Genomic DNA, 119,579 nt, shown 5'->3' on the forward strand with positions numbered 1-119,579 from the left:
TACTGGTATTTGTGAATTGATTAGTGGTACAGAGCATAACAGGGCACCAAAGTCACATGGGGGTGAATCAATAAACCTGTTTTGTAGAAGGTTTAACAAACAAAGTGATACAAATCCCAGAAGCCACTAGGGTTTCAATATTTGCTGGGATTTCAGCCCTGAAGCCCTGAGGACTGCACTGGTTGGGCAGAGCTGGTCTAAGCACAGGGGCAAACCCCCTGAGATGCCGGGAGGCCATAAGTCTGGTTTGAAGCTGCACAGTCCCAGTGTTGTGGAGCACTATCCCTGTCCGGTAGGGACCCAGCACTGGACTTGGCTTTGTCTGGTGCAAAAGGGAGAGGAGGAGACTGAAGATGCAGGAGGACACTGGTGGGAGAGTGGGTGACAACTTCCTACAGAATGATGCACGTGGGTGGCACACTGAAAAAAGCAGTGATGGGGCCCACACAGGGTGACTGATACTGGTGAGGACGGGCCCATGGAGGCAGGCGTGGGCATGTCTGATGTTCTGGGGATGCCTCAGTGACCACCCTAATTAGACATGATTCAGATTTGTATAAAGAACGGGTTGGGGTTTGCCCTACTACTGTCCTAAAGCCTTTCTCTGGAAATGCCCCCTGGGCAGATTCCGCACAGTTCCATTCCCTGGTAAAGATACTGGAAGCAGTGAATTCTGGGAGATTTCAAAAGGCTGCAGGCGGGACTAATGGAACCACTTTGGCTGGTACACAACAGAACAGGTCAAACTGGCATGGGTCAGCTCCAGCCTGTGGTTGGTTTTGCTACAACCCAGTCTAATCCCAGTGGTACTTGGCATGGACCTGAGCTGTCTGGAGCCCTTTTGTGTGCGGACTGAAGGTGCTCAGGGTCCCACAAACTGTTTAGCCCAGTGATCTCCTCTACTGCAGACCGGCAGCATCTGAGTTTAATCCCACGGGAGTTAAGAATCCCAGTGAGAAACCTCCTCTTCCTGGTGGGCCTGGGACTTTTGTCAACGTGTCTCTCTCTCCTAATATAAACACTTCATCACTGGGTGGGGCTGATACTCAGCTGTCAGCATGGCAAAGTGTTTCGGGTCTTGGACTGGGTCTGGGGAGATCTGGGTTCTATGCTAAGCTCTGTCACTGACATGCTGGGTGACTGTGGGCAACTTGCTGTCCTGTTTTATGCCTTAGTTTCCCTTCCCATCTTTTATCTAGCTAGACCAATGGTCACCTACCAGTTGATTGCGATCTACTAGTCGATCCTGGAGATTCTCCCAGTCGATCGCGATCTCCGGCGGTGCAGCAGGGTTGCCCGCCGCTGCTAAGGCAGGCTCCCTGCCTGCCCCAGCAGTACGGCACTCCCAGAAGTGGCCAGCATGCCCCCTCAGCCTGGGGTGAGGCCAGGGTTCTCTTCACGTTGCTCCTGCCTGCAAGTACCGCCCCCGCAGCTCCCATTGGCCGGAAATTGGGAACTGTGAGAGTGGTTCCTGCAGAGAGGGGCAATGCGGAGAGCCACATGCCCACCACAGGGGCTCATTGGCACATTCCAGGAGTGGCATAGGGTTGGGACAGGCAGGGAGCCTGCCTTAGCACCGCTGCACTGCCGCCTGTGAACCGCCCAAGGTAAGTCAGTGCCGCACCCTAACCTGCTGCCCCAGGCCTGACCCTCCTCCCAGAGCCAGCACCCTGTATCCTTTTTTGCACCCCAACACCCCAGCCCAGAGCCCCCTCCTGCACCTCAACCCCCTGCCCCAAGATCAGCCCAGAGCCCCCTCCCAGACTGCAAACTCCCCACACCCCAACCTGAATCCCAACCTCCTGCCACAGACTGGTGAAAGTGAGTGAGGGTGGGGGAGAGCAAGCAATGGAGCGGGGGTATGGAGTGAGTGGGGCTTCCGGGGGGTGTAGATCCTGCTTTCAAGATTTGATATTTTGCCTCTGTTGCCACACTGCCAGATCATTAATTTTCTTAAGACTTTACAGAGCTGAGTGATGAGTCACACCCGTGACAGGCAACTTTCAGTGAAATTAGCCTGTAATTAAAACCCAAAAGTTAACCCATTACATTTGACAGCAGTTCCCTACCTTGTACTCCTGGGCAGCCTCCTCTATGGGAACCACTGAGTGAGCGCGGTGAGCCCGGGATCTGTCGCACACCACACAGATGGGGGTTTGATCCTCTTCACAGAACAGTTTCAGATTCTCCTGGTGTTCCCCACACACCCCGTCCGCTCCTGCTCCCTTTGCTGCTTGTAAACTCAGCCGCCTGGTGATTTCTGTGACATTTGCCAGCTGCCTGTTGGGCCTGAGGTTTCTCTGCTGCACAGTTTCTCTGCACTGAGGGCAGGAGGCGGCTGTATCGGATCCCTCCCAGCACTGGCTGATGCAGGCTCGGCAGAAATTGTGCCCACACTCCAGAGTGACAGGTTCTGTGAAATACTCCAGACAGACGGGACATGTAGCTTCTTCCTGGAGACTTTCCATGGGGTTCTCTGCAGCCATGGCTCCCTCTGGGCAGTGGAACAGGATTAGTTTCAATTTCCTGAATTCACACTATGCCCCTCCTGCAGCAGCAAGGGGGTGTTTCCTTTCCTGAAACTGACTCCTGTTGTTTGCTGAGCAGGAATGACCCAACCAATTTCACTCCTTGAGGCTTTAGTGAAAAAATGTACAGTTACACCTGTGACAGGTAACTTTCAGTGAAATTAGCCTGTAATTAAAACCCAAAGGAGCTCCTTGCCTGCAATCAGCCCCTGTGCTGGTGTAGAGGGTCACTGAGGCATCCTCCTTTGAGGATGAGCCTGCAGGAGCTGTGTGTTTAAGGCGGAATAGTCAGGCTTGGCAGAATTTTTTTTTATAATATATAATTTTGACAGATAATGTTTATTTTAAGCAATTTTTATATTTATTGATTTAAACTTTCACAGTTGCAGAGCAATCTGGGTTTTAAGCATTTCATTCCAATTAAAATTTTCACGGTTGTGGGAAATTATGGGGGATCAGCCAATATTTTGGTCAGACCAGAACTGCACTGTTACCTCGATATAACGCCACCGGCTATAACACGAATTTGCATATAACGTGGTAAAGCCGTGCTCCGGGGGGGGCGGGCTGCACACTCCAGTGGATCGAAGAAAGTTCAATATAACGTGGTTTCACCAATATCGCGGTAAGATTTTTTGGCTCCCAAGGACAGCGTTATATCGGGGTAGAGGTATATTTAATGACACTAGACACTGATATTCAAAAAGTTGAAGCTTTAGAACTGTTAAAATTGTTTGTGAACAAGTAAATCTCCTCCCTCCCCCAGCAGCTCCCCCAGGCAATAACCCAATGCCTCCCCCACCACCAGGGGCGGCTCTAGGCACCAACTAAACAAGCAGGTGCCTAGGGTGGCAAAATGTATGGGGCGGCAAAACACTGGGGCCCCACCTCAAGCAGCGTCCTGGGCTGGATCCTGACCGCCCCTGGGGGCGGTAAGGAGCCTGTTCTGCCGCAGGGTGCGGCGAGGCAGGGAGCCGACTAAGTGGGGAGCGTGTCCCCGCTGCTCTCTCGCGGGCAGCGATCAACCCTCCAGGCGGGAGCCGATAGCACGGCCCTGCCCCGGCTGCAGAGCACAGACATCTCCTCCTCAGCTCATCCCCACCCCTGCAAGCGGAGGAGCGGCCCGTCCTCTGCAGCCGGGGCAGGGCCGTGCTATGAGCTCCACCTGGGGGGTGCCCGCTGACAGCAGGAGAGCAGTGGGAGCCAGCAGCGCAACCCTGCCCTGGCTTCAGACGACGGGCTGCTCCTTGGCTTGTTCGCGCCGCTCTCCTGCAGGCAGCGGCCACCACCCCCCAGGCAGAAGCCGGTAGCACGGCCCTGCCCCGGCTTCAGAGGATGGGGGAACAGGGCGCACCGGCGGTCCGCTCCTCCTCAGCGTGTCCCCACCTCTGCCTCCTCCTCCTCCTCCCCTCTGCTCCATCTCCTGCCATGGGAGGGGAGAGGGGAGCAGAGTGGCAACCTGGGCTGAGCCCAGCACGTGCCGGGACCAAGGCGAAGACCAAGGATGAGCAGGGCTAGGATCCAGCAGCAGCCCCAACCCCTGGCCCTGGGAGCGGCGGTGACCGGAGATGAATCCACCTCGGGCCAGATCTGCAGCAAGGTAAGAGTCGGGCCAGGCGGGAGGGTCCCCGGGACCCCTGGGGAGCTTCTGCCTGCTGGAGCCCCAGAGGATGCTGCCTCCCTCCCCAGCCCCTCACAGCACTCCAGTGCCTGGAGTCTCCTTCTGCCTCTCCTCCTGCAGGGGGTGAGCGACCTGGCAGAGAGGGGCAGAATCTGTCCAGCAAGCCCAGCACCTCTTCCTTGGTTCCTCCAGCCTCAGAGCTCTCTCCATTGCATGCCCCTCGGGCTCCCAGCTGGGCGGCCTCAGCTCTGGGAAAACGCCAGCAGGGCTGGGTACAGTGTGTATTCGAGTTCGTGGGGAGCTCTCACACCCCAATGACTAGCGCCTTACCTACGGCAAGTACAGTAGTGCAATAGGAGTGTGACTTGAAGAATATCATGTCATGTTGTGACAGTCACTCAAATCACGATTACTTGTGTGTACTGTGCTGCCCTATCGGCGCCATTCACGCTAATTTCCGTTTCGCGTCAGTGACAGTTGTTATAGGGCTAAAATGCTGGGACAAAAACGAAAATGACTTTCTGGTACTGCTTACTGGCAACAAAGACAGAAATGGCAAAAAGGATCAGAAAAACTATTTTAAAAAAATTGACAATTAAGGAGAAAGCTCTAAGCAATGCATTGAAGGTGATGAAGACTGATCGAACCAAAGATTACCTTTATCAACTGATAAAGATGAACAACAATCTGACCAAAGATTATCTTCGCTAACTGATAAAGACAAACAATCACAATTCATCCAAAGATTTACTACTTCAGCTGAAGAGTCCAGCAATGAAGAACTGTTATACAAATCTAAAACTGAAAAACAATTATTGGAAGGAGGAGAGACTGACATAGGATCGGATCCAAGTATATGGCCGACAATAATTATTGTTACAATGCGAATTATTATTGTGAAAAAAGGTCCTTCAAAACTAGATCCTACATTTGAATATCCATTTCATCAGTCGAATCGTCAATTTATGCCATCCAGTATGAAGACAAAAATGAAAAATGGGGAACAAATTAATAGATCGTGGTTAGTGTATTCACAGACCAAAGATGTAGTTTTTTGTTTTTGCTGCAAACTCTTCTGTAACTCGGACATTCTTCTGGCAACTGCAGGTTTTAATGACTGGTGAAATTTGTATCAGCGTTTGAAAGAACATGAAACATCAAAAAATCATTTACGCTCATTGACAAATTGGATTGAGCTGTCAAACAGATTACGTACTGGTACAACAATCGATTCGGTACAGCAACGTCAACTAAATTCAGAAATTCTACGTTGGCAAGCGGTGTTGGAACGTTTACTGGCAATCATTAATTTCCTAGCCGAACAGTGCCTCGCATTCCGTGGATCCTCGGATATTTTATATGAGAATAACAATGGAAATTTCTTTAAATTGGTTGAATTTTTGGCAAAATTTGATAATGTTATGGCTGAGCATGTACGAAGAGTGAAAGATGGAGAGATTCACACCCATTATTTGGGTAAAAATACACCAAATGAGGTAATAGAATTAATTTCTAATGGAGTGCGTAATGAAATTTTATCGAATTTGAAACATGCCAAATATTACTCAATTATAGTTGATTGTACTCAAGATCTGAGCAAAACCAAGCAAATGTCAATAGTTTACAATTTCTGACAATTGATGAAAATGCAGAAGTGAAAATTTGTGAACACTTTCTAGAATTTATACCAGTGAACGAAACTACTGGGAAAGCCCTCACAGATGTAATTCTACAGAGATTGGAACACTATGGAATACCTTTAGAAAATATGGGCGACCAAGGGTACGATAACGGCTCAAACATGCGAGGACGACATACAGGTGTACAGCAAAGAATATTGAATTTAAACGATTGAGCATTTTTCATTCCTTGCCATGTGCATTCGCTCAATCTGGTTGTCAGTGATGCCGCCAAATCATCTAAAGATGCTGTTTCATATTTTACCACAGTGAAAGCAATTTACAACTTTTTTAGTGCTTCCACACACCGTTGGGCAGTCTTGAAGAAGCATCTTGAATAAAAACTCACACCTAAACCTCTGAGTCAAACTAGATGGGAAAGCAGGATAGAAGCTATTAGACCATTCCAATATTCATCAGGAGAGATTTACGATGCATTATTCGAAATAAGCCAGGACTTGTCGTATGATCCTTCATTTCGACATGAAGCTGAAACATTGGCTCAGAAAATGATGCAGTTTCAATTTTCATGTTGCACGGTTATTTGGCACAATATTCTAAATCAAATTAATTTGACCAGCAAAGTTATGCAGAACATAACCATAGACATATCTGAGGCAAAGACGATTTTGAATAAAACGCTGGAATATTTAAAAAAATACCGTTCAGATGAAGGATTTGAAGAAACTGTCAAAGAAGCAACAACAATAGCAGAGGATCTTGATTTTGAACCAATGTTTGCACCTCAACAATTCATTCGTCCTCGGAAAAAAACAAGACAGTTTTGTTATGAGGCTCATGATGATCCTATTCTCGATCCAAATGAATGGTTTAAAGTTGAATGTTTCTATTGTATTTTGGATGTAGCTATAACTTCCATTGAAGAAAGATTTTGTCAGTTGCATGGTCATTGTGAAACTTTTGAATTTTTATACGATATTGGAAATATTAAAAATCAGTTTTCCAAAGAAGACCTCATGAAGCAGTGCCAAGACCTACATTTAGCGCTCCGTACTGATAACACTGCTGACATTGATGCAGTAGAATTGTATGATGAATTAATAGCTTTATCTGAGCTAATAAGTCCTAAAACTTCTCCTCTAAAAGTATTAGAATTTATAGCAAGAAATGATTTTTTCACTCCAAACACTGCTATAGCATTACACATTCTTTTAACATTACCAGTATCAGTGGCTTCTGGTGAGCGCAGTTTCTCAAAACTGAAATTACTAAAAAATTATTTGAGGTCCACCATGTCTCAAAATCCTATGTCAGGACTGTCATTAATTTCAATTGAAAGTACTATTGCAAAAAATTTAGATTTCACGGACTTATTAAAAGACTACGCAAGTATAAAAACCAGAAAAATTCAGTTCATATACATTCTTTTAATTTATGAGAAACTGGAAGACACTAACGTTTTTCATTACAGTGTATAGTTGAACTCAAATTGTTTGTAACTGTGTTTGGGTATGTATTCACTACCCGCCGTATCGGCGGGTAGCAATCGATTTATCCGGGATCAATATATCGCGTTTCGTTAAGACGAGATATATGAATCCCCGAACGCGCTCACCATCGACTCCGGAACTCCAGCAGAGCGAGCGGCAGTAGCGCAGTCGATGGGGGAGCCACGGCCGTCAATCCCGCGCCATGTGGACCCGAGGTAATTCGATCCAAGATACTTCGACTTCAGCTGAAGTTGCGTATCTTGGATCGATCCCCCCGCAGTGTAGACCAGCCCTTTTTGTTAAAATTAAATGTCAAAATTGCACTAGCAGGAAATTGTTTTATTTCACTAACTACAAATTCTCTGTTTTCATTTTTTTAAAATTTTAAACAGTGAAAACAAAATGGCAAAGTGCAAACATGTGTAAAAGAGAAAAAAAAGCAGGGGGGGCAGCCAAATTTTTTTTTGCTTGGGGCAGCAAAAACCTAGAGCTGGCCCTGCCTGCAAATGTGCCGCCCCAAGCACCCGCTTGCTTTGCTGGTGCCTAGAGCCGGCCCTGACAGAAACCTTCTCAGTTCCCAGCATCCAAACACCCTTAACTCTGACCCAGTGGGTTCTCGTGACTATTTCTACATGTGTGAAATATTAAATTCAGAGACAACCCTTTGCCTTGGGCTGAGGGGGGCTCTTTCCTGTCTCTGGATGAGGGAGAGGCTCTCCCATAAGTGCTCCCACCTCCTGCTCCCTTTGCCTTGGAGTGGGAAGGTTTCTATTCATGGTTTTTCCTGGTCTGGGGAGAGGCTGTGTCCTGTTCCACATCTTCCACAGTTCTCTTTGGCTGGGATAGAGCAGCTGGTGGCTTTAACCGTAGAAACTGTGTGCAGAAGCTTCCCCGACTCTGCTGCTGGGAATGTGGCAGCCCCACCAGGAGGGGCAGGGAGATGCAGCAGGGGAGGAGGCAGAAAAACAGCCAGATAGACAGGAGTACTCAAGGGGGCGGCCTGTGACACCACGTTCAGGCTGTTATACTGATCCAGGGGTTCACATTTGATACCTGGTCGTGAAATCTAAATACAGAACTCACAACCTGCATGGGGTTTGTGCCTTGGTTTGTAACTGTTTGCCCTGAGGTTGGTACTCACATTCGTGAGCTACTCTAGACAGTGTGATGGGAGGACTGAACTTGGCTGTCCCACATGCCAGCTGAGTGCTCTAACCACAGAGCGGGTAAAAGTTATAAGGTGGGTGACATCACAAAAACCTCCTCCTCCCCCACACACACATTTTGTGTGGAGCGAGGCAGGTGCCTACCTCAGTCCAGCAAGAAACGCCAGGTGCTGGGTTCCCATCTGTGGGTTCCTAAGCAGAGATAGATGTGCCTCTGCAGCCCTGATTTAGGCACCTGTCTGTGAGGGGGGAAGGGCTCAGGACAGCCCTCCCCTTGTCAGCATCTCCCCTTGTCTAGCTTAGATGGCTCCCTGCCTAATGAGCTGTTTTTTCTGAATCGCACTATAAGGTGCCTGTGATGCCCATGCATTGTCTAGGGACTTTACGCCCCTGACTCAGCTCTGAGGGTCACAGTGCTGCTGTTCCTGTTATTTTCTTGCTGTCTAAAAAATACTCACTGTGATGCTCAGCATTGCAACACCCGAGTCCCTTCATGGCTTGCCCCCTGTGCAACCAGTCACCTCTCCACAGAGCACAGCTGAGCAATTCCTGATTGACATGGCTGTGTACAGTTCAAAGAGTAAAGGCTGGATTGTGACACATCACAGTAAAACCCAAACTCTCCTCCTGGGCACGGTATTCCCTGTGGGGATGGGGGGACATAACCAAGTTGGGAAGCAAATCTCATGACACTGCCCACAACAACTGCAGCTGGAACATTAAAGTGGAAGAAACAAGAAGAATTATTTGTAATGTTTTATTTACAGTAAGTAGGTGGAAAGCAGGAAAGTGAAAGGAGCAGAGAAGGAGCTTTAATAACCGCAGCGTATGGGAAGGAGATTCCTCAGCTACTGAGAACAATTTTCTTTATGGCACTACAATAGCACCAATGCCTTGGAATCAATCTCAGGAATTCATGAGTTAGTGTCTCACTTTCAGTAACATGTAATGAATCTCTCCTTCCCGCTCATGTCCCCTTTCCTTCCATAATGTCCTTTTCTATTCATTATTGTTCTAGCCCTCACTTTCCATCCCTGTTTATTTCCCTGTGTCTCTCCTCCCTGTCACAGATCATCCCCCTTAGCTGCTCTCTTCTTTCCCTGATTTTATCCCTTCCCCTCTTGCTGATCCCGGGCTGGGAGACCCCAATGAGATCGAAGGACACAGATCTGTACAAGGTTTCAGAGTGGCAGCCGTGTTAGTCTGTATCAGCAAAAACAACAAGGAGTCTTTGTGGCAACTTAGACACTAACAGCTTATGCCCAAAAAAATTTTCGTGGGGTAAAACCACTTCATCAGATATTTGGCGTGGAAAATACAGTAGGAAGATATATATATATATATATAACATTACATGAAAAGATGGGAGTTGTCTTACCCAGTGGGAGGCTGAGACAAATCAATTAAAGTGGGCTTTTATCAACAGGATGAAAAATCACTTTTGTTGTGGTAATGAGGGTGGCTCATTTCAAACAGTTAACAAGAAGGTGTGAGTCACAGTACGGGCAAATTAGCATGGGGAAATTAGTTTTTTAGTTCTTGTAGTGAGCCATCCATTCCCAGTCTTTACTGAGGCCTAATTTGATGATGTCCAGTTTGCAAATTAATTCCAGTTCTGCAGTTTCTCATTGGAATCTGTTTTTGAAGTTTTTTGTTGAAAAATTGCCACTTTTGCTTAGAGACTGTCTGGTTTGGCCAATGTACATCGTAGGTATGCAGGTGAATTAGCCCCTGATGGAGTGGATGATGTGGTTAGATCCTATGATGGTGTCCCTTGAATAGATATGTGGACGGAGTTGGCAACGGGTGTTTGTCTTTGTCTGAGGGAGTGGAGCAAATGCAGTCTACAGCCACTAGCTGTCACTTTCAGCCCCCAATTAAAACCTCTCCAGTGCATCTTCAAAGATCTACAGCCTATCCTGAAGGATGATCCCTCACTCTCACAGACCTTGGGAGACAGGCCAGTCCTCGCTTACAGACAGCCCCCCCAACCTGAAGCAAATACTCACCAGCAAGCACACATCACATGACAAAAACACTAACCCAGGAACCCATCCCTGCAACAAACCCCATTGCCAACTCTGTCCACATATCTATTCAAGGGACACCATCATAGGACCTATCCACATCAGCTACTCCATCAGGGGCTCATTCACCTGCACATCTACCAATGTGATATATGCCATCATGTGCCAGCAATGCCCCTCTGCCATGTACACTGTACAAACCGGACAGTCTCTACGCAAAAGAATTAATGGGCACAAATCTGACATCAAGAATTATAGCATTAAAAACCAGTCGGAGAACACTTCAACCTCCCTGGACACTCAGTAACAGACTTTGAAGGTCGAAATATATGTTCCATTCGACGCATCTGATGAAGTGAGCTTTAGCCCATGAAAGCTTATGCCCAAATACATTTGTTAGTCTCTAAGGTGCCACAATTACTCCTTGTTGTTTCAGATCTGTACAAAACGCTGTTGCTGCTGTTGCTTCGCCACCACCTTCCCAAACCTGACTGATTCATACGGTCTCCTCGCCACCCACACCTCTGCCTGTCCCCTGCCCAGCTATTAGTTCTTCCCCTGCCCAGCCCCCATCTCTGCCCCTCAGGGACCCTCTGCCCCTCCTACAGCCCCAGGGGTTGTTCTCCCTTCTCCTTCCCCCTCCCATCCCTGGGGCAGAAGAGAGGGAGAGGGAGGAACTTCCAGGGATCATAGAGATGAGGAGCCAGGGGCTCGGTTGATAGGAGACCTCCAAGATCATAGAGACTGGGGTCCATGAGGCTAGAGAGGCTGATTTCCTGTTCCCCTCTCTGCTGTGTGTCTCAGGGACAGAGTCTGAGCCGGGATCCCAGCCACACCCAGAACCAGGGTCGGATTCTCTCCCCAGGGACGGAGCCCGGCGGGAAAGTGAAGATCGGGGCCTCGTCACCAGCATCGATAAATGTCACCTGCCCCTGGTCACAGTCCAGACAAACCCGGATCCTGCTGGGGACCCGGCTCAGGGGCAGGGGGGTTTCAGGGGAGGTTAGAGCCTGGAACCGATCCCCCCACCCCACAGCCCAGATCCCCCCCTCAGGGCTGCGGCTGATCCATCCCTTACTCCCCACAGACTCTCTGGCCACCCCCACAGCCCAATATCGCCCACCCCCCACCTCTACCTCCCAGCAATGTCTCCCTGAGGTGAATCCCTCACAGCCCAGCACACAGGCCCAAGAGTCAAATCTCTCAGGGTTGTTGGGCAGTCGCTGCCGTGTGTCTCCACATCTCACACTTTTCCGATCCTCAGACAGGACGAGTTTGGGATGAGCCGTGTCTTTATCCAGAGTCACATTCACTGGGAAGAAAGAGAATCAGAGCGTTAGGGGAAGAGCTCGGCCCCGGGGGAGGCTGGGACGATTTCTCACACTCCCCAGCAGCCCTGTTCTGGCTGGGACAGGCCTGGATCCCAGGGAGCTGCCTCTGGTATACTGAGCAGAGATGTCACTGCAGCTCCTCAGTCTTTGTAATGGGTCCCACTTCATTAGTTTCTCATTTATCACAGTATCAAAGGGGTAGCCGTGTTAGTCTGGATCTGTAAAAGCAGCAAAGAGTCCTGTGGCATCTTATAGACCAACAGATGTATTGGAGCATGAGCTTTCGTGGGTGAATACCCACATGCATCCGAAGAAGTGGGTATTCACCCACAAAAGCTCACACTCCAATACGTGTTAGTCTATAATGTGCCACAGGACTCTTTGCTTCATTTATCACAGAGGCTTCAGCAGCTCCCAGATCCTGCTCCTGGTGCTGCCCCATTGATAGTGGCAGAGACACAGCCGAGAAGGTGCTAGAAGCTTTTATCGAGGAGGGAACAGAAGAAGCATGCATATACCAGCTTTAACCGCCCCGCTCCCGAGGGAAGCTCCATCCCCTAATGCAGCCTCCACTCCCAGGCCAGGGAACAGAGAGGAAGGTGCAGCATTGGGGAAGAGCTGCTTAAGACCAGAGAGCGGGAGGTTGCATTGGGTGGGGTAGCCCCATCCCCAGCCCAGAGAGAAGGGAGGAGCTGCCGGCATCACAGGAAGAGCATCTCCCCAATCCAGGAAGCAGTGGGCAGCTCCAATGGAAGAGTCCAGCCCTGCCCAAAGGAAACGCAGGATGTTGGAGAAGAGTGAAGGGGAGACCCCCTGCACCGCGTGAAGCAGAGGGATGTGGCACAGAGCTCTGGTCGGGTGCAACTCAGTTAAGAGTAACAGAGGGTCCTGTGGCACCTTTAAGACTAACAGAAGTATCGGAGCATAAGCTTTCGTGGTTGAATGCCCACTTCTGTTAGTCTTAAAGGTGCCACAGGACTCTCTGTTGCTTTTTACAGATTCAGACTAACACGGCTACCCCTCTGATCAGTTAAGAGTGTTTCTGTTCATCAGAATGGGCATGAACTGAGCACTAAGGGTGGTGTCAGGACTGTTTGTGTGGCCCCGCCCCCACCGTGGCCCTGAGCGAGGCCCTGCCCCCTGGCCAGGATGGGAGACTTGCCCGCTATGAAGACCCCCTGACACTCCACTTGCCCTGGACATAAGTCTGGGGTTCTGAGAGCAGCTCCCGGCCCATGTCCCCGCTCCCTGAGGTGCGCCAGGGCTCCCTAGTGCAGTCTGGGCTCCCTGGGTGGTGTCCCGGTTCTGGCTTCTGACCTGGCCAGGGGGCAGGGCCTCAGGGAAAGTGGAGCAGGGGTGGAGCCACTGAGGGAGGCCAGCACCAGGGAGAGGTTGGTGCCACGGGCACAGGCTGCACTACACAGAGAGAAGCTGCTCAGCTTCCCTGCCCGAAGAGCACAGATACTACCTGCGATGCTCCACATCTGCCCAAGACTTGCAGTTTATGGGGCAACATGGCCCTCTCCCCCCAAACTATGCCCATGTTGAAAAGTGTCCTAGTCATCCCACTTTTGAAAGTGTGTGTGGGGGGGAGGGGAGGGGCACATCGGCCCTTGGATCTCCTTACCATTTAATGTGTTATTTTAGGACTATGAGTGTCATGGTCGCTGTCAGTTTGGTTGGTAACTTTAGCTACGATCTCATGAAGATGTTTTCTCTGGAATTTTCTCATAATTTAAAGACATTTTCACCCACAAACTCACCCTGTTTGTGTGCTCCAAATGATTCACCCCCTTCAATTGAAAGAAAAATGATTTTTCTCTTCAATTCAGACAGCAGAGTGTCTGGAGGGAAAACGGAGAAGAGAGGTGAGATTTCAGACTTTCATATTTATAACAGCGTCCCCACTCTGAAACTGTTTTATAATTATGACAGAGGCACAGAAACACACTCATTTATTTAATATAAAGAGATCTAAAACCGTCTCTTTCCTCTCTGATTTGTACATCTCCCAGCACTACAGCCAGCATCCTTGCAGCCTCACAACCATCCCAGGACAGACACTTTGTAAGAAAGATTTACTTTTCCCTCATCATCCCCTTCTACCTTTCAGACTCTGGTTGGTTTGTCTTGTTTACTTACTGCCTTTGGTCGTAACCTAGATCCAGATCATACAAACACTTTGGCATAAAAGTAACTTTACCCACTTTGGTCCCTTTGACACTAACGGGATGTTGAGAGTTTGTGAAATCCTGGTCTAATTGTGAGCTGTTGGGTTTGTTTACTCAGCGTCTCTACAGAGAGCAGCACGACGGGGCCTTGTCCTCCATAGGCAGAAATAGAAATAATAATAAAACCATTTTATAAATGTGGAAATTGAGGCGGGGGAAGGTTGGCTCAATGGGCCAGATTCACCCCTGTACCGGCTAAAGGGGAGAGGGGAGGGGCCATTTGTGACTCTGCTGTTCAGTGGCTGCAGGGGCCGGTGCAGACCTTGGCACAGGCTGAGGAAGTTCTGAAGCCAGCCAGAGTTACATCCCTATGACAATGTCCCCTGTGTGTCTTGCCCAGTGTGCAGAGCGTCAGAGGCCCAGTTTTACACTGCCCACGTCCCTCTGTCCATCGTCCACCCCCCCTCCCTCTTCCACCCGCCCTCACCCCCCCCACCCCATTCCCAGCCCTCTCAGGAACACGCCTTGTGCCTGCAGCTGTGGAGGAGGCACAAGAGGCGCCTGGGCTGGAGGGATCCCTCACCGTGGGGGAGGGGCTTTCCCCTTCCCTGCAGCCCATTTGGCCCAGACTAGCTGCAAACGGGACCAGAGCTCAGTGATGCGCTGGATCTGCCTGTGAGAAATGTGCCCCATGGCTGGTGATGGGGCAGTAGACGGGGAGGGCTCTGAGATATAGAGAGTTCTTTGCCACGTGTCTCGCTGTTGCGTGTTGCCAAAATGCTCCGTATTCAACTGACCACCATATTTGGGGTGGGGAAGGAATTTCCCCCCCGTCAGATGGACAGAGAGCCTTTGGGTTTTTTTCGGCCTTCCTCTGCAGCGTGGGGCATGGGTCAGTGACAGATTTAAACTAGTGTCAATAGTGGATTCTCTGTAACTTGTGTAGCGGGGCAGTTACCCTGTACCTGGGATAAAAGGAGTTAAAAGGTGAAAAGCAGCTGAGGTCGGCTAATTGGGGAGGCAGCCACAGCGGGGTCCACTCCCAAGAAGGCCACAGCTGTCCCTGGGAGCACAGGGTACCTCAGACAGAGCAGTGCTGGGGAAGGGCAGGCAGAGCTGGGGAGCTCTGGCCTGGCAAGTCCACATCTGAGGCCTTGCAAAGGGCCAGGGATGGTACTAGGGCTGCAGGGAGACAGCTGGGATAGAAAGGCAGCAGGTCCAACGCCTTTGCCAATGATGAGTGGACATTGTGGACTGCAGGCTGCCCCAGAGAAATGGGGCTAGATGATGACTGGCAGTAGCTACTGAGGCAAGGTGGGTATACAGGGTTGGGGTTCCCCGGGAGGGGAGACCCAGAGTGTGGGGGTACTGCTGTGGGCAGAACCTCAAAGTAAGAGGCATCGGGGTCCAGGAAGTACAAGGGGGCCTGAGGTAGGAGAGACACTAGCCAGCAGGGGGTGCTTCGGAGCTGAAGAGCTAATTCCCAGGATGACCAGCAGGAGGTCCTGCACCGGTGAGTGCTCAACCTGTTACACTTGAAGTCTTTCAATCATGATTTGAGGACTTCAGGAACTCGGCCAGAGGTTAGGGGTCAATTGCAGGAGTGGGTGGGCGAGATTCTGTGGCCTGCAATGTACAGAAGGTCAGACTGGATGAGTGTGATAGTCGCTTCTGGCCTTAAAGTCTTTGAGACATTTCTTACTTTACAGTAATTGTAATGGCAAGGCAGGCTTTTGGTAGAAATAAAGGTTTGACTTAATCCATCTGATTGTCTTGGACCCCAAGTGCAGGGCATTCTCACCCAACAATTAAATAGAAGCATCATCTAAGTGTGACCCAATTGACCAACAACATTCTCTTCCCACAGTCTCAGCGGCTCATCCCAATTACCATTCCTAGATCTATTTTAGGTACCTTTTACCTTCCTCAGAGTCTCCGATAGCACAATAGTTTTCTGGGAGAAATCGCTGACTTGCTCTTCCAGTTCAGGAGAAATCTCCTCTGGCTGCTCAAACTTCCTCTTCTCACACCTAGAGAGAAACAATTTCACGTGATTGTATTTCATTTAGTGACTCATTATAAATTCTGGCTAGTGAGTTTCTGCTCTAATGGGCCTGGAGTTAGAATTCCTCAACTTCTCCCAGCCTCAGAACAGGTGCAACACAGGCCATGGCCATGAAATGTCCCCCTCAAAGGACCATTGCTCTGAGGGACAGGAAGTTCCTGGGTGAAGTGCTATAGAAATCTGACTACTACGAACTAGACTGAGACACCAACTCCCCTCTCCCCAGCTCATTCCACACAGGTTCCAAACAGCCTTCAGGCTGCTGGCCTGGGCTGAATGGTGACCAGGGCTCCAGCAGTGACAGGCCCATATTCCATCCCCACAATCCTGAGTCAGCCTGTCCCCCCAGGGATGTGACATCTCTAGGAAATACTTGAGGTCAGTCTTTCCCACTGAACGGAGAATTCCAGAGCCTTCTGTGCAAGTGTGAGGACCTGAGGATGAAGTTGATAGAGAGATTTATATCCAATATGTGACCTTCCCCACACATTTTGCTGTAGAGCCCTGGGGAGATGCAGTGCTAACATCACCACCAAGCTCTTTCCCAGCGTTGTGAAGTGTGAGGGGGAGGGAGAGAGCCACGTACCTGCTCAAGGTGCTTCTGACATCCTAGAGGAGAGAAAGAGAAAAGAATCTCAGTCCCATCTGACACAAACAGGGGGTGCCAGGGAAGGGATTTAGGAAATATGGGGGAGAAAGGCCCTGCCCCAGCTACTATGCTCCAGTGCTAATGTTTTTCATTCAGTCTCACCTGCAGAAATTCACTCACTGGCTTCTGACACTTCCCCTCCAGCTCACTGATCAGCTCACTGAGACGGGAAACCTGCTCGGAGAGTTTACTGACATTTTCATTCTGGATCCTCACAATCTCCTCATCCAGCTTCTCCAGCTGGGCCAGCAGGAGTCGCTCTTGTTCCTCCAGGAACTGCTGCAGTTGCTGAAATTCAGTCACAATCTTCTGCCTCTCGGTTTGTGTTTGTTTCTGTATGAAAATAGGGCAATGGCTGGTCAGGGACGTAGATGGAGCCCGGGGTCCTTTCATGAAGAGCTGAGTGTGCAGGAGGCTGATTTTCTTTGAAAATACTAAGATTTCTGACATTTCATTCTACCTGTGCGTAGTAGGCAGGGGATTCTCTCACACCTTCCCCTTTGGCCCCTATATCCCTCTGAAAGGGATGTTTCTCTGTCGGTCATGGTCAGCATATTGTTCTTTATGGTTTGTGGAAATTCAGCAGGAGGCAGGACTCAGCACTACACTGACAGAGACACCAGGGGAGTTAAAAGAAACAAACATTTTAAAAATGCACAGAATGTCTAGACACAGTGGAGAGCACTTCACGGGGACATTCAGTTCACTTGGAGAGGATTTTTGAGCAAGCCACAAGGGCTAAACTCACCAATTGAAAGGGAAGCCTAGGGCTTGTCTACACATGAATCAAACTCAGCAATCCAGTGGAGAAACACACATATAACTATGTTCACCAAGGCCCGCACAGGAGTCTGCCTGCAAACAGACCTCCCACTGCCAGTCCCTTCTGGTTCATAACAACAGGCACCTACCAGATACTCCCGGCTCTTCCCCTCTGCAGTCGCTTTCAATCCCAGCAGCTTTTCTCTCTCTTCCCTCAGAGTCTTCAAATGGGCCTGGATTCTTTCCTAAAGAAACAGAAATGATATGGGAGGTTTCATCTGGATAGTTGAGAGGTCCTTGGAAGTGGGTGTTTTTCCACCCAAAACCCAAGATGACTGTGGTTCTAATCACTTTGTGATATCAGGACCACCAAGGAGATGAAACCTCATTAATGGAGACTGGGAGTGTGTCACATTCAGACTCATTACCAATTCCGGTTCAGTGTTTTTAGTAATTAGAGATCTCAATTATAAGCAAGCGGTATTTGTGAACTGATTAGTGGTACAGAGCCTAACAGGGCACCAAAGTCACATGGGGGTGAATCAATAACCCTGTTTTGTAGGAGGTTTAACAAACAAAGTGATACAAATCCCAGAAGCCACCAGGGTTTCAATATGGGCTGGGATTTCAGCCCTGAAGCCCCAGGGACTGCACTGGTTGGGCTTAGCTGGTCTAAGCACAGGGGCAAACCCCACGAGATGCCGGGAGGCCATACATCTGGTTTGAAGCTGCGCAGTCCCAGTGTTGTGGAGCACTGTCCCTGTCCGGTAGGGACCCAGCACTGGACGTGGCTTTGTCTGCTGCAAAAGGGAGAGGAGGCGACTGAGGATGCAGGAGGACACCGGTGGGGGTGGCACCTTCATACAGAATGATGCAGGTGGGTGGCACACTGAAAAAAGCAGTGGTTGGGCCACACAGGGTGACTGATACTGGTGAGGACGAGCCCATGCAGGCAGGCATGGGCATGTCCGATGTTCTGGGGATGCCTCAGTGACCACCCTAATTAGATATGATGCAGATTTGTATAAAGAACGGGTTGGGGTTTGCACCAGTGTTGTCCTAAACCCTTCCATGGCAATGCCCCCTGGGCAGATGCCCCACGGTTCCATTCCCTGGTAAAGATCCAAGAAGCAGTGCATTCTGGGAGATTTCAAAAGGCTGCCTGGTGGGACTAATGGAACCACTTTGGCTGGTCCTTGCCCACGTACACAACAGAACAGGTCAAACTTGCACCGGTCAGCTCCAGTACCATTTTCTGCACCCCAACCCTCTGCCCCAGCCCGTAGCCCCCTCTTGCACCCCAACCCCCCGCCCCAGGCTCAGCCCAGAGCCCCCTCCCAGACTGCAAACCCCTCGGCCCCAGCCCAGAGCCCACACCCCCACCTGAATCCCAACCTCCTGCCCCAGTCTGGTGAAAGTGAGAGAGTGTGGGGGAGAGCAAGCAATGGAAGGGGGGTATGGAGTGAGCGGGGCTTCTGGGGGGGTGTAGATCCTGCTTTCAAGATTTGATATTTTGCCTCTGTTGCCACACTGCCAGATCATTAATTTTCTTACAGCATCTCCCTTACAATGAAGACTTTACAGAGCTGAGTGATCAGTCACACCCGTGACAGGCAACTTTTAGTGAAATTAGCCTGTAATTAAAACCCAAAAGTTAACCGATTACATTTGACAACAATTCCTTACCTTGTACTCCTGGGCAGCCTCCTCTATGGGAACCACCATGTGAGTGCGGTGAGCCCGGGATCTGTCGCACACCACACAGATGGGGGTTTGATCCTCTTCACAGAACAGTTTCAGAGCCTCCTGGTGTTCCCCACACACCCCGTCCCCTCCTGCTCCCTTTGCTGCTTGTAAACTCAGCCGCTTGGCGATTTCTAGGACATTTGCCAGCTGCCTGTTGGGCCTGAGATTTCTCTGTTGCACAGTTTCTCTGCACTGAGGGCAGGAAGCAGCTGTATCGGATCCCTCCCAGCACTGGCTGATGCAGGCTCGGCAGAAATTGTGCCCACACTCCAGAGTGACAGGTTCTGTGAAATACTCCAGACAGACGGGACATGTAGCTTCCTCCTGGAGACTTTCCACGGGGATCTCTGCAGCCATGGCTCCCTCTGGGCAGTGGAACAGGGTTAGTTTCAATTTCCTGAATTCACACTATGCCCCGCCTGCAGCAGCAAGGGGGTGTTTCCTTTCCTGAAACTGACTCCTGTTGTTCGCTGAGCAGGAAGGACCCAACCAATTTCACCCCTGGAGGCTTTAATGAAAAAATGTACAGTCACACCTGTGACAGGAAACTTTCAGTGAAATTAGCTTGTAATTAAAACCCAAAGGAGCTCCTTGCCTGCAATCAGCACCTGTGCTGGTGTGGAGGGTCACTGAGGCATCCTCCTGTGAGGATGAGCCTGCAGGAGCTGAGTGTTTAAGGCGGAATAGTCAGGCTTGGCAGAATATTTTTTTTATAATATATAATTTTGACAATGTTTATTTTAAGCAATTTTTATATTTATTGATTTAAACTTTCACAGTTGCACAACAATCTGGGTTTTAAGCATTTCATTCCAATTAATATTTTCACGATTGTGAGAAATTATGGGGGATTAGCCAATATTTTGGTCAGACCAGAACTGCACCGCTACCTCGATATAACGCCACCGGCTATAATTTGGATATAATGCGGTAAAGCAGTGCTCCGGGGGGACGGGGCTGCGCACTCCAGTGGATCGAAGCAAGTTCAATATAACACGGTTTCACCTATAACGCGGTAAGATTTTTTGGCTCCCAAGGATAGCGTTATATCGGGGTAGAGGTGTATTTAATGACACTAGACACTGATATTCCAAAAGTTGAAGCTTTAGAATTGTTAAAATTGTTTGTGAGCAGGTAAATCTCCTCCCTCCTCCAGCAGCTCCCCCAGGGCAATAACCCAATGCCTCCCCCACCACCAGGGGCAGCTCTAGGCACCAGCTAAACAAGCAGGTGCCTAGGGTGGCAAAATGTATGGGGCAGCAAAACGCTGGGGCCCCACCTCAAGCAGCGTCCTGGACTGGATCCTGACCGCCCCGGGAGGTGGTAACCAGCCTGTTCTGCTGCAGGGTGCGGTGAGGCAGGGAGCTGACTAAGTGGGGAACGTGTCCCCGCTGCTGTCCCGCAGGCAGCGGTCACCCCCCGAAGCGGGAGCCGGTAGTGCGGCCCTGCCCCGGCTGCAGTGGACAGACATCTCCTCCTCAGTTCGTCCCCGCCCCTGCAAGCCATGGAGCGGCCAATCCTCTGCAGCCGGGGCAGGGCCGCGCTATGAGCTCCGCCTGCGGGGTGCCCGCTGACAGCAGGAGAGCAGTGGGAGCCAGTAGCGCAACCCTGCTCCGGCTGCAGGCGACGGAGGAACATGGCACCCTGGCGGTCCGCTCCTCCTCGGCTTGTCCCCACCTCTGCCTCCTCCTCCTCCTCCCCTCTGCTCCACCTCCTGGCAGGGGTGGAGAGAGGGGAGCAGAGTGGCAACCTGGGCTGAGCACAGCACATGCCGGGGCCAAGGCAAAGACCAAGGATGAGCAGGGCTAGGATCCAACAGCAGCCCCAACCCCTGGCCCTGGGAGCCGCGGTGACCGGAGATGAATCCACCTCGGGCCAGATCTGCAGCAAGGTAAGAGTCGGGCCAGGCAGGAGGGTCCCCGGGACCCCTGGGGAGCTTCTGCCTGCTGGAGCCCCAGAGGATGCTGCCTCCCTCCCCAGCCCCTCACAGCACTCCAGTGCCTGGAGTCTCCTTCTGCCTCTCCTCCTGCAGGGGGAGAGTGACCTGGCAGAGAGGGGCAGCATCTGTCCAGCAAGCCCAGCACCTCTTCCTTGGCTCCTCCAGCCCCAGAGCTCTCTCCATTGCATGCCCCTCAGGCTCCCAGCTGGGTGGCCTCAGCGCTGGGAAAACGCCAGCAGGGCTGGGTCCAGTGTGTATTCGAGCTCATGGGGAGCTTTCACACCCCAATGACTAGCGCCTTACCTACGGCAAGTACAGTAGTGCAATAGGAGTGTGACGTGAAATATATCATGTCACGTTGTGACACAGTCACTCAAATCACGATTACGTGTGTGTAGTGTGCTGCCCTATCGGCGCCATTCACGCTAATTTCCGTTTCGTGTCGGTGCCAGTGGTTATAGGGCTAAAATGCCGGGAGAAATGGCAAAAAAGATCAGAAAAGCTATCTCGTACTTCAAAAAAGTATTTTAAAAAAGTTGACAATGAAGGAGAAAGCTCTGAGCAATGCATTGAAGGTGATTATTCATCAACTGATGAAGACCGATCGAACCAAAGATTACCTTTATCAACTGATAAAGATGAACAACAATCTGACCAAAGATTATCTTCGCTAACTGATAAAGACGAACAATCACAATCCATCCAAAGATTTACTACTTCAGCTGAAGAGTCCAGCAATGAAGAACTGTTATACAAATCTAAAACTGAAGAACAATTATTGGAAGGTGGAGAGACTGACATAGGATCGGATCCAAGTATATGGCCGACAATAATTACTGATACAATGGGAATTCTTATTGTGAAAAAAGGTCCTTCAAAACTAGATCCTACATTTGAATATCCATTTAATCAGTCGAATCGTCAATTTATGCCATCCAGTATGAAGAAAAAATGAAAAATGGGGAACAAATTAATAGATCGTGGTTAGTGTATTCAAGACCAAAGATGTAGTTTTTTATTTTTGCTGCAAACTGTTCTGTAACTCGGACATTCTTCTGGCAACTGCAGGTTTTAATGACTGGTGAAATTTGCTTCAGCATTTGAAAGAACATGAAACATCAAAAAATCATTTACGCTCATTGACAAATTGGATTGAGCTGTCAAACAGATTACGTACTGGTACAACAATCGATTCGGTACAGCAACGTCAACTAAATTCAGAAATTCTACGTTGGCAAGTGGTGTTGGAACGTTTACTGGCAATCATTAATTTCCTAGCCGAACAGTGCCTCGCATTCCGTGGATCCTCGGATATTTTATATGAGAATAACAATGGAAATTTATTTAAATTAGTTGAATTATTGTCAAAATTTGATAATGTTATGGCTGAGCATGTACAAAGAGTGAAAGATGGAGAGATTCACACCCATTATTTGGGTAAAAATAAACAAATGAGATAAAAGAATTAATTTCTAATGGAGTGCGTAATGAAATTTTATCAAATTTGAAACATGCCAAATATTACTCAATTATAGTTGATAGTACTCAAGAATTGAGCAAAACCGAGCAAATGTCAATAGTAAACGATTTCTGAAAATTGATGAAAATGCAGAAGTGAAAATTTGTGAACACTTTCTAGAATTTATACCAGTGAACGAAACTACTGGGAAAGCCCTCACAGATGTAATTCTACAAAGATTGGAACACTATGGAATACCTTTAGAAAATATGGGCGACCAAGGGTACGATAAAGGCTCAAACATGCGAGGACGACATGCAGGTGTACAGCAAAGAATATTGAATTTAAACAATCGAGCTTTTTTCATTCCTTGCCATGTGCATTCGCTCAATCTGGTTGTCAGTGATGATGCCAAATCATCTAAAGATGCATTTCATATTTTACCACAGTGCAAGCAATTTACAACTTTTTTAGTGCTTCCACACACCGTTGGGCAGTCTTGAAGAAGCATCTTGAACAAAAACTCACACCTAAACCTCTGAGTCAAACTAGATGGGAAAGCAGGATAGAAGCTATTAGACCATTCCGATATTCATCAGGAGAGATTTACGATGCATTATTCGAAATAAGCCAGGACTTGTCGTATGATCCTTCATTTTGACATGAAGCTGAAACATTGGCTCAGAAAATGATGCAGTTTCAATTTTCATGTTACACGGTTATTTAGCACAATATTCGAAATCAAATTAATTTGACCAGCAAAGTTATGCAGAACATAACCATAGACATATCTGAGGTAAAGACGATTTTGAATAAAATGCTGGAATATTTAAAAAAATACCGTTCAGATGAAGGATTTGAAAAACTGTCAAAGAAGCAACAACAATAGCAGAGGATCATGATTTTGAACCAACGTTTGCAACTCAACAATTCATTCGTCCTCGGAAAAAAACAAGACAGTTTTGTTATGAGGCTCATGATGATCCTATTCTCGATCCAAACGAATGGTTTAAATTTGAATGTTTCTATTGTATTTTGGATGTAGCTATAACTTCCACTGAAGAAAGATTTTGTCAGTTGCATGGTCATTGTGAAACTTTTGAATTTTTATACAATATTGGAAATATTAAAAATCAGTTTTCTAAAGAAGACCTCATGAAGCAGTGCCAAGACCTACATTTAGCGCTCAGTACTGATAACGCTACTGACATTGATGCAGTAGAATTGTATGATGAATTAATAGCTTTATCTGAGCTAATAAGTCCTAAAACTTCTCCTCTAAAAGTATTAGAATTCATAGCAAGAAATGATTTTTTCACTCCAAACACTGCTGTAGCATTACACATTCTTTTAACATTACCAGTATCAGTGGCTTCTGGTGAGCGCAGTTTCTCATAACTGAAATTACTAAAAAATTATTTGAGGTTCACCATGTCTCAAAATCGTATGTCAGGACTGGCATTAATTTCAATTGAAGGTACTATTGAAAAAAATTTAGATTTCACTGACTTATTAAAAGACTGTGCAAGTATAAAAACCAGAAAAATTTAGTTCATATACATTCTTTTAATTTATGAGAAACTGGAAGACACTAACCTTTTTCATTACAGTGTATAGTTGAACTGAAATTGTTTGTAACTGTGTTTGGGTACGTCTTCACTACCCGCCGTATCAGCGGGTAGCAATCGATTTATCCGGGATCGATATATCGTGTCTCGTTAAGACGCGATATATCGATCCCCAAACGCGCTCACCGTCGACTCCGGAACTCCAGCAGAGCGAGCGGCAGTAGTGCAGTCAACGGGGGAGCCGCGGCCATCAATCCCGTGCCATGTGGACCCCAGGTAATTCGATCCAAGATACATCGACTTCAGCTACGCTATTCGTGTAGCTGAAGTTGCGTATCTTGGATCGACCCCCCCGCCCCCTCCGTAGACCAGCCCTTTTTGTTAAAATTTAATGTTAAAATTACACTAGTAGGAAATTGTTTTATTTCACTAACTACAAATTCTCTGTTTTCATTTTTTAAAAATTTTAAACAGTCAAAACAAAACGGCAAAGTGCAAACATGTGTAAAAGCCAAAAAAAGCAGGGGTGACAGCCAAAATTTTTTTTGCTTGGGGCAGCAAAAAAACTACAGCCGGCCCTGCCTGCAAATGTGCCGCCCAAGCATCTGCTTGCTTTCCTGGTGCCTAGAGCCGGCCCCGACAGAAACCTTCTCAGTGCCCAGCATCCAAACACCCTTAACTCTGACCAAGTGGGTTCTGGTGACTATTTCTACATGTGTGAAATATTAAATTCAAAGACATGAATGGAGAGGTCACCCCATCAGAGCTGCCACATCCCTTTGCCTTGGGCTGAGGGGGGCTCTTTCCTGTCTCTGGGTGAGGGAGAGGCTCTCCCATAAGTGCTCCCACCTCCTGGTCCCTTTGGCTTGGGATGGGAAGGTTTCTGTTCATGGCTTTTCTGGGTCTGGGGAGAGGCTGTGTCCTGTTCCACGTCTTCCACCGTTCTCTTTGGCCAGGATAGAGCAGCTGGTGGCTTTAACCGTAGAAACTGTGTGCAGAAGCTTCCCTGACTCTGCTGCTGGGAATGTGGAAGCCCCACCAGGAGGGGCAGGGAGATGCAGCAGGGGAGGAGGCAGAAAAACAGCCAGATAGACAGGAGTACTCAAGGGGACTGTCTGTGACACCATGTTCAGGCTGATATACTGATTGAGGGGTTCACATTTGATACCTGGTCATGAAATCTAAATACAGAACTCACAACCAGCATGGGGTTTGTGCCTTGGTTTGTAACTGTTTTCCCTGAGGTTGGTACTCACATTCGTGAGCTACTCTAGACAGTGTGATGGGAGGACTGAACTTGACTGTCCCACATGCCAGCTGAGTGCTCTAACCACAGAGCGGGTAAAAGTTATAAGGTGGGTGACATCACGAAAACCTCCTCCCCCCCACACACACATTTTGTGTGGAGCGAGGCAGGTGCCTACCTCAGTCCAGCAAGAAACTCCAGGTGCTGGGTTCCCATCTGTGGGTTCCTAAGCAGAGATAGATGTGCCTCTGCAGCCCTGATTTAGGCACCTGTCTGTGAGGGGGGAAGGGCTCAGGACAGCCCTCCCCTTGTCAGCATCTCCCCTTGTCTAGCTTAGCTGGCTCCCTGCCTAGTGAGCTGTTTTTTCTGAATCGCACTATAAGGTGCCTGTGATGCCCATGCATTGTCTAGGGACTTTATGCACCTGACTCAGCTCTGAGGGTCACAGTGCTGCTGTTTCTGTTATTTTCTTGCTGTCTAAAAAATATTTACTGTGATGCTCAGCATTGCAACACTTGAGTCCCTTCATGGATTGCCCCCTGTGCAACCAGTCACCTCTCCGCAGAGCACAGCTGAGCAACTCCTGATTGACATGGCTGTGTACAGTTCAGAGAAAGAGTAAAGGCTGGATCGTGACACAGCACAGTAAAACCCAAACTCTCCTCCTGGGCACGGTATTCCCTGTGGGGCTGGGGGGACACAACCAGGTTGGGAAGCAAATCTCATGACACTGCCCACAAGAACTGCAGCTGGAACATTAAAGTGGAAGAAACAAGAAGAATTATTTGTAATGTTTTATTTACAGTAAGTAGGTGGAAAGCAGGAAAGTAAAAGGAGCAGAGAAGGAGCTTTAATAACCACAGCATATGGGAAGGAGATTCCTCAGCTACTGAGAACAATTTTCTTTATGGCACTACAATAGCACCAATGCCTTGGAATCAATCTCAGGAATTCATGAGTTAGTGTCTCACTTTCAGTAACATGTAATGAATCTCTCCTTCCCGCTCATGTCCCCTTTCCTTCCATAATGTCCTTTTCTATTCATTATTGTTCTAGCCCTCACTTTCCATCCCTGTTTATTTCCCTGTGTCTCTCCTCCCTGTCACAGATCATCCCCCTTAGCTGCTCTCTTCTTTCCCTGATTTTATCCCTTCCCCTCTTGCTGATCCCGGGCTGGGAGACCCCAATGAGATCGAAGGACACAGATCTGTACAAGGTTTCAGAGTGGCAGCCGTGTTAGTCTGTATCAGCAAAAACAACAAGGAGTCTTTGTGGCACCTTAGAGACTAACAGGTTATGCCCAAAAAATTTTTCGTGGGGTAAAACCACTTCATCAGATATTTGGAGTGGAAAATACAGTAGGAAGATATATATATATATATATAATATAACATTACTTGAAAAGATGGGAGTTGTCTTACCCAGTGGGAGGCTGAGACAAATCAATTAAAGTGGGCTTTTATCAACAGGATGAAAAATCACTTTTGTTGTGGTAATGAGGGTGGCTCATTTCAAACAGTTAACAAGAAGGTGTAAGTCACAGTAGGGGCAAACTAGCATGGGGAAATTAGTTTTTTAGTTCTTGTAGTGAGCCATCCATTCCCAGTCTTTATTGAGGCCTAATTCGATGATGTCCAGTTTGCAAATTAATTCCAGTTCTGCAGTTTCTCATTTGAGTCTGTTTTTGAAGTTTTTTGCTGAAAAATTGCCACTTTTGCTTAGAGACTGTCTGGTTTGGCCAATGTACATGGTAGATACGCAGGTGAATTAGCCCCTGATGGAGTGGATGATGTGGTTAGATCCTATGATGGTGTCCCTTGAATAGATATGTGGACAGAGTTGGCAACGGGTGTTTGTCTCTGTCTGAGGGAGTGGAGCAAATGCAGTCTACAGCCACTAGCTGTCACTTTCAGCCCCTAATTAAAACCTCTCCAGTGCATCTTCAAAGATCTACAGCCTATCCTGAAGGATGATCCCTCACTCTCACAGACCTTGGGAGACAGGCCAGTCCTCGCTTACAGACAGCCCCCCCAACCTGAAGCAAATACTCACCAGCAAGCACACATCACACAACAAAAACACTAACCCAGGAACCCATCCCTGCAACAAACCCCATTGCCAACTCTGTCCACATATCTATTCAGGGACACCATCATAGGACCTATCCACATCAGCTACTCCATCAGGGGCTCATTCACCTGCACATCTACCAATATGATATATGCCATCAGGTCCCAGCAATGCCCCTCTGCTATGTACACTGGACAAACCGGACAGTCCCTATGCAAAAGAATAAATGGATACAAATCAGACATCAAGAATTATAGCATTCAAAAACCAGTCGGAGAACACTTCAACCTCCGTGGACACTCAGTAACAGACTTTAAAGGTCGAAATATATGTTCCATTCGATGCATCTGATGAAGTGGGCTTTAGTCCATGAAAGCTTATGCCCAAATACATTTGTTAGTCTCTAAGGTGCTAGAAGTACTCCTTGTTGTTTTAGAACTGTACAAAACGCTGTTGCTGCTGTTGCTTCGCCACCACCTTCCCAAACCTGATTGATTCATGCTGTGTCCTCGCCACCCACACCTCTGCCTGTCCCCAGCCCGGCTGTTAGTTCTGCCCCCTGCCCCTCCTACAGCCCCAGGGGTTGTTCCCCCTCCCATCCCTGGGGCTGAAGAGAGGGAGGTGGAGGAGCTTCCAGGGATCAAAGAGATGAGGAGCCAGGGGCTCGGTAGATGGGAGTCCTCCAAGGTCATAGAGACTGGGGCCCATGAGGCTAGAGAGGCTGATTTCCTGTTCCCCCCTCTGCTGCGTGTCTCAGGGACACAGGCTGAGCCGGGATCTCCACACCCAGAGCCAGGGCCGGATTCTCTCCCCAGGGACGGAGCCCGGCGGGAAAGTGAAGATCGGGGCCTCGTCACCAGCATCGATAAGTGTCACCTGCCCCCGGTCACAGTCCAGACAAACCCGGATCCTGCTGGGGACCCGGCTCAGGGGCAGGGGGGTCACCGGGGAGGTGAGAGTCTGAAACTGACCCCCGCCCCACTGCACAGCCCAGATCCCCTCCTCAGGGCTACGGCTGATCTGTCCCTTCCTCCTCACAGACTCTTTGGCCACTCCGACAGCCCAGCCTCCCCCATCCCCCACCTCCACCTCCCACCAATGTCTCCCCGAGGTGAATCCCTCACAGCCCAGCACACACAGAATAGTGTTAAATCTCTCAGGGTTGTTGTGCAGTTGCTGCCGTGTGTCTCCCCAGCTCACACTTTTCCCATCCTCAGACAGGACGAGTTGGGGATGAGCCGTGTCTGGATCCAGAGTCACATTCACTGGGGAGAGAGAATCAGAGTGTTAGAGGCAGACCTTGGCCCCGGGGGAGGCTGGGACCATTTCTCACACTCCCCAGCAGCCCTGTTCTGGCTGGGACAGGCCTGGATCCCAGGGAGCTGCCTCTGGTAGACTGAGCAGAGACGTCACTGCAGCTCCTCAGTCTTTGTAATGGGTCCCACTTCATTAGTTTCTCATTTATCACAGTATCAGAGGGGTAGCCATGTTAGTCTGGATCTGTAAAAGCAGCAGAGTGTCCTGTGGCACCTTATAGACTAACAGATGTATTGGAGCATGAGCTTTCGTGGGTGAATACCCACATGCAGCCAAAGAAGTGGGTATTCACCCACGAAAGCTCATGCTCCAATACGTCTGTCAGTCTATAAGGTGCCACAGGACTCTTTGCTTCATTTATCACAGAGGCTTCAGCAGCTCCCAGATCCTGCTCCTGGTGCTGCCCCATTCATAGTGGCAGAGACACAGCCGAGAAGGTGCTAGAAGCTTTTGTAGAGGAGGGAGCAGAAGAGGCAGGCAGATAGCAGCTTTAACCTCCCCCACAACGAGGAAAGCTCCCTCCCCTAATGCAGCCTCCACTCCCAGGCCAGGGAACAGAGAGGAAGGTGCAGCGTTGGGGAAGAGCTGCTTAAGACCAGAGAGCGGGAGGTTGCATTGGGTGGGGTAGCCCCATCCCCAGCCCAGAGAGAAGGGAGGAGCTGCTGGCATCACAGGAAGAGCATCTCCCCAATCCAGGAAGCAGGGAGCAGCTCCAATGGAAGAGTCCAGCCCTGCCCAAAGGAAACGCAGGATGTTGGAGAAGAGTGAAGAGGAGACTCCCTGCACCGGGTGAAGCAGAGGGATGTGGCACAGAGCTCTGTTCGGGTGCAACTCAGTTTAGAGTAACAGAGGGTCCTGTGGCACCTTTAAGACTAACAGAAGTATTGGAGCATAAGCTTTCGTGGTTGAATGCCCACTTCTGTTAGTCTTAAAGGTGCCACAGGACCGTCTGTTGCTTTTTACAGATTCAGACTTACACGGCTACCCCTCTGATCAGTTAAGAGTGTTTCTGTTCATCAGAATGGGCATGAACTGAGCACTAAGGGTGGTGTCAGGGCTGTTTGTGTGGCCCCGCCCCTCCGTGGCCCTGCCCGAGGCCCTGCCCCCTGGCCAGGATGTGAGACTTGCCCACTATGAAGACCCCCTGACACTCCACTTGCCCTGGACAAAGGTCTGGGGTTCTGAGAGCAGCTCCCGGCCCATGTCCCCGCTCCCTGGGGTGCGCCAGGGCTCCCTAGTGCAGTCTGGGCTCCCTGGCTGGTGTCCCGGTTCTGGCTTCTGACCTGGCCAGGGGGCAGGGCCTCAGGGAAAGAGGAGCAGGGGTGGAGCCACTGAGGGAGGCCAGCACCAGGGAGAGGTTGGTGCCACGGGCACAGGCTGCACTACACAGAAAGAAGCTGATCATCTTCCCTGCCCAAAGAGCACAGATACTACCTGCGATGCTTCACATCTGCCCAATACTTGCAGTTTGTGGGGCAACATGGCCCTCTCCCCCCAAACTATGCCCATGTTGAAAAGTGTCCTAGTTATCCCACTTTTAAAAGTGGGGGGAGGGGGGGAAACATTGGCCCTTGGATCTCCTTACCATTTAATGTGTTATTTTTGGGACTATGAGTGTCATTGTTGCTGTCAGTTTGGTTGGTAACTTTAGCTACAATCTCATGAAGATGTTTTCACTAGAATTTTCTCATAATTTAAAGGCAATCTTCACCTGCAAACTCACCCTGTCTGTGTGCTCCAAATGATTCTCCCCTTTTTCTCTCCAATTCAGAGGGCAGAGTGTCTGGAGGGAGAAAGGAGAAGAGAGGCGAGATTTCAGACTTTCATATTTATAACAGCATCCCCACTCTGAAACTGTTTTATAATTATGACAGAGAAACAGACAGAGAGGCCCAGAGACACACTCAGGTATTTAATATAAAAAGGTCTGAAACCCATTTCCCTCTCAGTCAGGCATCTCTCAGCAATGGAGCCAGCATCCTTGCAGCTTCACAACCATCCCAGGACAATCTGTAAGTGAGATTTACTTTTCCCTCACCATCCCCTCCCACCCTTCAGACTCTGGTTGGTTTGTCTCGTTCACTTACTGCCTTTTGTTGTAACCTAGACCCAGATCGTACAAAGACTGGCATAAAAGTAACTTTACCCACTTTTGTCCCTTTGACACTAACGGGATGTTGAGAGTTTCCTAAATCGTGGCTCTAACTGTGAGCTGTTGGGTCTGTTTACTCAGCGTCTCTACAGAGAGAAGGACGACGGGGCCTTGTCCTCCATAGGCAGAAATAGAAATAATAGTAAAACCATTTTATAAATGTGGAAATTGAGGCGGGGGAAGGTTGGCTCAATGGGCCAGATTCACCCCTGTACCGGCGAAAGGAGAGAGGGGAGGGGCCATTTGTGACTCTGCTGTTCAGTGGCTGCAGGGGCCGGTGCAGACCTTGGCACAGGCTGAGGAAGTTCTGAAGCAGCCAGAGTTACATCCCGATGACAATGGGCCCCTGTGCGTTTTGGCCACTGTGCAGAATGTCCGAGGCCCAGCTTTGCACTGCCCACGTCTCTCTCTCCCCCATCCACCCCCTTCCTCTTCCACCCGCCCTCACCCCCCCCACCCCATTCCCAGCCCTCTCAGGAACACGCCTTCTGCCTGCAGCTGTGGAGGAGGCACAAGAGGCTCCTGTGCTGGAGGGATCCCTCACCGTGGGGGAGGGGCTCTCTCCTTCCCCACAGCCCATTTGGCCCAGACTAGCTGCAAACCGGACCCGAGCACAGTGATGGGCTGGATCCGCCTTTGAGAAATGTGCCCCATGGCTGGTGATGGGGCAGTAGACGGGGAGGGCTCTGAGCTATAGAGAGTTCTTTGCCATGTGTCTGGCTGTTGGGTCTTGCCAAAATGCTCGGTATCAAACTGACCACCATATTTGGGGTGGGGAAGTAATTTCCCCCCAAGTCAGATTGACAGAGAGCCTGGGACATTTTTCCCTGCCTTCCTCTGCAGCATAGGGCACAGGTCAGTTGCTTTTAAACTAGAGTCAATGGTGGATTCTCAGTAACTTGTGTAGTGGGGCAGTTACCCTGTTCCTGGGATAAAAGGAGGTAAAAGGTGAAAAGCAGCTGAGGTCAGCTGATTAGGGAGGCAGCCACAGCTGGGGCCACACCCAATTAGGCCACAGCTGGCCCTGATAAAAGGGCTGGAAGGTAGACAGGCAAGAGTCTTACTGCAGGGCTTCCTGGGAGTACAGAGTACCTTACACAGGGCAGCGCTGGGGCAGGCCAGGCCAGGCAGAGATGGGGAGTTCTGGCCCAGCAAGTCCCCAGGCTGAGGCCTTGCAAAGGGTCAGGGATGGTACTTAGGCTGCAGGGAGGCAGCTGGGGCTAGAAAGGCAGCAGGTCCAACCCCCTTGCCAATGATGAGTGGACATTGTGGACTGCAGGCTGCCCCAGAGAAAGGGGGCTAGATGATGACTGGCACTAGCTACTGAGGCAAGCTGGGTATAGAGGCTTGGGGTTCCCCTGGGAGGGGATACCCAGAATGTGGGGGTACTGCTTTGGGCAGAACCCCAAGATAAGGGGCACTGGGGTCCAGGACTGATATGGGGGGCCTGAGGCAGGAGAAACACTGGCCAGCAGTGGACGCTCTTGAGCTGGAGAGCTAATTCCTGGACTGACCATCAGGACATGCCTCGCCAGTGAGTGCTCAACCTGTTACACTTGAAGTTTTTAAATCATCATTTAAGGACTTCAGTAACTTGGCCAGAGGTTGGGGTCAATTGCAGGAGTGTGTGGGTGAGATTCTGTGGCCTGCAATGTGCAGGAGGTCAGACTGGATGACTGTGATGGTCACTTCTGGCCTTAAAGTCTTTGAGTCATTTCTTACTTTACAGTAATTGTCATGGCAAGGCAGGCTTTTGGTAGAAATAAAGGTTTGAATTAATCCATCTGATTGTCTTGGACGCCAAGTGTCTGGCATTCTCACCCAACAATTAAATAGAAGCATCATCTAAGTGTGAACCAATTGACCAGCACCATTCTCTTCCCACAGTCTCAGCGGCTCACCCCAATTTCCATTCCTAGATGCATTTTAGGTACCTTTGACCTTCCTCAGAGTCTCCGATAGCACAATAGTTTTCTTGGAGAAATCGCTGACTTGCTCTTCCAGTTCAGGAGAAATCTCCCCTGGCTGCTCAAACTTCCTCTTCTCAAACCTGGAGAGAAACAATTTCATGTGATTATATTTCATTGAGTCACTCATTATAAATTTTGGCTAGTGAGTTGCTGCTCTAATGGGCCTGGAGTTAGAATTCCTCAACTTCTCCCAGCCTCAGAACAGGTGCAACACAGGCCATGGCCATGAAATGTTCCCCTCAAAGGACCATTAATATTCTTCAACTCTGGCCTGGAGAGATCAGCTCTGCGGATAAAGGGGGAATTGAGTCTCCATGGCCAATTCACTCCTTGGCCTCCATGCTCTGAGGGACAGGAAGTTCCTGGGTGAAGTGCTATAGAAATCTGACCACTAGGAACTAGACTGAGACACCAACTTCCCTCTCCCCAGCTCATTCCACACAGGCTGCTGGCCTGGGCTGAATGGTGACCAGGGCTCCAGCAGTGACAGGCCCATATTCCATCCCCACAATCCTGAGTCAGCCCGTCCCCCCGGGGATGTGACATCTCTAGGAAATACTTGAGGTCAATCTTTCCCACTGAACGGAGAATTCCAGAGTCTTCTGTGCAAGTGTGAGGACCTCAGGATGAAGTTGATCAGAGAGATTTAAATCCAACATGTGACCTTCCCCACACATTTGGCTGTAGAGCCCTCTGGAGATGCAGTGCTAACATCACCACCAAGCTCTTTCCCAGCGTTGTGAAGTGTGAGGGGGAATGAGAGAGCCATGTACCTGCTCAAGGTGCTTCTGACATCCTAGAGGAGAGAGAGAGAAAAGAATCTCAGGGTACGTCTATACCCAGCCGCTAGTTCGGCGGCAGGCAATCGAACTTCTGGGTTCGACTTATTGCGTCTTGTCTGGACGCGATAAGTCGAACCCGGAAGTGCTCGCCGTCGACTGCGGTACTCCAGCTAGATGAGAGGAGTACCGCGGAGTCGACGGGGGAGCCTGCCTGCCACGTGTGGACCGAGGTAAGATCGAACTAAGGTACTTCGAACTTCAGCTACGTTATTCACGTAACTGAAGTTGCGTACCTTAGTTCGATTTGGGGGGTTAGTGTAGACCAAGCCTCAGTCCCATCTGACACAAACAGGGGGTGCCAGGGAAAGGATTTAGGAAGAATGGGGCAAAAGAGGCCTTGCCCTGGTCCCAGGGCCATGGATTCCCTGAACTAATGGGGCTTTTCCATCTCTCATATCTCTGTGTCTGTGACTCTGCAAAGAGTAAATAGTTATTCACATGTCAGCAATGCACATGCCGAGTTACACCATGGTCTCCGACAGCTGGATTCCTGTGCTTATGATTCAGGAGCCCTCCCTTCCCTGTGTGGGGATCTGGCATGTTTCTAATGACTGATGCTGGTTTCCAATTGTCCCTGGGGGTGCTCAACCCTACCCCCCACCCCCACTCCAAACCTTCCCCCAATGCCACACCCCAGCCCAACTCTTCTCGCTCCTACTCCACCCCACCCTGCCTCTTCCCCACCTCCTCTTGTGGGCACACTCCCTCCCCAGTCCTCCCCCTCCATCCCAGCAACTGCTGCACCCAGTCGAACAGCTGATCGCAAATAGGCAGGTGGCGCTGGAGGGAGGGGGAGGAATTGATCGGCAGGGCAGCCGGCAGCCGGCACTGAGGGGGGGAGCTGGCTGCCTTGGAGCTCCCATCTGTGTTTCTCACTCAGTCTCACCTGCAGGAATTCACTCACTGGCTTCTGACACTTCCCCTCCAGCTCACTGATCAGCTCACTGAGACGGGAAACCTGCTCGGAGAGTTTACTGACATTTTCATTCTGGATCCTCACAATCTCCTCGTCCAGCTTCTCCAGCTGGGCCAGCAGGAGTTGCTCTTGTTCCTCCAGGAACTGCCGCAGTTGCTGAAATTCAGACACAATCTTCTGCCTCTCGGTTTGTGTTTGTTTCTGTATGAAAATAGGGCAAGGGCTGGTCAGGGACATGGATGGAGCCCGGGGTCCTTTCATGAAGAGCTGAGTGTGCAGGAGGCTGATTTTCTTTGAAAATACTAAGATTTCTGACATTTCATTCGACCTGTGGGTAATAGGCAGGGGATTCTCTCACACCTTCCCCTTTGGCCCCTATATCCCTCTGAAAGGGATGTTTCTCTGTCGGTCATGGTCAGCATATTGTTCTTTATGGTTTGTGGAAATTCAGACCCAGAGCAGCAGGAGGCAGGACTCAGCACTACACTGACAGAGACACCAGGGGAGTTAAAAGAAACAAACGTTTTAAAAATGCACAAAATGTCTAGACACAGGGGACAGCACTTCACGGGGACATTCAGTTCACTTGGGGAGGATTTTTGAGCAAGCCACAAGGGCTAGATTCACCAATTGAAAGGGAAGCTTAGGGCTTGTCTACACATGAATCAAACTCAGCAATCCAATGGAGAAACACACATATAAGCCCATGTTCACCACGGCCACACAGGAGTCTGCCTCCAAACAGACCTTCCACTGCCAGTCCCTTCTGGTTCATAACAACAGGCACCTACCAGATACTCCCGGCTCTTCCCCTCTCCAGTCGCTTTAGATCCCAGCAGCTTTTCTCTCTCTTCCCTCAGAGTCTTCAAATGGGACTGGATTCTTTCCTGGAGAAACAGAAATGATTTGGGAGGTTTCATCTGGATAGTTGAGAGGTGCTTGGAAGTGGGTGTTTTTCCACCCAAAACGACTGTGGTTCTAATCACTTTGTGACATCAGGACCACCAAGGAGATGAAACCTCATTAATGGAGACTGGGAGTGTGTCACATTCAGACTCATTACCAATTCCGGTTCAGTGTTTTTAGTAATTAGAGATCTCAATTATAAGCAAGCTTTACTGGTATTTGTGAACTGATTAGTGGTACAGCGCATAACCAGGGCACCAAAGTCACATGGGGGTGAATCAATAACCCTGTTTTGTAGAAGGTTTAACAAACAAAGTGATCCAAATCCCAGAAGCCACCAGGGTTTCAATATGGGCTAGGATTTCAGCCCTGAAGCCCCAGGGACTGCACTGGTTGGGCTGTGCTGGTCTAAGCAGCAGGGCAAACCCCATGAGATGCCGGGAGGCCATACATCTGGTTTGAAGCTGCGCAGTCCCAGTGTTGTGGAGCACTATCCCTGTCCGGTAGGGACCCAGCACTGGACGTGGCTTTGTCTGCTGCAAAAGGGAGAGGAGGAGACTGAGGATGCAGGAGGACACCGGAGGGCATGGCACCTTCATACAGAATGATGCAGGTGGGTGGCACACTGAAAAAAAGCAGTGGTGGGCCAACACAGGGTGACTGATACTGGTGAGGACGAGCCCATGCAGGCAGGAATGGGCATGTCCTATGTTCTGGGGATGCCTCAGTGACCACCCTAATTAGACATGATGCAGATTTGTATAAAGAACGGGTTGGGGTTTGCCCCAGTGTTGTCCTAAACCCTTTCCATGACAATGCCCCCTGGGCAGATTCCCCATGGTTCCATTCCCTGGTAAAGATCCCGGAAGCAGTGCATTCTGGGAGATTTCAAAAGGCTGCCTGGTGGGACTAATGGAACCACTTTGGCTGGTCCTTGCCCACGTACACAACAGAACAGGTCAAACTGGCACCGGTCAGCTCCAGCCTGTGGTTGGTTTTGCTACACCCCAGTGTAATCCCAGTGGTACTTGGCATGGACCTGAGCTCTCTGGAGCCGTTTTGTGAGTACTGAAGGTGCTCAGGATCCCACACAGTGTTTAGCCCAGTGATCTCCTCTAGTGCAGGCTGGCAGCATCTGAGTTTAATCCCTCATGGAGCGACACGGGCGTTCAGAATCCCAGCGACAAACCTCTCCCTACTGGGCCTGGGATTAAAGGTTTCTCTCCCTCCTAACGGACACACTTCATCACTGGGTGGGACTGATGCTCAGATGTCAGCATGGCAAAGTGGTTCGGGTCTTGGACTGGGTCTGAGGAGATCTGGGTTCTATGCTAAGCTCTGTCACTGACATGCTGGGTGACTGTGGGCAACTCGTTGCCCTGTTTTATGCCTCAGTTTCCCTTCCCATCTTTTATCTAGCTAGACCAGTGGTCATCTACCAGTTGATTGCGATCTACTGATCGATCCTGGAGATTCTCCTAGTCGATCGCGATCTCCGGCGGTGCAGCAGGATTGCCCGCTGCTCCCTGCCTGCCCCAGCCATATGGCACTCCCAGAAGTGGCCAACATGCCCCCGCAGCCTGGGGTGAGGGCAGGGTTCTCTTCACATGGCTCCTGCCTGCAAGCACCACCCCCGCAGCTCCCATTGGCCGGAAATGGGGAACTGTGGATAATGGGAGCTGTGGGAGTGGTTCCTGCAGAGAGGGGCAGTGCACAGAGCCACATGCCCGCCACAGGGGCACATTGGCCCCTTCCAGGAGTGGCATAGGGTTGGGACAGGCAGGGAGCCTGCCTTAGCACTACTGCACTGCCGCCTATGACCCGCCCGAGGTAAGTCAGTGCCGCCCAGCTGGAGCCAGCATCCCATACCCCCTCCTGCACCATAACCCGCTGTCCCAGCCCTGACCCTCCTCCCAGAGCCAGCACCCTGTACCCTTTTCTGCACCCCAACACTCTGCCCCAGCCAGAAGCCCCCTCCTGCACCCCAACCCCCTGCCCCAGGCTCAGCCCAGAGCCCTCTCCCAGACTGCAAACCCCTCGGCCGCAGCCCAGAACCCACACCCCCACCTGAATCCCAACCTCCTGCCCCAGACTGGTGAAAGTGAGTGGGGGAGAGCAAGCAATGGAGGGGGGGTATGGAGTGAGCGGGGCTTCTGGGGGGGTGTAGATCCTGCTTTCAAAATTTGATATTTTACCTCTGTTGCCACACTGCCAGATCATTAATTTCCTTAAAGCATCTCTCTTACAATGAAGACTTTACAGAGCTGAGTGATGAGTCACACCCATGACAGGCAACTTTCAGTGAAATTAGCCTGTAATTAAAACCCAAAAGTTAACCCATTACATTTGACAGCAATTCCCTACCTTGTACTCTTGGGCAGCCTCCTCTATGGGAACCACTGTGTGAGTGCGGTGAGCCCGGGATCTGTCGCACACCACACAGATGGGGGTTTCATCCTCTTCACAGAACAGTTTCAGAGCCTCCTGGTGTGTCTCACACACCCCATCCCCTCCTGCTCCTTTTGCTGCTTGTAAACTCAGCCGCTTGGCGATTTCTATGATATTTGCCAGCTGCCTGTTGGGCCTGAGATTTCTCTGTTGCACAGTTTCTCTGCACTGAGGGCAGGAGGCGGCTATATCGGATCCCTCCCAGCATTGGCTGATGCAGGCTCGGCAGAAATTGTGCCCACACTCCAGAGTGACAGGTTCTGTGAAATACTCCTGACAGACGGGACATGTAGCTTCCTCCTGGAGACTTTCCACGGGGTTCTCTGCAGCCATGGCTCCCTCTGGGCAGTGGATCAGGGTTAGTTTCAATTTCCTGAATTCACACTATGCCCCACCTGCAGCACCAAGGGGGTGTTTCCTTTTCTGAAAGTGACTCATGCTGTTTCCTGAGCAGGAACCACACAGCCAATTTCACCCCTGGAGGCTTTAGGAAAAAATGTACAGTCACACCTGTGACAGGTAACTTTCAGTGAAATTAGCCTGTAATTAAAACCCAAAGGAGCTCCTTGCCTGCAATCAGCCCCTGTGCTGGTGTGGAGGGTCACTGAGGCGTCCTCCTGTGAGGATGAGCCTGCAGGAGCTGTGTGTTTAAGGCGGAATAGTCAGGCTTGGCAGAATTTTTTTTTATAACATATAATTTTGACAATGTTTATTTTAGGCAATTTTTATATTTATTGATTTAAACTTTCACAGTTGCACAACAATCTGGGTTTTAAGCATTTCATTCCAATTAAAATTTTCACGATTGTGGGAAATTATGGGGGATCAGCCAATATTTTGGTCAGACCAGAACTACACTGCTACCTCGATATAACGCCACCGGCTATAACACGAATTTGGATATAATGCGGTAAAGCAGTGCTCCGGGGGGACGGGGCTGCGCACTCCAGTGGATCAAAGCAAGTTCAATATAACACGGTTTCACCTATAACACGGTAAGATTTTTTGGCTCCCAAGGACAGCGTTATATCGGGGTAGAGGTGTATTTAATGACACTAGACACTGATATTCCAAAAGTTGAAGCTTTAGAACTGTTAAAATTGTTTGTGAGCAGGTAAATCTCCTCCCTCCCCCAGCAGCTCCCCCAGGGCAATAACCCAATGCCTCCCCCACCACCAGGGGCAGCTCTAGGTACCAGCTAAACAAGCAGATGCCTAGGGTGGCAAAATGTATGGGGCGGCAAAACGCTGGGGTCCCACCTCAAGCAGCGTCCTGGGCTGGATCCTGACCACCCCGGGGGGCGATAACCAGCCTGTTCTGCCGCAGGGTGCGGCGAGGCAGGGAGCCGACTAAGTGGGGAGCGTGTCGCCGCTGCTCTCCCGCAGGCAGCGGTCACCCCCCCAGGCGGGAGCCGGTAGCGTGGCCCTGCCCCGGCTGCAGAGGACAGACATCTCCTCCTCAGCTCGTCCCCACCCCTGCAAGCCGAGGAGCGGCCCGTCCTCTGCAGCTGGGGCAGGGCCGCGCTACCGGCTTCCGCCTGGGGGGGGGTGGCCGCTGCCCGTGGGAGAGTGGCACGAACAAGCCAAGGAGCAGCCCGTCCTCTGCAGCTGGGGCAGGGCCGTGCTACCGGCTCCCGCCTGAAGGGAGCGGTGGCCGCTGCCCGTGGGGGAGCGGTGCAAACAAGCCGAGGAGTGGCCCATCCTCTGCAGCCGGGGCAGAGCCGCGCTACCAGCTCCGCCTCGGGGGTGGCCGCTGACAGCAGGAGAGCAGTGGGAGCCAGTAGAGCAACCCTTCCCCGGCTTCAGAGGACGGGCTGCTCCTTGGCTTGTTCGTGCCGCTCTCCTGCAGGCAGCGGCCACCACCCCCAGGCGGAAGCCGGTAGCATGGCCCTGCCCCGGCTGCAGAGGACGGGGGAACATGGCGCCCCGGCGGTCCGCTCCTCCTCAGCTTGTCCCCGCCTCTGCCTCCTCCTCCCCTCTGCTCCACATCCTGCCAGGGGAGAGGAGAGGGGAGCAGAGTGGCAACCTGGGTTGAGCTCAGCACGTGCCGGGGCCAAGGCAAAGACCAAGGATCAGCAGGGCTAGGATCCAGCAGCAGCCCCAACCCCTGGCCCTGGGAGCAGCGGTGACCGGAGATGAATCCACTTCGGGCCAGATCCGCAGCAAGGTAAGAGTCGGGCCAGGCGGGAGGGTCCCCAGGACTCCTGGTGAGCTTCTGCCTGCTGGAGCCCCAGAGGATGCTGCCTCCCTCCCCAGCCCCTCACAGGACTCCAGTGCCTGGAGTCTCCTTCTGCCTCTCGTGCAGGGGGAGAGCGACCTGGCAGAGAGGGGAAGCATCTGTCCAGCAAGCCCAGCACCTCTTCCTTGGCTCCTCCAGCCCCAGAGCTCTCTCCATGGCATGCCCCTCGGGCTCCCAGCTGGGCGGCCTCAGCGCTGGGAAAAAGCCAGCAGGGCTGGGTCCAGTGTGTATTCGAGCTCGTGGGGAGCTCTGACACCCCAGTGACTTACCTACGGCAAGTACAGTAGTGCAATAGGAGTGTGACGTGAAAAATATCATGTCACGTTGTGACACAGTCACTCAAATCACGATTACTTGTGTCTACTGTGCTGCCCTATGAGCGCCATTCACGCTAATTTCCATTTCACGCCGGTGCCAGTGGTTATAGGGCTAAAATGCCGGGACAAAAACGAAAACAACTTTCTGGTGCTGCTTACCGGCAACAAAGAGAGAAATGGCAAAAAGGATCAGAAAAACTATCTCGTACTTCAAAAAAGTATTTTAAAAAAGTTGACAATCAAGGAGAAAGCTCTAAGCAATGCATTGAAGGTGATTATTCATCAACTGATGAAGACCGATCGAACCAAAGATTACCTTTATCCACTGATAAAGATGAACAATAATCTGACCAAAGATTATCTTCGCTAACTGATAAAGACGAACAATCACAATCCATCCAAAGATTTACTACTTCAGCTGAAGAGTCCAGCAATGAAGAACTGTTATACAAATCTAAAACTGAAGAACAATTATTGGAAGGTGAAGAGACTGATATAGGATCGGATCCAAGTATATGGCCGACAATAATTACTGATACAATGCGAATTATTATTGTGAAAAAAGGTCCTTCAAAACTAGATCCTACAATTGAATATCCATTTAATCAGTCGAATTGTCAATTTATGCCATCCAGTATGAAGAAAAAAATGAAAAATGGGGAACAAATTAATAGATTGTGGTTAGTGTATTCAAAGACCAAATATGTAGTTTTTTGTTTTTGCCGCAAACTGTTCTGTAACTCGGACATTCTTCTGGCAACTGCAGGTTTTAATGACTGGTGAAATTTGCATAAGCATTTGAAAGAACATGAAACATCAAAAAATCATTTATGCTCATTGACAAATTGGATTGAGCTGTCAAACAGATTACGAACTGGTACAACAATCGATTCGGTACAGCAACGTCAACTAAATTCAGAAATTCTACGTTGGCAAGTGGTGTTGGAACGTTTACTGCAATCATTAATTTCCTAGCCGAACAGTGCCTCGCATTCCGTGGATCCTCGGACATTTTATATGAGAATAACAATGGAAATTTATTTAAATTGGTTGAATTATTGTCAAAATTTGATAATGTTATGGCTGAGCATGTACAAAGAGTGAAAGATGGAGAGATTCACACCCATTATTTTGGTAAAAATACACAAAATGAGATAATAGAATTAATTTCTAATGGAGTGCGTAATGAAATTTTATCGTATTTGAAACATGCCAAATATTACTCAATTATAGTTGATAGTACTCAAGAATTGAGCAAAACCGAGCAAATGTCAATAGTTTACAATTTCTGAAAATTGATGAAAAAGCAGAAGTGAAAATTTGTGAACACTTTCTAGAATTTATACCAGTGAACGAAACTACTGGGAAAGCCCTCACAGATGTAATTCTACAGAGACTGGAACACCATGGAATACCTTTAGAAAATATGGGCGACCAAGGGTACGATAACGGCTCAAACATGCGAGGACGACATGCAGGTGTACAGCAAAGAATACTGAATTTAAACAATCGAGCTTTTTTCATTCCTTGCCATGTGCATTCGCTCAATCTGGTTGTCAGTGATGCCGCCAAATCATCTAAAGATGCCGTTTCATATTTTACCACAGTGCAAGCAATTTACAACTTTTTTAGTGCTTCCGCACACCGTTGGGCAGTCTTGAAGAAGCATCTTGAACAAAAACTCACACTTAAACCTCTGAGTCAAACTAGATGGGAAAGCAGGATAGAAGCTATTAGACCATTCCAATATTCATCAGGAGAGATTTACGATGCATTATTCGAAATAAGCCAGGACTTGTTGTATGATCCTTCATTTCGACACGAAGCTGAAACATTGGCTCAGAAAATGATGCAGTTTCAATTTTCATGTTGCACAGTTATTTGGCACAATATTCAAAATCAAATTAATTTGACCAGCAAAGTTATGCAGAACATAACCATAGACATATCCGAGGCAAAGACGATTTTGAATAAAACGCTGGAATATTTAAAAAAATACCGTTCAGATGAAGGATTTGAAGAAACTTTCAAAGAAGCAACAACAATAGCAGAGGATCTTGATTTTGACCAACGTTTGCACCTCAACAATTCATTCGTCCTCGGAAAAAAACAAGACAGTTTTGTTATGAGGCTCATGATGATCCTATTCTCGATCCAAATGAAAGGTTTAAAGTTGAAAGTTTCTATTGTATTTTGAATGTAGCTATAACTTCCACTGAAGAAAGATTTTGTCAGTTGCATGGTCATTGTGAAACTTTTGAATTTTTATACGATATTGGAAATATTAAAAATCAGTTTTCCAAAGAAGACCTCACGAAGCAGTGCCAAGACCTACATTTAGCGCTCCGTACTGATAACGCTGCTGACATTGATGCAGTAGAATTGTATGATGAATTAATAGCTTTATCTGAGCTAATAAGTCCTAAAACTTCTCCTCTAAAAGTATTAGAATTTATAGCAAGAAATGATTTTTTCACTCCAAACACTGCTATAGCATTATGCATTCTTTTAACATTACCAGTATCAGTGGCTTCTGGTGAGCGCAGTTTCTCAAAACTGAAATTACTAAAAAATTATTTGAGGTCCACCATGTCTCAAAATCCTATGTCAGGACTGGCATTAATTTCAATTGAAAGTACTATTGCAAAAAATATAGATGTCACTGACTTATTAAAAGACTGTGCAAGTATAAAAACCAGAAAAATTTAGTTCATATACATTCTTTTAATTTATGAGAAACTGGAAGACACTAAGGTTTTTCATTACAGTGTATAGTTGAACTCAAATTGTTTGTAACTGTGTTTGGGTACGTCTTCACTACCCGCCGTATCAGCGGGTAGCAATCGATTTATCCGGGATCGATATATCGTGTCTCGTTAAGACGCGATATATCGATCCCCAAACGCACTCACCGTCGACTCCAGAACTCCAGGGGAGCGAGCGGCAGTAGTGCAGTCAACGGGGGAGCCGCGGCCATTAATCCCGTGCCGTGTGGACCCCAGGTAATTTGATCCAAGATACTTCGACTTCAGCTATGCTATTCGTGTAGCTTAAGTTGCGTATCTTGGATCGACCCCGCCCCCCCGTAGACCAGCCCTTTTTGTTAAAATTAAATGTTAAAATTGCACTAGTAGGAAATTGTTTTATTTCACTAACTACAAATTCTGTTTTCATTTTTTTAAAATTTTAAACAGTCAAAACAAAATGGCAAAGTGCAAACATGTGTAAAAGCGAAAAATAAGCAGGGGGGGCAGCCAAATTTTTTTTTGCTTGGGGCAGCAAAAACCTAGAGCTGGCCCTGCCTGCAAATGTGCCGCCCCAAGCACCCGCTTGCTTTGCTGGTGCCTAGAGCCGGCCCTGACAGAAACCTTCTCTGTGCCCAGCATCCAAACACCCTTAACTCTGACCCGGTGGGTTCTGGTGACTATTTCTACATGTGTGAAATATTAAATTCATAGACATGAATGGAGAGGTCTCCCCATCAGGACTGCCACATCCCTTTGCCTTGGGCTAAGGGGGCTCTTTCCTGTCTCTGGATGAGGGAGAGGCTCTCCCATAAGTGCTCCCACCACCTGCTCCCTTTGGCTTGGGATGGGAAGGTTTCTGTTCATGGTTTTTCCTGGTCTGGGGAGAGGCTGTGTCCTGTTCCACATCTTCCACCGTTCTCTTTGGCTGGGATAGTGCAGCTGGTGGCTTTAACCGTAGAAACTGTGTGCAGAAGCTTCCCCGACTCTGCTGCTGGGAACGTGGCAGCCCCACCAGCAGGGGCAGGGAGATGCAGCAGGGGAGGAGGCAGAAAAACAGCTATATAGACAGTAGTACTCAAGGGGACTGTCTGTGACACCACGTTCAGGCTGTTATACTGATCGAGGGGTTCACATTTGGTACCTGGTCATGAAATCTAAATACAGAACTCACAACCTGCATGGGGTTTGTGCCTTGGTTTGTAACTGTTTGCCCTGAGGTTGGTACTCACATTCGTGAGCTATTCTACACAGCGTAATGGGAGGACTGAACTTGGCTGTCCCACATACCAGCTGAGAGCTCTAACCACAGAGAGGGTAAAAGTTATAAGGTGGGTGACATCACGAAAACCACCTCCCCCCCCCACACACATTTTGTGTGGAGCGAGGCAGGTGCCTACCTCAGTCCAGCAAGAAACTCCAGGTGCTGGGTTCCCATCTGTGGGTTCCTAAGCAGAGATAGATGTGCCTCTGCAGCCCTGATTTAGGCACCTGTCTGTGAGGGGGGAAGGGCTCAGGACAGCCCTCCCCTTGTCAGCATCTCCCCTTGTCTAGCTTAGCTGGCTCCCTGCCTAGTGAGCTGTTTTTTCTGAATCGCACTATAAGGTGCCTGTGATGCCCATGCATTGTCTAGGGACTTTATGCACCTGACTCAGCTCTGAGGGTCACAGTGCTGCTGTTCCTGTGATTTTCTTGCTGTCTAAAAAATATTCACTGTGATGCTCAGCATTGCAACACTTGAGTCCCTTCATGGATTGCCCCCTGTGCAATTAAAGTGGGCTATTATCAACAGGATGAAAAATCACTTTTGTAGTGGTAATCAGGGTGGCTCATTTCAAACAGTTAACAAGAAGGTGTGAGTCACAGTAGGGGCAAATTAGCATGGGGAAATTAGTTTTTTGTAGTTCTTGTAGTAAGCCATCCATTCCCAGTCTTTATTGAGGCCTAATTTGATGGTGTCCAGTTTGCAAATTAATCCCAGTTCTGCAGTTTCTCATTGGAGTCTGTTTTTGAAATTTTTGGTGAAAAAATGCCACTTTTGCTTAGAAACTGTCTGGTTTGGCCAATGTACATGGTAGATACGCAGGTGAATTAGCCCCTGATGGAGTCGATGATGTGGTTAGGTCCTATGATGGCGTCACTTGAATAGATATGTGGACAGAGTTGGCAACGGGTGTTTGTCTCTGTCTGGGGAGTGGAGCAAATGCAGTCTACAGCCACTAGCTGTCACTTTCAGCCCCCAATTCAAACCTCTCCCGTGCATCTTCAGAATTCTACAACCTATCCTGAAGGTTGATCCCTCACTCTCACAGACCTTTGGAGACAGGCCAGTCCTCGCTTACAGACAGCCCCCCCAACCAGAAGCAAATACTCACCAGCAACTACACATCACACAACAAAAACACTAACCCAGGAACCTATCCCTGCAACAACCCCATTGCCAACTCTGTCCACATATCTATTCAAGGGACACCATCATAGGACCTATCCCTATCTGCCACTACATCAGGGGCTCATTCACCTGCACATCTACCAATGTGATATATGCCATCATGTGCCAGCAATGCCCCTCTGCCATGTACATTGGACAAACCGGACAGTCTCTACGCAAAAGAATAAATGGACACAAATCAGACTTCAAGAATTATAGCATTAAAAACCAGTCGGAGAACACTTCAACCTCCGTGGACACTCAGTAACAGACTTTAAACGTCGGAATATATGTTCCATTCGATGCATCTGATGAAGTGGGCTTTAGCCCATGAAAGCTTATGCCCACATACATTTCTTAATCTCTAAGTTGCCACAAGTACTCCTTGTTGTTTTAGATCTGTACAAAACGCTGTTGTTGCTGCTGCTTCGCCACCACTTTCCCAAACCTGATTGATTCATGCTGTGTCCTCGCCACCCACACCTCTGCCTGTCCCCAGCCCGGCTGTTAGTTCTGCCCCCACCTCTGCCCCTCAGGGCCCCTCTGCCCCTCCTACAGCCCCAGGGGTTGTTCTCCCTTCCCCTTCCCCCTCCCATCCCTGGGGCTGAAGAGAGGGAGGTGGAGGAGCTTCCAGGGATCATACAGATGAGGAGCCAGGGGCTCGGTAGATGGGAGTCCTCCAAGATCATAGGGACTGGGGTCCATAAGGCTAGAGAGGCTGATTTCCCATTCCCCCCTCTGCTGCGTGTCTCAGGGACACAGTCTGAGCCGGGATCCCAGCCCCACCCAGAACCAGGGTCGGATTCTCTCCCCAGGGACGGAGCCCGGTGGGAAAGTGAAGATCGGAGCCTCACCATCAGCATCGATAAATATCACCTGCCCCCGGTCACAGTCCAGACAAACCCGGATCCTGCTGGGGGCCCGGCTCAGGGGCAGGGGGGTCACCGGGGAGGTGAGAGCCTGGAACTGATCCACCCATCGCTCCATAGCCCAGATCCCCTCCTCAGGGCTAGGGATGATCCCTCCCTTCCTCCCCAAAGACTCTCTGGCCACCCCCACAGCCCAGTATTCCGCACCCCCCACATCCACCTCCCAGCAATGTCTCCCCGAGGTGAATCCCTCACAGCCCAACACACATTCCCAAGTGTCAAATCTCTCAGGGTTGTAGGGCAGATCCTGCTGTGTGTCTGCCCATCTCACATTTTTCTGATCCTCAGACAGGATGAGTTGGGGATGAGCCGTATCTGGATCCAGAGTCACATTCACTGGGAGAAGAGAGAGAATCAGAGCGTTAAGGGCAGAGCTCAGCCCTGGGGGAGGCTGGGACCATTTCTCACACTCCCCAGCAACCCTGTTCTGGCTGGGACAGGCCTGTATCCTAGGGAGTTGCCTCTGGTAGACTGAGCAGAGATGTCACTGCAGCTCCTCAGTCTTTGTAATGGGTCCCACTTAGTTTCTCATTTATCACAGTATCAAAGGGGTAGCCATGTTAGTCTGGATCTGTAAAAGCAGCAAAGAGTCCTGTGGCATCTTATAGACCAACAGATGTATTGGAGCATGAGCTTTCGTGGGTGAATACCCACATGCATCCGAAGAAGTGGGTATTCACCCACAAAAGCTCACACTCCAATACGTGTTAGTCTATAATGTGCCACAGGACTCTTTGCTTCATTTATCACAGAGGCTTCAGCAGCTCCCAGATCCCGCTCCTGGTGCTGCCCCATTCATAGTGGCAGAGACACAGCCAAGAAGGTGCTAGAAGCTTTTATCGAAGAGGGAGCAGAAGAAGCATGCAGATACCAGCTTTAACCGCCCCCCACCCCGAGGGAAGCTCCCTCCCCTAATGCAGCCTCCACTCCCAGGCCAGGGAACAGAGAGGAAGGTAAAGCGTTGGGGAAGAGCTGCTTAAGACCAGAGAGCGGGAGGTTGCATTGGGTGGGGTAGCCCCATCCCCAGCCCAGAGAGAAGGGAGGAGCTGCCGGCATCACAGGAAGAGCATCTCCCCAATCCAGGAAGCTGTGAGCAGCTCCAATGGAAGAGTCCAGCCCTGCCCAAAGGAAACGCAGGATGTTGGAGAAGAGTGAAGAGGAGACTCCCTGCAACGGGTGAGGCAGAGGGATGTGGCACAGAGCTCTGTTCGGGTGCAACTCAGTTTAGAGTAACAGAGGGTCCTGTGGCACCTTTAAGACTAACAGAAGTATCGGAGCATAAGCTTTCGTGGTTGAATGCCCACTTCTGTTAGTCTTAAAGGTGCCACAGGACCCTCTGTTGCTTTTTAGAGATTCAGACTAACACGGCTACCCCTCTGATCAGTTAAGAGTGTTTCTGTTCATCAGAATGGGAGTGAACTGAGCACTAAGGGTGGTGTCAGGACTGTTTGTGTGGCCCCGTCCCCTCTGTGGCCCTGACCGAGGCCCTGCCCCATGGCCAGGATGGGAGACTTGCCCACTATGAAGACCCCCTGACACTCCACTTGCCCTGGACATAGGTCTGGTGTTCTGAGAGCAGCCCCCGGCCCATGTCCCCGCTACCTGGGGTATGCAGGACTCCCTAATGCAGTCTGGGCTCCCTGGCTGGTGTCCCGGTTCTGGCTTCTGGCCTGGTCAGGGGGCAGGGCCTCAGGAAAGAGGAGCAGGGGTGAAGCCACTGAGGGAGGCCAGCACCAGGAAGAAGTTGGTGCCACGGGCACAGGCTGCACTACACAGAGAGGAGCTGATCAGCTTCCCTGCCCAAAGAGCACAGACACTACCTGCGATGCTTCACACCTGCCTAAGACTTGCAGTTTGTGGGGGCAACATGGCTCTCTTCTCCCCCAAACTATGCCCATGTTGAAAAGTGTCCTAGTCATACCACTTTTAAAAGTGGGGGGGGGGAGAGGGGAGGGGAACAGCGGCCCTTGGATCTCCTTACCATTTAATGTGTTATTTTTAGGACTATGAGTGTCATGGTCGCTGTCAGTTTGGTTGGTAACTTTAGCTACGATCTCATGAAGATGTTTTCTCTGGAATTTTCTCATAATGTAAAGACAATCTTCACCCGCAAACTCACCCTGTCTGTGTGCTCCAAATGATTCACCCCCTTCAATTGAAAGAAACATGATTTTTCTCTTCAATTCGGACAGCAGAGTGTCTGGAGGGAGAAAGGAGAAGAGAGGTGAGATTTCAGACTTTCATATTTATAACAGCGTCCCCACTCTGAAACTGTTTTATAATTATGACAGAGGCACAGAGACACACTCATTTATTTAATATAAAGAGATATGAAACCGTCTCTTTCCTCTCTGATTTGTACATCTGCCAGCACTAGAGCCAGCATCCTTGCAGCCTCACAACCATCCCAGGACAGACACTTTGTAAGAAAGATTTACTTTTCCCTCATCATCCCCTCCCACCTTTCAGACTCTGGTTGGTTCGTCTTGTTCACTTACTGCCTTTTGTCGTAACCTAGATCCAGATCGTAAAAAGACTTTGGCATAAAAGTAACTTTACCCACTTTGGTCCCTTTGACACTAACGGGATGTTGAGAGTTTGTGAAATCCTGGTCTAATTGTGAGCTGTTGGGTCTGTTTACTCAGCGTCTCTACAGAGAGCAGCACGACGGGGCCTCGTCCTCCATAGGCAGAAATAGAAATAATAATAAAACCATTTTATAAATGTGGAAATTGAGGCGGGGGAAGGTTGGCTCCATTGGCCAGATTCACCCCTGTACCGGCGAAAGGAGAGAGGGGAGGGGCCATTTGTGACTCTGCTGTTCAGTGGCTGCAGGGGCCGGTGCAGACCTTGGCACAGGCTGAGGAAGTTCTGAAGCAGCCAGAGTTACATCCCGATGACAATGGGCCCCGTGTGTCTTGCCCAGTGTGCAGAGTGTCAGAGGCCCAGCTTTACACTGCCCACGTCCCTCTGTCCCTCGTCCACCCCCCCTCCCTCTTCCACCCGCCCTCACCCCCCCCCACCCCATTCCCAGCCCTCTCAGGAACACGCCTTGTGCCTGCAGCTGGGGAGGAGGCACAAGAGGCGCCTGGGCTGGAGGGATTCCTCACCGTGGGGGATGGGCTTTGTCCTTCCCTGCTACAGCCCATTTGGCCCAGACTAGCTGCAAACGGGACCAGAGCTCAGTGATGCGCTGGATCTGCCTGTGAGAAATGTGCCCCATGTCTGATGATGGGGCAGTAGATGGGGAGGGCTCTGAGCTATAGAGAGTTCTTTGCCATGTGTCTGGCTGTTGGGTCTTGCTAAAATGCTCCGTATTCAACTGACCACCATATTTGGGGTGGGGAAGGAATTTCCCCCCCAGTCAGATGGACAGAGAGCCTTTGGTTTTTTTTTCTGCCTTCCTCTGCAGCGTGGGGCATGGGTCAGGGGCAGATTTAAACTAATGTTAATAGTGGATTCTCTGTAACTTGAGTAGCGGGGCAGTTACACTGTACCTGGGATAAAAGGAGTTAAAAGGTGAAAAGCAGCTGAGGTCGGCTGATTGGGGAGGCAGCCACAGTGGGGGCCACTCCCAAGTAGGCCACAGCTGGCCCTGGGAGCACAGGGTACCTCGGACAGAGCAGTGCTGGGGAAGGGCAGGCAGAGCTGGGGAGCTCTATCCTGGCAAGTCCCAGGCTGAGGCCTTGCAAAGGGCCAGGGATGGTACTAGGGCTCCAGGGAGACAGCTGGGATAGAAAGGCAGCAGCTCCAACCCCTTTACCAATGATGAGTGGACATTGTGGACTGCAGGCTGCCCCAGAGAAATGGGGCTAGAGGATGACTGGCAGTAGCCACTGAGGCAAGGTGGGTATACAAGGTTGGGGTTCCCCTGGGAGGGGAGACCCAGAGTGTGGGGGTACTGCTGTGGGCAGAACCTCAAAGTAAGAGGCATCGGTGTCCAGAAGGTACAAGGGGGCCTGAGGCAGGAGAGACACTAGCCAGCAGGGGGTGCTTCGGAGCTGAAGAGCTAATTCCCAGGATGACCAGCAGGAGGTGCTGCACCGGTGAGTGCTCAACCTGTTACACTTGAAGTCTTTAAATCATGATTTGAGGACTTCAGTAACTCGGCCAGAGGTTAGGGGTCAATTGCAGGAGTGGGTGGGCGAGATTCTGTGGCCTGCAATGTACAGAAGATCAGACTGGATTAGTGTGATAGTCGCTTCTGGCCTTAAAGTCTTTGAGACATTTCTTACTTTACAGTAATTGTAATGGCAAGGCAGGCTTTTGGTAGAAATAAAGGTTTGACTTAATCCATCTGATTGTCTTGGACCCCAAGTGCAGGGCATTCTCACCGAACAATTAAATAGAAGCATCATCTAAGTGTGACCCAATTGACCAACACCATTCTCTTCCCACAGTCTCAGCGGCTCATCCCAATTACCATTCCTAGATCTATTTTAGGTACCTTTTACCTTCCTCAGAGTCTCCGATAGCACAATAGTTTTCTGGGAGAAATCGCTGACTTGCTCTTCCAGTTCAGGAGAAATCTCCTCTGGCTGCTCAAACTTCCTCTTCTCACACCTAGAGAGAAACAATTTCACGTGATTTTATTTCATTTAGTGACTCATTATAAATTCTGGCTAGTGAGTTTCTGCTCTAATGGGCCTGGAGTTAGAATTCCTCAACTTCTCCCAGCCTCAGAACAGGTGCAACACAGGCCATGGCCATGAAATGTTCCCCTCAAAGGACCATTAATATTCTTCAACTCTGGCCTGGAGAGATCAGCTCTGGGGATAAAGGGGGAATTGAGTCTCTATGGTCAATTCACTTCTTGGCCTCCATGCTCTGAGGGACAGGAAGTTCCTGGGTGAAGTGCTATAGAAATCTGACCACTAGGAACTAGACTGAGACACCAACTCCCCTCTCCCCAGCTCATTCCACACAGGTTTCCAAACAGCCTTCAGGCTGCTGGCCTGGGCTGAATGGTGACCGGGGCTCCAGCAGTGACAGGCCCATATTCCATCCCCACAATCCTGAGTCAGCCCGTCCCCCCGGGGATGTGACATCTCTAGGAAATACTTGAGGTCAGTCTTTCCCACTGAATGGAGAATTCCAGAGTCTTCTGTGCAAGCGTGAGGACCTCAGGATGAAGTTGATCAGAGAGATTTATATCCAACATGTGACCTTCCCCACACATTTGGCTGTAGAGCCCTGGGGAGATGCAGTGCTAACATCACCACCAAGCTCTTTCCCAGCGTTGTGAAGTGTGAGGGGGAGTGAGAGAGCCATGTACCTGCTCAAGGTGCTTCTGACATCCTAGAGGAGAGAGAGAGAAAAGAATCTCAGTCCCATCTGACACAAACAGGGGGTGCCAGGGAAGGGATTTAGGAAATATGGGGGAGGAAGGCCCTGCCCCAGCTACTATGCTCCAGTGCTGATATTTTTCATTCAGTCTCACCTGCAGAAATTCACTCACTGGCTTCTGACACTTCCCCTCCAGCTCACTGATCAGCTCACTGAGACGGGAAACCTTCTCTGAGAGTTTACTGACATTTTCATTCTGGATCCTCACAATCTCCTCATCCAGCTTCTCCAGCTGGGCCAGCAGGAGTCGCTCTTGTTCCTCCAGGAACTGCCGCAGTTGCTGAAATTCAAACACAATCTTCTGCCTCTCGGTTTGTGTTTGTTTCTGTATGAAAATAGGGCAAGGGCTGGTCAGGGACGTGGATGGAGCCTGGGGTCCTTTCATGAAGAGCTGAGTGTGCAGGAGGCTGATTTTCTTTGAAAATACTAAGATTTCTGACATTTCATTCTACCTGTGGGTACTAGGCAGGGGATTCTCTCACACCTTCCCCTTTGGCCCCGGTATCCCTCTGAAAGGGATGTTTCTCTGTCGGTCATGGTCAGCATATTGTTCTTTATGGTTTGTGGAAATTCAGCAGGAGGCAGTACTCAGCACTACACTGACAGAGACACCAGGGGAGTTAAAAGAAACAAACATTTTAAAAATGCACAAAATGTCTAGACACAGCGGACAGCACTTCACAGGGACATTCAGTTCACTTGGGGAGGATTTTTGAGCAAGCCACAAGGGCTAGACTCACCAATTGAAAGGGAAGCTTAGGGCTTGTCTACACATGAATCAATCTCAGCAATCCAATGGAGAAACACACATATAAGCCCATGTTCACCACGGCCACACAGGAGTCTGCCTCCAAACAGACCTCCCACTGCCAGTCCCTTCTGGTTCATAACAACAGGCACCTACCAGATACTCCCGGCTCTTCCCCTCTGCAGTCGCTTTCAATCCCAGCAGCTTTTCTCTCTCTTCCCTCAGAGTCTTCAAATGGGCCTGGATTCTTTCCTGGAGAAACAGAAATGATTTGGGAGGTTTCATCTGGATAGTTGAGAGGTATTTGTAAGTGGGTGTTTTCCCACCCAAAACCCAGGATGACTGTGGTTCTAATCACTTTGTGATATCAGGATCACCAAGGAGATGAAACCTCATTAATGGAGACTGGGAGTGTGTCACATTCGGACTCATTACCAATTCCGGTTCAGTGTTTTTAGTAATTAGAGATCTCAATTAAAGGCAAGCTTTACTGGTATTTGTGAACTGATTAGTGGTACAGCGCATTACCAGGGCACCAAAGTCACATGGGGGTGAATCAATAAACCAGTTTTGTAGAAGGTTCACAAACAAAGTGATACAAATCCCAGAAGCCACCAGGGTTTCAATATGGGCTGGGATTTCAGCCCTGAAGCCCCAGGGACTGCACTGGTTTGGCACAGCTGGTCTAAGCACCAGGGTAAACCCCATGAGATGCCGGGAGGCCATACATCTGGTTTGAAGCTGCGCAGTCCCAGTGTTGTGGAGCACTATCCCTGTCCGGTAGGGACCCAGCAGTTGTCTGCTGCAAAAGGGAGAGGAGGAGACTGAGGATGCAGGAGGACACCGGTGGGCGTGGCACCTTCATACAGAATTATGCAGGTGGGTGGCACACTGAAAAAAGCAGTGGTGGGCCAACACAGGGTGACTGATACTGGTGAGGACGGGCCCATGCAGGCAGGCATGGGCATGTCCTATGTTCTGGGGATGCCTCAGTGACCACCCTAATTAGACATGATGCAGATTTGTATAAAGAACGGGTTGGGGTTTGCCCCAGTGTTGTCCTAAACCCTTTCCATGACAATGCCCCCTGGGCAGATGCCCCACGGTTCCATTCCCTGGTAAAGATCCCGGAAGCAATGCATTCTGGGAGATTTCAAAAGGCTGCCTGGTGGGACTAATGGAACCACTTTGGCTGGTCCTTGCCCACATACACAACAGAACAGGTCAAACTGGCACCGGTCAGCTCCAGCCTGTGGTTGGTTTTGCTACAACCCAGTGTAATCCCAGTGGTACTTGGCATGGACCTGAGCTTTCTGTAGCCGTTTTGTGAGTACTGAAGGTGCTCAGGATCCCACACAGTGTTTAGCCCAGTGATCTCCTCTAGTGCAGGCTGGCAGCATCTGAGTTTAATCCCTCATGGAGCGACACGAGCGTTCAGAATCCCAGCGACAAACCTCCTCTCTCTACTGGGCCTGGGATTAAAGGTGTCTCTCCCTCCTAACGGACACACTTCATCACTGGGTGGGACTGATGCTCAGCTGTCAGCATGGCAAAGTGGTTCGGGTCTTGGACTGGGTCTGAGGAGATCTGGGTTCTATGCTAAGCTCTGTCACTGACATGCTGGGTGACTGTGGGCAACTCGTTGCCCTGTTTTATGCCTCAGTTTCCCTTCCCATCTTTTATCTAGCTAGACCAGTGGTCATCTACCAGTCGATTGCGATCTACTAGTCGATCCTGGAGATTCTCCCAGTTGATCGCGATCTCCGGCGGTGCAGCAGGATTGCCCGCTGATGCTAAGGCAGGCTCCCTGCCTGCCCCAGCCATATGGCGCTGCCCCAGCCCTGACCCTCCTCCCAGAGCCAGCACCCTGTACCCTTTTCTGCACCCCATCACTCTGCCCCAGGCTCAGGCCAGAGCCCCCTCCCAGACTGCAAACCCCTCGGCCCCAACCCAGAACCCACACCCACACCTGAATCCCAACCTCCTGCCCCAGATTGGTGAAAGTGAGTGGGAGAGAGCAAGCAAAGTAGATCCTGCTTTCAAGATTTGATATTTTGCCTCTGTTGCCACACTGCCAGATCATTAATTTCCTTACAGCATCTCCCTTACAATGAAGACTTTACAGAGCTGAGTCATGAGTCACACCCGTGACAGGCAACTTTCAGTGAAATTAGCCTGTAATTAAAACCCAAAAGTTAACCCATTACATTTGACAGCAATTCCCTACCTTGTACTCTTGGGCAGCCTCCTCTATGGGAGCCACCGAGTGAGCGCGGTGAGCCCGGGATCTGTCGCACACCACACAGATGGGGGTTTCATCCTCTTCACAGAACAGTTTCAGAGCCTCCTGGTGTGTCTCACACACCCCATCCGCTCCTGCTCCTTTTGCTGCTTGTAAACTCAGCCGCTTGGCGATTTCTATGACGTTTGCCAGCTGCCTGTTGGGCCTGAGGTTTCTCTGCTGCACAGTTTCTCTGCACTGAGGGCAGGAGGCGGCTGTATCGGATCCCTCCCAGCACTGGCTGATGCAGGCTCGGCAGAAATTGTGCCCACACTCCAGAGTGACAGGTTCTGTGAAATACTGCAGACAGACGGGACATGTAGCTTCCTCCTGGAGACTTTCCACGGGGATCTCTGCAGCCATGGCTCCCTCTGGGCAGTGGAACAGGGTTAGTTTCAATTTCCTGAATTCACACTATGCCCCGCCTGCAGCAGCAAGGGGGTGTTTCCTTTCCTGAAACTGACTCGTGCTGTTTGCTGAGCAGGAAGGACCCAACCAATTTCACCCCTGGAGGCTTTAATGAAAAAATGTACAATCACACCTGTGACAGGTAACTTTCAGTGAAATTAGCCTGTAATTAAAACCCAAAGGATCTCCTTGCCTGCAATCAGCCCCTGTGCTGGTATGGAGGGTCACTGAGGCATCCCTCTGTGAGGATGAGCCTGGAGGAGCTGTGTGTTTAAGGTGGAATAGTCAGGCTTGGCAGAATTTTTTTTTATAACATATAATTTTGACAATGTCTATTTTAAGCAGTTTTTATATTTATTGATTTAAACTTTCACAGTTGCACAACAATCTGGGTTTTAAGGATTTCATTCCAATTAAAATTTTCACGGTTGTGGGAAATTATGGGGGATCAGCCAATATTTTGGTCAGACCAGAACTGCACCGCTACCTCGATATAACCCCACCAGCTATAACACAAATTTGGATATAATGCGGTAAAGCAGTGCTCCGGGGGGGGGGGGGGGGGGGGGGGGGCAGGGGCCAGGGCTGCGCACTCCAGTGGATCAAAGCAAGTTCAATATAACACGGTTTCACCTATAACACGGTTAGATTTTTTGGCTCCCAAGGACAGCGTTATATCGGGGTAGAGGTGTATTTAATGACACTAGACACTGATATTCAAAAAGTTGAAGCTTTACAATTGTTAAAATTGTTTGTGAGCAGGTAAATCTCCTCCCTCCCCCAGCAGCTCCCCCAGGGCAAGAACCCAATGCCTCCCCCACCACCAGGGGCAGCTCTAGGCACCAGCTAAACAAGCAGGTGCCTAGGGTGGCAAAAGGTATGAGGCAGCAAAACGTTGGGGCCCCACCTCAAGCAGCGTCCTGGGCTGGATCCTGACCACCCGGGGGGGTGGTAACCAGCCTGTTGTTCTGCCGCAGGGTGCGGCAAGGCAGGGAGCCGACTAAGTGGGGAGCATGTCCCCGCTGCTCTCCCGCAGGCAGCGGTCACCCCCCCAGGCGGGAGCTGGTAGCACGGCCCTGCCCTGGCTGCAGAGGACAGACATCTCGTCCTCAGCTCGTCCCTGCCCCTGCAAGCCAAGGAGCAGCCCGTCCTCTGCAGCTGGGGTAGGGCCATGCTACCGGCTCCCGCCTGGAGGGAGGGGTGGCCGCTGCCCGCGGGAGAGCGGCGCGAACAAGCCAAGGAGCAGCCCGTCCTCTGCAGCCGGGGCAGGGCCGCGCTATGAGCTCCGCCTGCGGGGTGCCCGCTGACAGCAGGAGAGCAGTGGGAGCCAGTAGCGCAACCCTGCCCCAGCTTCACAGGACGGGCTGCTCCTTGGCTTGTTCGCGCTGCTCTCCTGCAGGCAGCGGCCACCCCCCCCCAGGCGGAAGCCGGTAGCACGGCCCTGCCCCGGCTGCAGAGGAAGGGGGAACAAGGCGCTCTGGCGGTCCGCTTCTCCTCGGCTTGTCCCCACCTCTGCCTCCTCCTCCTCCTCCTCCTCCTCCTCCTCCTCCTCCCCTCTGCTCCACCTCCTGCCAGGGGAGGGGAGCAGAGTGGCAACCTGGGCTGAGCCCAGCACGTGCCGGGGCCAAGGCGAAGACCAAGGATGAGCAGGGCTAGGATCCAGCAGCAGCCCCAACCCCTGGTCCTGGGAGCAGCGGTGACCGGAGATGAATCCACCTCGGGCCAGATACGCAGCAAGGTAAGAGTCGGGCCAGGCGGGAGGGTCCCCTGGACCCCTGGGGAGCTTCTGCCTGCTGGAGCCCCAAAGGATGCTTCCTCCCTCCCCAGCCCCTCACAGCACTCCAGTGCCTGGAGTCTCCTTCTGCCTCTCCTCCTGCAGGGGGTGAGCGACCTGGCAGAGAGGGGCAGCATCTGTCCAGCAAGCCCAGCGCCTCTTCCTTGGTTCCTCCAGCCCCAGAGCTCTCTCCATTGCATGCCCCTCGGGCTCCCTGCAGAGTGGCCTCAGGGTGCCGGTGCCTGGAGTCTCCTTCTGCCTCCCCCCCTGCAGGGGGAGAGCGACCTGGCAGAGAGGGGCAACATCTGTCCAGCAAGCCCAGCACCTCTTCCTTGGCTCCTCCAGCCCCAGAGCTCTCTCCATTGCATGCCCCTCGGGCTCCCAGCTGGGCGGCCTCAGCGCTGGGAAAACGCCAGCAGGGCTGGGTCCAGTGTGTATTCGAGCTCTTGGGGAGCTCTCACATCCCAATGACTAGCGCCTTACCTACGGCAAGTACAGTAGTGCAATAGGAATGTGACGTGAAAAATATCATGTCACGTTGTGACACAGTCACTCAAATCACGATTACGTGTGTGTACTGTGCTGCCCTATTGGCGCCATTCACGCTAATTTCCGTTTCGTGTCAGTGCCAGTGGTTATAGGGCTAAAATGCCGGGACAAAAACGAAAACGACTTTCGGGTGCTGCTTACCGGCAACAAAGAGAGAAATGGCAAAAAGGATCAGAAAAACTATCTCGTACTTCTAAAAAGTATTTTAAAAAAGTTAATCAAGGAGAAAGCTGTAAGCAATGCATTGAAGGTGATTATTCATCAACTGATGAAGACCGATCGAACCAAAGATTACCTTTATCCACTGATAAAGATGAACAACAATCTGACCAAAGATTATCTTCGCTAACTGATAAAGACAAACAATCACAATCCATCCAAAGATTTACTACTTCAGCTGAAGAGTCCAGCAATGAAGAACTGTTATACAAATCTAAAACTGAAGAACAATTATTGGAAGGAGGAGAGACTGACATAGGATCGGATCCAAGTATATGGCCGACAATAATTACTGATACAATGCGAATTATTATTGTGAAAAAAGGTCCTTCAAAACTAGATCCTACATTTGAATATCCACTTAATCAGTCGAATCGTCAATTTATGCCATCCAGTATGAAGGAAAAAAATGAAAAATGGGGAACAAATTAATAGATCGTGGTTAGTGTATTCACAGACCAAAGATGTAGTTTTTTGTTTTTGCTTCAAACTGTTCTGTAACTCGGACATTCTTCTGGCAACTGCAGGTTTTAATGACTGGTGAAATTTGCTTCAGCATTTGAAAGAACATAAAACAGCAAAAAATCATTTACGCTCATTGACAAATTGGATTGAGCTGTCAAACAGATTACGTACTGGTACAACAATCGATTCAGTACAGCAACGTCAACTAAATTCAGAAATTCTATGTTGGCAAGTGGTGTTGGAATGTTTACTGGCAATCATTAATATCCTAGCCGAACAGTGCCTCGCATTCCGTGGAGCCTTGGATATTTTATATGAGAATAACAATGGAAATTTCTTTAAATTGGTTGAATTATTGTCAAAATTTGATAATGTTATGGCTGAGCATGTACGAAGAGTGAAAGATGGAGAGATTCACACCCATTATTTGGGTAAAAATACACCAAATGAGGTAACAGAATTAATTTCTAATGGAGTGCATAATGAAATTTTATCGAATTTGAAACATGCCAAATATTACTCAATTATAGTTGATTGTACTCAAGATCTGAGCAAAACCGAGCAAATGTCAATAGTTTACAATTTCTGAAAATTGATGAAAATGCAGAAGTGAAAATTTGTGAACACTTTCTAGAATTTATACCAGTGAACGAAACTACTGGGAAAGCCCTCACAGATGTAATTCTACAGAGACTGGAACACTATGGAATACCTTTAGAAAATATGGGCGACCAAGGGTACGATAACGGCTCAAACATGCGAGGACGACATGCAGGTGTACAGCAAAGAATATTGAATTTAAACGATCGAGCTTTTTTCATTCCTTGCCATGTGCATTCACTCAATCTGGGTGTCAGTGATGCCGCCAAATCATCTAAAGATGCCGTTTCATACTTTACCACAGTGCAAGCAATTTACAACTTTTTTAGTGCTTCCACACACCGTTGGGCAGTCTTGAAGAAGCATCTTGAGCAAAAACTCACACCTAAACCTCTGAGTCAAACTAGATGGTGTGACGTTATTGACATAAACTGGGATCATATAGATCGTTGTTGCAACCAAGGTCCTGTAGTGGCACCCAAATCTTGTATAAAGGGGGTCAAATGGGGTGTCTAAGACAAGGTTATGGTTTACTGGTTATGATTATGCTGTCTATATGTGTGTATCAGTTTTGTAGTTGAAGTTATGAATATTGGCTCTATACTGTCTGTATGGCAAACTTATGCTATGCTTCTGGGTGACATCCCAGACAAGCTGAGATTAGCTCTGCCTAGCCTGCTTGATGGCCTATTAAGGACCATCAGCTATACAATGGGCTCATTGAGAGAAGGTAAGTATGCCTTCAGACTCAGCAAAGTATGCAGGAACTTGCCCATTTGACTCCAGACTCCATTTTGCTGTAATTTTCCACAGTAAGGACAAAGAGGGGTTCTTACACCTGGAAAAGACTATATAAGGCGGATGCCTCATCTCCATCTTGTCTTCAATCCTGCTTCATACCTCTGGAGGAACTTTGCTACACGGAAGCTCTGAACAAAGGACTGAGGACCCATCCCAGCGGGGGATGTATTCCAGAGACTTGATTTGAACCTGCAGTTTATTCCATCGCTGCTGCAAGCCTGAACCAAGAACTTTGCCATTACTGTATGTAATTGATTCCATTTAACCAATTCTATCTCTCATCTCTATCTTTTCCCTTTTATGAATAAACCTTTAGATTTTAGATTCTAAAGGATTGGCAACAGCGTGATTTGTGGGCAAGATCTGATTTGTATATTGACCTGGGTCTGGGGCTTGGTCCTTTGGGATCAGGAGAACCTTTTTTCTTTTATTTGGGTATTGGTTTTCATAACCATTTGTCCCCATAATGAGTGGTACTGGTGGTGATACTGGGAAACTGGAGTGTCTAAGGAGATTGCTTGTGAGACTTGCGGTTAGCCGGGGGGTGAGACCGAAGTCCTCTTAGTCTGGCTGGTTTGGTTTGCCTTAGAGGTGGAAAAACCCCAGCCTTGGGCTGTAACTGCCCTGTTTGAGCAATTTGTCCTGAGTTGGCACTCTCAGTTGGGTTCCGCCAGAACTGCATTGTCACAGATGGGAAAGCAGGATAGAAGTTATTAGACCATTCCAATATTCATCAGTAGAGATTTACGATGTATTATTCGAAATAAGCCAGGACTTGTCGTATGATCCTTCATTTCGACATGAAGCTGAAACATTGGCTCAGAAAATGATGCAGTTTCAATTTTCATGTTGCTCGGTTATTTGGCACAATATTCTAAATCAAATTAATTTGACCAGCAAAGTTATGCAGAACATAACCATAGACATATCTGAGGCAAAGACGATTTTGAATAAAACACTGGAATATTTAAAAAAATACCGTTCAGATGAAGGATTTGAAGAAACTGTCAAAGAAGCAACAACAATAGCAGAGGATCTTGATTTTGAACCAACGTTTGCACCTCAACAATTCATTCGTCCTCGGAAAAAAACAAGACAGTTTTGTTATGAGGCTCATGATGATCCTATTCTCGATCCACACGAAAGGTTTAAAGTTGAATGTTTCTATTGTATTTTGGATGTAGCTATAACTTCCATTGAAGAAAGATTTTGTCAGTTGCATGGTCATTGTGAAACTTTTGAATTTTTTTACGATATTGGAAATATTAAAAATCAGTTTTCCAAAGAAGACCTCATGAAGCAGTGCCAAGACCTACATTTAGCGCTCCGTACTGATAACGCTGCTGACATTGATGCAGTAGAATTGTATGATGAATTAATAGCTTTATCTGAGCTAATAAGTCCTAAAACTTCTCCTCTAAAAGTATTAGAATTTATAGCAAGAAATGATTTTTTCATTCCAAACACTGCTATAGCATTACGCATTCTTTTAACATTACCAGTATCAGTGGCTTCTGGTGAGGGCAGTTTCTCAAAACTGAAATTACTAAAAAATTATTTGAGGTCCACCATGTCTCAAAATCGTATGTCAGGACTGGCATTAATTTCAATTGAAAGTACTATTGCAAAAAATTTAGATGTCACTGACTTATTAAAAGACTATGCAAGTATAAAAAACAGAAAAATTCAGTTCATATACATTCTTTTAATTTATGAGAAACTGGAAGACACTAACGTTTTTCATTACAGTGTATAGTTGAACTCAAATTGTTTGTAACTGTGTTTGGGTACGTCTTCACTACCCGCCGTATCAGTGGGTAGCAATCGATTTATCCGGGATCGATATATCGTGTCTAGTTAAGACGTGATATTTCGATCCCCAAACGCGCTCACCATCGACTCCGGAACTCCAGGAGAGCGAGCAGCAGTAGTGCAGTCAACGGGGGAGCCGTGGCCGTCAATCCCGTGCCGTGTGGACCCCAGGTAATTCGATCCAAGATACTTCGACTTCAGCTACGCTCTTCGTGCAGCTGAAGTTGCGTATCTTGGATCGACCCCCCGCCCCCTCCCCCCCGTAGACCAGCCCTTTTTGTTAAAATTAAATGTTAAAATTACACTAGTAGGAAATTGTTTTATTTCACTAACTACAAATTCTCTGTTTTCATTTTTAAAAAATTTTAAACAGTCAAAACAAAACGGCAAAGTGCAAACATGTGTAAAAGCCAAAAAAAGCAGGGGTGGCAGCCAAAATTTTTTTTGCTTGGGGCAGCAAAAAACCTAGAGCTGGCCCTGCCTGCAAATGTGCCGCCCCAAGCATCTGCTTGCTTTGCTGGTGCCTAGAGCCGGCCCTGACAGAAACCTTCTCAGTGCCCAGCATCCAAACACCCTTAATTCTGACCAAGTGGTGATTATTTCTACATGTGTGAAATATTAAATTCAGAGACATGAATGGAGAGGTCGCCCCATCTGGGCTGCCACATCCCTTTGCCTTGGGCTGAGGGGGGCTCTTTCCTGTCTCTGGATGAGGGAGAGGCTCTGCCATAAGTGGTCCCACCTCCTGCTCCCTTTGGCTTGGGGTGGGAAGGTTTCTGTTGATGGCTTTTCCGGGTCTGGGGAGAGGCTGTCTCCTGTTGCACGTCTTCCACCGTTCTGTTTGGCCAGGATAGAGCAGCTGGTAGCTTTAACCATAGAAACTGGGTGCAGGAGCTTCCCCGACTCTGCTGCTGGGAATGTGGCAGCCCCAGCAGGAGGGGCAGGGAGATGCAGCAGGGGAGGAGGCAGAAAAACAGCCAGATAGACAGGAGTACTCAAGGGGACGGCCTGTGACACCACGTTCAGGCTGTTCTACTGATTGAGGGGTTCACATTTGATACCTGGTCATGAAATCTAAATACAGAACTCACAACCTGCATGGGGTTTGTGCCTTGGTTTGTAACTGTTTGCCCTGAGGTTGGTACTCACATTCGTGAGCTACTCTAGACAGCGTGATGGGAGGACTGAACTTGGCTGTCCCACATACCAGCTGAGAGCTCTAACCACAGAGAGGGTAAAAGTTATAAGGTGGGTGACATCATGAAAACCTCCTCCCCCCCCCGCCCACAAATTGTGTGGAGCGAGGCAGGTGCCTACCTCAGTCCAGCAAGAAACGCCAGGTGCTGGGTTCCCATCTGTGGGTTCCTAAGCAGAGATAGATGTGCCTCTGCAGCTCTGATTTAGGCACCTGTCTGTGAGGGGGGAAGGGCTCAGGACAGCCCTCCCCTTGTCAGCATCTCCCCTTGTCTAGCTTAGCTGGCTCCCTGCCTAGTGAGCTGTTTTTTCTGAATCGCACTATAAGGTGCCTGTGATGCCCATGCATTGTCTACGGACTTTACGCCCCTGACTCAGCTCTGAGGGTCACAGTGCTGCTGTTCCTGTGATTTTCTTGCTGTCTAAAAAATACTCACTGTGATGCTCAGCATTGCAACACTTGAGTCCCTGCATGGATTGCCCCCTGTGCAACCAGTCACCTCTCCGCACAGCACAGCTGAGCAATTCCTGATTGACATGGCTGTGTACAGTTCAGAGAAAGAGCAAAGGCTGGATCATGACACATCACAGTAAAACCCAAACTCTCCTCCTGGGCACGGTATTCCCTGTGGGACTGGGGGGACACAACCAGGTTGGGAAGCAAATCCCATGACACTGCCCACAACAACTGCAGCTGGAACATTAAAGTGGAAGAAACAAGAAGAATTATTTGTAATGTTTTATTTACAGTAAGTAGGTGGAAAGCAGGAAAGTAAAAGGAGCAGAGAAGGAGCTTTAATAACCGCAGCATATGGGAAGGAGATTCCTGAGCTACTGAGAAAAGTTTTCTTTATGGCACTACAATAGCACCAATGCCTTGGAATCAATATCAGGAATTCATGAGTTATAGTCTCACTTTCAGTAACATGTAATGAATTTCTCCGTCCCACTCACGTTCCCTTTCCTTCCATACTGTCCTTATCTATTCATTATTGTTCTAGCCCTCACTTTCCATCCCTGTTTATTGTCCTGTGTCTCTCCTCCCTGTCACAGATCATCCCCCTTGGCTGCTCTCTTCTTTCCCTGATTTTATCCCTTCCCCTCTTGCTGATCCCGGGCTGGGAGACCCCAATGAGATCTAAGGACACAGATTTGTACAAGGTTTCAGAGTGGAAGCCGTGTTAGTCAGTATCAGCAAAAACAACAAGGAGTCTTTGTGGCACCTTAGAGACTAACAAATTTTTTGGGCATAAGCTTTCGTGGGTTAAAACCACTTCATCAGATATGTGGAGTGGAAAATACAGTAGGAAGATATATCTATAACATTACATGAAAAGATGGGAGTTGTCTTACCCAGTGGGAGGCTGAGACAAATCAATTAAAGTGGGCTATTATCAACAGGATGAAAAATCACTTTTGTAGTGGTAATGAGGGTGGCTCATTTCAAACAGTTAACAAGAAGGTGTGAGTCACAGTAGGGGCAAATTAGCATGGGGAAATTAGTTTTTTTTAGTTCTTGTAGTGAGCCATCCATTCCCAGTCTTTATTGAGGCCTAATTTGATGATGTCCAATTTGCAAATTAATTCCAGTTCTGCAGTTTCTCATTGGAGTCTGTTTTTGTAGTTTTTTGTTGAAAAATTGCCACTTTTGCTTAGAGACTGTCTGGTTTGGCCAATGTACATCGTAGATACGCAGGTGAATTAGCCCCTGATGGAGTGGATGATGTAGTTAGGTCCTATGATGGTGTCCCTTGAATAGATATGTGGACAGAGTTGGCAACGGGTGTTTGTCTTTGTCTGAGGGAGTGGAGCAAATGCAGTCTACAGCCAATAGCTGTCACTTTCAGACCCCAATTAAAACCTCTCCAGTGCATCTTCAAAGATCTACAGCCTATCCTGAAGGATGATCCCTCACTCTCACAGACCATGGGAGACAGGCCAGTCCTCTCTTACAGACAGGCCCCCCAACCTAAAGCAAATACTCACCAGCAACTACACATCACACAACAAAAACACTAACCCAGGAACCTATCCCTGCAACAACCCCATTGCCAACTCTGTCCACATATCTATTCAAGGGACACCATTATAGGACCTATCCACATCAGCCACTCCATCAGGGGCTCATTCACCTGCACATCTACCAATGTGATATATGCCATCAGGTGCCAGCAATGCCCCTCTGCCATATACACTGGACAAACCGGACAGTCTCTATGCAAAAAAATAAATGGACACAAATCAGACATCAAGAATTATAGCATTAAAAACCAGTCGGAGAACACTTCAACCTCCGTGGACACTCAGTAACAGACTTTAAAGGTCGAAATATATGTTCCATTCGATGCATCTGATGAAGTGGGCTTTAGCCCCTGAAAGCTTATGCCCAAATACATTTGTTAGTTAGGGTTACCATATTTCAACAAGCAAAAAAGAGGACGGGAGGAGCCCCGCCCTAGCCCCGCCCCTGCCCCTCCCACTTCCCGCCCCCCCAGAACCCCCAACCCTCCCCCCGTTCCTTGTCCCCTGACTGCCCCCTCCTGGGACCCCTGCCCCTAACTGCCCCCCGGGACTCCACTCCCTATCTAAGCCTCCTTGCCTCTTGTCCCCTGACTGCCCCAACCCTTATCCACACCCCCACCCCCAGACAGACCCCTGGGACTCCCACGCCCCATCCAACCACTCCCCACCCCCTGACAGCCCCCCCCAGAACTCCCAACCCATCTAAACCCCTCTGCTCCCTGTCCCCTGACTGCTCCGATCCCTCTCCACACTCCTGCCCCCTGACAGCCCCCCCAGAACTCCCAACCCATCTAAACCCCTCTGCTCCCTGTCCCCTGACTGCTCCGATCCCTCTCTCCCTACTCCTGCCCCCTGACAGCTCCCCCCCGAACTCCCAGCCCCCTACCCCCCGCTCCTTGTCCCCTGACTGCCCCCTCCTGGGACCCCTGCTCCTAACTGCCCTCCAGAACCCCACCCCCCTACCTAAGACTCCCTGTTCCTTGTCCCCTAACTGCCCCCTCCTAAGACCCCCCCCCAACTGCCCCCCAGGACCCTACCCCCTACCTGTACCCTGACTGCCCAAAACTTTCTCCACTCCCCTCCAAAAGCCCCACCCCCGTTTCTTGACTGCCCCCTCCAGAACCTCCCTGTCCCTTCTCCTGCCCCCCCTTACCCTGCTGCTCAGAACAGGGTGTTGGGCTCTGTGCGAGCCGGACACATGGCTGAGCTCCCCTGCACAACACAAAACCCGGTCCCTGGCCCTGCACAGGGCTGCCGGAGCGGGCTGCAGGAGGAGGAGCTGCCGGCCGGCTCAGAATGCAGGGAGGGGGGGGTGGGAGGAGGAAGCTGCTCCGGAGTCCAGCCCGGGACTTCCCTGCAGCCCTCCCAGCCGCTCGCTCTGCTCTGCCGGGGGAGGGGGGAAATCCCGGACATTGTGAGTGCTTTACAAATTCCCCCCGGACGCTATTTTTAGCACACAAAAGGAGGACATGTCCGGGTAAATCCGGACGAATGGTAACCCTATGTTAGTCTCTAAGGTGCCACAAGTACTCCTTGTTGTTTTAGATCTGTACAAAATGCTGTTGCTTCTGCTGCTTCGCCACCACCTTCCCAAATCTGATTGATTCATGCTGTGTCCTCACCACCCACACCTCTGCCTGTCTCCAGCCCGGCTGTTAGTTCTGTCCCCTGCCCAGACCCCACCTCTGCGCCTCAGGGCCCCTCTGCCCCTCCTGCAACTCCAAGGGTTCTTCCCCCTCCCCCTCCCTGGTGCTGCAGGGAGGGGGAGGGGCTTCTAGGGGTCATAGAGATGAGGAGCCAGGAGCTGGGTAGATGGGAGTCCTCCACATTCAGAGAGACTGGGGTCCATGAGGCTAGAGAGGCTGATTTCCTGTTCCCCCCTCTGTTGCCTGTCTCAGGGACAGAGTCTGAGCTGGGATCCCGCCCACACCCAGAGCCAGGGTCGGATTCTCTCCCCAGGGACGAAGCCCGGCGGGAAAGTGAAGATCGGGGCCTCGTCACCAGCATCGATAAATGTCACCTGCCCCCGGTCACAGTCCAGACAAACCAGGATCCTGCTGGGGGCCCGGCTCAGGGGCAGGGGGGTCACAGGGGAGGTGAGAGCCTGGAACTGACCCACCCACCAGCCCCGTTCCACAGCCCAGATCCCCCCCTCAGGGCTACGGCTGATCCGTCCCTTCCTCCCCACAGACTCTCTGGCCACCCCCACAGCCCAGGTTCCCCCATCCCCGACCTCCACCTCCCAGCAATGTCTCCCGGAGGTGAATCCCTCACAGCCCAACACACATTCCCAAGTGTCAAATCTCTCAGGGTTGTTGGGCAGTCGCTGCCGTGTGTCTCCACATCTCACACTTTTCCGATCCTCAGACAGGATGAGGTGGGGATGAGCCGTGTCTGGATCCAGAGTCACATTCACTGGGGAGAAAGAGAATCAGAGCGTTAGGGGCAGAGCTCAGCCCTGGGGGAGGCTGGGACCATTTCTCACACTCCCCAGCAGCCCTGTTCTGGCTGGGACAGGCCTGGATCCTAGGGAGCTGCCTCTGGTAGACTGAGCAGAGATGTCACTGCAGCTCCTCAGTCTTTGTAATGGGTCCCACTTCATTAGTTTCTCATTTATCACAGTATCAAAGGGGTAGCCGTATTAGTCTGGATCTGTAAAAGCAGCAAAGAGTCCTGTGGCATCTTATAGACCAACAGATGTATTGGAGCATGAGCTTTCGTGGGTGAATACCCACATGTATCCAAAGAAGTGGGTATTCACCCACAAAAGCTCATGCTCCAATACCTCTGTCAGTCTATAAGGTGCCACAGGACTCTTTGCTTCATTTATCACAGAGGCTTCAGCAGCTCCCAGATCCCGCTCCTGGTGCTGCCCCATTCATAGTGGCAGAGACACAGCCAAGAAGGTGCTAGAAGCTTTTGTCGAGGAGGGAGCAGAAGAGGCAGGCAGATACCAGATTTAACCGCCCCCCCCCCCACGAGGGAAGCTCCCTCCCCTAATGCAGCCTCCACTCCCAGGCCAGGGAACAGAGAGGAAGGTGCAGTGTTGGGGAAGAGCTGCTTAAGACCAGAGAGCGGGAGGTTGCATTGGGTGGGGTAGCCCCATCCCCAGCCCAGAGAGAAGGGAGGAGCTGCCGGCATCACAGGAAGAGCATCTCCCCAATCCAGGAAGCAGGGAGCAGTTCCAATGGAAGAGTCCAGCCCTGCCCAAAGGAAACGCAGGATGTTGGAGAAGAGTGAAGAGGAGACTCCCTGCACCGGGTGAAGCAGAGGGATGTGGCACAGAGCTCTGTTCGGGTGCAACTCAATTAAGAGTAACAGAGGGTCCTGTGGCACCTTTAAGACTAACAGAAGTATTGGAGCATAAGCTTTCGTGGTTGAATGCCCACTTCTGTTAGTCTTAAAGGTGCCACAGGACCCTCTGTTGCTTTTTACAGATTCAGACTAACACGGCTACCCCTCTGATCAGTTAAGAGTGTTTCTGTTCATCACAATGGGCTTGAACTGAGCACTAAGGGTGGTGTCAGGACTGTTTGTGTGGCCCCGTCCCCTCCGTGGCCCTGACCTAGGCCCTGCCCCGTGGCCAGGCTGGGAGACTTGCCCACTATGAAGATCCCCTGACACTCCACTTGCCCTGGACATAGGTCTGGGGTTCTGAGAGCAGCCCCCGGCCCATGTCCCCGCTACCTGGGGTATGCAGGACTCCCTAATGCAGTCTGGGCTCCCTGGCTGGTGTCCCGGTTCTGGCTTCTGGCCTGGTCAGGGGGCAGGGACTCAGGGAAAGAGGAGCAGGGGTGGAGCCACTGAGGGAGGCCAGCACCAGGAAGAAGTTGGTGCCACGGGCACAGGCTGCACTACACAGAGAGGAGCTGATCAGCTTCCCTGCTCAAAGAGCACAGACACTACCTGCGATGCTTCACACCTGCCCAAGACTTGCAGTTTTTGGGGGCAATATGGCCCTCTTCTCCCTCAAACTATGCCCATGTTGAAAAGTGTCCTAGTCATCCCACTTTTAAAAGTGTGGGGGGGGGGGAAGAGGGCAGGGGAACATCGGCCCTTGGATCTCCTTATCATTTAAAAAGAAGAACAGGAGTACTTGTGGCACCTTAGAGACTAACAAATTTATTAGAGCATAAGCTTTCGTGGACTACAGCCCACTTCTTTGGATGCATCTACTTTTTGCGGATACAGACTAACACGGCTGCTACTCTGAAACTTATCACTTAATGTGTTATTTTTAGGACTATGAGTGTCATGGTCGCTGTCAGTTTGGTTGGTAACTTTAACTACGATCTCATGAAGATATTTTCTCTGGAATTTTCTCATCATTTAAAGACAATCTTCACCCACAAACTCACCCTGTCTGTGTGCTCCAAATGATTCACCCCCTTCAATTGAAAGAAAAATGATTTTTCTCTTCAATTCAGACAGCAGAGTGTCTGGAGGGAGAAAGGAGAAGAGAGGTGAGATTTCAGACTTTCATATTTATAACAGCGTCCCTACTCTGAAACTGTTTTATAATTATGACAGAGGCACAGAAACACACTCATTTATTTAATATAAAGAGATCTGAAACCGTCTCTTTCCTCTCTGATTTGTACATCTCCCAGCACTAGAGCCAGCATCCTTGCAGCCTCACATCCATCCCAGGACTTTGTAAGAAAGATTTACTTTTCCCTCATCATCCCCTCCCACCTTTCAGACTCTTTTGTCGTAACCTAGATCCAGATCGTACAAAGACTTTGGCATAAAAGTAACTTTACCCACTTGGTTCCCTTTGACACTAAAGGGATGTTGAGAGTTTGTGAAATCCTGGTCTAATTGTGAGCTGTTGGGTTTGTTTACTCAGCATCTCTACAGAGAGAAGCACGACGGGGCCTTGTCCTCCATAGGCAGTAATAGAAATAATAATAAAACCATTTTATAAATGTGGAAATTGAGGCAGGGTGAAGGTTGGCTCCATGGGCCAGATTCACCCCTGTACCGGCGAAAGGAGAGAGGGGAGGGGCCATTTGTGACTCTGTTGTTCAGTGGCTGCAGGGGCCGGTGCAGACCTTGGCACAGGCTGAGGAAGTTCTGAAACAGCCAGAGAGTTACATCCCGATGACAATGTCCCCCGTGTGTCTTGCCCAGTGTGTAGAGTGTCAGAGGCCCAGTTTTACACTGCCCAGGTCCCTCTGTCCGTCGTCCCTCGTCCACCCCTTCCCTCTTCCACCCGCCCTCACCACCCCCACCCCATTCCCAGCCCTCTCAGGAACACACATTGTGCCTGCAGCTGTGGAGGAGGCACAAGAGGTGCCTGGGGTGGAGGGATCCCTCACCGTGGGGGAGGGGCTTTCTCCTTCCCTGCTACAGCCCATTTGGCCCAGACTAGCTGCATACGGGTCCAGAGCTCAGTGATGGGCTGGGTCTGCCTTTGAGAAATGTGCCCCATGGCTGTTGATGTGGCAGTAGACTGGGAGGGCTCTGAGATATAGAGAGTTCTTTGCCACGTGTCTCGATGTTGCGTGTTGCCAAAATGCTCTGTATTCAACTGACCACCATATTTGGGGTTGGGAAGGAATTTTCCCCCCCCCCCGTCAGATGGACAGAGAGGCTTTGGGATTTTTTCTGCCTTCCTCTGCAGCGTGGGGCATGGGTCGGTGGCAGATTTAAACTAGTGTCAATAGTGGATTCTCTGTAACTTGTGTAGCGTGGCAGTTACCCTGTACCTGGGATAAAAGGAGTTTAAAGGTGAAAAGCAGCTGAGGTTGGCTGATTGGGGAGGCAGCCACAGCGGGGTCCAGTCCCAAGTAGGCCACACCTGGCCCTGGGAGCACAGGGTACCTCAGACAGAGCAGTGCTGGGGAAGGGCAGGCAGAGCTGGGGAGCTCTGGCCTGGCAAGTCCCAGGCTGAGGCCTTGCAAAGGGCCAGGGATGGTACTAGGGCTGCAGGGAGACAGCTGGGATAGAAAGGCAGCAGGTCCAACCCCTTTGCCAATGATGAGTGGACATTGTGGACTGCAGGATGCCCCAGAGAAAAGGGGCTAGATAATGACTGGCAGTAGCCACTGAGGCAAGGTGGATATACAGGGTTGGGGATCCCCTGGGAGGGGAGACCCAGAGTGTGGGGGTACTGCTGTGGGCAGAACCTCAAAGTAAGAGGCATCGGGGTCCAGGAGGTACAAGGGGGCCTGAGGCAGGAGAGACACTAACCAGCAGGGCGTGCTTCAGAGCTGAAGAGCTAATTCCCAGGATGACCAGCAGGAGGTGCTGCACCGGTGAGTGCTCAACCTGTTACACTTGAAGTCTTTAAATCATGATTTGAGGACTTCAGTAACTCGGCCAGAGGTTAGGGGTCAATTGCAGGAGTGGGTGGGCGAGATTCTGTGGCCTGCAATGTACAGAAGGTCAGACTGGATGAGTGTGATAGTCGCTTCTGGCCTTAAAGTCTTTGAGACATTTCTTACTTTACAGTAATTGTAATGGCAAGGCAGGCTTTTGGTAGAAATAAAGGTTTGACTTAATCCATCTGATTGTCTTGGACCCCAAGTGCAGGGCATTCTCACCCAACAATAAAATAGAAGCATCATCTAAGTGTGACCCAATTGACCAACAACATTCTCTTCCCACAGTCTCAGCGGCTCATCCCAATTACCATTCCTAGATCTATTTTAGGTACCTTTTACCTTCCTCAGAGTCTCCGATAGCACAATAGTTTTCTGGGAGAAATCGCTGACTTGCTCTTCCAGTTCAGGAGAAATCTCCTCTGGCTGCTCAAACTTCCTCTTCTCACACCTAGACAGAAACAATTTCACGTGATTGTATTTCATTTAGTGACTCATTATAAATTCTGGCTAGTGAGTTGCTGCTCTAATGGGCCTGGAGTTAGAATTCCTCGACTTCTCCCAGCCTCAGAACAGGTGCAACACAGGCCATGGCCATGAAATGTTCCCCTCAAAGGACCATTAATATTCTTCAACTCTGGCCTGGAGAGATCAGCTCTGGGGATAAAGAGGGAATTGAGTCTCCATGGCCAATTCACTTCTTGGCCTCCATGCTCTGAGGGACAGGAAGTTCCTGGGTGAAGTGATATAGAAATGTGACCACTAGGAACTAGACTGAGACACCAACTCCCCTCTCCCCAGCTCATTCCACACAGGTTTCCAAACAGCCGTCAGGCTGCTGGCCTGGGCTGAATGGAGACCAGGGCCCCAGCAGTGACAGGCCCATATTCCATCCCCACAATCCTGAATCAGCCCGTCCCCCAGGGATGTGACATCTCTAGGAAATACTTGAGGTCAGTCTTTCCCACTGAATGGAGAATTCCAGAGTCTTCTGTGCAAGTGTGAGGACCTCAGGATGAAGTTGATCAGAGAGATTTATATCTAACATGTGACCTTCCCCACACATTTTGCTGTAGAGCCCTGGGGAGATGCAGTGCTAACATCACCACCAAGCTCTTTCCCAGCGTTGTGAAGTGTGAGGGAGAGTGAGAGAGCCATGTACCTGCTCAAGGTGCTTCTGACATCCTAGAGGAGAGAGAGAGAAAAGAATCTCAGTCCCATCTGACACAAACAGGGGGTGCCAGGGAAGGGATTTAGGAAATATGGGGGAGGAAGGCCCTGCCCCAGCTACTATGCTCCAGTGCTAATGTTTTTCATTCAGTCTCACCTGCAGAAATTCACTCGCTGGCTTCTGACACTTCCCCTCCATCTCACTGATCAGCTCACTGAGATGGGAAATCTGCTCGGAGAGTTTACTGACATTTTCATTCTGGATCCTCACAATCTCCTCATCCAGCTTCTCCAGGTGGACCAGCAGGAGTCGCTCTTGTTCCCCCAGGAACTGCTGCAGTTGCTGAAATTCAGTCACAATCTTCTGCCTCTCGGTTTGTGTTTGTTTCTATATGAAAATAGGGAAAGGGCTGGTCAGAGACATGGATGGCTCCTGGGGTCCTTTTATGAAGTGGTGAGTGTGCAACAGAGAGAATTTCTTTGAAAATTTCTGACAACTGACTATACCCTGTGTGCATTGGTGCCGACACTGTGGGTGCTCTGGGACTGGAGCACCCACGGGGGAAAATTAGCAGATGCTCAGCACCCACCAGCAGCCAAGTTCCCCCTCTGCCCCCTTCACCCCCACTGACCAACTCCTCCCACTCCCTCCCAGTGCTTCCCACCTGCTCCGAAACAGCTGTTTTGTGTTGTTTGGGATGCTCCAGGGGGCAGGGGAAAGAGGAGGAATGTGGCAAGGTGGGGCTGGGGCAAGGACTTGTGGGAAGGGATAGAATGTGGACAGGGTGATGGTGGAGCAGGGGCAGGAAGAGGCTGGGCAGGGGCAGAGTCTTGGGAAAGAAGTGGAATGGGAGCAAGGCCTGTGGATTAAAAATAAGAATTAATACATTTATGTTGTGGAAAATGTAAGAAAGAATGATTCCAGAACAGACCCCGGATTTGGCCTGACCATTAGAAAGAAATATGTGTCTCAGCCTGCTCTCCCAACCTGCTGAGTTTGTGCTAATTGAAACTGGCCTGCCAGTTTGCAAGGTCTGTGCTAATTGTAGAAAAACATTCCGAGACAAAGAGTTGTCCTAAAAGTGATAAGATAACAACATGTTACAAATGGTTTTTCTAAACTCAGGAACAAGATTTGTTTTTCCTCCAGTTTCACATTCCTATCTTGCTTGTTTTCTTTTCATATATGACAAGTGGCATGGTGTGGCAGGGCAGAGGTCTAAACCCCTTGGATGCCCTTCCAAAGGGGTGGCTCCCCTCCCCCCGCTTCCTGGCAGAGCGGCTGGGTATGGGAGCCCAGACATAGGCACTGACTCCGTGGGCTCTCTGGGGCTGGAGCACCCATGGAAAAAAATTGGTGGGTGCTCAGCGGGGCCCGGGCCAGGATTTGGGGAAGGGATCCAATAGGGGCAGAGTTAGGGCGGGGACTTTGGGGATGGGGTTGGAATGGGGACAGGGCCGGGGGCAGGGATGGGGTGGATTCGGGCCGGGACCAGGGGCAGGGGGCACGGGCACCCACCAGCACCGGAGAAAGTTGGTGCCTATGAGCCCAGACACTCAGCAAGGAGCTCAGCTACAGGCCCTAATGAGGGCAGGCTCAGGGGAATCAGCTGAGTCAAGTGGCACCAGCTGGGCTGGTGACTGGGAGGAGATATAAGGCCAGGGAAAGGCTTAGACTGGAGGTTAGCCAGGGGAGAGGAGAGGGGGACTACAGTTCTGTCTCTACCGGCTGAAGGAATCCTCAAGGGCGAGAAGACCCAGGGAAGGGTCAGTGTGGAGATCGGTGTTGGGCAAATTGGGATTGCACTAAGCACTGTAAATAAAGAGACACGAGTGAAACACCTGAAAGAGGTGTTGGAACCCTTTTGTTGACCAGCCTGAGCACAAGGACGAGAGGGAGGGAACCTGTGCAGACCCTGTGACACATGGATAGATTCATTGGAGTCTGTCATGCCCCAATGATTTGAGAATAGTTGTTAAGTGAAATAGAGTGTGATTGTAAAGGTATGTTTGAATGAGTAATACAAGGTTGAAGTGCCAGCCTAATAAATAATAACTACCCAGGAACATTTGGCCGAAGAATGCGCAGGATGGAGATAACTGGATGACCCCGTAGGGCAAACTGGAATCCACCCCCAACTACGCCAAGGACGGAGGGGCCGAAAAACTGAAGAACAAGATAACAACAAGCTGTCACTGCTGTGCCATCTGCATGATGGACTATCATTTCAAACCTGAGAACAGTGATTGATTATCACTTCAAACGTAAGAGCAGCATGACAAAGCAAACCTTATAGATTTGAATGAGGATGAATTCCTATAAAGACAGATTCTGAAGACTGAGAACTTTGAGTCTGGTTCTGCAACCACCCTCCAGGAGCATCGGCTGTGCCTCTGACAAGACTCGGCTCCATCCTCGTGTCCAAACCACCTGGCTAGTGGCTTGGCACAAGCAACTCTAAGGCTGGTAACTATGATAACAACCTTGCAGAACCTGTGTGTGAATGAATGTGAAACTGAATGGCATGTTATAGCTATAAACTGCTTACTATGATTCTTTCTGTATTCACAATAAATGTGGCATTTTGCTGTATCCCCTTTAATAAAATCCTGCTAGTTTTTATGTTATTGGTATAACAGACCAGGGGCAGGGTGGGGGATTGAGCACCCCCTGGCTAGAGGTGAAGTCTGCACCTATGCCTGTGTGTACTAGGCTGAGAACTCTCACACCTTCCTTTTTGGCCCCTGTATCCCTCTGAAAGGGATGTTCCATGTCTGTTATGGTCAGCATATTGTTATTCATGGTCTCTGTGAATTCAAACCCAGAGCAGCAGGAGGCAGGACTCAGTACTACACTGACACAGATGCCAGGGAAGAAAAAAGAACAAATATGTTAACAATGCACAGAATGACCAGACACAGTGGACAGCACCTCACAGGTGACATTCTGTTCACTTGGGGGATTTCTCTGAAAGCCAGAAGGGCGAGACATTAACTCATCAACTGAAATGGAAGCTTGGGGCTTGTCTACACATGAATCTAACCCAGAAATCTGTGATCATGGAGAAACACACACAAGTCCATGTTCACCAAGGCCATATAGGAATCTGCCTCCAAATGGACCTCCCAGTGCCAGTCCCTGCCAATTTATAACAACAGGCACCTACCAGATACTCCTGGCTTTTTCTTTCTCCAGTCATTTTAAATTCCAGAAGCTTTTCTCTCTCTTGCCGCCGAGTCTTCAAATGGGCCTGGATTTTTTCCTGAAGAACCATAAAGGATTTAAGAGGTTTCATTTAGATGGGTGAGAGGGGTGTGGAGCTGGGTGTTTTTCCACCCAAAACCCAAGATGATTGTTGGTGAATTGCTTTGTGACATCAGGACCACCAAGGAGATGAAACCTTATTAATGCAGACTGGGAGTGTGTCATAGTCTGACTTGTTACAAAATCAGGTTCAGGTATTTTAGTAATTAGAGTGAGATCTCAATTATAACCAAGCTTTATTGGTATTTATGAATTGATTAGTGGTACAGCACATAATAGGACACTGGAGTCACATGGGGGTGAATCAATAAACCTGTGTTTGAGAAGGTTTAATGAACAAAATGATATAAATCCCAGAAGCCACCAGGTCCCTGGATGTGGCTTTGTCTGGTGAAAAAGAGACAGGAGGAAACTGAGGATGCAGGAGGACACCTGTGAGGGTGGGGGCAGGAGTGTGGGGTGGCACTTTAATGTAGAATGATGCAGGTGGGGGTATGCTTACAAAGGCGGTGGTGGGTCCAGGCAGGCCAACTGACAGTTGGAGGTGGGCCCATGCAGGCAGGCGTGGGGATGTCCTATGTTCAGGGGATGCTTCCATGGCCACCCTAATTAAACAGGCTTATTTGTCTTAAGAACGGTTGGGGTTTGCCCCAGTGCTGTCCTAAACCATTTCCATGGCAATGCCCCCTAGGCAGGTACCCCATGGTCCCATTCCTCCATAAAGATCCCGGGAGCAGTGGAGTCTGGGAGATTTCAAAACACTGCCTGGTGGGACTAATGGAACCACTTTGGCTGATCCTTGCCCACATACACAACAGGTCAGACTTGCACCGGTCAGCTCCAGCCTGTGGTTAGTTTTGCTACAACCCAGTCTAATCCCAGTGGTACTTGGCATGGACCTGAGCTGTCTGGAGCCCTTTTGTGTGCGCGAACTGAAGGTGCTCGGGGTCCCATGCAGCGGTTAGCCCAGTGACCTCCTCTAGTGCAGGCCAGCAGCATCTGAGTTTAACCCCTCAGGGAGCAACACAGGAGTTCAGAATCCCAGTGGGAAACCTCGTCTCCCTGCTGGTCCTGGGGCCTTTATCAAGGAGTCTTTTCCTCCTAATGGCCAAACTTCATCACTGCTCAGTGCTGCTGGGGGTTGGGAGGGGGAGGCAGCATAGCTTAGTGGATAGGAGACGGCACTTGGACTTGGAAAAGTGGGTGCTATACCCAGCCATGCCACTGACCTACTGAGTGACCTTGGACAAGTCACTTCCCCTTACTGTGCCTGAGTTTCCCCTCCCACCCTTTGTCTGTCTTGTCCAGTTAGACTGTAAATGGCTCAGGGTTTTGTGTAGGGCCCCTCACAATCGAGGTCAGATCTCATCTGGGGTCTATAGGGGCTTCTGGGAGGCAAATAATATTAAACAAACACTGTGATACAATCAGTAATAACAGACACAACTTGTAACTCCCCCTTCTGCACTCTGAAAGCAACACTCTCACATAGACTGTCCTGCAGTTCTTGTGAATTCAGCATCATCTAGACTCAAACCTCATGGATCATTTAACAGCCTCTGGGCTGTAGGAAGGTCCCATAGTTCACTGGTGGGAGCTGGGTTTGAAAAGGATTCAGCTGTTCAGAGAAAATACTTTCCCGCCATCAGACAAATTTAAAATCTTCCTCTGTTGCTTTCCTTGCGAGGCTGGAGTATCGTTTATGGGTATATCCGCTTTCATGCAGTGAAGGCTACACACAGCTGAATGATGCAGTTACACCTGTGTCAGGCAGGGCCACCAGCAGGGGAGGCAAAAGGGGCAGCTGCCCCGGGGCCTGGTGATTTAAAAGGCCCCGGGGCTCATGGCAGCCGCCGCTGCTCCTGCAAGAACAGCGGTGGCCGGAGCCCCAGGCCCTTTAAATCGCCGCTGGAGCCCTATGCAGCACGGCCTGGGCCGTGCTGAAGGGCTGTCTAGGGTAGGCTAGCCCCAGCCCCGCCCCTTCTCCCTGAGGCCCTGCCCCTTCCGGAGACCCAGAGCTGCCCCCCCACACACCCTTGCCCAGAGGCCTGGCGAGTCTGTCAGCAGCCCTGGTGTAAGGCAACTTGTGATGCTACTAACCTGTAATTAAAATTCAAAGTAATTACCCATTAGACTGAACAGCAGCTCTGTATCTTGTACACCCGGAACCACTGTGTGAGCTCTGTGAGCCCAGGACAGATGGGAAACCCGACAGATTGAAGTGAGATCCTCTTCACGGAACAGTTTCAGAGCCTCCTGGTGTTCCCCACACACCCTCTTCCCTCCTGCCCCCTGTGAAGCCTCTAAACTCAGCTGTTTCTATGGGGGCAAGACCCCAGACCCTGAGCATCCCCAATCTCCCACCCACCCACTAAGTGGGCAGAATGTGGCCCCATGGCCCCGGAGCACAGGGATGGCATGCGGCCCCAGCCTGCCCCAGCCTAAAGCTCAGGCAGCCCCAGGAGACTGAGGGTCCGGGAGCTATGGTGGAAGCAGGGAGGTGCCTGGGGGTGGAGTGTGGGTGGGGCTACACCTGGCAGTTTGGGAAGGCATTGCCTTCCCCTGCCTCTGATACCTGCTGCCCATGCTGTCAGGTGTGTGGTGAGCACAGTTCATGCCTTCCATGCCTGGCCTGGCAGCAGCACAGCCACATCTTGCTTCAGTCCTGTGTGTGAGGAAAGTGCCTCACATGGAGCTCTGGTGCCCATGTCTCCCTAATGACAGGCTGGGTGCCTGCCATCAGTGGCCAGGGCTCCCTGCACCTGCTCAGAGGAAGGAGACTGTGGGGGAGAGATTTAGGTGGATCCAGAGATCAGGGAGAAAATCTGGGAAATTAGGAGATTCTGTGGCTCTGAGAGATGGAGTCTGAAAAGGAAAGAATTGAATTAACCCGGATCCACAGTGTTTCCTACCTTGTATTTCTGGGCAGCTTCCTCCATGAGAAGCATCGGGTGAGATCTGTGCTGGGGGGATCTCTCACAAACCACACACGCGGCTTCCCTGTCCTCTTCACAGAACAGATCCAGGGCTTTGCCGTGTCTCTCACACAGATTCTCTTTTCCTGGTTTGAAATCCAGTTGTTTGAGTTTTTCCACTATATTTGCTAGCTGATAGTTACTCTGGAGAGCCCCTTTCCGGATTCGGACTCTGCAGCTGGGGCAGCACAAGGGGTCAGAGTCCTGCTCTTCCCATGTCTCACAGTGCTGAGTGATGCAGACCCGGCAGAAGTTGTGCCCACACTGTATGGTGACTGGGTCCGTCAGATATTCCAGGCAGATGGGACAGTTGGTTTCCTCTTGGATTTCCCATACAGGAGTCGCTGAGGCCATGGCTGCTGGGATCTCTGGGCTTCTGTTCTCTCTGCTTCTGCTCCGGATCATAAATTGTTTTGTAGATAGTGGAGAAAAGACAAATTAATAAATAAAATGTTAGTTTTCATTCCATTCCATCTGTTTTATGAAAGACATTCTTTTCAGTTGATTCATTAAAAAATAGAATTGTAAAAATGAAACAAAAATAATTTTGTTCAAAAGTAGTGATGAGAAATAATTTCCCTGGGTTAACCATGCCCGCAGATTTGCTCATGAAAATGAGGCTTTTCACACGGCAGAGAACAATCTGTCTCACAATATGTTACACTGCCTCTCTCACAGGCATGTCATCAAACCTTCCCTAAACACAGGACCATAAATCACCCCTGCTATCCTCTCGTCCATAGCTCTGTGGCCACAAAAAATACAAGGCAACGTGAACTTGCCCATGGGATAACAATGTTACCCTGGATACACACAATCAGTTGGGTCCCAAAGTCCCTGTTTAAGATGCTTAAATCTCAGTTTCTGAAGCACTTCAATGTAGAAAATTCCTAAGGAATCCTATAGGTGCCTAAACTGACTCAGTGCAGTGGTGCCAGATCTGGGCGGGGGGTAAGGGGGGCCATGGTCTCTCCACCTTTTAATATGGGCATAGGAGCCTTGGAAAGGCAGGAAGCAGCAGAGGCAGGGGCTGCGATTTGCAGTGGAGGAGCTGGTCATGCCCTGCCCACTTCCTCCTCTTCCCCCTGAGGTCCTGTCCCCTGGCCAGGCTGGAAGTCAGAGCCAGGTTGTGGTAAGGGCTGCCCAGGGAGCCTGGGCTGCTGTGGGGAACCCCATATCTTCCACCTGCCCTGAGGTGCAGGGACAAAGGTCAAGGGCTGCTCTCAGGCATCTTGGAGGCCTGCCCAGGGCAGTTGGAGTTGTAAGGATAAGGCCTTTTTCTGTAGCCGTATTGTAAGGCCTAAAGCCTAAGGTCTTCGTCTGCAGCCAGATTAGAAGAGCTGCAGCCATTAGCTGAGAAGCAGGAAGTCACATCCTCTCATTCTAGCTAAATTACATTAAAAAAATGTTAATATTGGGCTGTTAAGAAGGAGACCCTGTCGTAATGGCACCCACTATCACCAGATAAGGAAACAGATCTTAAGATGGTTGAAGAAAACTTAGTTTGGTAGCATCCTATCTAACAAGAAATCAGTTATCAGTAGTTGTGGTTGTGAAATCCTCATTTCTTTATTGTTTTGTCTTTATGGTCCCCATTTCCCCATTGTTTGTCTGTATGAGCTCTGTCTGGTTCTCTGATAGTCTCTGTCTGTTTTATAATTAATTTTTCTAGGTGTAAATCAATGAAGGTGGTGGAATATAATTGGTTAGAGAATTACATTACAATATGTAAGGATTGTTTAGTAACATTTTAGTATAATGATTGGTTACGGCAGTGGTCCCCAACGCGGTGCCCGCAGGCCCCATGGCGCCTGCCGGGGCATTTATGTGCGCCTGCCTACTGACAAGGGAGCGCTTCCACCGGACAACCCGCTGCCGAGGAGCGTGGCCGCCAGACAACCAGCCGCCGAAATGTGGCAATGCCAAGAAGCGAGCTGCTTCTCAGCGGCGTTTCGGCAGTGACGCTTCTTGATGACGCCGCTTCTCTATGGCATTTCGGCGGCTGGTCGTCCGGCATCCACCACACTCTTCTGGGAACATGAATATGCTATTGCAACAGAAAGGTTGGGGACCACTGGGTTAAGGTATAGCTTAGCAGGACTCAAGTTTCACTGTATAAATTAGGGTCCAAAAGGAAAGTCTTTGGGAACCAACTCCAGGACACAGCCCCAAAGATCAGAGCTCCCAGACCTCAACACTCTGCCAATGACCCTGTGCAGAAACTGGAGTCCCCCAGATGGACCTGATCCTGACTGGCCATCAAGAAAAGTTTATCTGTCTTATTCGGAGTGGGGAGCACTGTATGCTTAGCGTGTACAATCTGTTTTGGTGATTGTTAATAACTAGAGGTTAAGTAGACTATTACTGTGTAAGGCTCTTTCACTGTTAAAAGACCCCCGCACACCCGCGGAGTAATATGTAGGAGCTGGATTTTATAATGTACTATGAGAATTAATGTATGATTTGATTTCATCCCTGTCAGCCACCCTTTTGAATAGCAGAAAGGAAAGACAGACCAGAACAATCCTTATGACTAATTATGGTCATCCTTTTGTTTTAGAATAAGTTATAAAGCTACTATGGTTTCCTATATGTATTACAAATTAGGAAGTAAGAGACAGGGTTCTCTATTGTGTCTATGTTAAGTAGCTTAGAGGAACATTGAAGGCCTGGGTCTCAATGTAAATTGGCTTGGTTATTGATTGTAAAACTTAGCAGGGTTTAAGTTGCAATGTCCTTTTGCTCAATATAAAATACTGCTGTTTGTATTCTCAATCTGTTTGTGTGAATGAGGAATGTATGCATTAGAAAAAGATAAGGTGTGAAGGCCATTGTTATAGCCAGAGTCAAGGAAGGAGTGAAGAAACTTAAAGGACATCAAAGAATCATCAACACGCATCCATAAGGAAGGGCAGATTGACGACCCTGAGGTAAAGGCTGGCACCCCTAAAGACAATTGATTAAATCGGAACAAAGAACAGGATGACCCTCTCGGAGGTGTATTGGAATGTTTACACCAATTAAGAAGTAACCGGTCACTAAGTGACACAGCAGAATCCATAGGCTTCAACAGAGAAGAAATCCTATAAGAACAGGGTGCTTTGCCATAGGACTTTGGGTTTGTCTTGCCACACTCCAGGAGCATCGGATCGCGACCGATAGAACCCCGCTCCTCTCTGCGACCAATCTGGCTGGCCACTAGATTGATCCAGACTCTGGACTGGTAACTATAAACATCACTGCAGGAGTGTGTGTGTGTGTGTGTGTGTGTTTATATATATAAAAAGCATATGCTACTGTGGTATTCTCAATAAACGCTGTGTGTATTTACCTTCCTCTATAAAGATCCCGTGTGCTTTGTATGAGCATAACATAAGGTTACACCTGAGCCCTAGGAACCAGTGGGTGTCCCTAGAGTGTGTGAGTAACAGAGAATTTTGTGCAGGTAACAGTGTGTCTGGGGCTCCCCACAGAAGCCCGGACTCCCGGGGTGGCTCTTACCACTGCCCAGCTCTGGCTTCCAGCTTGGGTGGCACCTCAGGGGGAGCAGGAGGGGCAAGGGATGGAGCCAGGGTTCTGGTGCCGGTGGCGCCCCCACTTCTGCACAGGCTCCGGCACTCCTGACTCAGTGCCTATGTTGTACTTAAAGTCCTGCACAGGATCTTTTCAGGGGGAATAAGGCAAAATGCCACATTTATTAGTAATACATGTATTCATGAACACTGTATTATATGCATATAATATATTACACTTACACTCACACACACACACAAACACACTCCATCTTGTTGTTACCAATTAGTTGCTCCCCTTAACTTCACTGGCCAGGTGAGTTAGATGGGGGAGGGGGTGGAGCCGGGCTTCTGCCGATCCGGATCGATGCTCCCATGTTGACAAGACGAGACCCGGGGTCCTCTGCAAGACACCTCACTTTTATAGCAGCTTTCCTCTTCTGCAAATCTAGACCAGATTCAAACTCTGTGTCTGTGGCCATTGGTCCTTTGTGCTGCTTTCTTTTGAGTGTTGTCCCAACGCTGCAAAGAGGGTGTTTCCAAAAGAAGGTGCTTGCTTCTAACCCCCGAGGCCGTCAGTATGTCTGCTTGTCTTTAATGAGCCCACTTGACACGTTTTATTGTCCTTGGGTCTGGCTCCCAGCCCCTCTCCAACAGTTGAGGCTGTCTGGAGGTGCTGCCTTCCATGCCTTGCTCATCCACACCTCATTTATTCAACAGGGCAATTGATTAAGAGTGGGGGCGGGGAGAGCTCTTGTTCTACTGCTAGCAAAAAGAATTTTTTCTTCTATCTTATTCTATCCTTAGGGGCTATAATATTATACCAAGGGCAATGCAAAGTTTCTAAATGAGGCTTTGATACAAAGTCCCATGAAAACAGAGGTCACACGTGGGTAGACCCACCACAAGGTTATATGAAGAGGCACAATGTAAAGTCATATGAAAATTATCAGAGATTGATCTACATTGTCCCCCTTTTGACCTCTCAAGAACAATTCTTGAGTGGTCACCATATAAATCTTTTGTATTTGTTGCAAACAAACCAAACAATTATAACCAGGTGAATATAACTAAAACCATTACAATTGACTAAACACCAGATATAACATAAACACAAATGCAAACAATTATAATTATAATAATTGGACTTAAACTAACATTCAGTTGCTAAAATGTTGTAGAATTCCCTATTTTTAACAGTTGTTCTCAGAGGTTTCTGGGGACCTGAAAGATGGGGCCATATAATTATGGGCCAAGGTCTTACAGGTTACGGGGGCCCAAGAATTACCCTTTAGGGCTTGGGGAAATAGAACCAGAGTGCATAGAGGAAAGTGTGGAATTAATAATAATACAAGCAAATGTAACTAACAATACAAATGTATCAAGAACAAAAATCAACAACAAAATGATTATTAGAGAACCTAACAAAACAAAACAAAATAACCCTGATGCACTGGGAACCCAAGTCTTTTGGACACAAGGGGTGATTGATAAGTTGGATGGAGATGGGGGAAGTAGAGAGAGGAAAAGACATTTGCCCTGTCTAGTGTAGTATATCCTCTCGCTCTCTGGACCCAATGCTAACACAGGACACCACCAGAGACAGACACAGAACATGCAACACAGAACACTGAACACAGACTTTGTCATGACACTATAACCATGGTATTTTATAACTCTTCAGCTGGTACCAGCTCTCCTGATGTTCTGGTTCAGAGTCTGAAAGATAGAAGCTTGGAAACAAATTAGCACAGTGCTTCCACCATGGCAGAACCTGCTTAGTCCCTGCCACAGTGTGTTTGGTACTTGGGGCTGCACAAATGCTAATTAAGTGGTGCATTTCTTGTGAGTATAAATCCTCCCTTTCTCTCAGTAAAAGGGCGTTAACACTCCATCTAGAAAAAATTTTCTATTTTAAAATCTCCAGCCATTTTGCCATGGCCTGGAGATCTGAGGCAGAAGCAGGCACTATTGTTAACTGTTTCAATGGCATTTTGGCCCTGGGAGGAGGAATTTACCCAAATATCCCCCTTTCCAATCTCCAGAGGGGTCCCAAAGGTCTGCCCCCTTCTGGGGTCTCAAATGTTTCTTCTCCTGATGTTACTGCTGCTGTAAGATTTGAGAGTGCTGTTTTAACTCTCTGTACCCAACCTGTTTTTAGTTTCTTTATCTGTTGCTTGCCTGGGCCCGATCCTGCTTTTTTTAATAAACAGTTTCTTTCCATGGGCACAAGCCTTGTTCCACTACCAATTTAGCAAGGAGGGTGGGTTTTTTAACTAGCCCCCACCCTTCCTGGTTCCGTTTCTTAAACATTTTCTTCTAAATTGTGAAATTACCACAATATTACTTACAAAAAACAAAACAAAACAAACAAACATAAACCACACTACACTGCCCAAACTCCTATATCCTTCAGAGTTTGGTTTAACAGAACAAGATTTGTATCTTATGTTTTTAACCCACTCTGGGCCAGAGGGAGAGACGCTAAGCCTCCCTCTGTATTACTCGGTCTGCTACCACCGAGGGTTCATACACCAATTATACAAATCCTTCCCCGGATTAGATCCTTCCCCGGATCAGAGTGAGAAACACTAAGTTCTCCTCTTTAGCTCAGTCTTGCTACGGCTGAGGGTGTATGTACCTCTACAACACAATTTAAACCTAAACTCCTATATCCTTCAGAGTTTGGTTAATCCTTCCCCGGATCAGAGTGAGAAACACTAAGTTCTCTTTAGCTCAGTCATGAACACAATTTAAACCTAAACTCCTATATCCTTCAGAGTTTGGTTAATTAACTGAAAGTTTACGCTCTTTTTCCTATAGTGCCAGGCTTGCTAAAGCTGGCGGTGTGCACACCAGTTTTATAATAACTGTGGATTCTATGCTTGCTCCCCCTTTCGCATTCTCCACCAAAATGTTGCACTTAAAGTCCTGCACAGGATCTTTTCAGGGGGAATAAGGCAAAATGCCACATTTATTAGTAATACATGTATTCATGAACACTGTATTATATGCATATAATATATTACACTTACACTCTCACACACACACAAACACACTCCATCTTGTTGTTACCAATTAGTTGCTCCCCTTAACTTCACTGGCCAGGTGAGTTAGATGGGGGAGGGGGTGGAGCCGGGCTTCTGCCGATCCGGATCGATGCTCCCATGTTGACAAGACGAGACCCGGGGTCCTCTGCAAGACACCTCACTTTTATAGCAGCTTTCCTCTTCTGCAAATCTAGACCAGATTCAAACTCTGTGTCTGTGGCCATTGGTCCTTTGTGCTGCTTTCTTTTGAGTGTTGTCCCAACGCTGCAAAGAGGGTGTTTCCAAAAGAAGGTGCTTGCTTCTAACCCCCGAGGCCCTCAGTATGTCTGCTTGTCTTTAATGAGCCCACTTGACACGTTTTATTGTCCTTGGGTCTGGCTCCCAGCCCCTCTCCAACAGTTGAGGCTGTCTGGAGGTGCTGCCTTCCATGCCTTGCTCATCCACACCTCATTTATTCAACAGGGCAATTGATTAAGAGTGGGGGCGGAGAGAGCTCTTGTTCTACTGCTAGCAAAAAGAATTTTTTCTTCTATCTTATTCTATCCTTAGGGGCTATAATATTATACCAAGGGCAATGCAAAGTTTCTAAATGAGGCTTTGATACAAAGTCCCATGAAAACAGAGGTCACACGTGGGTAGACCCACCACAAGGTTATATGAAGAGGCACAATGTAAAGTCATATGAAAATTATCAGAGATTGATCTACACCTATGCTGTTGTAATAAAAGTTCCCTCAGCACCTATGGTTTGAGCTCTCGGTACCTGCTCTGCTGTCTCCCTCCTGGCATCCAGGCTAAGTCCCAGAGTGATTCATAAACACGGGAAAGACGGACATTCGGCTGCCTAAGTCATGGGTGGGGCCATGGGCGGCTTGTGACCCTCTGGCTGGGGGAGGCTAGCCCCAGTCCCACCCCTTCAGGCCAAAGTCCTGCCACTTCTGGCATCCTGGAGCCTCCCCCCTACCCAGCTGCCAATCCCCATCCCAGATTGACTAGTTTCAGAGTAACAGCCGTGTTAGTCTGTATCCGCAAAAAGAAGAACAGGAGTACTTGTGGCACCTTAGAGACTAACAAATTTATTAGAGCATAAGCTTTCGTGGACTACAGCCCACTTCTTCGGATGCATATAGAATGGAACATATATTGAGGAGATATATATACACACATACAGAGAGCATAAACAGGTGGGAGTTGTCTTACCAACTCTGAGAGGCCAATTAATTAAGAGAAAAAAAACTTTTGAAGTGATAATCAAGCTAGCCCAGTACAGACAGTTTGATAATAAGTGTGAGAGTACTTACAAGGGGAGATAGAGTCAATGTTTGTAATGGCTCAGCCATTCCCAGTCCTTATTCAAACCAGAGTTGATTGTGTCTAGTTTGCATATCAATTCTAGCTCAGCAGTCTCTCTTTGGAGTCTGTTTTTGAAGTTTTTCTGTTGTAATATAGCCACCCGCAGGTCTGTCACTGAATGACCAGACAGGTTAAAGTGTTCTCCCACTGGTTTTTGAGTATTTTGATTCCTGATGTCAGATTTGTGTCCATTAATTCTTTTGCGTAGAGACTGTCCGGTTTGGCCAATGTACATGGCAGAGGGGCATTGCTGGCACATGATGGCATATATCACATTGGTAGATGTGCAGGTGAACGAGCCCCTGATGGTATGGCTGATGTGATTAGGTCCTATGATGATGTCACTTGAATAGATATGTGACTCCAAAGAGAGACTGCTGAGCTAGAATTGATATGCAAACTAGACACAATCAACTCCGGTTTGAATAAGGACTGGGAATGGCTGAGCCATTACAAACATTGACTCTATCTCCCCTTGTAAGTATTCTCACACTTATTATCAAACTGTCTGTACTGGGCTAGCTTGATTATCACTTCAAAAGTTTTTTTTCTCTTAATTAATTGACCTCTCAGAGTTGGTAAGACAACTCCCACCTGTTTATGCTCTCTGTATGTGTGTATATATATCTCCTCAATATATGTTCCATTCTATATGCATCCGAAGAAGTGGGCTGTAGTCCACGAAAGCTTATACTCTAATAAATTTGTTAGTCTCTAAGGTGCCACAAGTACTCCTGTTCTTCTTTTTCCAGATTGACTAGTGCCCACAGCAGTCCCCCATATGCTGGGGCAGGCACAGGGCAGGTGGTGGTGCTGCAGCTCCCACCCTGAGCCCTTGGAGCTCAGTGGCTCTGCCGAAGTGGGGCCCTGGGAGGTGGAGTTTGGGCGGGGCCATGCCTGGCAATTTGGGGAAACTCAGCCTCCTCCACCCACCACCAGTGGGTGGGGCCCAGTCTGGTAGCATCCTCTGAGTATGCCTAAAGGATCAGGTCTTGCAGGCAAGTTCACACAAAACACCTGGGGGTAGGGAGGGAGCTAAGAAGAGAGGGAGAGAGGAGAAGCTCCCTCAGAACTTTTATCCCAGGACTTAGAGCACTCCCCTGAGATGTGGGACCCCTCTGCTTCAAGTCCCCACAACTTCAACATGCTGCCTACCCAGCTGTTTTAGAGCACTAATGCAAGCACCAGTTTGTCGACCCAGCCTGGGAGGCTCAGAGCCATGGACTGTGTAGACATACCCCAGGGCCCTTTCTCGCCTCATTCTTTTTTTCTTAAATAGGAGTTTAGGCACCTAATTTGGACTTTGAAGATCATAGTGATTTTGTCAGTGCCTAACTTTTATACATGGTGCTCCAGACCAGAGCCCCCTTCTGCACTACAAACTCCTCATAGAATCGCAAAACCATAGGACCTGAAGGGAACTTGAGAGATTATCTAGTCTAGTCCCCTGCACTCATGGGAGGACTAAGTATTATCTAGACCATGCCTGGCAGGTATTTATCTAACCTGTTCTTAAAAATCTCCAATGAAGGAGATTCCACAACCTCCCTAGGCCATTTATTCCAGTGTTTAACCACCCTGACAGTTAGGAAGTTTTTCCTAATGTTCAACCTAAACCCCCTTGCTGCAATTTAAGCCCTTTGCTTCTTGTCCTAACCTCAGAGGTTAATGAGAACAACTTACCTCCCTCCTCCTTGTAACAACCTTTTTGGTACTTGAAAACTGTTATCATGTCCCCCCTCGGTCTTCTCTTTTCCAGATTAAACAATCTTCCCTCATAATTGGTCATGTTTTCTAGACCTTAAATCATTTTTGTTGCTCTTCTCTGGACTTTTCCCAATTTGTCCTCATCTTTCCTGAAATGTGGCACCCAGAACTGGACTCAATACTCCAGTTGAGGCCTAATCAGCATGCAGTAGAGTGGAAGAATTACTTCTCATGATGTTTGCTTTTTTTGCAACAGTGTTACACTGTTGACTCATATTTAGCTTGTGATCCACTATGACCCCCAGATCCCTTTCCACAGTACTTCTTCCTAAGCAGTCATTTCGAACCCCAGAGCCCGCAACTCCTCCCAACCCGCTCTCCAACCCCCTCGGCCTCAGCCTGGAGGCCCCTCCTACATCCCAAACCTCTCAGCTCTGGCCCCACCACAGAGTCCTCCTGCCCCAGCCTGGAGCCCCCCCCTGCACCCTGAATCCCTTGTTTCTGGCTCCACCCTGGAGCCTACACCCCCAGCCAGAGCTCTTATGCCCTCCTGCACTCCAACCCCCTGATCCAGCCTGTAGAGGGTGGGGGAGAGTGAGCAACGAAGGGAGGGGTGATGGAGTGGTTGGGGGTGGGTCCTCGGAGAAGGGGTGGGCAGGGGTGGAGCCACAGGGAAGGGGGTGGGGCAAGGGTGTTCAGTTTTCTGTGGTTAGAACATTGGCAACCCTAGGTGGGTGGGCTGGGAGACTCCTGCCCCCTCCCATTGCCCAGCTTGGAGCTGCCCCTGACCAAGCTGCTCCTGGGAGCCTCCTGTCTGCTGTGCAGAGCAGGGGATGGGGGTTGATGTCAGGGGTGTCCCCACCCCCTGCTTGTGTACCCAGTCTTTGCTGAGCTGGGGTGGGGGGACAGGCGTCTGCGCTGCTGCCTCAGGGTCAGGAATGGGAGCTGCTGGCCGCTGCTGCTGGACTGAACAAGTCTTCAGACTAGTCAGTGCTCTGCTTAAAGAGACAGCGCGCTGTCTCTCACACTGTCCCTCATGCCCTGTCTCTTTCTCCTCCCACAACACACACTTGTATTGTTTGTGTTGTTGTTGTTACTTCTTGGTACTTCCTGTCGAAATGTGCAGTGCACATATATTCTCTGTAATTTTATTCTTTCAGGGTTGGTTAAGGGTCACAGAGCAGATATTTCAGTGTTTTGACTGGTCTGTGCATTTCATAATTTAATTTTTCTTAAGCTTAAATTTAATTCTTTGTGTAGTGAGTTCTAAAATACCTAACCTGTCCTGGCTGGAGTAATTCTCATTATTACTTTTATTATCAGACTGTGCTTTGTCATTCATTATTTAAGGTGATACAATCACATAACAGTATCCTTCTAGAATGTAAATTTAGCTTGTACTCCCCTTAGCAATGCCAGTTTTTTAAAAAAGAAATTAGCTAAACACATAACTTTAGACACTGTGCAGATGAAGGTTGCATATTTTCAAGTTGTATTTTTAGTTGTATCTGTAAACTAAGTTAAAATTTGTTCAAAATAAATGCCATGCCAAGTCTGATGCTAATAGCAATGATGGAGTCAAATGTTAGTGAGCCATGTACATGATTGTAATCGGCAAAAATAAATGCCAAAATAATTAGAAAAATAAATTCCCCCATTCTTCATAAAAGAGTAAAACCTCTTAATGACATATGTTAAAACTAAGTAAATACGTTTTAGTGAAAAACAATTCACTACAATAGAATAGATAATGGCAGTAATGTAGAGTGTCTGTTAGAAAAAGTAAGCAGATTTTCCTGGTTTTTATTTATCTCTACTAAAGATAGTGTACAAAGTATCAAATTTGTGTTTCTGATACTGTGTTAAATCTCAAGAATTGATGCTTCAAATTTGGGGATTGGGAATATCTTGCTGTATTAACTCCTGATTGTTCTACGTTTACATAGAAACTTAAAATGTGGCTTCAATTGGAGTTTCTATATTTTTTTTAAAATCTTTCTTTGTATAGGAATTAGAGCCAGTGTTCCTGTCAGCTAATTCCTAAATTATTATATGCAAAAAATTCTAGAGTTTTCAAGTGCCTACGCAGCCCCTGGAAACATGGTTAAAGTTGTCTCTCACCCCCAGAAAACTAAAATGGAGCCCCAGTGGCCAGAGAACTACAGAAGGGCCGTGAGCTCTGGCAAGATGCAACCCACTATCAGGGCTGCCAAACCAGTGCCTCATTTCTTCTGGGGCTGAGCTCTGGCACCTCTTTCAATACAAATTAAGCACTGTGGGGAGGCAGTGGGGCCCAGAAGTGATGTGTGGGGGGGGGGGGGGGGGGGAGACCAGGGAGACTGTAGGGACCAGGGAGGAAGTATCAAAATAGAAGTTCACCCAGGGCACCATTTTCCCTAAGGCCAGTCCTGACAATGTTCAACTGCATTTGTGCATCCAGGCCCTTGTGTTTAATGAAATGATCACTCAACCGTTGCAGATTAGGTAACACAGATACAGAAAACCCATGGCAAGTTGAATTCCATGTAGACATGCCCACCTTGTGTAAATACATTGACGATTCTGGCCCCAGTTCAGAAATTAAGTCCCCATCCCTATTCAACAACACACTTAAACAAGTGCTTGACTTCAGGCACATCCTTAATTCCCACTGATTTTAAAATGAGTAAAGGATGCACTTTTCTGTTTCAGTTTGTATATAATTGGGTTTTTTCCCCTGGAAAATATTAGATCAAGAGAATTCAGTGCACCGCCCTCCACCCCAAGAAAAATCAAGGAAATTAGTGACAAGAGGCAGGAAACGATACTAATGGCGGTTGGGTTTGCAGCTGTACGTTTCTTTCAGCGTTCTAAAGAGAGGAAGTTATTTTGTTACAACTTTTCCATGGCCTCCACTGACTGCAGGATCTGGCCCAGTGTTCCTCAATAAAGCACAATAAGAATATAAATGAATTGCTAAGTCAAAGTGGAGTAAAAGTGGCGTTATAGTGCTAGGAAAGTGATCTGAAATGTAGTTTGAATGTATATCATTTTGTACGTCCGTGTAATGTTGTATCTCCTTAAAAAGTAAAACAAATTCTCATAGGATTACCAAATCTTTGTATTATTAACCATCTGTGCAAAAAAATCAAGGGCTGTCATTAGTTCAATGTCTTTTGAGCAGTCAAAGTTCACTTACCTGATTTGAGAAGTTTTATGATCTTTAGGGTGTGGCCTGGCCTTCCAAAATCCTCATCCGGTTATGGATGGTTTATACTCTAAAGATCATTCCGTTGTATCCATTTGCACAGCTATGTCTAGCTGTAAAATAGCTGCAGGGTTGTATTGTAGCCTTTCCTTACAGGCTTTTTAAGAAATCCTTTTTCCTCCAAACTGATAAATGTGGTTTTCTCTTTCAGCTGAGCGCTGCTGAGTTTGAAACTGCAAGTACTAGAGGAAATGAGGGGTTGTCATCATTTCCACTGTTCTGATATGGGCAGAGTAGTCTCCTCTTAAAGAAACAGCCACATTCCTGCTAAAATACAAGTGTCAGACCAGCAGATGAAAATATCCAGGTGCCCCAAATTACCTGAATACAATAATGATTTTGAAGAAACTCTTGTTCTTGTTTTCTTGCGAACTATAGTAAATGTCAGAAATAATAATAATTATTTTACATCTTCTCATCAGAATATAAAATTCTCCTGTGGATAATTAGGAATAGTAATAATAATACCTTTGCATGGCTAACCTGGAGTTTAGAGTGAATGTCATTTTTTAAATGACAGTGTCATCCTGTGGATAATTAGGAACGGGATGAACCATGTCTTAATCCAGAGTCACATTCAGTATGGTGGAGAGAGAGAATCAGAGCGTTATGGGCAGAGCTCAGGCCTGGGGGAGGCTTGGACCATTTCTCACACTCCCCAGCAGCCCTGTTCTAGCTGGGACAGTCCTGGATCCCAGGGAGCTCCTGGGCACCTGACTGATTCCTCAGTTTCACTCCCAGAAACCAATCAGTAGAGAGAAATGGAGGAAAGAGACTGAATCTGCAGGAGGGGGGTTGAGAGGAGGCCGGAAACAGATTTAACCCGCCTGGGAATCCCCCTCCCCCCAGTTGGTCCTCCCTGCCTTGTCCTGGGTGAAGAGGAGAAGATGTGGCATTGGCAGGGCCAATCGTCGGGGTGGGGAAGCAGGAGGGCCATATGGCTTGGGCCTCAAATGTAGACAATTGTTAATTTTTTGGAATTTGATAAGTTTTGCAACTTGCCCAAATGCAATCCTTTCTTCAAATTTCAGAGTAGCAGACGTGTTAGTCTGTATCCGCAAAAAGAACCGTCTAAATTTGTTAGTCTCTAAGGTGCCATAAGTACTCCTGTTCTTTTTTCTTCAAATTAGTTGTTTTGAAATTCCAAGTAACATTCCACAGGATGCTGATAATCATGCTTTCCCTACTCGTCTGCTGACAAAATCTTTTTATTATGGCTAGGGGCCTCAAAAGCTGGAAATGGCCGAGGCCTCTCGGGACCTCTGAGAGGCCTGGGCATTGGGGAGGAGCCGCTCCAGGCCAAAGACGAAGGAGGAGGAGATGGCATTGTGTGAGGTAGCCCCTCCCCAGGCCAGAGAGAGGAGAGGCAGTGGCTGCATTGGAGGGAAAGCTATTCCCCAACTCATGAAGAAAATCAATCCAAAAATCCTCTCCTCTCTGCCCCCCATGCGCACGCATAATTGAAAAAAAATCACAATTGGGTAAAAAAATATATTGAATTTAAGTCAATCACTTATTTTGAAAAAATACATTTTGACTTCCTATTTTTTGCCATTTGGTTTCTGAGCCCTGAGTGTCCACTCAGGTCATAATCTTAAACTTTCCCCTGCAACCATAAAAGCTAGACATTTATTTTTACTTTAAATTAAATCATATTCTCACATAAACTCATAACTAGAGCATTAGGCTGGGCTTACAGAAAATTACCAAATACTGTGAGACTTAAAATAAAAATCACAAAAAATTATGAGTGATAACACTGCAGGTGGCCAAAAATGTTTAAACAAAAATGATTTTTTCAATAGAAAATGTCTTTTAGACTTTTTTAAAAAACTGATTTTATCCTATTATTTTAGTGTTTCTAATTTTTCAGTGAAATGATGCTAAATGAAAAAAATATTTCAAACTGATTCAAAATGAGAAACCTTAATCAAATGGAATAAAAACATTTTATTCGCCCATGCCTTATCCTGTCTCAAAGGAGAAAAGGGAGCAAAACTGAAAACTGAAAAAAGAAAAACTAAAATCTATTTTTTATTCAATAATACATGATTAAATTTTGAAAAATAAGCAAATTGTTTTAAACAAAACAAAAACATAATTTCGCAACAATACTGCCATTTTAAAATAGCTGTACTCCTATAGGTTTCTTCATGGTATCGCCCCTTAAACGGCTTTTCACACAGGAGGAGATAATCTGTTACACAATGTATAAATTTCCCTTTTTTAATACGACCTGAAGTCCCTACTCACTGACACTCTTGAACACAGGATCAACTTTAGGCACATGCTTACTTCTCACCGAGTTCAGAGAGAGAAAAGGAGGCTGTTTTCTGTTTCGATTGATTCTGAGCATAATTTTATTTTTTACAAAAACAAAAGGATTCACCCACCACAGTCAAGAGGCAGAAAACTGCAATGACAGCACAGACCGAAAACAAGACTGATGGCTGCTAGGTTTGGTGCAGTAAATTTTCTGTATTCAAAATATAGGCCGTTCTTTGTTTCAAATCTCCCCCAAGAACAGTATTGGGCACATTGTTTTGGAATAAAATTCAGCAAAAGAAAGAAATGACTAATTCAACAAGCTGTAAAAGTCTCATGTTATATTGTTATGAAAACAATCTGCAATGTATTTGACAGTACATCACTTTGAATGTAGATGTACTGTAAAAACAACAAGGAGTCTGGTGGCACCTTAAAGACTAAGGCCAGGTCTACACTAGCCCCCTAATTCGAAATAAGGTACGCAACTTCAGCTACGTGAATAACGTAGCTGAAGTTCGAAGTACCTTAGTTCGAACTTACCTTGGTCCACACTCGGCAGGCAGGCTCCCCCGTCGACTCCGCGGTACTCCTCTCGCTGAGCTGGAGTACCGCAGTCGATGGCGAGCAATTCTGGGTTCGACTTATCGCGTCCAGAGAAGACGCGATAAGTCGAACCCAGAAGTTCGATCGCTCGACGCCGAACTACCGGGTAAGTGTAGCCAAGGTCTAACAGATTTATTTGGGCATAAGCTTTCGTCGGTAAAAACTTCACTTCTTCAGATGTACTGTAAAGTTCCCATAAAGAGAGAAACAAATTATCACAAGATTATTTCCTCCTTGGGTTTAGAAAAAACTGTCCAAGCAATAAGTATTCTGTATTACACGTTATAAATTGTCCTTCTGAAACATTTAAAATCTGCCGGGTGTGGTCAGACTTCATTCCTCTGGCTGGGACAGTTACACGTTCATTGGCTGTTCCCGTTTTTCACGGTTGCTCAGCTAATTGTGGCGATCAAAGAGCTGCAGTTTTGTCTCATGGCTTTTCCGTAGAACGGTGTTAAAAGCAACGTGGTTTTGTTCCCAATTGATAAACCTGCGCTCGGCTCGCAGCGTTCGCCTGGGGAAAGTGAAAGTAACATTGTCAATTGCCGCATTCCAAACCCTGTCACGTGGGGAGGTTCGAGTCTTCTCCTAAAGAAACAGCCCCAGTCCTGCTGCACCGCACGTGTGTGGGAAACTGGAACTTTATGTTAACAAAAGGGCCTTTGTTGTTGTTGTTGGTGGTGGTTTTTTTGGGGGGGGGGTTGCCATTTAGTTAATTATATTCAGAAAAAGCAGGAAGAAGATTCTCTTTGAAGTCATTACGGGATGAACAACTGACTCTGAATCCAGTAATGAGCAATTCCTTATTGGCATGGGTATGCACAGGACAGAGACAGAGCACAGGCTGGAGAGTGACACATCCCAGTAACCCCCAAGGGGCACATCCTAGGGGCACAATATTTCTTGTGAGCGCTGGGGGGACACAATCAGGTCAGGAAGCAAATTCCAGGACTCTGCCCTTAACAACTGCAGCTGGGACAGTAAAGTGGGACAAATAGAAGAAATGTTTGTAATTTTTTATTTACAGTAAGTAATTAAAGGCGGTAAGTAAATGGAGCATAGAAGGAGCCTTAATAACCACAGCATGGAAAGGAGATGCCCAGCTACTGAGAACAGTTTTCTTAATGGCACAACAACAGTACAGTCGTCCAGGAATTAATATAGGGAATTAATGAGTTACAGTCAGTGATGAGCTGCCAAAATCTTAACAACCGGTTCCCTACCGAGTCTTTGGCGGCACTTTGGCGGCGGGTCCTTCTCTCCCTACGGGTCTTTTGCGGCACTTCGGCGGCATGTCCTTCAGTGCCGAAGACCCGGAGCAAGTGAAGGGCCCGCTGCCGAAGTGCTGCCGAAGACTCGGAGCGCCGCTCGGTGAGTACAAGCCCCATGTGTTTTTTTCCATGTGTTTTTTTAAGTCATCTCTGCTGGGGCCCCATCGAAACTATTTGAATCGGGTCCCGCACTTCCTAAAGCCGACCCTGCACATCGGGGTTGCAAAATTGTATCGGGGGCCGGGTAGGGAAGGCTGTGCCTCCCAAAACAGCCTGTCCCCCCCATAGGACCCCACCCACATCCTGCCACTGACTGCCCCCCTCAGAACCCGCAACCCATCAACTCTCCTGCTCCTTGTCCCCTTACCACCCCCTCCCAAGACCACCCACCCTAACTGCCCCCCAGGACCCCCCCAACCCAACTCACCCCACTCCCTGTCCCCTGATTGCCCCGACCCCCCATCCACCACTACCCCAACAGACCCCTGGAACTCCCACACCTACCCAACCCCCTCCGTTCCCCATCCCCTGACTGCCCCCCCGAACCTCTACTCCCTCCAACCGCTCCCTGCCCCTTATCCAACCCCTCCTCCCAGCCCCAGCCTGGACCCCTTACCATGTTTCTCAGGGCAGCGTGTATGGATGCCACGCGGCCCGCTGGAGCTGGCAGCCCCACTCCCGTACCATGCCGCTCAAAGTGGCAGGAGCTGCAGAGCTGCCCAGAGCGATCCAGAGCGCTGGCACCGGCGGCGTGGCACACTGAGGCTCTGCGAGAGGGGGGAAGACGGGGGAGGGTCCGGGGTAGCCTCCCCACCCGGGAGCTCAGGTGGGCTGGACAGGACCCGCGGGTCAGTGTAATGACAGAAAAACCTCCCTCTCCCAATTGCCCACCCCTTTAACAACCAGTTCTAAACCGGCTTCTAAATTTAACAACCGGTTCGTGCGAACCAGCTCACCACTGGTTACAGTGTCACTTTCAGTAACATGTAATAAATCTCTGTCCCTCTCCTGTTTCCTTTCCTTTCATACTGTCCTTTTCTACTCGTTTTTCTAACCCTCACTTCTGATCCCTGTTTATTTTCCTGTGTTTCTCCCACTCGCCTCCCCTCCCTGTCACAGATCATCCCCCATGGCTGCTCCCTTCTTTCCCCTGATTTTATCCCTTCTCCTCTTGCTGCCCCCGGCTGGTTCCCCTGTCAGGGGTATTTTCTTGTCACTCTTCTCATTTCTGTTTTCCACCATTTCTCATAGACTCTCTCTTTATTCTTGTTTTATTTTAATTTACATTTTTATACTTCCTTCTAATTCCCTCTGGTTAAACCCACCCTGTCCCTGCCTCCCCCAGTGCTGCCAACCTCAGGAGTTTAAAAAAATCACGAGACTGATACAATGATAATTTTTTTAAGGTTATATAATTTTTTTTTTGTCAATCTGCACCCATCTCCCCCTCTCACCCGTGTGTGACAATTACAGGGTGACCAGCTGTCCTGTAGTTACAGGGGAAGGTGACTTTGGCCCCTGCAGCAGGAGCTCTGGCTGGGAGACCCCAGTGAGATCTAATCCCACAGATCTGTACAAACCGCTCCCTGCTGCTGCTTCTCCCCAACCCCCCAAACCCTGATTGATTCATGCTGTGTCCCTGCCACCCCCTCATCTGCCTGTCCCCTGCCCGGCTGTTAGTTCAGCCCCCTGCCCAGCCCCCACATCAGCCCCCCAGGGCCCCTCTGCCCTTCCTGCAACTCCAGGGGTTCTTCCCCCTCCCCCTCCCATCCTTGACATTGCAGGGAAGTGGAGGGGCTTCCACAGGTCATAGAGATGAGGAGCCAGGAGCTGGTTAGACAGGAGTCCTCCAAGGTCATAGAGACTGGGGTGTGTGAGGTTAGAAAGACTGGTTTCCGGTTCCCCAGTGGGATATTCCTCCCCCTTTCCCCTCCACACACACACCCGCTCAGGGACACAGGCTGAGCCGGGATTCCAGCCACACCCAGAGCCAGGGTCGGATTCTCTCCCCAGGGATGGAGCCCGGCGGGAAAGTGAAGATCGGGGCCTCGTCACCAGCATCGATAAATGTCACCTGCCCCCGGTCACAGTCCAGAGAAACCCGGATCCTGCTGGGGACCCGGCTCAGGGGCAGGGGGGTCACAGGGGAGGTGAGAGCCCGGACCTGACCCCCCCAGCCCTGCTCCACAGCCCAGATCCCCTCCTCAGGGCTACGGCTGATCCTTCCCTTCCTCCTCACAGACTCTCTGGCCACACCCACAGCCCAGCTTTCCCCACGCCCCACCTCCACCTCCCAGCAATGTCTCCCTGAGGTGAATCCCTCACAGCCCAGCACACAGGCCCAAGAGTCAAATCTCTCAGGGTTATTGGGCAAATGCTGTTGTGTCTCTTGCCGTCTCACACTTTTCCGATCCTCAGACAGGACGAATTGGGGATGAGCCGTGTCTGGATCCAGAGTCACATTTGCTGGAGAGAGAGAGAATCAGAGCATTAGGGGCAGAGCTCGGCCCTGGGGGAGCCTGGGACCATTTCTCACACTCCCCAGCAGCCCTGTTCTGGCTGGGACAGGCCTGGATCCAGTGCCGGGTTTACAATGGCGCCAGTGACTCCATGGAGCCAGGCCCATGCTCAGAAGGGGCCCCGGTCTGCTCCACTTGCACTGCACCCCAAGACCCTGCTGGCTCCACCTGCCCACCACTTGTTCCTCTCTTCCTGCCCACCAGCTGGCTGAGGGCACCTCTCAGCCCCCTGGCCCCACCCCAGTGCACCTCCGGCTCTGGGCAGTCTCTGCTTCCTACCACCTGTGGGGCCCCACCTGTCTCCCCGGAGCTGAGCCACCTGGGACTGGTGCACAAGTCTGGCCAATCTCAGCCAGGTGTGTGTGCGTGGGGGGGAACAGTGTGGGGGGCTTGGCTGGGCCACTACAGGCAAGTGCATCTTGAGGGACCCCGGCCAGGCTAGGGCAGGTCCTGACCTGGCTGATCGCACCACTCCTGAGGGACCAGAGCAGTTCCCGGCCATGGGACCAGCCCCGGCTGCGCTGCCGGCTCAGCCCGGCAGACACAGTCGACTCCCAGCAAGGCCTGTGAGTGTGGCCAGGAGGCGGGGCTTAGGGGAGTGGGTCTGTGGGGCGTATGGGTGGGCACTGGTCTGTGAAGGGGCGGGGAGGATCTGTGTGTGTTGGGGCACTAGGGGGTGGGGGTTCTGTGGAGGGTGCTGGGTAGTTGTGGTGGGGCTGTGAGCAGGGGTCGTGTTGTGCAGGGTGCTGTGCATTTGTGGGTAGGTCTGGGAGGGTGCTGGGCATAGTGGGTCCGGGGGGGGGGGGGCCCTCTGGCCATAGGGATTTGGGAGGTATTGGGGGGGGGCTGTGTGGTGTGGTGTAGGCCTGCCCCCAAGGGGAAGGGGCATGTGACAGCACAGGGCCAGGCAGGCGACTGTGCGTCTGGTAACTGCCGGTTTGTAAATAGTGCCCTCACATTGGGCAGAGCAGGGCCGTCCCTGCCATGCCATGCCTCATTGCCTCTGGCTGGCCCCTCGCTCTGGGACCAACCCCCTCACGCCATGCTCCATTGCCTCCATGGGGGCCCACAAATATATTTGGCTCCAGGCCCACAAAAGGTTAATCCGGCCCTGCCTGGATCCCAGGGAGCTGCCTCTGTCCTGGGCACCTGAGACTGAGCAGGGATGTCACTGCAGTTCTTCAGTCTATGTAATGGGACCCACTTCATTAGTTTTTCATTTGCTTGCTGTGGCTTCAGCTCCCTGGTCCCTCTGCTGGGGCTGCTCCATTCCCAGCATCAGAGACACAGCCAGGAAGGTTTTGGTGAGGAGGGAGCAGAGGAGGCAGGTACCAGCTTTGAACCCCAGAGGGAAGCTCCCTCCCCTAAATGCAGCCTCCACTCCCCGGCCAGGGTAGGAAGAGCCAGTTAAGAAAAGAGAGAAGGAAATGTCATTCAGTGCGGTAGCCTCCATTCCCAGGCCAGGGATCAGAGAAGAAGGTGCAGCATTGGGGAAGAGCTGTTTAAGAGCAGAGAGTAGGAGGTGCCATTGGGTGGGGTAGCCCCATCCCCAGCCAGGAGAGAAGGGAGGAGCTGACAGCCTCACAGGGAGAGCGTCTCCCTAATCCAGGAAGCAGGGAGCAGCTCCAATGGGCAGGGCCGGCTCTAGGATTTTTGCCGCCCCAAGCAGAAACAATTTTGGCCGCCCCCCCGCCCCATTTTTTCTTACCCCACTCCCAGCCCCGCCTCAGCTCCACCCCTTCCCCAAATCCCCAGCCCTGCCTCCTCCCCGCAGGCTCTCAAGCCTAGGAAGGAGGGGAAGAAGCGGCGCGCGAGCCGCGGCCACTCAGAGTCTCCCCCTCCCTCCCAGGTTTGAGAGCCTGGGAGGGAGGGGGAGCAGCGGCGCGTGAATCAGCCATGCCGCCCCTAAAAATGTGCCGCCCCAAGCACCAGCTTGTTTTGCTAGGGTTACCATATTTCAGCGAGCAAAAAAGAGGACGGGAGGAGCCCCGCCCTAGCCCCGCCCCTGCCCCTCCCACTTCCCGCCCCCCCCTGACCTCCCAACCCTCCCCCCGTTCCTTGTCCCCTGACTACCCCCTCCTGGGACCCCTGCCCCTAACTGCCCCCCAGGACTATCTAAGCCTCCCTGCCTCTTGTCCCCTGACTGCCCCAACCTTTATCCACACCCCCACCCCCAGACAGACCCCTGGGACTCCCACGCCCCATCCAACCACTCCCCACCCACTGACAGCCCCCCCCCCCCCGAACTCCCAACCCATCTAAACCCCTCTGCTCCCTGTCCCCTGACTGCTCCGATCCCTCTCCGCACTCCTGCCCCCTGACAGCCCCCCCCAGAACTCCCAACCCATCTAAACCCCTCTGCTCCCTGTCCCCTGACTGCTCCGATCCCTCTCTCCACTCCTGCCCCCTGACAGCTCCCCCCCAGAACTCCCAGCCCCCTACCCCCCCCCCGCTCCTTGTCCCCTAACTGCCCCCTCCTAAGACCCCCCCCAACTGCCCCCCAGGACCCTACCCCCTACCTGTACCCTGACTGCCCAAAACTTTCTCCACTCCCCCCAAAAAGCCCCCCCCGTTTCTTGACCTCCACCTCCAGAACCTTCCTGCCCCCTGACCTCCTTACCCTGCTGCTCAGAACAGAGTGTTGGGCTCTGTGCAGCCGAGCCGGACACGTGGCTGAGCTCCCCTGCACAACAAAACCCGGTCTGGCCCTGCACAACAAAACCCGGTCTGGCCCTGCACAGTGCTGCTGGACTGGGCTGCAAGGGAGCTGCTGGCTCAGAATGCAGGGCGGATCCGGCTCCTCTACAGCTGCTCCTGAGTCCAGCCCGGGACTTCCCTGCAGCCCTCCCAGCCACTCTCTGCTAATCCCGGACATTGTGAGTGCTTTACAAATTCCCCCCGGACGCTATTTTTAGCACACAAAAGGAGGACATGTCCGGGGAAATCCGGACGTATGGTAACCCTAGTTTTGCTGGTGCCTAGAGCCGGCCCTGCCAATGGGGGAGCCCAGCCCTGCCCAAAGGAAAGGCAGGATGTTGGAGAAGCCCAATGGGGGAGACCCCCTGCGCCCTGGTAAAGCAGAGCGATGTGTCAGGCCTCCGGGCAGAGAGCTTTGTTCACAGGCTGCTCACGGAGAGTTTTTCTGTTCAGCAGCGTGGGCATGAACCAAGCACTAAGGTTGGTGTTAGGAGTGTTTGTGTGAGTTCAGCATGGGAGCTCCTCACTGTTCAGTGTGGTGTTTTTAGGGCCATGTGTGTCATGGTCGATGTCGGTTTGGTTGGTAACTTTAGCTACAATCTCATGAAGATGTTTTCTGATAATTTAAAGACCATCTCCAGCTGCAATCTCACCCTGTCTGAATGTTCCTAGGGATCCTCCTGTTTTTGTCTCTAGTGCAGACGGCAGAGTGTCTGGAGGGGGGAAGGAGAAAGGAGACAAGATTTCAGGCTTTCATATTTATAACAGCATCCCCACTCTCAACTCCTAGAACTGACATTTAATTATGACAGAGAAACACACCGAGAAGCACTCAGGTATTTAATATAAAAAGGTCTGAAACCTCAATCAGGCATCTCTCAGCAATGGAGCCAAAATCGTTGCAGCCTCATAACTATCCCAGGACAGATGCTCTGTAAGTGAGATTTATTTTTCCCCTCTTCATCCCCTCCCACCCTTCAGACTCCAGTTGGTTTGTCTCATTCACTTACTGCCTTTTGTCGTAACCTAGACCCAGAGCCTGCAAAGACTCTTTACCCACTTTGGTCCCTTTGACACTAACGGGATGTTGAGAGTTTGTGAAATCCTGGCTCTAATTGTGAGCTGTTGGGTTTGTTTACTCTGCGTCTCTACAGAGAGCAGCACGACGGGGCCTTGTCCACCACAGGCAGAAGCAGGAATAATAATAAAATCACTTTCTCAGTGTGGAAATTGAGGCAGGGGGAAGGTTGGCTCCATGGGCCAGATTCACCCCGGTACTGGCGAAAGGAGAGAGGGGAGGGGCCATTTGTGACTCTGCTGTTCAGTGGCTGCAGGGGCCGGTGCAGACCTTGGCACAGGCTGAGGAAGTTCTGAAGCAGCCAGAGTTACATCCCGATGACAATGGCCCCCGTGTGTCTTGCCCAGTGTGCAGAGTGTCAGAGGCCCAGCTTTACACTGCCCACATCCCTCTGTCCCTCCCCCACCCCCTCCCTCTTCCACCCGCCCTCACCACCCCCACCCCATTCCCAGCCCTCTCAGGAACACGCCTTGTGCCTGCAGCTGCTGTGGAGGAGGCACAAGAGGCTCCTGGGCTGGAGGGATCCCTCACCGTGGGGGAGGGGCTTTCTCCTTTCCTGCAGCCCATGTGCCCAGACTAGCTGCATACGGGACCAGAGCCCAGTGATGGGCTGGGTCCAGCTTTAAGAAATGGCCTTTAATTCAGGGACTAGATTTTGGGTGCCAAGCTTTAGGCACCTGGGGCCTGTTTCTCAGGGGGGTTGGGCACCTGCAGCTCCCACTGACTCCACCTGCAGCTGTGGAGGCTACATGGCTCCAGAGCACCTGCCCTGCAGCTCCCTAGTTGGGAGAGAGAAACCCAGGTACCCCAAATTAGGCCATTTTGGGGAATTTGGGACTGAACGTTGTGACTTTTTGTAAATCATGAATTCACGTGAGACGTCCTGATGCCTGGGCCCCTGCTCCATTTGTCTGCTTTTCACTAGTTATTATACTAAGTATTGAGAATTGGTACAAGGATCATTTCTTAAACATAAGTTTGGACAGACCGAGATTGTGTGTTTGTACTGACTGACTTGGCTTTGCCCTGGTGAGCAGTTTGCTGGACATAAGGGAAATGTTGCCTTAAGTGACCTTGTTATGAAGTGATGTGTCCATAAGTTCCTGTGTGGGACAAAGATGTTTTCACCACACAATGTGCTTAAAGACAACAGACACCCAAAATGTACAGCACAGGAGCAGTTAGCAAAGTCCAAAACCCCAATGCAGAGAACAGGGTCACAGTGACCTATACATAATCCGTGGCAATAAACCAATCAGAAAAGAGAATAACAACATGAAAATAGCTTGTATAGCAAAAGCCCTGCCAATTAAAAAGTTCGTACATGTTTATTGTATGAGTTATATAAGATACTTAATATTTGTAACAGTCAAAGATGATTGAAAAAAACTAAAATATATCATTTGGATCTGTAAAGAGGAATCTGAACGTCACAGGAAATTCCCTGTGACCCACCTGTGGCCCAGGAGTAGGCAACTGGCCAGTAATTCTATAAGGTATGTCTGTAATTTCTTACTTTAATAGTAATTGCAATGGCAAGGCAGGCTTGTGGTACAAATAAAGATTTGGATTAATCAACTGGAGTGTCTTGCACCCCAAGTATGTGATATTCTCACCCAACTATTAAATAGATCCATCATCTAATTATCAGCCAATTTGGCCAGACCCATTCTATTCCCACAGTGTCACCGGCTCATCCCAATTTCCCCTCCTAAATCCCTTCTAAGTACCTTTGAACTTCTTCAGAGTCTCCATTAGAGCAAAAGTTTTCTGGGAGAAATCACTGAGTCTTAATTCTAGCTTAGGACAAAACCCCTGTGGCTGCTGGAACTTCCCCTTCACAGACCTAGAGAGAAACAATTCCACATGGTTATATTTCATTTATTGACTCATTATACATTCTGGGTAGTGAATCACTGTTCTCATGGGTCTTTAGAATTAGAATTCCTCTTCTCCCAACCTCAGAGCAAGGCCATGGCAGTGAAGCCTTCCCCCGCACCCCTCCCCTCCCAAAGAAGGTCCATTATTACTCTTCAGCTCTGGCCTGGAGAAACCAGCTATGGGGGGAAAGGGGGAATTGAGTCTCTATGGCCAATTCACTCCTTGGCCTCCATGCTCTGAGGGACAGGAGGCTCCCAGGTGAAGTGCTGTAGAAATCTGTCCATTAGGAACTAGACTGAGACACCAACTTCCCCCTCCCCAGCTCATTCCACACAGGTCTCCAAACAGTCCTCAGGTGGGGAAGACTCTTGATCATTGCTGCTCTGGGCTTAGTGGTAACCATGGCCCCAGCAGTGACAGGCCCATATTCCATCCCCACAATCCTGAGGCAGCCAGTTCCCCAGGGACGTGACATCGCTAGGGTATATTTGAGGTCAGTCCTTCCCACTGAATGGATAATTCCAGAGTCTTCTATAAAAGGGTGAGAACCTCAAGATGAATTTGATCAGAGAGATTTGTATCCAAAATATGACCTTCCCCACACATTTGGCTGTAGAAACCTGCGGAGAGGCAGTGGTAACATCATCTCCAAGCTCTTCCCCAGCATTGCGAAGGGTGAGGGGGGGAGTGAGAGAGCCACGTACCTGCTCAAGGTGCTTCTGACATCCTAGAGGAGAGAAATAGAGAGAGGGAATTTCTGTCCCACCTGACACACTTAGAATTCCAAAAGAAGAGATTTAGCAACTATGGGGGAAAGAGGCTGTGCTCTGGCCCCAGAGCCATGCATTTGCTGAGGTAATGATGCTTTTCCATCTTTTACATCACAGTGTCTGTAATGTTTTAAAAATAATAGTGATTCACATCTCTGCAATACACATCGAGTTACACGGTGATCTCTGACTGCTGGACTCCCGTGCCCATGTTTTAGGAGCAGTCTTGTCCCTGTGTTGGGATCTGGAGTATTTCTAACTCAGTCTCACCTGCAACAATTCACTCACTGGCTTCTGACACTTCCCCTCCAGCTCACTGATCAGCTCACTGAGACGGGAAATTTCCGCAGATACTTTACTGACACTTTCATTCTGTATCTTCACTATCTTCTTGTCCAGCTTCTCCAGCTGAGCCAGCAGGAGTCGCTCTTGTTCCTCCAGGAACTGCCGCAGTTGCTGAAATTCAGACACAATCTTCTGCCTCTCGGTTTGTGTATTTCTCTGTAAAGGAAAATAGGGAAAGGGCTGGTCAGGGACATGGATGGAGCCGGGGGTCCTTTCATAGAGTGCTGAGTGTGTAGGAGGGAGAATTTTTTTCCAAATTCTAAGTCATCTGACTCTGAACAGTATCCCGTGGTTTCTAGAGAGAGGATTTTCTCACACCTTTTCATTTGGCCCCAGAATCTCATAACGGGACGTTCCCATGTCTGACATGGTCTGGACAGCGCGTTATTGATGGCCTTGGAGATGGAGATCCAAAGCAGCGGGAGGTGAAAATAATAAAATACTAAGGACTGTAAAACAACACATCTGGACAACACCCTCAGGCATAAAAGGTGAATGACAGAAATGGAGAGATTGTCAGAGCACAACGGGACTGTAAGCCAGAAATGAGCAAAGGGATAATTGTTCAGTCATGAAACCAAGTCTTCACAGCCAGGGACACATGTCTCTATTTAAACTGGAACTCAAAATAGTAAACAAAGATTGCACAAGAGGATTCCTCAAGATATAACTGAACATCCCCCAAACTCTGAGCTAACAGACGATGAAAACTGTGAAACTGAAACAACAAGGTGTCTGGTGGCACCTTAAAGACTAACAGATTTATTTGGGGATAAGCTTTCGTGGGTAAAAACCTCACTTCTTCAGATGTGAAACTGAGGTATGAATGTGTAACAGCGGGGGCTTGTTTTAGTGCACTGGATTTTCTAAGTCAAAATTCTGTTATTTCATTAATGTAAATTGTTTCCTATGAAAAGAGTGTAATTAAGCTAACAGTAGTTAATATACAATAGATAAGAATAATAGTTACAGTAGTTTACGGCAGTGGGTTTCAATCTGTGGTCCGTACAGACAATAGATTTCCAAAGAGGTCTCTGCACCCCCAATTCAAAATTATCAAATGCAAAAAGGTTGAAACCCACTGGTTTATGGTATAGGCCTAAGTAGTAGTTCCTGCTAAAACAACTAATTTTGATTTACTTTGTGATTATTCCCCACTTAACGGATTTCTGCTTTACCTGCCCCAACTGATTGAGATAAAACATAATTGGGCCTCTAGATTGCCCTGGCCTCTCATTATTGCTCTGATTCACAATGCACCTCCATCCAGCTTGCAGGTTATAAATGCAGATTAATAATGACGGGCACCTACCAGATATTCCTGGCTTCTCTTCTCTCTGCTCACTTTACATCCCAGGAGCTTTTCTCTCTCTTCCCTCAGCATCTTCAAATGGGCCTGAACCTTTTCCTGAAGAAACACAAACTGATTTGAGTGGTGTTGTTGTTATTGTTAGGAGTGAGAATGTGGGTGGGAGCTTTTCCAACACAAACAAACACTCTACTGATGAGTGGAGAACCCAGTAGGTTTACGATATCAGAGATACCAAGGAAGTGAAGTCATATTAATGGACGCTGGGAGTGTTTCATTTTCAGACTCCTTGAAATTGTTTGACCTTTTTCCCCCCATTGATTTATACCAACATGACACTGGCGTCACATCCTTGGAGTTTTCTTTCACTTTGAGAAATATTCTGGTTTTGAGGAGGCTTAACAAACAAAGTGATACAAATCCCAGAAACCTCCAGGGCTTGAAATATGGTCTGGGATTCTTAAAAGAACCTGATTCCCACTGAATTTCAGCCCTGAACCCCTGGGGACTGGACTGGGTGGATAGAATTGGTTTGGGCACTAGGGCAAACCACATTAGATGTGTTCATTGTTGTCAAGAACAGTTGGGGTTTGCCCTAGTTCTGTCCTGGACTCTTACAGAGGCAGGGCTGCCTGGGTACCTGTTCCCCAGCTCCCAGCTCAGCTCCCAGAAGCAGTGAGTTCTAGAGATTTCAAAATGCCGCAGTGTGGGAGAGCAGTGCAAGGATTAATGGAACCACTTCGGCTGGTTCTTCAGCCTGACCCTGGTCACCACCGCCCAGGGTGGTTTTGTAGTTTTGCTACAACCCAGTCTAATCCCCATCATAAGTGCCGACTTCTAATGGTGCCGGTGGGTGCTGGATCCCCCTCTGCCCCCTGCCCCACCCCCTCCCACCACCATTCCAACCCCTTCCCCAAAATTCCTGCCCCAACTCCAGCCCCTCTCTGCCCCTATTCAACTCCTTCCCCAAATCCCCGTCCCGGCCCCGCCTCTTCCCCGCCTCCTCTCCTGAGTGTGCTACATTCCCGCTCCTCCCTCCAGGAGGTTGCTACAGCTGTTTGGTGGTGGCCAGGTGGTAGGCGCTGGGAGGTAGGTGGAGGAGCGGGGACGCGGCGTGCTCAGGGGAAGAGGAGGAGGCGGGGGGCAGGGTGGGGAGCTTGGCTGCCAGTGGGTACAGAGCACCCACTAATTTTTCCCTTTGGGTGCTCCAGCCCCGGAGCACCCATGGAGTCGGCGCCTATGATCCCCACGGTATTTGGCATGGAACTTGCGCTGTCTAGAGCCCTTTTGTGTGAGGACTGAAGGTGCTTGGAGTCCACACGGTGTTTAGGACAGTGATCTCTAGTGCAGGCCGGGAGCATCAGAGTTTGACCCCTCGTGGAGCAGCACTGGAGTTCATAATCCCGGTGGAAAACATCATCTCCCTGCAGGGCCTGCCACCTTTATCAAGGCATCTTTCCCTCCTAATGGCCTTTCTTAATTATTGCTCAGTCAGGAGATGGTTATATCTGATTACTCCCAGTTTTGGGTGATGCAGGTTTGGCAGAAAATATTCCCACTCTCCAGAGTGACAGGTTCTCTGACATACTCCAGACAGATGGGACAAGTAGGTTCATGCTGGAATTTTTCCACAGGTTCCCGCTGTGGAGAGCTGGACTCAGCCCTGTGGGACGGGAGCTACCACTCCTGTCTCCGCAGGGCTGCCCCTCCGCACCAAGCCCACAACCCTTCTACAACTTCCCATGACTCACTGGTGGGTCACAAGCCACCATTTGGGAAACAACACCCAAGGAGGTCTCAACTCCCTAACCCTGATTCTGAAGTCCTTGCCAAGCCCACAGGAGGGAGGGGAGACTGGGCCGTGGATTCCCCCCTTGTGCCTGCTACCACTCCATCACCTAAAACATTCCCCATAGAAAAGTGCAGGCACCTAAGTCTGCACCATGGAAAACGGAGAGCTTTGAAATATGGATGACCTATCATGATTGCCAGTGTGTGCAAACACAACCCTCTTTAATTGTCCCCCACTCCCAGCCCCAGTTCTTTCTTTATCCACATGCTACATATCGTCTTCATTAGACTGTGACTGTCAGCTCTTTGCCTGACTTGTCTGTACAGTGCCTGGCACAACGGGCCCCTAATCTCTCACTGGGGCTTGGAGATGCCACTGCAGTAGAAATCAGTACATTCTATTGGTTATGAATTCTTATTGTTATTAATGTCAACATGGAAACCTTTATGGTCACAAGGTTCCCACACTGAAATCGACGGCGAAAATTTCCAAAGTGAAAATTGCAAGATGGGGACTGTCTCCCTGTGTCCTCAGGAGACGTGGAAGAGGCACAATGCTGGTCACAGGGGGGCTCACCCTATAAAGAGAGAGGGGTCTCAGCCCCACCTGTGATAAACCAGTTCTCCTCCCCAGGTGGGGAAAAAGAAGGAGCAGTGACTGGGGGAGAAGAGGGTGTCATGTAATCCAACCAGGCCTGGGGTAGGTAAAAAAGAGGCCTATGGAGGGCCAGAGGGAGGAGGCCATGGATCTTCTTCAGGGTGATAAGGCCGAACTTCAGACTAGAAGACCTGGGAATCACTGCTGGGAGAGCAGGGATGTTACTGGCCACAGAAAAGCCATTGTGGATTCTGTCTGTGAACCTCAGAGGGAAAATGAGGTAGGACTACCCCAGGCCACGAGGGGACACTCTGGAAGCAATGACCCTGCTACAGTGCCCCATTGCTCTGCTGCCCCCTCCCACCCAGTCCCTGCTTCCTGCAATCCCAACTCTGATTCTATCAGACGGACTCTGCTAGGGTTTGCAGGTCGGGAGCTCCACTCCTGTGCCCCACCCCACCTGCAGTCTCATGAGGGAGGGTCCTTTCCTGTCTGCATGAGGAGTTCTGCAGGAAAAGGGTGAAGGGGATGTGTGCAGTGATGAGCTGCCAAAATCTTAACAACCTCCTCACCCACCCCCTGGGACTCCTGCCCCATTCACCCCCCCCCCATGTTCCTTGACACCCCCTCCGGGACCCCTACCCCATCCACCCCCCTTCCCTGTCCCCTGACTGCCCCCTGCCACCCCATCCAACCCCTGCACCTTCCTGACTGTGCCCCCAGGACCCTTGCCCCCATTCAATTGCCCTGTTCCCTGCCCTCTGACTGCCCTGACCCCTATCCACCCCCCTGAACTCCCCTGCCCTCTATCGAACACCCCCTCCCTGCTCCCTTACCGCAGTGCCTGGAGGTGGCTGGCGGTGCTACAGCCGGGCTGGGTGGCTGGAGCCGGGCTGGACCGGGCCGGGCAGCGCCTGGAGCCAGGCCACGCTTGCTTCTCAGCCCTCCCAGGCTTCCCACATGAACAGCTGATTCACGGGAAGCAGGGGAGGGGGGAAGAGAAGCTGGGCGGAGTGTTCAGGGAAGGAGGCGTAGGCAGAGTAGAGGTGAGCTGGGGCCGGGGAGCTGCCCGAGCTTTACTGCTTGTTAAATTTAAAAGCCCTTTTAGAACCGGTTGTCCCGCAGGACAACCAGTTCTAAAAGGGCTTCTAAATTTAACAACCGGATCCCGCGAACCGGTGCAAACCGGCTCCAGCTCACCATTGGATGTGTGCCAAGAGAACAGCCCCAAGGAGAGGAGGAGGAGCACGGACACGGTGTTTATAGCTTTGGGAGGTGGTGGAAGTGGGGAAGGGCAGACAGAGAATGGGGGGGGGGTCCTTCAGTGCTCAGGTGGGGAGCAGGAGGGGTGGAGTGCGGGTTCGTCACTCCCCCTCACTCCAATGTGTGAGACTTGGGACGTTTATGGAGGGCCTCACTTCACCTGCATGAGCCTTTGGAGGATTCCCAGTTGCTGGGAAACCTACCTAGTCCTGAAACCCCACGTTCCTCTCCAATGAAGCTCACTGAGTGGCTGTCTGGGGCTAAAGGAAACTCTAATGCGGGGGCGGGGGGGGGGGGGAAGGTGAGTTCCCCAAGGGTCTGGTTATAAAAATAACAGTTGGTGATTTCCTACCTTGAATTCTTCAGCATCTTCCTCTGCAGGAATGACGGTGTGATCTCTGTGCTGCTTGGATCTGTCACACACCAGGCAGATGGGGATTTCGTCCTCTTTGCAGAACAGTTTTAGAGGCTCCTCGTGTTTCTCACACAGTCTCTCTGGTTCTGGTTCCCTCCCTGTCTGCAACCTGAGTTCTCTGGCTGCTTCCACAACATTCCTGAGCTGCCTGTTCAGCCTGAGGTTCCTTTGGGGAAAGATCTCTCTGCACTGAGGGCAGGAGACATCCGTAGCGAATCCTCCCCAGCACTGGGTGATGCAGGCTCGGCAGAAATTGTGATCACAGTCTAGAGACACCGGATCTTTAAAATAGTCCAGACAGATGGAACAGGTCAGTTCATCCTGGAGTGTTTTTGCTGGATTTGCAGCAGCCATGGCCTCTAGTGCAGGAAAGAGACAAGAGAGGAGTTTCGTTTCACTTCCTTCTTCTCAGAAATGGGCTGATTGAACTTTGTACCATTAGGCTTTTCCTTTCTGGGTGCGGTCTCATGTGATTTGTTTTCTGTGCACTGTAAAGAGCCTTTGAATGAAGTGTGATGAGTTCAAATTGACACCAACTCCTCCGAAACATCTGCAAGGCTCCAAACTTTGGACTAGCCACTTCGGTCAAAAAACGGGTAACGAGCGACTGGGGGTTTCACTGCCTGAAAGTGAAAGGGTCTGATGGGGCAGCCTGGCAAGGAGGGTGAGAATCACAGCTGCTGACTCCTACTGCCTGTTCCTACCTGGCCTTTAGGCTCCTTAAGACCCATGTCTCTCTGGTGCTTGTGTAACCCACTGGTGTGTGTGTGTGGAGCTGTGACAGTTATAAAGGGTTGAATATTTAGCATAAGCTGGGGCAGCCTGTGCTTTTAGCTCTAGGGGTCCCTGGTTCAGTGCTGGCCAAGAGAGCAGCTGTCACACCGGTTCTTAGCCTGGCGGCTACTGCTTCTGTCTCCCCAGCTCTCGGGGACTAGGGTGACCAGACAGCAAATGTGAAAAATCGGGACAGGGTGTGTATGTGTGTGTGTGGGGGGGTAATAGGAACCTATAGAAGAAAAAGATTCAAAAATCGGGACTGTCCCTATAAAATCGGGACATCTGGTCACCCTAACGGGGACTCCTGGCTCTCTGCAGATGGCAGTGGGTATGGGGGGAGCTGGCGCTGGGGCTCCTACGCTGTACAGGGGATGGGCTAACCAGAGATCTCCTGTCTCCAAGGCTCTCAGGCCCCTTGTCCAGCCTGGCTGCAGGAGGGGATCTGGGGACAGACAGAGGGGTCCTGGGAGAGTCTGGGGAGCAGCCACCTGGGACCAGAAATGGAAATCCAGCTGTGGTGAGAAGGGAACGCTTACAGGGATGTGGCTGGTTACAGGGGCTGTCATGCAGTTGGATACAATTTTGCAGCTATTTAATGCAGTACACTGGGGAATTCCTACATTCTTGCCACTGGATGGTGTGAGCTGAAATTATTTTCTTTTAGGGGAAGGCTGGCACTGCTCCTTGTTTTGCTGGAGAATGCCTGGCTGGAGATCTGTAGCCATCAGTCACACACCTTCATTCTGCTGTTTCCTGTGGCTGGGCACCGCAGCCAGGACTCTACTGCGGCAGAGTGGATCTGAGATCAGAATCAATAGGGAATCTGGAAGTGGTCTTCTGGAACCAGAACAGGAGCTGCAACTGCGATGGGAAAGGTGTGCTGGGCGGAGATGCTGCTGGGAAAGCAGCTGGTTACTTCATAAGCAACTGGATCCAATATTGTTAAAGATCCTGACGCCTATTGTGATGAGTGTGACAATGCGGTTCTGGCGGAACCCAACTGAGAGTGCCATCTCAGGACAAATTGCTCAAATAGGGCAGTTACAGCCCAAGGCTGGTTTTTTTTCCACCTCTAAGGCAAACCAAACCAGCCAGACTAAGAGGACTTCAGTCTCACCCCACTGGCTAACTGCAAGTCTCACAAGCAATCTCCTTAGACACTCCAGTTTCCCAGTATTACCACCAGTACCACTCGTTATGGGGACAAATGGTTATGAAAACCAATACCCCAGTAAAAGAAAAAGGTTCTCCTGATCCCAAAGGACCAAGCCCCAGACCCAGGTCAATATACAAATCAGATCTTACCCACAAATCACGCTGTTGCCAATCCTTTAGAATCTAAAATCTAAAGGTTTATTCATAAAAGGAAAAAGATAGAGATGAGAGTTAGAATTGGTTAAATGGAATCAATTACATACAGTAATGGCAAAGTTCTTGGTTCAGGCTTGCAGCAGCGATGGAATAAACTGCAGGTTCAAATCAAGTCTCTGGAATACATCCCCCGCTGGGATGGGTCCTCAGTCCTTTGTTCAAAGCTTCAGCTTGTAGCAAAGTTCCTCCAGAGGTAAGAAGCAGGATTGAAGATCAGATGGAGATCAGGCATCAGCCTTATATAGTCTTTTCCAGGTGTAAGAACACCTCTTTGTTCTTAAATTACAGCAACATGGAGTCTGGAGTCACATGGGCCAGTCCCTGCATACTTTGCTGAGGTACAAGGCGTATCTGCCTTCTCTCAATGGGTCCATTGTATAGCTGATGGTCCTTAATGGGCCATCAAGCAGGCTAGGCAGAGCTAATCTCAGCTTGTCTGGGATGTCACCCAGAAGCATAGCATAAGTTTGCCATACAGACAGTATAGAGCCAATATTCATAACTTCGACTACAAAACTGATACACACATATAGACAGCATAATCATAACCAGTAAACCATAACCTTGTCCTAGACACCCCATTTGACCCCCTTTATACAAGATTTGGGTGCCACTACAGGACTTTGGTTGCAACAATGATCTATATGGTCCCAGTTTATGTCAATAACGTCACAATGAGATACATTGTTACCCTGGTGTAAGGCAAACTGGTTACATGGTTGTAAACTTGCTTCTAACCAGCCTTGCTGCTTCTGGGCAGCCAGATGCTGTCAGCTCTCATGGATGGACTCAGGCAGAGGATCTCACTAATTCTGAGGTTTGTACTGGTGAACATATTGCCTGAGCATTGCAGTCATCAGTCAGACACACGTGACATGCAGTTATTTCTGGCCAATAGAAGTGGTCTCCAGGAGCTGTGAGGGGGAGGCTGGAGAGATGGATCCCTCAGCCCATGTCATTTGCAGCTGACTGTGCCAATGAGAATCCCCAGACTGCTTAGCGCATGCTCTCCAATAACAATGCCCAGAGGCGATGTCTTTCTAATTTCCTTGGGGGTGCTTGACCCCCCACTCCACCCCTTCCCCACCTCTTCCCGCCCCACTGAAGTGCAGAAAACCTCTGCCTGGCGGCCCCTGACTCTACAGGCACCCGAACTCACTCAACACCGACATTTCTATGATAAAATTTCCCAGGGTTCCTAAATTTCTCTGTTCCTGAGTTTGAGTGCTGCTGCCTCACCCTAAGCGTCCACACACTTACCTCATGTGTAAATCCCAGAAGGATCCTCAAACCAGAAGGCCGGCAGTGGAAAGCTTATCTCGTTGGTGGGGCCCAATCCTGTAGGAGTGCGCTGAGCACCCCTTCTGGATGGGGTCCCCGACAAAATCCAGGGGAGGTGCTGGCAGAGGCTCCTTTATGACTTTGAGCCCAGTGGTTAGGACACTCGCATGGCGCATGGGAGACTCAGGTTCTACTCCCTGATCTGCCTGATCGGGAGGAAGGGTTTGAACAGCGGTCTCCACTACTCAGGTGACTGCCCTAACCACAGGGGTCTGGGATAGTCTGATGTGAGGAGCCCACAATCTCTTCTGATCAAGCTGCTCCACTCTGGCTAAATAATTAAACAGTCCCTGGGTCAGAGCGAGAGGGTCACAATGACTCTATTGCCTGGGCACAGGGAGGTAGAAGATGGAGGATGCAGGACCCTGCTCCAATGGCTATTTAATTATAGCCCCTTTCCTGCAGGAGGGAGCGTTTCATTGCAAACCAACAGCTTCAACCTTTGACCTTTCTTTGGGTTGTGACCTACGCTCAGTCGAGAGAGTCCCCTGTAGATCAGTGATTCTCAAACTTTTGTACTGGTGACCCCCTTCAGATAGCCTCTGAGTGCGACCCCCCCCCCTTATAAATTAAAAACTCTTTTTAATATACTTAACACCATTATAAATGCTGGAGGCGAAGCGGGATTTGGGGTGCAGGCTGACAGCTCGTGACCCCCCATGTAATAACCTCTTGACCTCCTGAGGGGTCCCGACCCCCAGTTTGAGAACCCCTGCTGTAGATGCTGTTTCTGGAGCACTCCCAGCCCCCAACACCAGGGAGAGCATAAGCATAAGACCAGGCACAGGGTCACCATCCGATCAGTGCCTAGAACTGTCACTGGGGTAGGTCACTTGTGGGAGGGCAGGGAGCAGCACACCGTCTCCTGCTGGGACGAGACTCAAGGGGAGATTGTCACCTTGACTTATAACTGCACCGTGATGGCAGAATTTGTCAGAAAACAGAATTTTCTTGTGTGAAATTTGGACCTTTCACAATTACTTCCCTCTCCGGATCAGACTGAAATGTGAAGGTACTGAAAATGTTCCCGGAACAAACTAGTCTGAAATATTTTCCTGCAGAAATGTGAAAACAGAATATGTGGATGGACATTATAGACTGAAATTGAAATGATTCCGTTGTTTGAAATTACATTTTCAGCCTTCTGATCAGAATCTAGAGTAATGTCATGAAATCAACATTTCCAGGGAAGCCTTGATTTTCCTGATGCCACACTTTCAGGTGAGAGACATTTTTGTGTGAAAAATGTCAACTCCAATTATGGAGCACGTTAGCTACAGAGGAATAGCAACGTCTAATAGAGATTGTTCAGATTTTTAAGAAAACATTTTCAATTGTTCAGTAAGCAAATATAATTTCCTCCATTTGCTTTTCTCCTGTTTAGTTTCCATTAAGCCAGAACATAAATTACTTTGCACAGAAGAAACAATAAATATTGTAACCTCTCACAGGGGGAAATCTAACTCACTGTTACTCTCCTGTTGTTACGCAGAGATCTGAACATTGATAACATCCCTGTGCATATTTATTGGTGAGTAACAATGGCACCTACCAGCAGTTCCTGGATTAAACACCATATTCTCATCTCCCTCCTTTTTCAAACTCTCCAAATTGGATCCTAAGAAGAGAAAAGCTGTTTTTGTTTTTTTCTGTAATTTGGGGGTTTTACATCAGGAACAAAATTTATCAAGAGACAGTAGGCACTAGAGAGTCTCTGGAACAGCACTGCAATTCACAAAGCTGAGTTAAGTCCCTAGACCCCCCGATACAATACCCCTCTGGTCAGCATCTCCCATCAATTAGGTTAGGAAGCTGCCTATCAAGTACGCTGGTTTTTGTGGATCCCATTCTAAGACACTTACATCTCCCCATAACTCAGGCTTTGTTGCTCACAGTGTCATTCCAGTACATTTCTAGGCAGCTAAAATTTAGATGCAGTGACATTCAGCATTGCAATATATACTCCTGGGGGAATTTTGCGCTACTGCGCAAACACAGAATTCATGTCTGGCTGCAGAAATTTTTCCCCACAGAAATTGAAATGATTGAAATGAAAATACATTCTGCCAGAGAACTGATGTAGTTCCACCTTTCACCCACCAGAGACCACTGTGGTGCCAGAATATCCAGCAACGCGGAGCCAGGCTAGGACAGACTGGGGCACATGGTGCTGCTGGAGGGTCACAGACTGGGGTTCAGAAGGTCTAGTTGCGGGGGGGGGGACGACTACCATGTTTGCCAGCTGCCTGTTGGGCCTGAGGTTTCTCTGTTGCACAGTTTCTCTGCACCGAGGGCAGGAGGCGGCTGTATCGGATCCCTCCCAGCACTGGCTGATGCAGGCTTGGCAGAAATTGTTCCCACACTCCAGAGTGACAGGTTCTGTGAAATACTCCAGACAGATGTGACATGTAGCTTCCTCCTGGAGACTTTCCAGTTGGTTCTCTGCAGCCATGGTTCCCTCTGGGCAGTAGAACAGGGACAGTTTAACTTTCCTGAGATCAAGAATGTAGGGGCAGGCCTGTGTTGGGGATGATGTACCAGCACTGATGGTGAAAATCCAAATAAAAACCCCAAACCCCCCTACTGCCCATGCCAGGGCCTCCACCACACCTTCATCCCCCCGCCCCCACTGCCCCAACTAGACCCCCATGCCTCCATCCCACTCTGCACCAGCCAGGGCCCCATGCACCTCCTAAGGGCCCACGCCGGGGCCTCCACCATGCTCACTCCTTTCTGCCCCCTTCTCCCTTAAGGGTGAGATGTGTGTGTCTGGGGGGGGGGGCTCAGACTCCCCCCAAACTGACAATTTTCAGCATATTGATACACTTCATATTCTAGTTATTGAATGTGTGTCTATCATTGGTATCCTAACAACGTCATCATTATTCAAATAGCAATGAACTACATCATTGCATTACCATGAATTACAGTCTATTAAAATCATTACACTCAGCTGCACTAACACCCCTGTGTAAAGTCCCTGTGATCACTCTGTGCCTCACCCCTGCTTAGTGCCTGTCTGGGAGCTGAGGCCAGTGTTGGCTGTGGGAAGAAGGTGGACGGGAGTCACAAGCAGTGAGGAGTCTCTCTCCCTTCCGCTTTTCTCCTCTCCCTTCCTATCGCTCTCCCTGCCCCTTTCCCTCCCTCTTGTTTCTTCTCTAAGTCCTTGCTCCCTCCCTTTCCAGATGTTTCCCCCTTTTTGCTTCTCACCCATGTCCCTTTGCCCATTTCTCTCTGCTCCCCATCTCCTGCCGGCTCTGTCTAGTGCCCGCTCCCACCCACACACTCAAAGCAGCAGAGGAGGTTCCCTCTCCTCGGGTAGGAAGGGTGGCCTAGTGGTTCAGGCACAGGCCTGGGACTCAAGTGTGCTGGGTTTGGTTCTCTGCTCTGCCACAGACTCCCTGCTTAGACTTGGGAGAGTCACTTCACCTCTGGGTGCCCTAGATCCCACCTGCCACATGGAGCTAATGCTGACCCTGCCTCTAGGCTAAATCCCTTCATAGCTGTATGGTGATGGGGGAAATGGAGATAACAAGGTGAGTGGATTCGAGCTGAATTTCTCCATGGCCTGAGAGTGAGAGCCAGCTCCCTGCAGGGGGCATGGAGAGAGAGGGGCTCAGGCCAGCTCTGCAGAGGGGGCTGAGGGCTTTAGCCCTGCAGCTTCTGCTTCTAAGGCATCTGAGGGTCTCAGCCCGTCTTCTCCCAGGGTCTGAGGCATCTTCTACCCATCCTGCGTGGCTTCTGTCTTGGATCCGTGGCAGTGTTCCTTGTAATTTTTGATGTCCATGTGAGGAACGACTTTTATTATGTGCACCAATATGGAGGTGTGTGGCAGGGGTGGGGCCAAGCGGTTCAGGGTGCGGGAGGGGGCTCAGGGCTGGGGCAGAGGGTTTGAGTGCGGGGCAGGTGAGGGCTCTGGCTGGGCATGTGGGGTTAGGGGCGAGGCTGGTGATGAAGGGTTTGGGGTGCCAACTGCCCCAGGGACAACCCTCAGCCCTCTCTCACTGAAGCAGCTCAGGGTCACTTGAGATGCCTCTCCACGGTCACAGCTTCTCCAGCAGCCTGACTGGGGGCATCTATCCCCCAGCTGGGGCAGGTCCGCGCTAGGCTTGGTGGGGACCAGGGAAGGGGCGTAGCTTGGAGGGAACTTAGGTCTGGGGCTTCTCCTTTCCTCCCACCCTGCGCAACGCAGCTCCTGCCAGGGTCTGGACTTCTCTTCCCCCTAATCTGCCACTGCGCCCATCCAGCATCTGCGCGTATGAGCCCTACAGCCCACCTAGTTGATTTCAAACAGCCTGGGGCTCCCAGCCACCGCTACCACGGCAGTGGTGGCAGCCAGGGTTCCCAGTCTTTGAAATCTCCTGGGCCCCCCCTCCTCAGTGGCCCCTGGTGGGTGAAAGGTGTAACTGCAGCAAGTCTCAGGCAGAATATATTTTCTGCAGAGAAAAAGAAAATTCTGGATGGCACATGAATTCTGCACCTGTGCAGTGGCACAGAATTCCCTAAGGAGTATTTAATTGCTTCTTGTATTGCACTCCCTTTTATTAATCCCTGGTAGATGCAGTTTCACTCCTTTTCATTATTTATTTTATTACTCTTATTGTTCTTAGTTCACCATCACTTTGGGTAAGACTGTGTAGAGGTATGTCAGTCATTGTGCTACCTGGTTCATAATTGACTTACTTTGCACATATTCACTAAAGGCACTGGCTTATTGTTGGTTTAAAGCCCCTTAAATGGATGAATGTAGCATCTTCCCTTGGTCCAGGTTAAATGTGACACATGATAGCAAGACACAATAGCAAAGAGAAGACCCAAGGCCACTCTGGAATTTTTGTGTTTTGTGTATGTGTGTGTATGCGCCCAGTCACAAGTTGACTGATAGAGTTTGGAGGAGTGAGCAAAGGAAGATTTCTGCGGTTTTTTTGGATGGGTGGGATGATTTGGTGCCTCCTTAGATAATGGAAACAGAACTTCCTACATACTTTGTAAATGCACTAGATTGTATGAAAGATACTGTGACAGTCCATGCCCCTAGGGTCAGGGCCGCTTGGCCTATCGGGCGGAGTTTATGAAGCAGCCCTTTGGCACAGGGCAGCATGTCCTAGCGGCCAGAGTCTGTAGTGCCACCCTTCAGTGCAGGACAGCATGGCCTAGTGGCTAGAGTCTATAGAGTTGGGGGCACCCACTTTGGGGTGTGGCAGCCCCGGTACAGGGACCCAGGCCCACCCAACTTCACCGGGCCCACCCGACTTCACCGGGCCCCAACCCAGGCATAGCGGCTTGCCACTGACTCAGCGGGGGGTTCCTACCGAAACATGCTGAGTTTCCCCGGACGGGAGATACCACTCCGTCACCCTCCCTGGGTCACTTCCTACCAGAGTCTGTATTGGGGTTCCCCATGAGCTGTCGGATCCTCTGTGTTTAGCAGGGTCGGTCATCTCCAGGGGCTCCTCCAGTCACTGCGGTGCAGGCAGGCTGTGGACAGCTTCGATTCCTGGTGCAGTCAGAGGCTGTGGCTGACCCAGGCAGGTCCTTCCCCTGCAGCCTCCAGCCTAGAATGAGCTGAGCTCCCTCCCTTTATATTACTAGAGCACTTGGAGCATGCCCAGTCTCACCAAGGAGGCGGGACTTCCGCTGTCTGGGCTAGTGCGGGGTAGGCAGACCCCGTCACAGATACCAGACTAATCAAATTCTACTCTCAACTGGAACAGTGTGCAGGGTCTTGAACATCGTCCATCCACTCGGGTCAACCTAGTAACACTCTCTT

The 119,579-nt window shown here is 49.6% G+C and overlaps 7 protein-coding genes across 11 annotated transcripts in view; all 7 read right to left on the minus strand.

The window, feature by feature from the left end:
* LOC135974959 (zinc finger protein RFP-like) overlaps positions 1 to 2,536 on the minus strand; it is a 10,167-nt gene extending 7,631 nt beyond the window's left edge. Inside the window, exon 1 of the mRNA XM_065564592.1 lies at positions 2,070 to 2,536. Within this exon, the coding sequence (XP_065420664.1) occupies positions 2,070 to 2,486 (417 nt within the window). The 5' untranslated portion in view covers positions 2,487 to 2,536. The remainder of the gene's footprint in view (positions 1 to 2,069) is intronic.
* Positions 2,537 to 9,188: 6,652 nt separating this feature from the next.
* On the minus strand, positions 9,189 to 19,605 carry LOC135974980 (zinc finger protein RFP-like). Its single transcript, XM_065564696.1, has 7 exons — positions 19,137 to 19,605; positions 17,600 to 17,695; positions 16,791 to 17,021; positions 16,626 to 16,648; positions 15,889 to 16,004; positions 13,567 to 13,647; positions 9,189 to 11,784 (listed from the first exon to the last, which is right to left on the minus strand). Exons 1-7 carry the CDS (start codon positions 19,551 to 19,553, stop codon positions 11,273 to 11,275), a joined length of 1,476 nt encoding a protein of 491 aa, XP_065420768.1. The 5' UTR covers positions 19,554 to 19,605; the 3' UTR covers positions 9,189 to 11,272.
* Positions 19,606 to 26,189: 6,584 nt separating this feature from the next.
* Positions 26,190 to 33,951, minus strand: LOC135974970 (E3 ubiquitin-protein ligase TRIM15-like). The gene is made up of 3 exons (XM_065564674.1): positions 32,882 to 33,951; positions 30,519 to 30,578; positions 26,190 to 28,743 (listed from the first exon to the last, which is right to left on the minus strand). The coding sequence occupies exons 1-3, from the start codon at positions 33,042 to 33,044 to the stop codon at positions 28,232 to 28,234; spliced, it is 735 nt and encodes a 244-aa protein (XP_065420746.1). The 5' UTR covers positions 33,045 to 33,951; the 3' UTR covers positions 26,190 to 28,231.
* Positions 33,952 to 34,288: 337 nt separating this feature from the next.
* On the minus strand, positions 34,289 to 92,085 carry LOC101932048 (tripartite motif-containing protein 10-like). Of its 5 annotated transcripts, none has more exons than XR_010592033.1 (5): positions 91,444 to 92,085; positions 78,581 to 79,034; positions 75,571 to 75,666; positions 71,576 to 72,791; positions 68,311 to 69,346 (listed from the first exon to the last, which is right to left on the minus strand). XR_010592033.1 is itself a non-coding variant. In XM_065564664.1 (4 exons), exons 2-4 carry the CDS (start codon positions 78,995 to 78,997, stop codon positions 34,304 to 34,306), a joined length of 1,086 nt encoding a protein of 361 aa, XP_065420736.1. In that variant the 5' UTR covers positions 78,998 to 79,037; positions 91,444 to 91,933; the 3' UTR covers positions 34,289 to 34,303. The 5 variants fall into 5 exon arrangements, 3 of the variants coding, with proteins under 3 accessions (XP_065420736.1, XP_065420735.1, XP_065420737.1); XR_010592032.1 differs by having other exon boundaries at positions 68,313 to 69,346; positions 71,569 to 72,791; XM_065564664.1 differs by lacking the exons at positions 68,311 to 69,346; positions 71,576 to 72,791 and adding an exon at positions 34,289 to 34,876 and having other exon boundaries at positions 78,581 to 79,037; positions 91,444 to 91,933.
* Positions 42,171 to 55,535, minus strand: LOC101937542 (zinc finger protein RFP-like). The gene is made up of 7 exons (XM_065563230.1): positions 55,010 to 55,535; positions 52,939 to 53,034; positions 52,129 to 52,359; positions 51,964 to 51,986; positions 51,136 to 51,251; positions 48,808 to 48,888; positions 42,171 to 47,024 (listed from the first exon to the last, which is right to left on the minus strand). The coding sequence occupies exons 1-7, from the start codon at positions 55,424 to 55,426 to the stop codon at positions 46,510 to 46,512; spliced, it is 1,479 nt and encodes a 492-aa protein (XP_065419302.1). The 5' UTR covers positions 55,427 to 55,535; the 3' UTR covers positions 42,171 to 46,509.
* Positions 65,960 to 67,338, minus strand: LOC135974977 (butyrophilin subfamily 1 member A1-like; the record flags this gene model as incomplete). The annotated part of the gene is made up of 1 exon (XM_065564692.1): positions 65,960 to 67,338. A coding segment is annotated over one exon (537 nt), but the record flags the coding sequence as incomplete, so codon positions are not given.
* Positions 92,086 to 93,290: 1,205 nt separating the features above from the next.
* On the minus strand, positions 93,291 to 111,255 carry LOC135972193 (zinc finger protein RFP-like). Its single transcript, XM_065564597.1, has 7 exons — positions 110,258 to 111,255; positions 106,257 to 106,352; positions 104,870 to 105,100; positions 104,534 to 104,556; positions 103,679 to 103,794; positions 101,524 to 101,583; positions 93,291 to 98,120 (listed from the first exon to the last, which is right to left on the minus strand). The coding sequence occupies exons 1-7, from the start codon at positions 110,672 to 110,674 to the stop codon at positions 97,603 to 97,605; spliced, it is 1,461 nt and encodes a 486-aa protein (XP_065420669.1). The 5' UTR covers positions 110,675 to 111,255; the 3' UTR covers positions 93,291 to 97,602.
* Positions 111,256 to 119,579: the final 8,324 nt, after the last annotated feature.

The sequence above is a fragment of the Chrysemys picta genome, chromosome 12, assembly GCF_011386835.1.
Source record: "Chrysemys picta bellii isolate R12L10 chromosome 12, ASM1138683v2, whole genome shotgun sequence".
Lineage (NCBI taxonomy): Eukaryota > Metazoa > Chordata > Testudines > Emydidae > Chrysemys > Chrysemys picta.

Bases quoted from the DNA above. Each gene is read 5' to 3' on its own strand.
- LOC135974970 (XM_065564674.1), bottom strand. From the start codon at position 33,044: ATGAGTGACTCAATGAAATATAATCACATGAAATTGTTTCTCTCCAGG. The intron at 30,579-32,881 runs GTACCTAAAATG...TTCTCCCTCCAG, and splicing joins GACTCTGAGGAAGGTCAAAG to ACACTCTGCCCTCTGAATTG. The intron at 28,744-30,518 runs GTGAGTTTGCAG...CTCTCTCCCCAG, and splicing joins ATTTGGAGCACACAGACAGG to TGAATGTGACTCTGGATCCA.
- LOC135974980 (XM_065564696.1), bottom strand. From the start codon at position 19,553: ATGGCTGCAGAGATCCCCGTGGAAAGTCTCCAGGAGGAAGCTACATGT. The intron at 17,696-19,136 runs GTAAGGAATTGT...CTGTTTCTTTAG, and splicing joins AGGCTGCCCAGGAGTACAAG to GAAAGAATCCAGGCCCATTT. The intron at 16,005-16,625 runs GTACGTGGCTCT...GTTTCTCTCTAG, and splicing joins GTCAGAAGCACCTTGAGCAG to GTGTGAGAAGAGGAAGTTTG.
- LOC101937542 (XM_065563230.1), bottom strand. From the start codon at position 55,426: ATGGCTGCAGAGATCCCCGTGGAAAGTCTCCAGGAGGAAGCTACATGT. The intron at 53,035-55,009 runs GTAGGGAATTGC...CTGTTTCTCCAG, and splicing joins AGGCTGCCCAAGAGTACAAG to GAAAGAATCCAGGCCCATTT. The intron at 52,360-52,938 runs GTAGGTGCCTGT...ATTTTCATACAG, and splicing joins GGAAGAGCCGGGAGTATCTG to AAACAAACACAAACCGAGAG.
- LOC101932048 (XM_065564664.1), bottom strand. From the start codon at position 78,997: ATGGCCTCAGCGACTCCTGTATGGGAAATCCAAGAGGAAACCAACTGT. The intron at 75,667-78,580 runs GTAGGAAACACT...ATGGTTCTTCAG, and splicing joins AAGCTGCCCAGAAATACAAG to GAAAAAATCCAGGCCCATTT. The intron at 34,877-75,570 runs GTAGGTGCCTGT...ATTTTCATACAG, and splicing joins GAAAAAGCCAGGAGTATCTG to AAACAAACACAAACCGAGAG.
- LOC135972193 (XM_065564597.1), bottom strand. From the start codon at position 110,674: ATGGCTGCTGCAAATCCAGCAAAAACACTCCAGGATGAACTGACCTGT. The intron at 103,795-104,533 runs GTACGTGGCTCT...GTTTCTCTCTAG, and splicing joins GTCAGAAGCACCTTGAGCAG to GTCTGTGAAGGGGAAGTTCC. The intron at 98,121-101,523 runs GTGAGATTGCAG...CTCTCTCTCCAG, and splicing joins CCTAGGAACATTCAGACAGG to CAAATGTGACTCTGGATCCA.